The 142121-nt window shown below is 43.5% G+C and overlaps 3 protein-coding genes across 3 annotated transcripts; all 3 read left to right on the forward strand.

Annotated features, from left to right (window-relative positions):
* The first annotated feature begins 15779 nt into the window (after window positions 1-15779).
* On the forward strand, window positions 15780-82797 carry SMG1 (SMG1 nonsense mediated mRNA decay associated PI3K related kinase). Its single transcript, XM_054180424.1, has 63 exons — window positions 15780-16070; window positions 24897-25060; window positions 29239-29394; window positions 32631-32767; window positions 34714-34772; window positions 35422-35635; window positions 36463-36588; window positions 36685-36757; window positions 37418-37515; window positions 39041-39214; window positions 40319-40543; window positions 41231-41332; window positions 41789-42058; window positions 42582-42712; window positions 43407-43568; window positions 43995-44113; window positions 44825-44912; window positions 44993-45094; window positions 45538-45678; window positions 45991-46190; window positions 46469-46665; window positions 47356-47523; window positions 48271-48425; window positions 49492-49637; window positions 50987-51188; window positions 52655-52764; window positions 53130-53277; window positions 54074-54233; window positions 54907-55027; window positions 55683-55931; window positions 56217-56501; window positions 58027-58171; window positions 58464-58602; window positions 58878-59108; window positions 59201-59378; window positions 59914-60075; window positions 60414-60631; window positions 60827-60981; window positions 62261-62483; window positions 63748-63994; window positions 64595-64824; window positions 65371-65619; window positions 66104-66242; window positions 66330-66439; window positions 67062-67280; window positions 67690-67880; window positions 68499-68671; window positions 69056-69335; window positions 70291-70563; window positions 70645-70879; window positions 72387-72613; window positions 73674-73824; window positions 73917-74106; window positions 74304-74773; window positions 75729-75866; window positions 75973-76125; window positions 76824-77003; window positions 77202-77429; window positions 77845-78056; window positions 78250-78356; window positions 79054-79233; window positions 79419-79525; window positions 80222-82797. Exons 1-63 carry the CDS (start codon window positions 15982-15984, stop codon window positions 80297-80299), a joined length of 10989 nt encoding a protein of 3662 aa, XP_054036399.1. The 5' UTR covers window positions 15780-15981; the 3' UTR covers window positions 80300-82797.
* A 3011-nt stretch (window positions 82798-85808) lies between these two features.
* On the forward strand, window positions 85809-92093 carry ARL6IP1 (ADP ribosylation factor like GTPase 6 interacting protein 1). The gene is made up of 6 exons (XM_054180425.1): window positions 85809-85900; window positions 87935-88068; window positions 89002-89121; window positions 89939-90056; window positions 90689-90773; window positions 91010-92093. The coding sequence occupies exons 1-6, from the start codon at window positions 85865-85867 to the stop codon at window positions 91126-91128; spliced, it is 612 nt and encodes a 203-aa protein (XP_054036400.1). The 5' UTR covers window positions 85809-85864; the 3' UTR covers window positions 91129-92093.
* A 1126-nt stretch (window positions 92094-93219) lies between these two features.
* On the forward strand, window positions 93220-97683 carry RPS15A (ribosomal protein S15a). The gene is made up of 5 exons (XM_009899112.2): window positions 93220-93319; window positions 94453-94590; window positions 94777-94856; window positions 96284-96369; window positions 97546-97683. Exons 2-5 carry the CDS (start codon window positions 94458-94460, stop codon window positions 97637-97639), a joined length of 393 nt encoding a protein of 130 aa, XP_009897414.1. The 5' UTR covers window positions 93220-93319; window positions 94453-94457; the 3' UTR covers window positions 97640-97683.
* Window positions 97684-142121: the final 44438 nt, after the last annotated feature.

Here is a 142121-nt window from a genome sequence, read left to right on the forward strand (position 1 = left end):
GGAGTTAAGCCCCTCTGCCCTTGCGAGAGGGTGTGAGAGCACATCTGCATGGTTTGCCTCAAAGCAGCTGCACCTATAACCTCGTGCCTTTGCAAAAACAACCCCTTGCTGGGCCCTTTTACATTTTTCATGGCACACTTTCTGCATGCAAATTCCAGTTGCCTCTCCCTTGGTGCAACAATGCCTTCGCTCTGCCACCTGCTGCCAGCTGCTGCCACAGCCAGGGCTAGGCTTTGGGGTGTTGTTCTTTGTTGTAAACCAAACTTGACATAAGAAATAATATCCAGGTGGTTTAGGGCAGAGTTTTATCCTACTACTTGTTTGTTGAATGCTCTTTGCTTTGGCAAGCGTGTCAGGAGCGGGCGAGGAAAGGTTAACGTTTGTCACACTCATCTGGAGAGGTAAAGGCCAACTGTGCATGTGCCATTCTAGAAACGCTTGGGGCAAGGAAAGGCGTTTTCTGCCCAATTATGAGGCCTTTTTGATGCAAATGCTATGAATGTGTGGTAATGTTTGGCCATCTGCTGCTGACAGTAAGAATTGCACGGGCATGGTGGAACCCAGCCCCTTGCGCTAGCTTCTGCAGGAGCCACAGCCGACTGCGCTGCGGGGCGAGCCGGCGGGGACGGGGGGGACTGACCCCTGCACCCCACAGAGGGACCGGCATCTGCCCCACGTGATGGATGGGGGTGACAATCTCATCGGCACTTCCTGACATCAAAAAGAAACCTAAATGCATGTTTGGGATCCCCACCTCGGACTGTAATATAATCTGTGGCTGGCAATTAGAAGATGACCCTGCTGGCCCTTGGCAAGCTTTCCCCAGATCGTTGAGTACTTGCTGCTTTCCGTGGCTGGAGGTGCATTTGGCAAGCGTCTGCAACCTATAGGGTGATGGACTGCACACAGGAACAAAACAAGGGCACGGTGTCTGGGTGGTCAAGGCTGTAAAAAGAAGATGGAAGTTGAGAGAGTAAGGAAAACCTGATGAGGGAAGACATGGAGACAAGGAGAAAGGTGAGGAGGGGTGGAAGTGAAGAGCCCTTCTTATTAGAGAGGTTAAGATCTGCTGTCCAGGACATGATACATAGAAACTCATCCCTTAAGTCCCTTGTGCTCCCCTCTCTCCACAGAGGCTGTGGGGCAGGGGTTGAGGGGAAAGTGGGGGACTTTTCTGCTCCTGTCCCAGCCCTGCCAGCATCGGTATTTGTCTGTCACACCCTGGCTTGATATGCCTGATGGGCAGTGGGCTGCACAGTCCCTGCATGGGCAAAGTGGGGTATTCTGGTGCCCTTCCAGACTGCTGCCTTTCCCCGTGGATTGGGGAAAATGGTGAGATCAGGTCTTACACTCACGGGCTGGAGTCAGTCTGAGTGGAGAACTGGGGCAAACATGCTGTGTGCTAGGGTGGCAGCAGGGACATGAGACCATGACAGCAGACGTGTGGTCTAACTTTGCTTCCACTGCTTTTCACAACTGAGAGAAATTGGTTAAAGGTCTCATTGACAGTTGTGTTTTCCATTTTCTTTCTGAAGCTGCCCACCCTGTTTCGTGTGCCAGTACCAACCAGTACTGCAGTGGCCCCTCCTAGAGTGGAAGCAGGGGTGTGGGTGCCCTGACTATGTCACATAGGAGACACCTAGTGCCAAAGTCCTCACAGTCCTGCTCTTCCCTCATCGCATGCAGGTACTGCAGGATGTTGGTATTGTGCTACAAAGAAAGGTTGTGTAAAGGGGAGGTGATTTTACAGCCTGCCCACCAGAAGGCAGTCAGGTGAGCCCCGATGATATTTCATTATCTTGTCCTCTTCCCATCAGAGGAAGCTATCAGGAATTCTCCTCTCTGCCACCCTACAAAAGGTATCGAGGAGGTGGTTTGAGAGATGAAAAAGGAGGACTTGGCTTTTAAATTCACAGAAACACAGTGAGTCAGGAAAGGTTTCTAGAAAAGATGGATACAATAATAGCACAGCTGGTTTATTTTGATCTTTCCTAAACATGTTCTTTACATCTTTCTGCTGATTTTTTTCTCAGCAGAGAATTTTGCCCTGTGAGCCCACCCCCAACACAGACAGGGCCAAGCAGCATCCACCAGTCCCACCTGTACCCACCAAACCCTGAGTCTCAGCTGTGGTCATGAACTGGGAGCAGAGGATCATGTCCTACAGTGAGAGCTAGAAGAGGGTAAGGGAAGACAACAAATACATGGCAGGGAAGATGAATCAGTGGAGTTCAGTCGGAAGGAATGCAGTCCCCAGGCCATCACTGAGAGCCTCCAGCATGAGGAGCAGTCCTCAGGGTGCATGTCACTGTTAGCCTGGCTGTCTTGGGGCAGAAGACAAAATTCTCATAATCTGTCAATAGGCATTACCTGAAAATCTCTAGTCCCTGGTTCTGCCCTGATTCACTGCTTCAATGAATTTGTGCCAGGTAGGGACTCTGCTGATTGCATCTAAAAAGAAACAAAATAAAAACCAAAACATCACTATCAGCAGTTTGACAAACCACTTCTATCTTTGACAGGCAGCATATTGACTCATTTCTGCTCATTTGCATTCCAATTCACTTTTCATTTCACATTTCTCAGCATCACATCGTAAAGTATTTGTCCTGGCTTCAGCTGAGATAGAGTTAATGTTCTTCCTAGTAGCTGGTACAGTGCTGTGTTTTGGACTTAGGATGAGAAAGGTGTTGATAACACACTGATGGTTCAGTGCTTGCACTATGTCAAGAACTTTTCAGCCTCTCATGCATCTGGACTCACAGTCCACACGTTGTCATGCTGCTCTGTGACTGTCTTGTTTCTGTGTTTTGGAAGCCTTATACCCACGTGTTCTCAGAGCAGACTAAGATTGGCTCCATGCTTCCTTCCAACAGGAATATACAGGTATAATCCTAATAAGTCTCTTTCTAAAGCTATCTATATACTTATCTATAGACTTTTATATATATATATAGACTTATATATATCTATAGACTTATATGTATCTATAGACTTTTTTATATATATATACTTATCTATAGACTTATCTATGAAGATGAAATTAATGTAGTAGAAACAATAAGGAGACCCAGAAAGTTTCCCCCCAAAAGACCACACAAAGCAGAAGAGCCAGCCAAGGCTTCATGCATCAGAAAATCTCATTTCAAGGTGGATTTCAAACATAGAGCACAGGTGACGATGAGTTTCCCCTAGTTCATGGCTGAGGGAGCCTCCAGCTGCTGGTGGGACCTTGGCATGGTGCAGACCAGGGTTTTATGTGCTTCCTTGTCCTTAGGCCAATGGCCTGAGCATCCCCCACAGCCTGGAATGGTAAAGGTGCCCTTTTGTATGTTTGCTGTGGGGAATCACTCAGCTGCACTTCAGTCCATTGCTCCCTGCTCCACAGGTGGCTCCATGGCAGCAACTGCAAAAGAAGCCCTGGGTCAGAGAGAGTCAAGGTTAAACTGAAGCAGACACAGAGTCCCTTCTTGCCACAAGACTAATGGTATTACTCACACAGGCTGAACAAGATCTATCCCAGGGCTTATGAAGACTGTCAGCTTTGCACCAGTGGATAAAAGGCATTAAGGAAACCTCCTTTTTTTCTCTCTCGATGTGTTGTCTTTTCTGGGCCGTGCCCATTTGCCAGGGCTGTGCTCTCATGCTGAATGCATTTTGAAGCTCTCCTCAAGTGCTGTGTATTTAATTGGCTTCCAGGCAGGCACCTCGTGTGACACAGCCTGTCTTGTTGGCGCTCTGTGAAATATTGGCTGTTGTTCTTTTTCATTTGGCACACAAGTGTTCGCACACAGTGTCCAAGTCACCGATGACATGATCCCTGGAAGAAAAACTTCCTTGGGGAGCAGGGCCAGTACATGCAGCTTTGGGCTAACTACAAAATAAGTCCCTGCACCCTTCCACCCCGCCCCCCCCCCCCCCCCCCCCCCCTTTTTTTTTTTTTTTGGTAGAAAATCAAAACTACACTCAGATAAAAATGACTATATAAGTTGATTACTACCTAAAGATGTGTTGAATGAGCCCCAAATCAGTACGATTGCACTTTTACCCTGTACCCGTGATTACAGCTGAAGGATGAACCCCAGCTCCCGTTGCATTCATCCTCGTCCCTTGGTAGCCTTTTGCCTCTTACAGGGGCAAGCTGTGGTCCAGAATGACTTGCCAGGATTCAGCAGCAGCTGACCTGAAAGGAGGTAGGGCTCCTCAGCAAGCCTCCTGTCTTGGAAACCCATCCTCTCCAGAGCAGACCCTGCTGGGTCTCAGGTCTTACCATGGTTTCCCTTTTTATTGCTCTATGTTTTTGTTTGTTTGTTTGTTTGATTGTTTTTTTTTAAGCTGACTGCTGGTAGCAAACAGTAAAACCCCAGTTTGCTGACACTGCTGCAAGGATGATCATAGATTCCTCCTAGTTTTCAGGAAATACTGAAAACTCCAAGGCAGAGAAGAGTCAGCTGTGAGGAAGGGAGGAGAAACACGGTAGGAGCTACTCAGCTGTCCTGGGAGACTTGCATCCTTCAGCTAATAACTGAAGTAGGGTCTAACAATGGAATTAATTTTAAATTGCTTAAACAATCAAGGAGCAATTACTTCCTTTAATTACAAGAAAGATGGAGGAAACAATAGGACTTAATTCCAATAAAACCTCAACCGCCTGGGCTATGATTTTTATGTAACACAAAAGTGACAGAACTTGCTGCTTTGTGCTCTGTGTGCCTGAAAATGCTGTGCTTTATCTGCACTGCTGACATGAGAAACCATGGTATGGACTTTGCTTAATACTCAGCACCTGACTGAAAAATAAACCCGAGCCCTACACTTTGTTTTTAAATTATAATCTGAAGTCTGTGCAGCAGTATCTGCTCTCAGTGCCAAAGGTCACTGGGAGAACCCTGCACTAAGCTGAAGGATGCCCTGTTTGCTTTGATATTGCTTATTAATTATAGGTTATTTTAGACTCTCCCCAAGTATGGTGATTCTTTCACAGGGCACACAGCTAACTAGGTCTCTCCATGGAGGGGCTGAAGGCTCAGTCAGGGGAATGTGAGTGGGACCTTTGGGTAGTCTCAGGCTGGAAGAACTTACTGAAATGTGGGTAAACAGGGAAATGAGAGCAAAAGTAACAGCTGGATCAGTTGGCTGCTGGAGCACTGCAGGCAAGCTGGTGAGTGGCACAGCTGCAGAGTAGTTTTAGCTTGCTTCTCCCTGCTTTTTTGCCTTTGTAATTGCAGTTTATTTTTTTTTTGCCACTATTTTTAGCATTATTCCAGTTTGCTAGCTTCTAACCTTCCTGCTGTAATGACTGCTGCAGAGATTGTTGTGAGGAAATTTCTTCTGACTTTGTGGATACATTTGTGCAGCATGGAATAAAGAAGGCCTGAGGCAAGCTATTGAACAACAAGGAAAAGACGAAGTATTGACTCACCAGTTCAGTAAGCATCAGCTGCTGGTGTGCAGAACAAGGCAGGGGTCCTATGAGGAAAAAAATCTCCCTTGATCATGTTATTAAGGAGTATCTCATAAGGCAGAGAAAGAGGAGGACTGGAAGCAGTTGCATGGTCTACAGTAGGCCTGGTAATTTTTGAGTACTTGACTTTGCAGCACATGACTCTGTAAGGCACACAAATCCCCACACATGTATTTCCAATTCATGTAGATCAGTGGCAGTTTTATTCCTGGCATTAGTGGTTCCATTTAGTCTCATCTTGGTGCTCGTTGCTTTTACTTAGTATAACCCTTTCTGACGTCCTGAGTCACTTCAGGAGAGGAGGACATGAGGATCCAGCTTTAGCTTCTCCAGGCAGCTCTCTCGGTCCCATGCCTCGGTTGTTGTCAAGGAGACGTGTCTCTGGCATATATCTTCTCTGTGGTTTCTCCTAGTATGCTTTTCCATTGCTATGGAGACTATCAGAAACTCATTTAGCAACTCCCAATGCCCCACAAGGAGTGGGTATTTCATAACTCACTGCTCAGAACATGGGATACTGTTTAATTTTTGGCCTTGCACCTGCACTGTCCAGCCTGGCTATGCCAGAAACTGTGCTGAGATGTTGCCACCATAAAAAATCATAGAATTGTTAGGGTTGGAAGGGACCTCTGACACAGCACAACTTTAAGAGCAAGGCTATAAAAAGGTGTCTTCAGTGGGGACAGTTTTGAACCTGAGGCAAGCCTTGCATGTGGGTGGCAGCTGAAGGCTTGCCTCGGCTACTTGGCATGGATCTTGAAGTCAAAAACTCACTTACCCTCCAGGTCTTCAGCTTGCATTCTGCTGAGTTCTCATGTCATTGTTTTTTCCTTTAAAGAGACCATTTCAGATCAAGAAGTATTTCCATGCTGCAGGTGAACTGTAGCTCTGGGGACCTTAGGGTTTCCTAATAATTTCTTTTGAGGAGACATAATTACAGGAAAAGCTACTAAGAAACAAGTCTCTGGATGGCAAGAGGGACTGAACTTGCTGTGATAAAGTCAGAAAAGCCCACAGGTTTGAGGACTGGGTCAGAAAACACAGGTATGGTGGTCTTTCATGGATACTACATAAAGCTAAATGGATGAAATTCAGGAAAATGCTTAACTACAATCATGCAAGAGAGAGGGAAACAGAACTAATCTGTTGGCTACCACTGCAGGGCAGAAGAGAGGGAACCATGCAGTGGAGCTGGTGGTGTGGAGGCATGCAGTGAGAGGGAAGATTGGTGACTTGCATTAGCCAACTGTCAGCATCCTGACACTGCAGATGAAGGCTATGTCACCCTCAGGGCAGTACCTGAGTTTGTGTCAGGAAAACGGTGGGACTTTGACTGCCAGGGAATGGTGAGTCAGTTGTGCTAGAAGCAGCAGCATCCCAGCAGTAGGAGGAGTACTAGCAGGCTGGAGGAATCTGAGCATGTGCTGGCACTGTGCACTCAAACCACTCTAGCCAGTACAGAAGTGTTGGCTTTACTAAGAAAACACAGACATAAGAGAAGTTATCATTTGGGGTTTGCAACAGCTGGTACATAGGCAAGTGGTCACTGCTGGGCTGAAGGGCCAGCAAGCAGTGGGTTTGAGCACACCCGAGTGTGCTTTCTTCTGAGACAGGAGGGAGAATAATCCTTGCAGCCCAGTCCAACAGAGCCTCAGTACCACAGGAAGACCCTTTCAAAGAGGATGCCAGTGAGCAGGCAAAAATTAGAAATAAATAGGAAAGCCTATCAAACAATAAAGTTACACATTTAAGGTGAGAACTATGGCCTCTCTCAAGAGCTCTGTGGCAGTTCCCAGCTCCCTGCCCTATTTGCCCACTCCAGAGCACAGTCTGCCATACTAGCATCATCCTCAACTCCAGTTTACATCAATACATGGGTCTGTGCCCTGCAGGAACTCAGAAACAGATATGCCATAGTTTAGGTGCTGGGCTAGAAGGCCATAGGAGGACTCTTGAGGTTGGGATAGTAACTCCATTACCCTCTTTGGGTAAATCAGAGCCCACCCATAACCTGAAATCTGTAATTAGCCAAATAATCTCCAAATCACCACCTTAGCACCAGACAGAGCCATAAACATTCAGCAGGTACTAGGAACTGAACTCAGCTGAAAAGACATATATATATAAATAAAATCAATCAATTCAGGCATTTGACAAAAATGTAGATCAAATTTCCATATTATACTAAGGCACATGGTCTGTAATGATGCAGGGTTTGGGAACCCAAAGGAATCACATATACCCTGTCATGATGCAAATCATTCCATTCACTGCTTTAAAAATCAGTTAGTTACATGTGCAGCTGCTTTAAGGTGCTGATGGGCACTGATCACCCTGATGCACACTGAGCTGGGTTTCCATATATTGGATATATTTCTTTCAAACTTAGATGTCCTTTTTCTCCCCTGTCTTGGATTCCAGATTTAAAGGATGTTGATCCAGCTAATGTCTGTGGAATCACAGAATCATTTCAGTTGGAAAAGACCTCTAAAATCATCAAGTCCAACTGCTGACCTAACACCACCATGCCCCACTAAACCATGTCCTGAAGTGCCATGTCTACATGGTTTTTGGACACCTCCAGGGATGGTGACTCCACCACCTCCCTGGGCAGCCTGTTCCAATGCCTGATCACCATTTCACTAAGGAAATGATTTCTAATACCCAGTCTAAACCTCTCCTGGTGTAACTTGAGACCATTTAATCTCGTTCTCTGTATATGTATGATTACACCATATATGCAAATGTATTTCAGAGGGGTACCTAGACCCAAAGAGCAGTTACCTGTGCAGCTCTGGTTCATACAGTTCCATTTCTCAGTATCACTTTTTTGTCTCATCATGGGTTTTCTCCTCAGCATTTAAGCATGCAGCTTGCTCTTTAGCTGTGTGTTTGTTGAAGTGTACAGGCAGGATTTATGGATTTGTGAATGTGTCATTATGGGGTTGGTGGGTCTGCATGCTTGGAGCTGAATTCCATTTATCTGGAGAGTAGGTGTTTAACTAATGGCCACATCAGGCAGGGAATAAATTCAGGGCAGCTTCCAGTGTCAGTGTGTTACAAAAACATCTGAATGGATGAGCTGAGAGAGCAAAACATTGACTGTTTTTATATTCAGTGAACAGAAATAACACGGAGAAGCTCTATCCCTGTGCATTACTGATTTTTTCAGGGTTAACTTTATTCATTCTGAATGATCACCATATCTGCAAGACTGAGAAACACAAGTCCAAGGAACTGAGAGAACTGAGTCATTACAAACCACAGGCTGAAGCCAATCTGACTAATATTTCAAATAGGAATTTAAAGGAACTTACATGAAAAACAACAATCAGTTTGTGTCACTTGGCAATTTCTTTCTAGCTGAATGAAAGGCTGATCTTGTTTGTTGAGAAGCCTTTGGGTTAAAGGGCTGTGCACATGAGCTGTGGTTCAAGGAGGACAGCAGTGTTGTGAGCTGGGCAGAAGTTTAGTGTGAACTGTGATCTAGAGAAACAGTCAATGAGAGAAAGGGAAGAGAGATGTGCTCACTCTGCTTCAAATGCTGAAAATCCCACTGACTTCAGGCTCTTGGACTCTTCTATAGCAGAATTATTAGCCTTCATCTTGTGTTGTGCTACATCAAGGTCTTTTCATGCTAAATATAAAGGAAGATGTAATTTATGCCTAGAAAGCTTTATACAGAGTTTTATAGAGCCACATCTCTTTTCTACAGGAGAAATCACAAGTATTGGGGACTAAAAAGTATCATTTATATGCAATTCACCAAAAACCCCTCAAAGAACATGTCATACTACCTGATGAGATCTGCTGTCTTTCTTCTGCTTGTTTCTTGTTAAAGCCTTGGAATTTTCTCTGTAAACATGCAAAAACTGTATTTTATGAAGGCTGCAAAAGAAAAGCTTGCAAATTGGGAAAAAGACAGTTTTCAGGTTGACTAGGGATAATGTATGCTTTTTAAGTACAAGAGCCCACAATCTTTTTTCATCCTGGCCTGGAGATGTGTCAAAGCTGAGTTATTGAAGGAAGCTGTGGTTTGTAAGGCTGTTGTTAGAGAAGCTGGAAATTGTAGTGATTTAGATAGGGCACTACAGGAAGATGATTTGGTGGTTACAGTGCATGTAAGTTATTTGGGAAGTCAGATTCTCTTTTACATAATGCCAGACAGCTCTCCCACACTGAGCTTTTCACAGGCTCAGATTAATATCAGGTCTTTGCACTGAATGTATCCTGGCAGTAGAAGGCAATTTATCCTTACCTGATTTGATTTGAATTGTGCCATCATTTAGAAATGGACAGAGCCTTTCTCACAAAAATAACATGCAGTAACAGGTGAGATTTCAACCAAGTAGCACTGGGGGCCTCAATTGCCCCTGTGGAGACTTTGAACCTTCCTGGGTTTGCTCTAGATAGTGCCAGCTGACTGTGGCCACAGGAATACCTGTCCCCTGCAGTGCCAGGTAGAAGGGCCACAGCTGAGCTGGAGCAGGGTGACTTCTACTGCTGACCCTGGGCTCACCCCAGCTTTATCCAGACCAACTCCCTTTCTTTTCTGCTGATGAGTGTTTTTCCACCCTGGTAGAGTGTTATCATTCAAACATCCTGAGGTGTGAAAGACTTTTTTTTGCTGGTTTCTTAAGGAAGTGGAGGCTATGTGGTCCCTCTAGTAATAACTTTTGGTCCCACTGCCAGCTCTGAGGTCAAGTACCTCAACATGTCAGTTTCCACAAAAACACCCTTTGGAAGTACTGTGAGAAAACTCAAGGGGAACTTGAGAAATGTGTGCAGAACTGACAATCTGTTTGTCTTCACATATAAAATCAGTCCCCTGGAAGATTGCCCAGGTCAGAGCAGTGAACTTCTGCTTAAATCTCTGAATCTGGCCCTGTGGCCCTCCCTGTTGTGCTCTGATCCTATGTTTTATCTCATAAAGATGAGTTATTGAGCTGTCACTCAATGTATGACCCAAGAGACTTCTCTAGTCATATTGAAGTCTATTCTATAGGCTTCAAGGAATGATGGAGAGAAGAATGTGGTAATGTTGCAACTCGGAACACATGAAAAAACAAGTGGGAAAATCAGCCGAGAAAAAGCAGATGAAGTTAGAAAAGATTAAAGGATAAATACCTCGGGGAAGTTTACTGTGTATTTCACTTCTCATTGTACTGCACCTCTTAGAACAATTTTTCTTTTAATGCTCATAGCACTCCACTATCAGCAATAGGCATCAAAGTGAGCTAAATTAACAAGCTGTATTCATTACATTATCCATACAAATTCCCTTGGACTTACACTTTTCTGTCTTTCTCTTTCAAACTACCCCTTCTACAAACATGACATAAACTTGGGTCTGTAGAGCATGAAAATATATGTGAGAGAACAGTTATAGTAACAGATGGAAATTCTCAGCTTCACCAGCAAGATGAAGCATCAAGTACACTCCTAATTTTTCAGAGGGCCTCACAGTGCAATCGCCTTTTGCTATTGGCACCCACAGTAAAAGAGAACTGCTTCCTGCTCCAACCTTGTCTTCTTTTCTGCAGTGCAGTACAGTGAATGCCAGCTCTGTTCCAGCACCGTGCAGCATTTCATAATAAGCAATTGCTCCTAGACCTGATTCAGCTCTTCACTCTTGCAGGATGCAGTGTTTCTCATTAAGCTTTTGCCCAGGCTCTCCAGAAATAATGCAAGCAGCACAGATCTCCCAACAGCTGCCAGTCAAAACAGCCAACTCTTAAACCAACATGAACTATTCTGCAGCCATGCTGTTTGGCATGCAGATAACAGGACAACTTGGGCAGGACTTTGGGTACAGCCCTGTCTCGTTGAGCAGAAGAGAGATGACTGCTGCTGGTGGCACACATTTTATTCACCATGAGTAAAAGCATATTTGATTCTCAGCCAGCACCATCTACCAATGAAATATGCAACTGTTCCACAAAGAGTTTGATTTTCAGAGATGTGAGACATCTCACCTGGATAAGTTCTTGTGTGACCTGGTATAGGTAACACAGCTTTGGTAGGGGAGCTGGACTAGTTGATCTCTCAAGGTCCCTTCCAGCCCCTGACATTCAGTGACTCTGTGATTCTTTTTAACTGAGTTGCTATGATGCTGTCAGTCCAAGTAGATAACACACTGCATGCAGTCTATGACTTCACTTGAAGGCACTCTGTGTGGCTTACAGAACTCACCCAAGCATTGCTGCAGTTTCTGCTTTTCTGAAGACCAGCATGCAAACTGCTGCTTTGGGCCAGCTCACCATTTTTACCCTGGCTGAAATGTAACAGATACAATATGGCTGATTGTATTAACAAAAAATACTGCCTTTCTACCATCTTCCCTTGGGTGTTTCAAGACTTAAATATTTAAAGACCTGCAACTGTTTTAGGTGGTGTGATTGTTAGGTCAAAGTAATTCCAATGATGACTTGTTTAGGGACCAGTCATGTAAATGGAAGTCTTCAGTTTATATATGATTGTTGCTGGTAATATGTAAATGATATCTATGACATTTAAGGAAACACATTTAATACAAAGCATACTGCTAAAAACAGAAAATGAAGAAACAGCTTGTACACACAAGCAAGGGCCTCTGCAGTTCATGAGGCAATCAATTTATAATGAATGTCTATGACAGGAACTCAGATATTTGTTCACATACTGTACATAAGGTTACGCTACCCAGGAGACAGAAAATACCTTAAAGATGTAAGCCCCTTCAAGAATGGGTTGTCCAGGGAGGTGGTTGAGGCCCTGTCCCTGGAGGTGTTTAAGACCAGGCTGGATGAGGCTCTGGTCAGCCTGATCTAGTGTGGGGTGTCCCTGCCCATGGAAGGGGGGTTGGACCTAGATGATCCTTGTGGTCCCTTCCAACCCTGACTGATACTATGATACTATGAAATTCAACAGTGCAAAATGAGAGTTCTGAGAAAGTGAATGTGTTGAATTTGTTGCACTGATGTAGAGGAATACTGTGGAGTAAAAGTTATCCTCTAAAAGACCTTGAGGAAATGGAACAGATGGTTCCATGTGCTATCCCACTTCAATTCAAAGTGGCTTTATAAATACTCAGAAAAAGTAAAAGAATATTTCCCTTAGTCTTTTATGCAAAAAGAAGATCAAAGGCTATTTTTGTTAATAGTATTCAAATCACAGTGCATTTATTATGGAATGTAAGATTGACTTATTTTGCATTGGTAAGATTTTTAACCCCAAACTCCAGGATGTTTGACGTGCCTTGCTGTTAGGACTATTTGTACATTGGATTTCTGTGTTAACACACAGACAGGATGAGGAAAAATTCCAGGCTGGGATGAAACAAGACAGGTCCCAGCACAGAGTACACCATTTGTCCATGATGGGCAGTATCTTTGCTCAGTAGCACAACCTCTGTACCTCACTATACTTGGCAATGGTGTTAATGAGGAAAACATCAGCAGTCCTGAGGGCCCTACACCCATGCGCCGACGGGCTGCGCCTGTGCCACCAGTACAGAGTGTTCTGGACACCCTGGGCAATCTGTGCCTGCACAGATTGGCCATACATCACATGTGCTTTGAGTCTGCTGCATCCAGAAAACAGTGCTTAGGGCCACTCAACTGAAAAATCTGGTAGGTGACTGATAAAACAGGATTCTGCCATTAAGCAATTGGCAAGTAGAGAAAATAACTGTTCTAGGAATCCTTTATACTTTTTAAGAGGCATCCATCTACAATATACAGGCTACAGGATCTTGGCATCTGGTACGTCCCTGGTCTAGTTAAATACTGTTTTGCTCTTGGCTTCTTTCCTGTTTCCAGAAGAGGAATAGCATCTCCTTTCCTCTCACGGTTGGTGATTATTTTTCTCTCAATCTGTAGCTTTGCTATGGATCAGAGAGAGCCAAGGGCCAATAGTGACTTGCAATCCTCAGCACATGCTGTTTTTTTCTAGACTTAATGCTTAGTAAGGAAATAAAGTAAGAGATGCAATATGGTGCTTACTGCCCTATTTCAGCACATTAAATACATACAACCTGCACTTTATTTCAACTAAAAATAACACTCAGATTAATACAGCTTTATTTTATGTATTAATCAGAGAAATCATTACCATGAATTACAAAAGCAGGAAAAGTGTGGTTCATAGTATCTGTCACTCCAGAGCCCTGCATTGGGATGCATGTGGACAGTTTGATGGAGTGAATTGAGCATATGCCCAGGAGTGAGACAGGAGATGTATCTCTTCAAGTGACATCAACTCATTTAAAACAGATCTTTTAAATCTCTATTTCCATTCAGAGAAGGTCCAGATTTAGACACCTCATTTATTTACTTTAACAAGACTCAAGAATCTACAGATACAACTGATATCAGTTCTGGCCACCAAGTATCCAAAACCAAAGTCCCAAACTTGAGGACAGAAAATTAGAAGGCAGTTTTGAAAACCCTGGCCTCACCTTCCTTGGGCTTTTTCATTCATGAAGTGGTATCTGAATGGCCTTATCCATCTTTGCAAAGTGGCTGACTGAAATCTGTAGCTAACCAAGTGCTCTACAAATAATCATTGCTCTATCTTACAAATTTTGATGAGCATTTTAACTACTACCCATAACATCATCCAAGTTTTACAGGAACATTATCCTTGTAGAAACAAATCAAGTATGTCTTTTCATTTGGAAACTATATAACATTTTACTGTTTAAAGGCTGTGCACAACAGCAGTTTAGAAAGCTAAACATCGCTGATCCATTTTACAAATGGAGACAGCTGCACTCAGAAGAAGGATCTGCATTAGACCTCTCAGACTGCAGCAGATACACCTCCAGAATACAGGATATCTGATACAAAACTTACCCTACCAAACACTAAGTCAGTGGTTCTTAAACTCTTGCTATACGTGGGCAGCTGTTGGTCGTAGTACGCCAGCTTTCTTTGTGCCTCCCCTTGCTAAATTAGTTTGAAAGGTAGTTAAAAATAAAATTCCTAGTATTACCTTATCCCTCAAGTGATTAATGTTGTTACCAGTGGGATACTACTCAGTTATTAAAGGAAAAGAAAAATCATCACCTGCTGCACTACTTGGGGCAGAGGATATCCGGCAGACTTTGCTGGAGAGTAAATTAGCATCAGACCTCTAATTTTGCCACATGTTGTGTGATACCGGATGTCCACATCAATTATAAAGAAGGGGAAAAAAAGATCTATCATAGCTCATGGAAGCAATTGTTTTTGCAAACCTGATGCCCTGAAGATGCCCAAGTGTATGCCAGTTGAAACGCAGCCTGATGGGCGCTGCATGGTCTTGCATCACAACGGCATTATGTGGCAATGAAGCCGTGTGATATTTTTTGTCTTGAAACTGACTTTGAAATCTGTACATGTTTTGTGTGCATTGCTTATGGACTGTAAGCCAGCAAGACCATACTGGCAGGATGATGGCTGCCCAGCAGAATCCAAGGGAGGCAGCAGCATGCCATCTGTCTCAGCTAAAGCACCAACAGAACCGTGGCCTATTAGGCACAGGGGAATTTTAAGTGTCTCCTCAGGGTTTTCAGTGATCTCAAATCTAGGATATTGCAATTAGAAAATGGCTTTGACCTATCCAGGTCTCTTTGCTGATTAAACTATTGCAATTTTTTCCGTAACTACGGAAATATTCTATAGCACAGGCCCCTGCACGCAGAGGGGAGCATGCCCGCAACTTCTTAACAAAGATTAGCAGCAGGGCACTCTAGCACTCTTCACAGCCTGGGGGTCCCGGCTCCTCTGGAGGCTCACGGGTCTCGGGCTTCCCTCATGCACTGGGAACCTCGTTTCCCTCAGGACCCAGCACCTGGGATCCCCCGAGTCCCTCACAGCTGGGGACTGGGAAGCTCCGCCTCCCCTCATGCTGCTGGGTCCGCGGTCCGCCGCGGTGCCAGGATCCCCCGCATCCGTTCACGCTGGCCACGCTGCCATCCCCTGCCTCCTCTCATACCCAGCGGCCCAAGGTTCCCCTCACAGCTCAGGGACGGAAGCCTATGAGATGTCACCGGCTCTAACAGTGCAGCAACCTCAGGCTCCTCTCCAGATCCAGGGGGCGAGGCTCCCCCGCGCCTCTCACGCCCCGGGGCGGCGACAATGGCCGCCCGCTCCCCCACGCCTACTGACAGCCCGCACCGACTCCCGAAGCCCCGCGGGGCGGGCAGCCGAGGGCACCCCTCGGCCGGCGGGGAACCCTCTCCCACGACTACCGGGGGCGGAGCGCCCCCGCCCCCGCGCCCCGGCCCCCGCCCTCCCAGCGTGCCCCGCGGAGGGGGCGGGCGGCCCATGTCCGCGATCCCGGCATGCCGTGCGGTCGGGCACTAGCCGGAGCAGCCGCCGCGGCCGTGTCCCCTCCCTCCGGTGTGAGACAGCAGCCGCCTGCGGAGCGCGAGTGAGGAGCCGCCGCCCGCGCCTCTACGCCCCGCTTCCTCCTTCTCATTCTCCTCTTCCTTCTCTGCCGCCGCTCCTGTTCCGCGCCGTCGCCCGGCCGGCCATGCCGTCTCGGGCAAGGTAATGAGCCGCAGAGCCCCGGGGTCTCGGCTGAGCGGCACCGGCAGCAGGCAGCACTACCACCCGCGGGGCTGGAATGACTGGCAACCCAGGTAGGCAGGGCTGGGGCAGGGGGCGCGGCCTGGCCGCCTGCGGTACGCGGGGGCCGGGGCAGCGGGACACCGCGGCTGGCCGTTCGGCCCGGCCCCGCCGCCGGGCCTGGGGCTGCGGGGCGGCGCGGGCCTCGGCGGCTCGGAGCGGCGGCAGAGCCACTTCCTGGCTGTCGGGCCTAGCGCGGGGCGGGTGGCGGCGGGCCGGCTCCGGGCCTAGGCGGCCGGGAAGGGGTTGGCTGTGGTCGTGCCCGAGCGGGAGCCGAGCCGGGGCGCGGGGGGGATTTCCGGATCCGTTTCTGCCGGCAGCTAGAGGCGGGACAGGTCTGTCACCGCGCGGGGCTCGGTGGCACCCCGGTCTGGGCTCTGAGCTGGCGGGTGGGAGCGCGCCTTCCTTTCCCCGCTTCTCCCGCTGTCCCTCCTCGCCGTGGCCTCTCGCGGCCCGGGGTGGCTGTAACGTGTCTGAGTGGTATCTGGTGTGTGACTGCTGGCAGCGGCTTCCCTCTCCCCGCGCATCGCGTTGGGAGACGCTTCACTGGGAAGCTGAAGCACTGGGGGCCTGCAGTGAGGTGGAAAGCTGGGGGTTGAGCTTGATACCTGCGTTTTTTTCCAGCCTATTTTTGTCCTGACAGTTAATGGGAGAAGATCAGAGGCTGCAGAAGTGCTCGTGGTCTTTCGAGGGCTAATAAAATAGTACAGGGTTATTATTTTTATTTTTGGTCTGGAGAAGGTAGTTGAGCTGTAAGTAGCTTGGGGTGAGAGCTTATCCAAGGTGTTCAGTTTTTATGGTGTATTTATGCTTGGTGCTTCACTCAGTGATTGATAGAATTCATAGAATCGTTTGGTTAGAAAAGACCTATGAGACCATCGAGTCCAACCATTGTCAGACTCTACCAAGGCTGGTGTTAAACCATGTCCCTCAGCACCACATCTCTGGGGCTTCTGAACACCTCCAGGGATGGGAATTCAACCACCTCCTTGGGGAGCCTGTTCCAGTCTTTGAGAACCCTTTCATAGAATTGTTTTGGTCTAGTACAGAGTGTATTTCAGGTCCTGATTATTTCTAATCTGTTTGCCATACTGCTCAGCATTGCTGTTTTGAGTAAAATTTGTGTGGAAATTGTAAATAAATCTGGTATTTCTTAAATTATCTTTTTAATGTGGAAGATTTGGAGGGGTTTTTTTAAGTGGTTTTGGAAGTTTAATGCATTGTGGGATTCTGCTCTTAAACTTCCTGGCAAAGAAGAGAGTGACATGTGCTGGGGGATGTGCTTACAGATGACAGTCCCAGTCGTGTGTAATTTGGACTGGGAAAACTGGGTGGATGTGAAGGTAGATCTTGTGCAACAGATGGAACTTCAGTATTTACTGTGAAGGAAACATTCCTTTTGCTTGAACAGCTAGCAGCCCAGCCTCTAGAGCTAATGCTAGAGGCCACTAAATTCTTAAATGGTGTGTTGGAGCGTGGTTACTTAAGTTCCAGTTTCTTCTGTTATTGAACTGCTTGGTCGAACAGTAGCTTTTCTTCACTTAAAAATTCACAAGCCTCCTTGTTTGCATCTTCTTACAGCATTTAGATTTTTAGGGGAGAATGATGAAGTCTGGTCTTACTCCTTTACTACTATCTAGCTTCAGATATCTGGGCTGCAGTCTGAACTTCAGTACTCTAAGCCTTGACCTTCCCACCTAGAAGAAAGCAGGTGCATCTTGTGTCTTTGCAGCAGATGGCTCCCATAAATGCTTTTTGGTTAGATATATTAATTTGTTACTAATTCTAAGCTTTAGCCTTAAAAAAATTGCACCTTACAGGGCATGGAAAGCCAATTTCTTCCAATATAACATTGTCTACAATAGATTCAGTTGTGTTTAGGGGTGGATGTGAGAGTGTAACTGCAGAAATGCTTTGCCTGGTGATAAGGCTGGTTTAAGAAGTTACACTGTTAGCTTAGTGTCTGGTGCTGGTCCATTCCCCATGCTACAGTTTGGTGCCTTCTTAGCTCTCAAGTACAGCTGCTGTAAGATGGGCTGTAAATATAACCATCCCAGAAGTCACAGCAGAAACACGAAGCTTGAAAGCACTAGGGAAAGTGTGGCAGACTAGAGGAGCTTCATAGCATGGATAGGGCCTAGTTCTGATTCCATCACACTGCTAAGATACACGTAATGTATCTTCACTGACCCTGTCACTTGTAAGAATTCAACTTTGTCTTTTCATTTATTTTTAACCTCATGAGAGAGCCAAAGAATCAGAAGTGTTCCCAAACAGAACACATTTTTGCCCTTGGACAAAACCACAACACCAATACACCCATGTATTCTTTCCCTCCCATTTCTTTTCTGTAACTTAGTTTCATTTAGCTTAGGTGACATTGCTGGTAAATGCTTTCTCATAAGGTGTGGAAGAGGGAATTCACATGGCTGAGGTATTGAAAACTGCAGCAATTGTGGTTTTTCTCAGGTCCCTAAAGGGCAAAAAAAGAACTGTAATGCATGGGTATATTGTCAGATGGGTTGGGTTTTCAAATTGACATTTTTGTGTGTGTAAAACCGACTAATTCTCTTTGTTAGGACCAAATGCCTCCCAATTTTTGGTAATGATAATCAGCTTTCAGACTTGGGTTGGAAACAGTGTGAAACTGGAAGTTGGAAGCCACATCTTTCAAGGGAGAATTGTTTTTAATTACTTTGATAATTTTTTTCTGTGGTGCCTCCATGAATGCAGTCATATCAGTCAGATGCATGTGGGCTGCTTTTCCTATAGGGTATTGATAGAGTTGTGCATTACAGAGAAAGAAACTGCATATCTACATACATAGAGGCATACTTGTTTGTGCATTGAGGTGTACCAGACTCCAGATTAACAGCAGCACAGAAACTTATAGGTAGATGTTGGATATGTGTGGCAGAGAACAGTGAAGTTTTGTTGAGGAGAAATGATAAGATCTTACTCTTTCTACTTCTTACCATTATTGTTTTCTAGACCTTTAACTTTTCCTATTGACTTTTTTCCTTTCCTTTTTGTTGGACAGATCTTACTGCATTTTCCCTAATACGACTTCTAGTGAAAAAATAAGTTGGTGTGCAGGTCTTGTGTGTAAGCAGAGTTAATTTGGCACAGGACTAAGGGTAATTATATACTGAAACAAGTAATACTTCCCATTGATAGGAGGTGCTCTGGGTGGCAATGCAAGTTTCATGTGGTACTAAGCAGGGATGAGAGTGCCATGTGCACGATGGCTTTCTTATTCCTAGGTGAAAGTAAGGCAAGAAAGATAAGGTTTTAGTGGACAGGACCTCTCTGTCTCTTCTATCATAAATGTAGGTCAGCTGTGGTGTGTATGGAAGGGTGAAAATCTTTCACCTCTGAAAATTTCCAGAAGTGTCTTGCTATTGAAAATGAAGTGTATCCTCATGTTGTGTCAGTTACCAAGTTTTATTAGCAGGGTGCCTGCCCAACCAAGCTACTGCTTAGGTCCCTGTGTGTCTAGACACCATAACACAAGACAGTAAACTGTCTCTCTCTCCTTTCAGGTAGTTTATAACCTAACCAGTACAGCAATATTGGCCAGCACTTTAACTGAAGTACCCTGTGTTTAATTAAAGACAGAATTGGAGGTATTGGCAGGGAATAAAGAAACTCATCAGAGCAAATGGGCTAAGAAAGTGGTGGTTAGAGCAGTGTGTTTTACATGGCTGTGAAGGGCAGGTGCATGTCTTCTACAAAAGGCATGAGTGGTTGTGGATATTGTCTGTTCACAGTGCTGGGCTAATGGGTGGAATGACAAGCAGAGTGTAAGGGAAGTTGAGACAGACTATTTCTTCTGTTTGCATGTACAAGGTACACCAAGTGTTTGATAGAAATAGGCTGAAACCTTAGATTTAACAGGCCTGTAACTGGGAGACCTGGAAGTTGACAACATGAAGGTTTTTGAGCATGTTGCTGAAATTTCCTGAGGATGGGTGCAGAGTCATGGTAGGGTGAAAGTTGGTAAGGCTTCTCTAGCTCTTCAGTGATAGTCAAGAGCATGAGTGAGAAAGATAGGTGTGTACATAGGGAGAGAGTGAGAAGAAAACAGTGCTATGCTGAAGGTGACTCAAGAGCAGTTGTGAGGTACTATTGTGAAGAGGTCAGTGGAAACCTAGGGAAGAGTTTCAGTGTATTATGTGTAGGAGATGCCTAACAGGAATGGGTTCAGTTCTGAACTGGCAACTGGTAATTGACTATGTTGATAAGTTTGGGGAAGGTATGAGATCAAAGAGCATCTCTGCTTTTTGGTAAAATGGGGATCCTAAGTCTGTAATGTGAAAGCCTTTGTTTTTAATGTGATGACAGAGGAGAATAAGATGTGAGAAAGATCAAAGAGGAGGAAAGTGTCAGTGGGAAGAAAAGGAGTTTGGAGAGCAGATAGTCTTCCATACAAGAATAGCTGTACTAGATCAGGCCAATGATTTAGTTAATATCTTATATAAAACAATATAGCTATTGGGAGATGCCTATGGAAAAATAAGAGCTGTGTGGATATATAAATTTCCCTGATGTTCCCTCCTAATGCCCTGATTCTCTCCTATGGATATTGGTGAGCTACTATGTAAGGAACAAATGATACAGCATCAAGAGGCGATTTGAAAAGCTGCTGTGGCTACAGGTAGTTGTCCAGCAGTGGAGATGGCAGAACTGCAGTAGGAGAATAGCTACTTATTTCACTAGTAGAAAACATGGCCACTTACACTCCTGTGCTCTCTTGGCACAAAAGCAGGCTTTGGGTTGGCTCATTCAGGCTTGGGCTTGGCAGGATGGTCCAAGAGCATGGCAAAAGGCGGCTGTCATCGCTCTGCATGCCAGAGGAAGAAAGGTTGGAAACTTGGTGGGAAACTGCTAGTTTGAGTGGATGCAGGGGCTAATTTTAAGTGTTTTAATGGGTAAGATTTTAAGTAATGCAGAATTTGTCTACATTGTAGCAAATAAGCTTGGCAAATAGATCAAGCAAATAAAACTGACTGACTTCAACAATAGTACAACTCATGTGGAAGAGTTGTCTCACAATAAATCCTTCATGTAGATCCTCTACTTAGAAATAAAATCAGACTGAGTGATTTTTGTCTCAAAATAATATCCATATGGCAGGGTCATTCTGAGAGAGCTGCAGATAATGACTAGAATACACCAGACTCTTTCTTGGACAAATATCCTTCAGGTTTCCATGTAACTCAAAACCCCATGATATATTTGATTGACCTATTTTTCTTTTTGAGATAAAAATATTTATTTTTTTTTTTTAAAGAAAGTCTGTCATTGTCAGCCATGCTTTCCACAGGCATGCAGGCTGGCTACTCGCATCATGCTGATACTTTTGATGGCATGAGATGCACACTTAGTTAATTTTCCTTTTTCTGTGTCCCTGGAGAACAAAATTGAGTAGATTATTCCCTCCCCCGCCCCCTTTTCCTTCCTTTTTTTTTTTATTAAAGGGAGGATTTGTGGCCATTTTTGCTTATTTAGTGTGGACTATTTTCTTCTGCTGGACTATTTAGTGTGAACTACTTTCTTTTTCTGGCTGATAAAGGCAGGTTGAAACTCACGCCGTAGAAAATAGAATGCATTCTTTTCCGTATAAAAGATACAGCTAAAATGGTGTATGCAGGAAATTGCTGCTGCTGGTGGTGATAATCAGGCAGTCTTCCACCCAGAACCAGGCACAGATGAAAACTGTCATGTGAGCCCTTGAAGTACTTTGCTTAGTCTCCATCAATAAGCTTTTCAGGTGGAAATGAAACAGTGTCTCATAAAGTGACAAAAAGGCTTTTGAAGCTGCAGTAGAAGGTGATCACAGTCATGCTGATCCTTGCAATTTTCCATTCCATCTTGGTCTAATATCACACGTGTTTCTACTTGTACTTTTGTTTGCCTGTTGCTAACGTTGTATGTTGTGATCAGTATTAGTGCTTGTTCACATCTGTGTTGGTGCCAGCCTATGTAGCTGATCAATTTGTTGTTACATTGCCTTCTTTTGAAAGGTGATGCTAAGCATTGCATCTGTCACATAACTTGCTATCTATTTGGTGCAATGTAATTGAAGTGGAAATACCAACATGTGAACAGGAAAAGTGCCCTCATGAAATATTGGAATGAGTTGAGGTAGCTAGGAGCACAGTTCTTCCCTGGTGGAATGGCTGCAGCATGCCTTAAAGGGCTGGAGGGAGGAGGAGAATAATAAATTCTATGACTTTGACAAGTGTCTGTCTGTAGAGTGGCTCTGTTTTGAGCCCTGAGTGGGTCTGTCAGAGTCATGAATATGTTATTGACAAAGAAAATGGTATGTTAGAGAGACATGTTTGAAGATTAAATGTCTCTTCCCTGTTCATGCAGACCATGCTTTCTTTCCCTGCGAGTTTGCAGAGCAGTGTCCTTTGTCACCAAGGTGTCTGGGTTCCTCAGTAAGGGAGTGCAGGTGACAGATACTGGGATCATGTCACCAGGTCTTGATAAGCCCACATCACAAACTCCCAGTGCTGATGCAGGACCCTACAGTACAATTTGTAAGTTTGCTTCCCACCTGAGAAATGGTGGAGTCCCTGGACAGCCTGAAATGCACCAGCCTCTGAGCTGGTGGGCTCTGCTGCTGGGCTGAATCTTACTATAAGTAGCCTTCAGTTCATCATCTTCCTTCAAAGCAATACGGTCTGTAGCAGCCAGTTCCAGAGAACTAGGTTCTCTGGAAACAGCATATTCCTCTGAAGCATTTTTTTCTCTGCCTCTTAAAGAAAAGGACAGAAACTACTGACTATCTAAGCTCTGCATGTATTGCAGTGTGAGCAATGTTTTCAGTGGAAACTGTTGTGGAGGTTAGCTTGCAGAGAGCTGTTCCCGAAGACAGAAGGAAGTGAGCGTGTGATTTTTTTTCCCAGGGAAACAACAGGTTTCTCTGTTTTACCACAATGGAAAATGTTACCAAAATGTTCAAAAGCTGTGCAGTGGGAAGTGAGGTTAGCTGGGAGCATGTATAGTCCCTCAGTTCATTTGGTACACAGAGCAGTCTTAAATTGTACATTCAATCAGCTTGCCTTCAGACTTAAGAATTTCAGACTTAATGCTTGATGGTTGGAGGTGATACAGCCTATATCACCTTAAAGACAATGCTTTTTGGGGAGGGGGAGGTACATTGGTAACAACCCTTCAATACTTAAATTTATCAATTGGAAATTTGTCATCATTTCACTGAAAGCCTCCATAGTGAACTTCGATGTTTCTCAAAGTGAGCTGGAAGGCTGAGTAAAGTTTTAGGGCAGGACAAAGTCAAGGGGTCCATAGCTGACTGAAGGGTTGACCCATTGTGTAGGCACATTTAATGTTAATAGTGTTTGAAGATACAGTTCAGAACGTTGTGGTTCAACATAACATAGGTAAATGATGAAGGGCCACCTGTATGTCTACAATGCCATTTGACTGTCAGGACAAAGACTTTTATAAGGCTTTGCCTCTTGGTAGCGTAACCTCTTCTAAAATAGTCAAAGCAAGTACTTGACAGAACAGATGGGATACCACAGTGAATGCTGAATGACAAAAATCTTAGTGTGTTTATCTAAAGGTGAATTTGCTTATAGAACATATAGGAATCATCCCTGCCAAGCAAACCTAGGCTCAACCTTTCACGGAGAGAACAAGGCAAAAGAAAAATCTTCTTTTGAACCCTGCTCTAAATTGTCTTTCAACATTCCCAAGAGAATAAGTATGTGTTCTTTAATTGCAGTTGTTTTGGCAGATATCCACCTGTTAGCAAGCTTTCAGGATAGCTTAACAACTGCTTTTCAAACATTTTAGCTGTGTTTTTCCCTGTTTTTCTTTGAGATGCATTTAACTCCTGTTCCCTGAATTTGTCTACCAGTTCTAATCACAGTGTTCTCCTGGAAAGTAAAAAGTACTTTTTCCCAAGAACGTGGTGTCTGTCCTTACTCAAATTGTAGTTAATTAGCAGGAAATGATGCTTTATTAAATAATCAAATGGGCTGTCCAAAACTCAAAATAAAAATAGATCTTTGGAGTTTTCTTAGGAAGAGACTTCTGTCAGTACTTTGAATAGTGTGACTCCAAATACGCTTGAGTTGAACAAACTTCTGTTGGGATGACCAGTGTGAAGACTTGGTTTAAAAAATGTCACCTTTTTCCTTAAAACTTTATTCTGCACATTAAATCAGTTTTCTGATATGAGAGTGGTTTAAACTTAATGCAGCTATCTCTTTTTTTTTACCCACTTTTTATCTGCAAACCTTTATGCTAAATGATAACAGCTCTTAACTTACATTCCAGGTTTTCCCACAGTAAAGCCTAGTCTCTTCTTTTGCAGTTTTTGGTTTGCCAAGTCTTAATGTGTGACTCCTACATTGATTATCAGCTATGTGCTAGTGACACCTCCATTTAAGAAGTGTGTTTACATTGCTCAATAAAGCCCTTACTTTAAATGTGGATGTGTGCATTAGTAGGTACTTTCACAAATGACAGGCACTGTATATACTTAAACCAAGTTGTATCTTTTTTCCACTTCTGGGAAATAATTTTTCCTTGTGTAGGCATCCAACTGAAGAGAGACTTGAGAATGTCTTGAGAAAAGGCCCTGCTGCACTAGAATGCATTTCCTTTGCATGTTGCTGTGTTAATTAGTCCATTCTAACCCCAGTGTGAACTTAAGGTCACCTTTTAAGAAGCATACAACCTTTTTGGCGCAGGAAAATACGTTTGGGATTGTCATTTAAATACGTTGCATTTATAAGTGAATGTGAATCCCACTCCTGTTCTACCCCTGCATAAAAACCCCACTATTTTTCTCTTTGTAGAACTGACAGTGCATCAGCTGACCAGGACAATTTAAAATACTCTTCATCCAGAGATCGGGGCAGTTCTGCCTCCTATGGATTACAACCCTCAAATTCAGCTGTGGTGTCTCGACAAAGACACGATGATATCAGAGTCCACACTGACATACAGAATGAAGAAAAAGGTATACAGATTGCTGTTTCATGTGTGAATTGTGAGGGGACATTGAGAGAGAGGCAGTGAACTGGAAATAGGGGAGAACTGTTCTTTTTTTTTTTTCATTTGTTCAGAAAAAGTGAACTGGTACAGCTCATTGCCACAGTATCACTATGGTGAGAGATTGATCAGGGATGAAAGAAATGCTGTGCTTGATATGAATAGAGACAAAAAGATGCAGCTGTATTGGGAGAAGAATGCAAGAAAGGAGTTACTGCATTAAGATGACCTGAGGTCTTTTCCAACCTTACTGAATCTATGATTCTAAGAGAATAAGCACTTTTTTCCTAGAGAATAGCACTCTGGACGTGTTTGGTCTGCAGGTTGCAATTTCTTCCTGAATATTATCAGGTGCTTCTGGTATGGAAAATGGACCACCTGATTAAATTGGATCCTGCTCAGAGATTGCCCATTGCAGCTTTACTGCAGCAAACTGGAATCATTGCTTGGGACTCAAATCTATGTTTTGTCATGATGGCAATTTTGACCTCATATGAACGTGCTGTATGGATCATACACTTTATTTTCCCTGTTTGTTGGGTTTTTTTGAGGCTGGAAGTACTTTACTTGGAATTTTTAGATACTTCCTAAAGAGTGTCCTTTTAATCTTTATGAAAAGTAAATGTATAGTCTGATTTTTGCAAGAAAATGCCAAATACAGATATTAGATGGGAGAGCATTTTTTTTAACTTGCAGAGTCACTTTTTAGACTATGTAAATCTTAGTCAGGCCAGACTCAGAAAATTCTCCCAGGAATATTGGTGTGGGAGGTTTTGTTCAAGAACCTGAAAAGCATTCACACTCCCCCTGCTTCTCTGCCCTGTAACTGTCTGCAAAGAACTGCTGCATCTTGGGGGAAGTTACAACTGGGTGCACTGATGCAAAGTGATTTTCCTGTACGTAGTAGGCACTGTTATTAGGAGGCAGGCACATGAAACAGGTATTTGTTTATCTGCATACCTTGAGAGCCTTCAGATCTGGTTAACTATAAGAGAGAAACTCGCTTGCAAGTGAGTGTATTTGATGATGTGTCTGCTAACATGGATGATTTTCCTGTGTTTCAGGCAGACTGACCTAGGTTATTCCTGTACTTTGAAGTGTGCTGGTATCTAAAGTGCTGGCAGTATAGTGAAGTATGAAGTTTTGGACAAAATCAGTAAAGCAGTTTGGAGATCCTGGGAAAGTGCTATTTGAAAAGAAAAATGCACCTCGCTCTCCTTCACATGCTGTATCTTTGAGGGCACTTCAGCTATGCTGTTTTGTTCAGGTGTGACTTGCAAAGAGATGATTAAGGTAGTTGGTTCTACAAAGCCCAATTCCAAGTATCTCTAGTTTGTTTTTTATTTTTGAAGGCATTTTTGTAACCTCACAGAGGCAGAATAGTTTCTTTGCTTAACAAGATTTCTCTTTATTTTCTTTTTAATTCAATGAATCTGGAGTCTGCCAGCATGGAGTTTTTGTTTCAAGAACTTCTAGCTTTGTTCTCCTGGATAAGTCCGTGTCATAAGGGCCTAGAATCTTTGAGGAGATATTCTGCCTCCCACCCCAAGTTTCTGATGTTGATAATAATGGCTTCCAACCTGATAATTTCTGGACATTGTTCAGCTCTGAAAACATGCATGAATGGGAGGTTCTGCCTCCCTTAGCAGCCTGTTTACTGCTTTACTATTCTCCTGGTAAATAATTTTCTCATACCCAGTTTGAGTTTCCCTTGATGACAGAGGAGTGGGAAGATTTAAGTTCTTTTAAACTAAATTGAAGGCTTCTGGGTTTTTAATTACAGATATTTTCCCTTCCTGTAACTTTCTTCCCTTTTGATTTGTAACTGATGTTTTGCAGTGTCCTCACTGCAAAAAAAGATACTGCAGTAGCATTCATATGTCATGATATCTACTAGTAACAGTGACATAGATGATCATATTCTTATTTGGTCTCAGATTGAACACTGAAATGAAAATAAATAACTAGAATTTGTATATATTGGGATTTTCATAAAGCTTTTCAGATTGGGAGGTAACTGAAGAGAGTTGCAATGTAGTATCTACAGCCTTATGGCCTCCAACCCTGATTGCCCTGCTACTTGTTAATGCCTCTAAATGACATCTTGTTTTGTATTGTTGGCTAAGATGTACCATTTATGTATCAAGTGGGAGAAAATAGATTTGTGTTGAATTCATTTAAGATCACATCAAATATGCTGTAGCAAATGCTTTCACTCCAGCACACACAATACTCAGCTTTTTAGGGGGTCTGCAAAGACATGTAGTAACTTTTCAGTTGATGTTTGTGGTCTGAACAGATGATTATCTGACACCTTCAGATAAACTGATGTCTTTGTTGCCTTGAATTTGAGTTACATGCTTCAGTTTAGTCATAATTATTGCTTTAAAAAGTAATTTCCTTCATAGGACATGGTTGGTTTGTTATGAGAAAATGGTATTAAGGTGGCATACATGGCAGTTCATGTTTAAAATGCTGTAAATCCAAATATACACAAATCACCTTTAATTGTAGTAGACTTCACAGGAAGTTCTGTAACGGTAGTTTAGCCCTGTGTGCATAGAAATAAACTTCCACTGGTAGCTCACAAGTTCTTTTTATCAAAAGCTTTGCCTTCAGGATGACCTTCTCTACACCTATTGAAGTCCAGATTCACCTTGATGTTTGAACTGATTTTTCTTGTCTGTCCTATAGCCCTGGTGGGCTGCCTTGTTTTACAGAGAGCCACATCTCGTTTTCCTTAGGCATCTTTTATACACTGATGCAAGTGGAATGGTGGAAATACCTTTTCTGAAAGAAGCCTTGCATTTGTTTTTGTTCTGGGTTTAATTTTATTAGTTGATTCTTCCCTGTTTCAGACAGGGAACGTGCTTTAGAAAGCTGCCTGCATGGCTGCCTCAAGCGAACTCCCATACATTGAGTGAAGTATTGGGCAGACTTGGGAAACACTTTCAGTCCTTCACAGCACTGCAGAGGAAGAATCACAGAATCACCAAGGTTGGAGGAGACCTCAAAGATCATCAAGTCCAACCTGTCACCACAGACCTCATGACTAAACCATGGCAGCAAGTGCCATGTCCAATCCCCTCTTGAACACCTCCAGGGACGGTGACTCCACCACCTCCCTGGGCAGCACATTCCAAAGGCTAACAACTCTCTCAGTGAAGAATTTTCTCCTCACCTCCAGCCTAAACTTCCCCTGGCACAGCTTTAGACTGTGTCCTCTTGTTCTGGTGCTGGTTGCTTGAGAGAAGAGACCAATTCCCTCCTGGCTACAACCTCCCTTCAGGTAGTTGTAGACAGCAATAAGGTCTCCCCTGAGCCTCCTCTTCTGCAGGCTAAACAATCCCAGCTCCTTCGGTCTCTCCTCATAGGGCTTGTGCTCAGGGCTTCTCCCCAGCCTTGTTGCCCTTCTCTGGACATGTTCAAGTACCTCCCCCTCAAAATGGTGTGGCAGACCAAAACAATCTTTGGTTTCAGCATTTGAATTTGTAAGTTCTTGTGGATCTAAGAGTAAAAATAATTGAATTACTCAAAAAGGATACTTTTGGTTCCATTTTTTTTGTTGTTGCTGTTACCAAAGATGTACCAATGTATATCTTTAGTGAGAGAATGTAGAATTGAGTTTAAGATGTCAGGGTTAGTGTGTGAAAATATTAACTGTTGTTTGTTTAGAGAGAACTGTTCATTCTGTACATATAAGTAAACTGTAGCTTTAAAAATGCATTCTAATACTTATTTTTTGGTGGTGGTTTAACTGAGCCTGTGTGGTGTATTTTTAACTGAAACAGTGGGAATGTGACATACATGAGCAAGTACATGAATGTTTCTAAACATGTGGACTAGCAATCTGACATGAAGGACCTTGAAAAATACATGGTCAAAACTTACAATAAACCCCCAAATGCAAGGATATCAATGTTAAACTCCTGTACTTCACAAAAAGACTGATTCCATCTGAGTATGTGACCTGGAACCCTGCAGGGCATAACAAAATGCCTTTGCATGTGAAAGTGAAAAAGGAAGGTAAAGAAGGTGGCAGAGGATAGGGCTGTTCGTTTTGCATATGAATTGATTATCTTACTAGAACCCTACTAAAGACATGGTCTGATAGCTTGTTTGAATCTCACATTGGTTTTTCCACAGGTGGCTACAGTGTCAATGGAGGATCTGGGGAAAATACTTATGGTCGGAAGTCGTTGGGGCAAGAGCTGAGAGTTAACAATGTGACCAATCCTGATTTTACCAGTGTTCCGCATGGGAATCGTGCTTTAGCCACAAAAGACATGAGGAAATCACAGGGTAAGGACCCCACAGACTTTCAGAAAAAGATCTCTTTTGGCAACCTCTCTTGTGTTCAGAATATGGAAGGAGTTCACTACGAGGAGACAGTCTACATGGGTGTGTTGGTTTTTTTTTATGGTACAGGATTAGATGATGTTGATGGAAGCTGTCATCTTGTATTTACTGTTCCCTGCATTGAGACTTCCTCCATATGTTAGGCATGTCTCAGCTGTGTGCCTTATGCTATCAATCTCTCAGTTTCCTTTAACTAGCTTTTCAAGTGGGTTAACCAGAGTTGTCAGAGATGAGGGGCTCCAAGAAGGAGAATTTACTTTTAGATCTGTTGAAAATGGGTGCCTGAGTTAAAAGGTGTTAATGAACAAATCCCTGCTGTGGGAAAACCTGCAAGGGTGAGCTCCACAGTTATCTGTTCTCACTGGCCTGCAGGTCAACTCGTCATCACACCAAACCAGCTGATTAGTCAGGAAATGTGTACTCCTGAATCGGCCACAATTCGTGCTCCCTCTTGCTTAGATGAGGGTTAGAGGCTTGGAAGGAACTGGAGGCATCATAGGAATGTGGGCAGGGTCTTTAAAGATGTAGCAAGGAAACTTGGAGTTGCCAGAGGATGCAGGAATGCAGGAGGAATGTTTTTGAGAAAGGAGGCTTCACTTTTCCCATGATTTGGTTTTAAGTAATAGTTGCCTGAAGAGAAAAGAAAGTTACTCCAAGGACTTCTGAGTGAAAATAGAAACTGTTATGACTAAGCACTGTCTTCTATTGCATCACTTAGTATAAGTGGTAGTTGAGCCACTGGCAAAAACTGTGACTGCTTTCTGCCAGGCACTCTCTAAGTGAGGAGGACACGGTGTTTCTCCTCAGGGATTCATGTTTCAGAGCAGGTAAAAGGTGAAGGAAGAGTGTTTGTTGTTCTTCTTTTCAGAGGAACTTGAAGTGCAGTTACTGTCATGACTGTTAGAAAGGACTGGTCTTTGGAATGGTTTAAACTCAGACTTTATAATCCCACTCTGATGTCTTGATTGATATAAAAGTTACTCCTTTTTGTGTCTAATGAGACCTGTCTAATGGAGAACTCTGTAAATAATACTTTTGGTAGCGGGCTTGTGCATGAATTTGCTATTGGTTCTGGCAGAAAATTCCAGCTGTCCTCTGTATGTATTTAGCACCCATGTATGTGAGCACCTCTTACACCTTAAAATGTTTGGTTGCCTAGAATTAATAGTTCCTAGGTAGCTGCCTGTGACTGGTATGTGTGCTGTCCCCTGGATGTCAGGACTCGAGCATTTCTCCTTTTAGACTGTGCTGTTTTGGTTGGTAAAGACCTCTAAAAGAGATCCATTGACCTACCACCACCATGGCCACTAAACCATATCCCTAAATGCCATGTCCACAAGTTTCTTTAACACCTCCAGGGACCATGACTCCACCTCCCTGGGCAGCCTGTTCCAATGCATGACCACTCATAAAGACATTTTTTTTCCTAATAACCACCCTAACCCTCCCCTGGCACAATTTCAGGCCATTTCCTCTTGCCCTATCAGCTGATACTAGGGAGAAGACACCAACCCCCAACTCATTGCAACCTCTTCTCAGGAAGCTGTGGAGAGCAATGAGGCCTCCTCTCAGCCTCCTGTTCTCCCGACTAGTTCTCTCAACCATTCCTCCTAAGACTTGTACTCCAGACCCTTCACCAGCCCTGTTGCCCTCCTCCGGTCATGCTCTAGCAGCTCAGTGTCCTCCTTGTAGTGAGGGGATTGGTGTAGGTTTCAGCAAGTGAGTTTGGTTTTTCTTATCTTCAAAAATCTAGTGGGATTATGGTGCAACAGAGTCTTATTTTTTACACCCTTCTATATTTTCATGTTTGATAGTGTGCACTAAGCAATGCTTAAAATAGCTGTCTTCTGTGGGTCAGCATGTGGCTGAGTGCTTGCTGGTTTTTCACAAGGGGGGAATCATACAGATGTTCATTAACTGGTGCTTTGATTAGTGTAGCTTCAGTTGTGCTCCTGGGTAGTTTTTTTCTTTTAAAAAAAAATGTATCTGTAGGTTAAGATTGGAGCTCAACAGCCAGCTAGCAGTAACTCTCTTAGGAAGTAGTGCCAGTGTTCATCAGATATTAGCTGATAATAAACAAAGCTGCTTTTAATAGAGAGATGTGAACAGCACGTCTTGTTCTAGCAGCAGTGAAATGTGTCTCATACCAGTAACCTTGGTGGTGGTAGTTTTGTGTATACAGTTCTGGGTTTAGGATTGCTTTGTATGTAGAACAGCACAACCACATCTCATAATAAACTGCAGGTTACCTTGAAGAGATTGCAAACAAAAAGATAAAAGCAGACAAGACAAAACTAAGAAAGTTGCACTCTGTAGATGTAATGGATTTGAGGCTTGTGTGTACTGTTGACTCTTCATCTTGTACTGAAATGTTCACCAGCCTTTTTAGGGACAGGGGAGGAAGATGTTTTAGGGACCTTGCAAAGATCTTAACAGCCACTGCATCGTTGCATGCTTTTGTTCCTCAAGAGAGGAATCACAGAATCACCAAGGTTGGAAGAGACCTCAAAGATTATCAAGTCCAACCTGTCACCACAGACTTCATGACTAAACCATGGCACCAAGTGCCATGTCCAGTCCCCTCTTGAACACCTCTAGGGATGGTGACTCTACCACTTCCCTGGGCAGCCCATTCCAGAGTAGATCTGCTTTTCTTTTCAAAGCAAAACCTTCCTATGTATCAGAGGACTACTAGTACATAGTCGTTATTCTTGTGCCAAGCTGATGGAGAAGGTTTCGTTTGTTGGTAGTGGCTTGATCTTAGATCAGGTTCTCTGCTTCAGGAAGCAGCTTGCTTTTCCACAAGGTTTTCTTTAGCTATTGTTTGTTGTGTTATCTTTATGTCTGATTTAACCTTACCATGCCACTTTTTTCTGTTCTTTTAATTCCATTTATGTGGAAGGGAATTAAACCCAGGGTTTTGTGTAGAAGTGAAACAGTTCTGCTTAGTTCCAAATGTGTCCTACCCAGGTGCTTGGCTGTCCACTAGGAAGAAATGAAATATTATGAAGCAGGTTTTCTATTTCATTTTCCCTATGTTAGCTTGGGGGGAAAAAAAAAAAACCAGAATGATTTGTTTTTTCTTTTTTTCTCAAACTGACTTGCTGAGCTAACAACTGCACACTTCAGACAGCAGAGATGTTACTGCTGAGGAGAAAAGCAGTAATGGTGTTTTTCAGAGCGATCGTTGTCTTATTCTGACGAGTCTCGACTGTCAAATCTTCTTCGGAGGATTACTCGGGAAGACGACAGAGACCGAAGACTGGCTACTGTAAAGCAACTGAAAGAATTCATTCAGCAACCAGAAAACAAACTGGTTAGTTGGTTTCCCTTTTTCCATAGCATTGGAGTCTTCCTCATTTTAATAGAACTGTCATTTAAAGAATCTGAGTGTTGGGATATGTCCGTGAGGAATCCTTTGTTTACCAGGAATTTCTTTCTGCAACAAAGGCAGGCAATCCTGGGTTGCATTTCTAGCATTCAGGACACTTTTTTTATTGCTTGATTACATATGATGTATTACCTTAAAGCAAACTGCTGAGTGTGTGAGCTGTAGGAATAAATAAGGCGTGCATGTGCATGTTTTGTTTTTTCTGACTGCTCTTAGCGCTGTCCCCTGGATCCTTCAGCGAGGAAACAGGGGAAAAAGGAAGCAAAACATGTTGTTGTCTTCTTCAAGAACTGTTCCTGTATGTTAAACATGCAGATATTTATACAGTCTTGGAAATGCCTTATCCTTCTAGCTAAACACCTTTGTATGCAGATTCCCATTCATTGAGAGGGGAAAAATTAGGTCTTTGTTTTCATGACTTTATTTTTTTAACGACTTGTTGAGCTCTCTTAATGCCCTCAAGTGTTTCTTAAGAATTTGGGAATGTGTGTGTGTGTGTGGGAAGTATCCCACTGTGGGTAGATGTTTTTAATATTGTTTATTTTGAAGTGAAGTATTAAGAGTATTTTTATCTGGCACATCTCCCCCACTGTTTTGGAGAGCTTAGGAGTTCTCCAGGTATTGGGAAAGCAGGAAGTGATGGTTTAATGCTCTGCCACTCATTTACAGACAGTGCTGTAGTATTTCAGTTGTGGGTTATGTGTCTATGTATGTTACCAAGAAGTTGGTTGTCTGGTATCTTAATTAACCAGTGGTAAATGTGCTCTCTTCCAAAAAACATTAAACTAAACTTTGAGACTTTTCTTTGTGTGCACTACGGTATAAGCAGACCATGTGCAAGCCTAGGTAATGCTTCAGCTTTCCTCTGAAACAAAACCTTTGTTTTAATAGAAGGGTGTGAGAACTAGATGCTTTCCACAGTAACTCCCTGGGTTTTTTTTGTATTGCTTCCTTTATTCTCAATTAATTTTTCCCACTTTTTTTCTTGTAGCTGCATTTCATTTAGGTTTATTGGTGCCTCAGAATATATTTCAATTGTCATTTAAATATCTAACTCAGTGGTGACAAATTTTGTACTTGATAGTGATCAGAATTTAAAAGATTTGTTACTGAGACTTTTCTTTCAACTTCTCCCAGCTCACTAATGAAAACAAGATCAGATGTCATGGGGTATCCATCATGGCAGGCTTTAAACTGTGTACTGGACAGTGTTTAATCTGGTAGCTCCTGCAGTTCTTGACCCTATTAAGTGCAGTTTAACAGAGTTCTTTTCATGATCAGGGTTGAACTGTGTGTGATCAGCAAAGTAAAGCAATAAAAGTCACTATGCAGTGATTAATACCTTGTTGAAGAAAAGAGAAAACCCCTTTTTTTCTTCTGGTTACCTTTACTGAGAAGCACTGCTTCATCAGTGTCTCATCCCTCAAGAGTACTCCATTTCTGTGAGAGCCAGGATTGTCTGAGGAGAAATGTTAATACTTCAGATTGTATTACATACTCTGATAAAATTGATGATTAATATAGGAGACTAGGTCTTCAGTAGACGCTACTGATGAGCTGTGTGGCAAGTCTTACATTTGTGATGTGATGTTATCAGCAAGAACTAAACTTAGAACAAACCTTGATAGCAGGCTGCCAGTGTATTTTTGTGGCTACTGTAAATAAATGTGAAATGCAACATGTAGTATAATATTGCAGTATTGCTTAATATAGTTCTTGCTAGTCTGCAGTGCTCATGGAGAGCATAATAGCATTCTGTTAGCCAACAGAATTGGCAGTGGTGTTCTCGGTGTGGGTGTAAGCAGGCCCTAGTTTGCAGAAGTTATCCTGCTGTTATTACACTTGTGCCTTTTATGGATCTTGTATTACAGGTACTAGTTAAACAACTGGATAATATCCTGACTGCCATTCATGATGTACTCAATGAAAGGTAAGCTGGAGAAACAAAGCAGCTTGAAGATTTTAGAGAGGAAAAATACTGACAGCATTAGGTTTGGGTTTCAGTGTGGAAGTGGATGTGAGGAAACAGAAAGAACTTAATTCACTAATTTTGCATGGGTGTAAGATTGCAGCAACAGCACAGAACTGGGGGAGATTCAGTATTCTCTTACTAACACATTGACACTGTTAGACTGTCTAGAGTGAATGCCCAAGTGTGACTTACAGTTACCAGGTAGTATGAAGTTTGTCTCAGCTATATTTTAATCATCTGGGTGAGTAGTGTACTGCTGTGGTTGTCTCACTTGCAGATTGAACTTAAGTTCTTTCACAACCTGATCTAACTAACTTGCAACTAAGAGCATAAGTGGAGGGAGCTCAGGTGTGTGGGGGCATTTTGGTGGTTAGTTCAGTCTAGTTACCTAGTCTAGTGGAGTGTTCAGGATTTTCTTCAAGTAGAACATCTTACTGCATTGTTTTATTCGAGTTGATGTATTCCATATAATATTTTTATGTAGTAGAAAAGCAGCTTCATTCAAGCATAGATTTTGCTGCTTTAGAAAATGTTTTGTTTTGTTCCTAGTTTCTTGTCTGGAGATTCCACTTTTTTTTTTTTTTTCCCCCCTCCCTAAAAAATACAGTAGCAAATTGCTTCAAGAACTGAGACAAGAAGGAGCATACTGTCTTGGCCTTCTTTGTGCTTCTCTGAGCTACGAGGCTGAGAAGATCTTTAAATGGATTTTTAGCAAATTCAGCTCATCCACAAAAGAAGAAGTTAAACTTCTCTACTTGTGTGCAACCTACAAAGCACTAGAGACAGTAGGAGAAAAGAAAGCCTTTTCATCTTTAATGCAGGTATGGTCTCACATTAAAAAAGGATTATTAATGCCTTTTTTTTCCAGCTCAATACTGGAATCAACTTTTTGAACTGGAATTTATAAGTCCTGCTATGTTGACATAAGGAAATATGGTTACAACTGGGGGGAATTCTCTGACTGAATGGGGTTCTTAGATTCAGATTAGATTAGAAAAGAATGCCAAGTCATTGCAGGATGATATATATTTTGATGCAACTATTTAGTATACATTGCTGATCCAAGAGGAAGAATCTTGTTGAAACTAAACAGAGGACTCAAGTGTTCTCGACTCAAGTGTTCTCAACTCAAGGTACACAAAACTCAACCTGTTGATTGCTTTGTGCCACCTCCTATTTACAATTTCTAACTTGAATTATAATTAGCTCTGAGAGGAATTAGGATTGAGTGCAGACAAGTCTGGTCCCCTGGCTCAAGTTCTAGGGTCTGTTAGTTTGGATGTAGAACAGCTATGTCCAGATCTGTGCTGCAATTTAATATTTACTTTGCAGAGCCAAAAAGCTTCAGCAGGAGAAACAAGAACTTAGAACAATTAGTTGTTCTGTGGCTAAAGAATTAAAGAAAACAGTATCCCCAGGCCTTGGGTCTGCTGTATTTCATGCAGATGCCTGCCTGAAATGATTATTTTCATGCAATATATGTGATGCTTTGTACATTTTCCCCTCTTGCACAGAGACTATGGAGATTTTGTTTGAAGAAGAGTAGTTTGCTGAAAAGTGTTCAACACTGAATAACTCTAATACCATAACTTTTTCAGATGCTGTTTTAATGAACTGAAACATAGAGTGACTTTGCTTTGCTTTCTAGCTTGTAATGACCAGCCTGCAGTCCATTCTGGAAAATCTGGATACACCAGAGTTACTCTGCAAATGTGTCAAGTGCATTCTTTTGGTGTCCCGATGCTACCCACACATTTTCAGCACCAATTTTAGGGTAAGATTGCTTTGTCCTCTGGATTCCCATTCTCACATAGAAATGTTGGTGCAGCCAATTGAGTAATTAGCCTTTGTTTTCAAAACTGCTTTCCAGGACACAGTGGACATACTGGTTGGGTGGCACATAGATCACACTCAGAAACCTTCGTTGACACAACAGGTGTCTGGTAAGTGTGGCCAAAGAGTCCCTGCTGTAGTCTGCTCTGGCTTGCAGATGAGGTGGGTTTGCTCCCAGGAGTGTGGTCCTGCTGACATGCAAGTTGATGTAAAACAAAAATGAGTTTCTGGCTAAGAGACTTTGTTGTTTAGTATGTTTGCATTTGCTGGTTTATGCTGTATCTGGAATAATGGATTGCTTTATTCGGGTTGCCTTTAAACATCAGTTATTCGTGTGACTTTTAAAAGGTTTCTAGTTTGATAGATGCATTACTTCCCAGAGTATATATTGGTATCAAAAGATACCAGTAAAAAAATCTATGTCCTAAAGATACTGTTCTGACATTTATGAAACTGGGGAACTCCTTCCTATAGCTATAGCTGTTGTCTGGGAGTTACTCACAGCAAGTCTCTTAGGTTTTCTGTGTTGTACTCCTAGATTCTGTCCTTAATGCTTAACAGCTATGGGGCAGGACTTAACCTTAAAGTTAGTTTCTCGAGGGGAAAGAAACAACACAATTTATTTGTTTTAGCAACAACTTGTGTTGAAATTTTTGTGCAGATGACTTTCTCTTACTGCAGCAACTTTAACCTCAAAAATATGCAACTAAATTTAATCTTCATATGTTACTTTATTCTTCTTTTTTAATTGCCCTGATGTTTTAATGCAGGATGGCTGCAGAGCTTGGAACCCTTTTGGGTGGCTGATCTTACTTTTTCTACCACGCTTTTGGGGCAGTTTTTAGAAGATATGGAAGCTTATGCTGAGGTAAGTAACATTCTGTGGTGTATACCAGAGTTAGCTGTGTGCATTTCTTCATAAATCCACTGCTGTGATTCTTATGGCTGTAGTAGATTTGTAGAAAATATAGTTGCTGTTTTCCTGGGGAAAAGAGGATGAAATTAGAGTGTCCTTAAGGTATGTACAATGACAATTCTCCAGGAATCCTCCTGAACTATTTGAATTGCATCATGGCCAGGCTCTCAGCCTTTGTTGCAGTAAGAATAAAAGCAATTAACCAACCAGGAACTAATGCCTTAGCTTTAAATAAGCTGTAGTGAATAACTTTCACTGTTGTCTATTTGTGCAGATTCAGAGGTTTTCAGAAGTAGTGATTGTTGAGGAGAGGGGGATCTGTAGTGCCTCTTTAAAAAAGAAGACAAGACAGATTTAGTGTTAATCTAGTAACAGATTATATCATGCAGGAAATAATGCAGCAGGAACTGGTAGAATACTGAGGTATATTCATGTGATGTATTTTGTTTTGCTTTGTGAACAGGGCAGAGAGTTTATCTGACACTCTTTAGAGGAAGAGCTTTGGGCTTGGGGAGGGTGCCTTGTCTTTTTCTTGCAGACTGTGCCCATATGTACTAAATTATATATATACACACTATATTACATACATTAACGTGCAGATCCTGTGGGCAAAATTGTGCCTCCAGTAGCATGATCTATTTCATGCAGAGCAGAATAATTAGATTTTCTTAGTGTACTTACATGTGCATCAGGACTTTTGATGGGCCAGCTTTATGAGTTAGGATTCCCAGAGCTCTTTGCAGCCTGTGCTGCTGTGACTTCAGGCACAGGGTGGTTTGTCGGTGCCGTAAGTTGCTGCTTATCAGCTTGCCGCTGAATTGGACAATGTGCACGTGCTCAGTCACGGAAGAGTCCAAAGATAACCTGTGTGAACTTCAATTGTGGAGGAGGTGGTTCCAGTGAGTATGGTCTTATCTTACAGTGGAGTAGACCAAGGCTCTATCTATACTCATGAGGTCAGCACTTCTGGGAATGTTCCCAGGCATTGATGCCAGCTGGCAGGAAGTAGCCTGCTAGTAAACTCATGGTCTCCAGGTCAACTTAGCTGCATGTAAACAGTGTGATGGAAATGGCCACTCGAACATCCTGACTCCAGTTTGTGGATGGCAATTGTTTGGGAGGGTGGTAAAGGTGTGCAGACAACTATTGTAACAGTGCAGCAGTATGGGCAATCACATTCCAGGGGCCAAGAACATCCTAAGCCTCTGTTTTCAATTACAAGATATAGTCAGAGTACTCTGTTTCAGTGACTGAACTGAGTGGCATCTCATTACTGCTGTGAGACTTGCTAGGCATTGTGTGCTTATATCCCATCTTCCTATGTATGTGCAGTTAGAGATACTACATAGATATAACTGGATGGTATCTAGATGTCTGGAAAATGGATCAAGCATTTTCAGTCTGATACTTTGATATTTTATGCATGTGTTATAACTGCTACTGATGTGTGCTGATGTATCACACCTCTGTGCCATAGGACCTCAGCCATGTGGCTTCTGGGGAATCTGTAGATGAAGATATTCCTCCTCCTTCAGTATCACTACCTAAACTGGCTGCACTTCTTCGGGTTTTCAGTACTGTGGTGAGAAGTATTGGGGAACGCTTCAGCCCAATTAGAGGACCACCAATTACAGAAGCATACGTAACTGATGTAAGAACTCAGGGGGTTCTTTTTGGTTTTCTTTCTTGCTGACATAATTTATTGCCATATAATAATGCTGGTCACTGCTGAGTTTGTTTAGGTTTTGTGAATTTGCTCCATTTTGGGCAAAAGTATTTCCTTGAGGAAATGCACTACAAGAATTGTATGAAATGCTGAGGTATGGATTGTGATAGTGGCACATGGGAATCACATGGAGCAGAAACTCTGGTTTGTGGCATTTCAGCTTCACTCAGCTAGATTTGATTGTGTTATCTTTGTAACAGGAGTGCTACCATTTATTCAGATTGCTGTGATGGTATAAAAACTGAATTCAGATTATCAATTCAGTGTTATAAAACGTAGGGTGTTTTATCCATGCTGAAATTGTGTCAACTAGATCTGATAGCCAAGCCCTCTTGTTCTAAAGCATAGTATAGGAAGGGGTAAACTCAGAATAAATACTATATAGTAGTATGTAGCAACTGTAGAGGATGTGAAAGATTTAAAAACAAACAAACAAAAAACCCCAACAACCCCCAAAAACCACTTTGCAGTCAGAATGTTGTTGTGCAAGCTGTGGAATTGATGCCCTCGTAGAGCTCTGTGAGGGACAGAACTCGGATAAGTGTATGGATTTCTCAATTAAAGCTAAGACAGTTATGTAACTTGTGTCTTAATCTGCTGAGGGTTCTTGTGACAAAAAAGCTCAAGGAAAGAAAACTAGACTTGTCTTTTACAGTAGGAGTTCTGTTGACATCAGTTGGAGCTGAACAGAATTCTGCATAATTGTGGTGGGTTGAGATTTCCCCCTCCCCCCCCCCCCAACATCAACTTTTCCAGACTAACTCAGCTGGAAGCAAATGGAATGTAAGTTTTCTAGGTCTTTGCAGGCCTTTAACTGAGAAGGAAATCAGGCAGTTGAATGTTTTTTCTTACACTTCTGAAGGGTAATGCCATGATGTGCATTATTCAGAATATTCTGTTGACAGAATTTACCGAGATGCAGAACAAGCAGTGAAACAGGCTATCAAACAGCTGTGAATGTAATAAAGTAATATGAAGTCCTCATCTCTCTTTCATGTAGTTTAATATAGATGTGATTTAATTTTGCAGGTTCTGTACAGAGTGATGAGATGTGTGACTGCAGCAAACCAAGTATTCTTTTCTGAAGCCGTGCTTACAGCTGCCAATGAGTGTGTTGGTGTTCTGCTTGGCAGCTTAGATCCCAGTATGACCATACACTGTGACATGGTCATCACCTATGGATTAGATCAAATGGAAAACTGTCAGACCTGTGGCACTGATTATATCATTTCAGTCCTGAATCTGTTGACCCTGGTTTGTACATACTTTTATTGTTGCTGGTTTTGCATTGGAAGATACTATTTTCTGAGCAGCCTTGCTTTGTGTGTGCATTAGATAAACATTTAAAACTCTTCTCTTCTGGATCACAAGCTAGAGATTCCTCTTCTGAATGCTTGTATTCCTTTCTGTAAAGCTCATAGTGCCTGCTTGTTTATGCAGTTGGCATGTTGATAAAGTGGCATTTAGTTTTAGCTTGAGTGTTCATGTTTTGGTTGATTGCTTTTGTGTGTGTGTCCTTTCTGACTTGACTGTTGGGTGGTGCTATTCTCTTGCCTCTGCAGGTGGTAACACCACCTGATGGATTTCAGAATCTTAGTGCTTCATGTATTCTTTTTATTTACTGTGCCATGATCTAGGAAATCAGACTTCTTCAGAAGACAGCTCTTAATGTACAGACCACAAACTGTTAAACCCACATCTGTCTAAATTAATCATGCAACGTTTTGTCTCAACTGTGGTGTTAAAGCCTTGGGACAAAAGCTAATTCTCTGTGACTTTGGGAAAGCAAGTACAAAATAATTGCATTACTCAGAAACTGGTCTTTTTTCCTAGATACAGTGTATGCCAGCTAGAAAAACAGTATTTTCATTTTTAATAATCTAATAGAAATTAATGCAAGGAGTTACAGATACTTACCATATTGGGTTTTTTTATCCCCAGATTGTTGAACAAATAAATACAAAACTACCATCTTCATTTGTAGAGAAACTGTTTATACCAGAGTCTAAACTACTTGTTCTTCGTTATCATAAGGAGAAGGAGGTAAGAGGGAGTGAGTTCTATGGGGGCATTACAACAGCCTTCATGTATTTCCTAGAGTATATTTATTAAGCTGTAAAACTTAATTCATCTTAAATGTATTTCTTTTTTAATCTGACTGTGTATGTGGGGAAACCTCTGAAAAGGTGGATGGGGCTGGTTCTTGGTTTGGCTGTTTAGATTTGGTAAAGACTTGGTAAGTTGTCCATCACGCCAGATAAAGAAGCCCTTAGCTGGTGTTGCTGTCGTACTTGTGGATGATCCAGAAAGTAATTGCTAGATTAAGTAAATAGTACTGAAGTACAGAAAAGTGAAGATGGGTATGTGTATCAGACTAGGTTATGCAGAGATAGAAGCGTGATTTTAATTCTTTGTTGGTGATTTAATGTATTTTATGATTTCATGTTATCACTATTTTATATATATTTTACTCATGTATCACTATTTTATATTCTCAAGGTTGTGGCAGCAGCTCAAGGTGTATACCAAGCTGTATTGAGCCTGAAGAACATTCCTGTTTTGGAGACTGCTTACAGGTTGATTCTAGGAGAAATGACCTGTGGTCTAAATAGTCTTCTCCACAGTTTACATCTTCCAGAAGCCTGTTCTGAAATCCAGCATGACTCCTTCAAGAAGCGCATATTCAATGTAGACAACGCAAAGTTTGTTGTTATATTTGACCTCAGTGCTCTAAGTACTATTGGAAATGCTAAGAACTCATTAATTGGGGTGAGTCAAAACTCTACAGATAAAGTTTGTGCAATAAGTGTGAAACTCCAGGGCATATGTTAAGTAGAAAAGTGCTATTTCACCAGTAGTGCACGCGTCTGTAATTAAGACAATCACATTTGTTGCCTAACTTCTGTTACAGAAAACCTTCCAGTTTTAAGACTTGGGAATCAGGATGAGTGGACTGCATCTCTCATTGGTGCATTATGAAAAACAATTTCTAGGGAAGAGCATCTTATCAGGGTTATTCATAGACTGATTCTCAGATTGCCACCGTAATTCTTTTTGAAAATCAAGAGAGATAAAAGCAACTTCAGTCTGTCCTCTGTCAGCATATCAGCCATGTGAAAACACTTGTTCCACATCTTTCAGTGGGCTGTTTAAGAAGAGGATAGAAAATAGTTACAATTGAGATCAGAAAAAGAAGAATTGAATTATTTCCCTTGGGAAGAAGGAAGCCACAGCAATAGTATGGAAATGCTTCTTACTCTGTTTCTTTGCTTATGTTGCAATTGTTTTACAGATGTGGGCCCTTTCACCAACTGTGTTTGCACTACTGAGTAAAAACCTGATGATTGTTCATGGTGACATAGCAATCCATTTCCCTGCTGTCCAGTATGCAGTACTCTATACCTTATATTCACACTGTTCCAGGTATGAAGACCAAGAATTTGTTAATATTTTAAGAGCACTAGGATGGACTGATCTGAGTAGAATAGATTTGTTGGAGGGATGAATTAAACAGGATGTTAGAATTAAACTTTTGTCCCAACTTCCTAATCAGTTTTTTAACTTTGAATTACAGAGAGCCTGTATTGCAGCCAAGAGAGCATATCCTAGTTTAAAATTTGGCATTTTATTTTGCTAGAAGTCTTGTGTTTCAATAGAGATAAGGGAGGGAGAGCTCTACTGAAAGTAAATGAGGAAAGACGATTTTCTGTTTTGCTCACTGAAGTCTAGGAGAGGTTATGAAATGTAAACGGATTTAAACATGTCTTGGACCTAGTTAGTACAAAACCTTGTCACAGGAAGGGGATAGCTACTTTTACTGTTGCTCTACATTTCTTGGATTTTGTGACTTTGCCACCAAGGATACCAGCCACAGCTGAAACCAGGTTACTGTGCTGCATGGAGTGATGTAAACTTCCGTCTTTGCTCTTTAAGGCTGAGGATCAAAACAGTTGGATGTGGTTACTTTGAGTGTATATTTCCTTTTGCTCCCGGGTTTTTGGGTTGATTCTTGTTTATTTGTTGCTGCTGTTATTTTATCCCTCTCCTGCATACTTTAAGGAAGTATCCCTAATCTGGGTGTGGTTTTATGTTTTCTGTTTTTTCTTTGCCTTTTCAGGCATGACCATTTCATATCCAGTAGCCTCAGTTCTTCCTCTCCCTCTTTGTTTGACGGAGCTGTTATAAGTACTGTAACCACAGCAACAAAAAAGCATTTTTCAATCATACTAAACCTTTTGGGGCTACTGCTTAAGAAGGATAACATTACTCAAGATACCAGGTAAGTAACATTTTCCTAGTAGTCTGGAGAGGTTTTTGTTTGTTGTGGAATGCCTTCATTCAGAAACAAAGCTAATTTTCATCTGTAAAACTCAGGGTAAATTTACCCAGTCAGGGTGTTTGGCTTTTTGAAATGTCAGTAATGAAATACTTGTGGAAAAAGTGGCTGCTCATTTTAGTTATGCATGAAAACTAGAAGAATTGAAACCATCATAAGACATAAAACTGGGAAAAAGAGTCTTGCATGCTGCAAAACTTTTCCATTATTTACTGTGTGAACTGAGTAAGCCTGGGGACAGCTTTCATGTTAATAAACCTGTTTAAAAAATAGCATTACAGAACAACATCTGCAACATAAAGTAGTTCTAGTGAAAGCTGTCTTTCTGTAGCTAGAAATAGTGACTAATACATCTGGGTTTTTTTGCAGGAAACTACTGATGACATGGGCTTTGGAAGTGGCTGTTCTGATGAAGAAGTCTGAAACATATGCACCGTTATTTTCTCTCCCATCTTTTCATAAGTTTTGTAAAGGACTTTTAGCAAACAGTAAGACCCAAGAGATTTTTACTTATTAACTGTCTTTTACATGGCATACTTGAGCACATAAGTGACCTTGTTCTATAGCACTGATAGCTGAAGCTGTACGTTGTTTTATTTACTCTTCAGGGGTGCTTTGGGATCGTATTGCTCAGTAACATGCACTCCTATAAATCCCTACCAATTACTTATGCAAACAGTTCATTTTCTTAAACAGTTGTGATTGTGCAAATCTACCAAAAATGTCAGTGATGTGCCAAATCTTGCAAGTAAGATAGGATTTTATCAAACCAAACCAGTCCATAATGCGATGTATTGTTTTGGATTGCGGAAGCTGGCAATAGCAATATGAGAATGAATGGTTTTAGTAGCATAGCATTGGCAAGAGCAGTGAATTCCCAAGGCCAGGAATTGCTAACTTTACTAAAGCTTTTTCTTACTGAAATATGTGGATTGTGTATAATGCCAATGCATGGAGGTCATAGAAGGATTCATTTGTCAGTTGTCAGAAAAGGCCCATAAGTAACATGTAGCACAGGTGACTTTTTGTCACTAAGCATTCATTTGCTGTAGTCAAACCAGTCAAAAAAGTATTGCTTAAAGCCTGTATCATCTCCTGCCACTTATGCTGTAAAAGTGTCTGTAGGTGCTCTTCCATAAGTACTCTCATTCTAGCAAGAATAGTGCTTTTTTTCCTTCCTTTTTGTCTTCTCTCTTCAGCCCTTCTGGAAGATGTGAACATTTGTCTTCAAGCATGTAGTAGCCTCCATGCCCTCTCCTCCTCCCTCCCAGATGACCTCTTACAAAGGTACCTGCACAGAATTCTGTCTGTTGTGGGCATCATGCTGTTAACAGAAAGGTTACCACTTGTTTTCCTTTGTGCTGCAGGTGTGTTGATGTGTGTCGTGTTCAGCTAGTACACAGTGGTGCTCGTGTCAGACAAACTTTTGGAAAGCTTCTGAAGTCAATTCCTTTAGATGTTGTGTTGAGGTAAGTTGTTCAGATTGCCTTCAATGCAGCAAAAGGTTTTGTTTTTCTTCAGTGATTCTTATCTGAAAAAATGATGCCAGTTGATGATCATTATACTGGCTTAATTTAGAATCAAAAAGCATCAAGTGTCTTGTTATCCAGTCTACTTTGTTACAGATTTAAGAACAGTAGGTAGTACGTAAAGTAATCATAATTGCTCTGCACTTCTTGAAACAAAGATAAATACTTAGGTCTGTGCTCCTCAGAGTGTCAGCATTACTGTGCCCTGCTAATTGTCTCCAAGACCTGAACTCTTTAAGCACTTTGTCTTGGTTCCAAGGAGTATGCTTATTTCCAGTTGTTGTACATATTAGATGTGTGTAACTCTCTTGCACATCTTTTTTTGATTGAGTGAAGTACATTATAGCATGGGTTGGGTTTTGTGTTTTTCCCTTTTCCTGCAGTAACCGTACCCACACAGAAATACAAGAGATTTCTTTGGCTATAAGAAGTCATATGAGCAAAGCTCCAAGTAACACATTCCACCCCCAGGATTTCTCTGATGTCATCAGTTTTATTTTGTATGGAAACTCGCACCGAACTGGGTAAGAGCTTCTTTGAAAACTGATAGCCATGGATGTTGAATTCATAGTAAACAATTGGAAGCTGTGGTTGGGTTAAAATTTGTAATTAGCTTCACAAATTGCATTGCTTTACTTTCAGTCTTTTCCTTTACACATGCCTTGAAGTATTCATAAAGATCTTCAAGTACACATCTTTTTGTGTGTTTGTCTGTGTACATTGCTGCTTGGATTTAATCCTGAGAGAGATGGGTCTGAGGGCAACATGGAAAGTGTGTGCAGTATGAACTTGTTACCATGTCAGCTTGTGTAAATGTAAGTGATGTTTTCTTTCAGGAAGGATAATTGGTTAGAAAGATTATTCTATAGCTGTCAAAGACTAGATAAGAGAGAGCAACCAACCATCCCTCGGAATCTGCTGAAGACTGATGCTGTGCTTTGGCAATGGGCTGTGTGGGAAGCAGCTCAGTTTACTGTTCTGTCGAAGCTACGAACTCCTCTGGGTAGAGCCCAAGACACATTTCAAACAATTGAAGGTAATGTGAAAAATAGAGTTTATTTTCAAGGGATTTTTTTGGTAAGCTTGTGTAGCTAAGAGCTTCATGTCAGGGTGAGAAGCACAATGGCTTTATTTTTCAGTGATTATAGATTTTAGCATGTTCTAGACGCATCAAGAGATGTAACAGCAGAAGAGCAGTTGCATGATTGTCATTAACTTTGGAGAGATGTTTGTACTTCAGGGTTGCTATACATTGGCATGTTTCAATAAAATACTGTCTGATAACTTTTTTCCTTGTTTTGCTAAAATGTGTAGGTATTATTAGGAGTCTTGCAGCCCATACATTAAACCCTGACCAAGACGTTAGTCAGTGGACTACTGCGGACAATGATGAAGGACACAGCAGCAACCAGCTTAGGCTTGTTCTTCTTCTACAGTATCTGGAGAACTTGGAAAAATTGATGTACAATGCCTATGAAGGATGTGCCAATGCCCTTACCTCTCCACCCAAGGTTTGTCTCTCTTAGGGTGATGACATTACCTGAAAGAGTCTACAGAATGAGCAGTGTTTTCAGTGTTGTTCAGGTCTTTACTGTGGAACTTCAGACGAATTTCTCAAAGTTTGAGACTCTTAGTTTGTCTGGCTTTGGCTTATTCTTTGAATGTGTGAAAGCAGGTTTTATTTCTGGACTGTCAGCTTGTAGAGTGGTACAAATCAGGCAAATCTGTTGCATCCCTGTTTTGTAGCACTCACTTATTTGTAGATTATCGGCCGTCCTGTTAGGAAGTCACAGAAATATCTGGGGCTTCAAATTACTTTTTTGAAGAATGTAATAATTATTTATAAACAACATAACCTTTGGTGTAGTTCCAAATGCAAAACATTCTTTACTGTCAAAACAAGCTGTTTAATTACCAGAGTTTGACATGTCAGCACTATGTAATTTCTAGTGAGTTTACTGCAAGATTTGTAGCTTGGCAGTGTGCCTGCCCAGTTGTGTGCTGTGCGTGGCTCCAGACCAGCTGCGTTGATGAAGTGAGAGATGCAGAAGATGGTTTCTTCATCTCTCAACTGAAAACCCAACTGGGGAAAAGAAAGAGTTCTTTACTTGGATTATTAGAAATTGTTAAATACTTTATGTAACTCTTTTGATTCATGCAGAGGATTGGTGTTGCAAAACTTCTCTTTTCTGCCTTTAAAGGTTATCAGGACGTTCTTCTACACTAATCGCCAGACATGCCAAGATTGGCTAACACGGATTAGACTTTCCATCATGAGAGTTGGATTGCTGGCTGGCCAGCCTGCTGTGACAGTCAGGCATGGTTTTGATTTACTCACAGAAATGAAAACTAATAATAGTATCTCTCAGGTACTCTCTTTTCAAGCTCTATGTATAGACTATTGCAAAAATCTTCCCACCTCATTCTAAAATAAAGCTAAGGCAATCAGTAACTATTAAACCAACAGGTCTGTGAAAGATTGTGTTATTTAAAGCCACATTATAAACTCTTACTTGTGTATTGTCAGACTTTCATGAAGTGATACTGTAGATTGGAGATAAGTGTGTGCTGTATACATAGCATCAAATACTGCAGATAAAATCTTACAGTTGGTGCACAGTGCTTTCTTTCCAAGTGGAATGATCTGGATAAACCTTATGAAACTTCTGTTGTGTGAGGCCTTCACAAGCTTGTGTAATGTATGAGTGGGAAGGGGATGTATTGTGAGGGTATCCTTCCTCTATAAGTAATTAGCAGCAAAGTGCAGAGGTGGGATGCGTGGATAAAGTGTCAAGCCTTCTTAAGAAACTAAACTCTGCATCCTTTTTCAGTGCATGACTTGATTTGGTTAAATATTTTAACAGAGGAGGTTGGGTAGATATTTATTGCTGCCTGTTTCTCTGTGAATTCTCATGTTTACATAGATCTAGACCATCTAGTGGTGGCTGACTACTGACCTTCAGGCTGTGGATTCACAGTGGGTGCATATGCAGAGCACTTCACTTGTAGATGCATATAATGAAATACTGCCTTAACCTTGTCCAAGTATTTAACCTTCTATGTGGTGTACCTCTTATTTTATATTATATTTGCTAAAGCTTTTGTTTTGATTTCAGGGAAATGAATTGGAAGTGACAATTATGATGCTGGTAGAGGCATTATGTGAGCTTCACTGTCCTGAAGCTATTCAGGGTATTGCTGTCTGGTCTTCTGCAGTGGTTGGGAAGAGTCTTGCCTGGATCAATTCCGTAGCTCAACAAGCAGAAGGCCGGTAAGTTTGCTCAGCTAACTGGGTGGTACAAGCTAGGACACTTCCTGCTTAGGCATAGCTCTGCCTTTTATAATTGTCAATCAAGGCCACTGATTTAAGTTCCATGCTAATTAAATTCCTTGTGTCTTTCAGAGATATCTAATGCATCCAGCAATTGTAGATATTACACCTTCTCCTTTCCGCTAAACATCCAAGATTTGAATAGAATGTAAAGAGTGTTCCTAAACTGGGGTTTTTCTTTATCTTTTTTTTAATACACAGCAGTATCATATTCATATTATATTGAATTGTCTATTAATTTAAATATTTTCCAATAAAGTTTCTGACCAGAGGCATGATCTGATTTACCTACCACAGTTAGCCAAGAGGAGGAGAGATGCTTTGCAGTTTAGTTCAGCTTTGGAGAAGTGGCTTCACATCTATTGAAGTGGAATCTTTGGCTGCAGATAGCAATAAGTGGGTCAATGTTCCAGACAGGATATGCCTTAATTTTAATGTTTTCATTTCCTTAAAGGAATGCACCTTTTCTGCTGTATGGAGTAAAAAAGAGGCACTTCTCATCATTGACCTGCCATGTAAAAAACTTTGAACCAACCAAAACCCTCATGCTTCGTATTTGTAATGATCTTTTTTTTCCCCACCCATTTATGAAAGTTTTCTTAAAATAACATGCAGCTTTGTAATCTGTGAGAAGTTTAAGATGTGGATTGTTGACCTAGACCCAGTTTTGCAATCCTCTGTTAAATGCTCTGTAGTTAATCAGGATTCAGCTTTACTCATTCAGGCAAAAAAGTGAGACAGTCAAAAGTGAAACTCATTTATCTCCTTCAGTCTGTACTTAGTTTGCAGTTGTCATTAAAACCTGAATGGAAAAGCTTTTATCCTATGCTATAGCCTGGAAATTCAGCTGCTGAACTTGTATTCTATGCTAATCCCTTTCTTTTGCTGAAGGTGACACGTGAGCTTTGAGTCTGATGGTCACAAAACATTTGAAATGCAATCTGCTTACCAAAACCCAGAAATGGTTGTGTAAAATACTGACTGAAATATTAAATCATCTTTTAAGGTTTGAAAAAGCAACTGTGGAATACCAGGAGCACCTGTGCTCCATGACAGGAGTGGATTGCTGCATAACAGGCTTTGACAAAAATGTTCTCAAGTTGGCCAATTCAAACAGTGTGAATAATGCCAGCCCAAAGCATTCCTTGAATGGTCAGTATTCATTATTTTCTTTTGAAGAGAAATACAATTTTTGTAACTGTATGAAGAGAAAATATTCCAATGATGTGCACTTAATTCTTAACCTTGAAAACCTGTTTCTGCCTGCAGTTATACCGAACCACTTAATGCCATCGAAACCAATGTTATGTGTAGGTAGGAGGCTTTGCAGTACTGAGGTCTAACTGAATGAAACTAAAAATAATAGGTGAAATATTTTGTAATTTAATATTCTGAATTATTTTTCCATCATAACTTGAGATTTAGCATTTATGACATGGTTGTATCATAAATGCACTAGTTGCTGAGAGTTTTTAACTACTGAGGCTTTGTTGCTGTATTCTGTTTCATCTTTGAAAAGAGACCTTCTTTGTTCCTAATTTAGTTCTCCTGTTTCCCTGCCTTGATGGTTGTTTACTGATGCAGGCTCAATTTTTTCAAAACTTCCTTTGAAAAGGTTCTGTTTGTTTGTTGTTGTTTGGGTCTTTTTAATAAGACCCTGAAAATGTAAGTGGAAGAAGACTGCTGTAAATATTGAAGTACTTGATTGTTTCTCCTCACAAAAGACAAAGGCAACAAAGTTGGTGAGGGGTTTGGAACACAAGCCCTATGAGGAGAGGCTGAGGGAGCTGGGGTTGCTTAGCCTGGAGAAGAGGAGGCTCAGGGGAGACCTTCTTGCTGCCTACAACTACCTGTGGGGAGGTTGTAGCCAGGTGGGGGTTGGTCTCTTCTCCTGGGTGGCCAGCACCAGAACAAGAGGACACAGTCTCAAGCTGCACCAGAGGAGGTTTAGGCTGAATGTTAGGAAGAAGTTCTTCACAGAAAGAGTGATTGGCCATTGGAATGTGCTGCCCAGGGAGGTGGAGTCATCATCACAGGAGGTGTTTAGGAAGAGACTGGATGGGGCTCTTGGAGCCATGGTTTAGTTGATGAGATGGTGTTGGATAATAAGTTGGACTCGATGATCTCAAAGGTCTTTTCCAGCCTGGTTTCCAACAAGAGGACACAGTCTCAAAGTGTGCCAGGGGAGGTTTAGACTGGATGTTAGGAAGAAGTTCTTCACAGAAAGAGGAGTTGCCCATTGGAATGGGCTGCCCGGGGAGGTGGTGGAGTTGCCATGATTGGAGGTGTTTAGGAGGAGACTTGATGGGGTCCTTGGTTGCATGGTTTAGTTGATGAGATGGTGTTGGATGATAGGTTGGACACGATGATCTTGAAGGTCTCTTCCAACCTGGTTTATTCTCTTCTATAGATTAGCAATTCTGTTACTGAAATATAGTTTCAACATATTTAATATTTATGAATATCTATTTAAACACATACACTCTTTTTTCATTTCACAGGGGAAACTAGAAAAACTGTTCTTACTAAGCCAAGTGACTCTTCACCTGAAGTGATAAACTACTTGGGTAACAAAGCATGTGAATGTTACATTTCCATTGCTGACTGGGCTGCTGTTCAGGAGTGGCAAAATATGGTCCATGACTTGAAGAAAAGCAATAGTAATACCTCAATCAATCTGAAAGCAGATTTTAACTACATAAAGTAAGGATATAATTAATTTATTCAACAGTACCTTAGAGGCCAATGTATTAGAAGTGAAATACTGAAGTTTTAGTGATTTTTTTTTTTTTAGAAAGTATCACTGAATTAGAGGCATAAATAGAAGAATATTGTATTCTTGGGAGGGGCAAAACTTGGCCATGATGTTTACTAGCCATATAGACAAGTAAAGAGGTTCCATCATTCCAAAGAGTTACTGTGGCTTTCTGACTGCTGAGGTTTCTTTAATATTCAAGTAAAATACCTAGTCACTGAAAGTAAAAGACACTGAGTTTATTCTGCTTTTACTGGCAGAAGGTGTATCCTTTCAGAAGCTTCATAGTAAAAAATAAAATGCCTGTCAGTGCTACAGGTCCTTAAAAAGATTGTAATTAATTTGTGAAGTAAAAATATATGAAGGACATGGTCTTGGCTGCTTAAACTATTGTTTTTTGTCAAATGGAATTTATAACTGCAGTTTGTGCATTTATTCCCTAACCCTTGATATTTGTCTGGTTCAGGAAAAACCATTGAATTAGTCCATCAAGTTTTAAAGGTCTTTTCTGTTTGATTAGACAACTTGATTGCTTTCCATTTCTCTACTGTTGTGGTGAACATGATAAAATCCTTTTGGCTGAAATTTCTTGACCTGAAAACAAAAGCGTAGAAGGAGGCTTTGAAATAAAATCTTGTAGGTCTGAAAAGGTGACTACTTCTGTCAGAGAAAGGGACAATCCTTTTTCTTGTTGTGGTAACTCAGTGTTGTGCATTCCATTAGGAGAGTAAGTCCTTGTTATGAAGGTGCTAGTGTGTCATTTCCAAGTGTTCATGCATTTGTACGCTAAACCCCACAGTGCTTCCGATAAACATCACCACTGCTTGCTGTACTCTTGCAGAGGTCTGATGGATTAAACTGGTTTTGAGTTAGTTTTCATCCACACAATTACTGGGAGTAAGACACTTTATCATCAGAAAATTCTTGCAAAGAGCTCCTGAGAATACATGGCACTTTAACTGTGCTGCTCATGAGCAGGCTGCAGTAATGAGGATCAAAATAATTCAGTAGAAATGGGAGCTTTCATATGCTGAATACTTTTCTAATGGAGATACTTAAGTAATTCCTTTTTGAAACATTTCCCTTTTGCCCATCAAGCCTCTTAACCTTTCAGTGCCTTTTTCTAGTGTAGCTGTGTAAAAGTCTAGAATGTCCAAAGTATTTCCTATGGAAAAAAGCCACCTTGGTAGCTGGAGAGTTTTGTTTTCCTTTGATACTGAGCTTATCCACTTCATGCAGTTCTATTGCCTTTTATTGAGCTATGTGAGAATGGGGGTTTTTGATTAGAATTTGTCATAAGAGCTCTGTAGGATTTTGAGTTAGGCTTGAGTCTTTCTCTTTGGCTGTGTAAGATATGAAGCAACTGGAATGAAGCAAGAAATGTGACTATAAAACTGTAAACATTGAATTGCAGATCTTTGAGCAGCTTTGAGTCTGGACAACTCACTGAATGCACTGAACAACTAGAATTATTACCAGGAGAAAATATCAACCTACTTGCAGGGGGATCCAAAGAAAAAATAGGTATAAATGCATAAGTTAACATTACTTCAAATACATGAGTAAATATTTCTCCATGTATCTGTCTCTGTCGTTTTCAGACTGAAACTTCTGAATGCAGTTTGCTGTGTTCAGTGGACAGGCCCTAACCTTTATGAACTGAGCTTCAAAATGATTTGGCAGTGGTCAGTCTAAATGTTGATACAAGTGTTGTTTTCTGAAGTTAATGTGTTTGTTTATAAGTAATCCATCATCAGTTTTTAATATGAATACCTACATATATTTTAAAGGGGTTTTTTTCAATCTTCCTTACCCTCAGAAATGCATTCTTAGACAGTTGATAACATTAGGCAGCTCTGGTTGGTTTCAATTGTTTAATCTCCATGTAGACATGAAGAAGCTCCTTCCTAATATGCTAAGTCCTGATCCAAGAGAACTTCAAAAAGCAGTGGAAGTGCAGCTTTTAAGAAGTTCAGTGTGTTTGGCAACAGCTGTAAACCACGCGGAACAGGAGCAAAAGTGGCAGTCGATCTCCGAGTAAGTTGGAATGTGCTGTGAGTTAAGGCACTACTCTGTGGAAAAAACTGTTCTGCTCTGTTAGAAATTCCTTGTTGAAAAGCATGCTCTGCTTCGTACTTCAGCAGCTGTGGAAGTTTGCTACCAGTTGTAGCCATTGTGAGTTAAGAGCTTACTGAGGAAAACTAAAGTGACATTTAAGTTGGAGCTGATGTAGTTCAGGTTTGGAGCACGAGCCCTATGAGGAGAGGCTGAGGTTGCTTAACCTGGTGAAGAAGGAAGGTCAGAGGAGACCTTATTGCTGTCTACAACTATCTTAAGGGAGGTTGTTGCCAGATGGGGGTTGGTCTCTTCTCCCAGGCAGCCAGCACCAGAACAAGAGGACAGAAGCTGTGCCAGGTGAAGTTTCGGCTGGATGTTAGGAAGAAGTTCTTCACAGAGAGAGTTGTTAGCCATTTGAATGGGCTGCCCAGGGAGGTGGTAGAGTCACCATCACTGGCAGTGTTTAGGAAGAGACTGGATGGGGTGCTTGGTGCCATGGTTTAGTTGATTAGATAGTGTTGGATGATAGGTTGGACTTGATCTCAAAGGTCTCTTCCAACCTGGTTAATTCTATTCTATTCTTTGAGTTGATGAAGTGCTGCTTCTTTCAATTTAATAATCAAGGGTGATACTGCAACTCGTGTGTAAGACTGCAGGATTTCCCCATTATCTCTTTGAAGATCTTGAATTTGTTTTGCCTTGGGTTATTATGATATCACTGTTCACTTTTAAAGCCAAGGTAACAAAATTCACTATCCCGATTCTTCTGTTTCAGAAATGTTATTAAGTACTTAAAGCAAACCTCACGAATTGCTATTGGACCTTTAAGACTTTCAACACTCACAGTGTCTCAGTCTTTACCAGTGTTGAGCACTCTTCAGTTGTATTGTTCTTCTGCTCTGGAAAACACTGTATCCAACAGGCTGACATCAGAGGTATGTGTGTGTTTAAACCCTAAATTGGAGTAATGTCTATCTCCATGTCATCAAGTATTGAATATAGAACATTTGCTAATTGGTTTGACCATAGTTAATCATGCTGTAAAAAGCCCTTTTTTTTTTAATCCCAGGATGCTTAGTTTTTCTTTTGTAAATTTATATCTGTGTTGGATTCTTTCTATGCCTTTAAATATGCCATCTCTATCAATTACACTTACAGTATTTGTAAAGCTTTATTTGTGGTTGCTGTTTAGAGAAGTGTCTATTTCTTCTTTGCATTGTGCCACTTCATTCCTGCAACAGACTTGTAATTTGCTTATAAAAGGGACTTTAAAATATTGATCAAACCCAAATGACTTCAGCTGTTAAAAACTCGATGCCAAACTTGAACCAACATGAATGAGCTAGTTCTGATTTCTAGTTAATGTTGTTCAGAAAACAATCCTGTTTGATTCTGAGCTGTTGTTACTCTTGTCCTCTCAAAGTGAACCACATTGTTCTGGCGTTGTGTAAAGCATATTTGTGTGTATTGGTTAACAACAGAGTGGCTATTAATGCAAAGAAGAGCTTTTGCTCTGCACTGAAATGGCCTTTGGTTTTAATACATAGAAATACCTTTTAGTGAAGGCTGTCTGTCCTTACAACTATGCAACTTCTATGCCTCTTTCAGGACTGTCTTATACCTCTCTTCAATGATGCTTTGAGGTCATGCAAACAGCATGATGTAAGGCCGTGGATGCATGCACTGAGGTACACAGTGTACCAGAATCAATTGATGGAAAAACTTAAAGGTATATAAGCTCTCATTTTAGTGTTATGAAAAATAAACTCAGAATTTGAACCAAGATCTTCTACTGAGGGCTCTATTTTTGTTACTTTGATTAATTGCTTTTAAAAGCCAAGTTTTAGTTATTTAGGTGTCTTGCTTTACAGTTAAAGCTCAGTGGTCTCAAGGCTGTAATGTAGACAGTTTTTAAAAGGAAGAAAATCTATCCTGAAGTACTTGGCTGCTCTGTATTCACTCTTTTAATCACACTTTACTTGCTCATCTCTTCATACTTTAGAGTACTTCAGCACTATTAATAATGGTTGTTTAAAAAACAGTCACAAAAGCCATTTAATTGTGGAGTATGATAAAAGGTACTGGGAGAAAAACCAGACAAGTAGATTTCTTAGTCAAGAAGAATGCTTATAGTGAAAAAATTACCCTTTTGCCTAGCAGATAATGTATGGATTGTTTGTTTTTTTGTTCAGATGGGGTATATAAATGTCCTAGGCAGAAATGAAGTCATGAAATTTCTGAAGGAGATGTTAGGAATTAAGAAAGAGCTGAGCAGTGTTTTCTTTCCTGAGGGCCACGTACAGAATGTGTCAGGCAGAAATAACTCAGGTGCAACACTGTTGATTCAGTGATTTTTGTTTACAATGCCTTGCTTTCTTCTTCAGAACCAACAGTCCCAATTAAAAGCCATCTAATGGAGCTGGGCTTAACAGCAGCGAAATTTGCACGGAAGCGAGGAAATATTGCCCTGGCTACACGGCTGCTCGCCCAGTGCAGCCAAGTTCAGCTGGGGAAAACCACCACTGCACAAGACTTAGTCCAGCACTTTAAAAAACTGTCTGCACCAGGTCAGACAGATGAAAAATGGGGTCCTGAACTTGATATTGAGAAAACAAAATTATTATACACAGCAGGTGAGTATTTGTTAATTATGGTGTAGATACTTGAGCTTCTTGCCCCAGACCTTGAAGAAATATAATGGAGCAGGATCATTGGGAACTGATTACATCCTGTTAGCTGTTGTCTCAGTCTGAAAGTGTTTTCACAAGTCTTTTCTTTTTGTAATTATTTTCCTTCAAAAGATAAACAGATTGTTGAATCAATATTTTACAAAGAGTATCTGAATATACTGATTCTCAGAGGAGGTATTTTGAATCAAGTTAACACTCTATTGAAGATGTGCTTTTCATGATATGCAGGTCAGTCAACACATGCCATGGAAATGCTGAGTTCTTGTGCCATATCCTTTTGCAAATCTGCCAAAGCTGAATATGCAGTTGCTAAATCAATTCTCACGCTGGCTAAGTGGATTCAAGCAGAATGGAAAGAGATTTCAGGACAGCTGAAACAAGTATATAGAGCTCGTCAGCAGCAAAATCATACTGGTCTGTCCACCTTGTCTAAGAACATATATAATTTGATTGATCTCCCAGCTGTTAATACACTAGAAGAAGAATATCCTAGGATTGAAAGTGAATCTACAGGTACATTTTTTCTTCTCACTATTTTTTTGTTAGTTACTGCTGATTGCACTGAGGGATATTGATAAAGAGTGGGTGCTCCATTGCTCATATATTTCTTTTCCTAATATATATCAAAGCAGTGTGTGATTTGTGCAATGGGTAGCTGTTAACAGTTAAAAAAAACCAAACACCCTAATATGGAAATTTTATATACCTTTCACAAGTGATGATGCCCTGAAGAAGCTGGAATGCATTTTAAATTTTGGGGGGGGGTGGGGTGGGTCATGCTTTGTATGCTTTCAGTCCCTGTATTTGCTAAAGCTGGAATCAGATCTTTCAGATTAAGCATTGACAGGGCTTATATTTTGAAGGCTCTGATAAGTGAAAAGCAGTTACCTTAGGTTTTCTCATGATCTTTCATCTATACTTAATTTGAACACTCTTGTTGTTGTCACAAAATGTACTCTAATTCCCAATTTTTGGCAGACTTAAAATGTCAAGATAAAGTTCTTTTATGAAATCCATGCTTAAGCAATGACTTAGTTCCTCTCTGGTGGAGTCAGAACTATTTCAGAGCTGTTAATGGATCATAAAATAGTTTAGTTCAGAGAAGATCTTTGACATCATAGAGTCAAACTGTTAACCCAGCACTGCCAAGTCTACCCCTAAACCATGTCACCCAGCACCTATATGTCTTAAATGCCTCCAGGGATGGTGACTCCCAGCATTGCCTTGGGCAGCTGTTCTGGAACTTGGCAACTGTTTTGGGGAAGAAATTTTTCCTCATGTCCAATATAATCCTCTCCTGGCACACTTTGAGGCTATTTCCTCTTGTCCTGTTATTTTTTACTTGGGAAAAGAGACCAATACCCACTTCACTACAACCTCCTTTAAGGGAGTTGTAGAGAGCAATGAGATCTCTCTACAGCTTCCTTTTTTTCCAGGCTAAACAATCCCAGTTCCCCCAGCTGCTCCTCACCAGCCTTGTTCTCCAGACCTTCCACCAGCACTTCTTGCCCTTCTCTGGACATGCTCCAGCACCTCAATGTCCTCCTTGTAGTGAGGGGCCCAAAACTGAACCCAAAATTAGAGGTGTGACCTCACTAGTACTGAGTACAGGGAGCTAATTACTGGCCTGGACCTGCTGGCTACACTTAAGTAGTAGGTGCTTTCTGACTTGGTGGTGAATAAAACCAGTACATACACAAATAAGCACAAACACACTGCCCTAGATGCTTCGTAAAAGTCTGCTTTCTGAGGCTCTTTTGGAGACCACGAGTTTCTTGTCTTAGTTTCATCTTTCTGTAAAAGAGAAGGCAATTGTAGAGTACAGGCAATGATTGTTAGCAGCTGAAAAACTGAGCTTTGTTTTGCAGCCAGTGTCAGGACTGAAAAGTAATTCTATTTCAGAAAGCTTTACACTCTTGGGTACTAACTTGACTGAAAAAAAAAAAAAAGGTATGTTCTAGTGTCACTTTCTATGTTGAATAAATTAGAGGTAAGTTTTGGATTATAACATACATTGCTTTTTTTTCTCCCATGACAGTAAACATTGGAGTTGGGGAGCCTGACTTCATCTTGGGACAGCTGTATCACTTGTCTTCAGTACAGGCACCTGAAGTGGCAAAGTCTTGGGCAGCCCTGGCTAGTTGGGCTTATAGATGGGGCCGGAAAGTAGTTGATAATGCCAGGTAAATTCTTCCTGCTGTTTACATTTATGTGGCATAATTAATTTCCTTAAGGTAAACCATAGCTTTGTATTTAATGGCTACTGATTTTTGTAGTCTGAAGTTGCCCATGAGCAGAAAGCTCAGTGTTCTCTTGTTTACTTGCCCTCTGTAAAAAAGAAAAGCAGTGAGTTTAACTCTGAGATAAGGATGAAAGTTTCTTCCTTCAAGAAGTTTTGTATATACAGTCTCAATGGGTTCAGTAGCTCTACAGATACTAAAATATTGAGGATGAATAATTCATTACATGTTGCAGTCAGGGAGAAGGTGTTCGTCTGCTGCCCCGGGAGAAATCCGAGGTTCAGAACTTGCTTCCAGACAACATTGCAGAGGAGGATAAAGAGAAGATCTATGGGATTCTGGGGCAGGCAGTGTGTCGTCCAGCTGGCATTCAGGTAAGTGTATGTTTGCTTGCTTAAAAAAATGTCCAACTTCAGTGTGAACTTTTTGTTCCCCTCTACTGTTGTTTTAAAGTTAAAATTCAGACAATGCAAGAGTTGTGTGAGAAACCACCTGTTAGCTAAGTGGCATCATAGCTGCTCTATGGAATAATGATAATATCATCAAGCAGTGCAGTTACCTAGACAAAAAGTGGATTAGGAGCTGATACTGCTTGTAGAAATGGTTAGAGGGCTTAAACAAATCCTGTTCTCCCTTTATTTACATTTAGGATGAAGATATGACTCTCCAAATCACAGAGAATGAAGACAATGAAGAAGATGATATGGTGGATGTTATATGGCGTCAGTTATTAACGAGCTGCCCCTGGCTTTCAGATCTTGATGAAAATGCAACAGAAGGGTTAATTAAAGTGTGGAGGAAAGTTGTAGACAGAATCTTCAGTCTCTATAAACTCTCCTGCAGTGCATACTTTACTTTCCTCAAACTCAATGCTGGCCAGGTTAGTGGTTGTGCTGATGAGAAAATCTAGTGACAGACTGATAAAGGATGATGTGAATTAGATGTTTACCTTAGAGGAGTATTTTCTTTCAGGTTCCACTTGATGAAGATGATCCTAGACTGCACTTAAGAAATACCTCTGAGCAAAGCACTGATGATGTTATTGTGATGGCAACACTAAGGCTGTTACGATTGCTTGTGAAACATGCCGGAGAACTTAGACAGTATTTAGAGCATGGGCTGGAAACGACACCTACCGCTCCTTGGAGAGGTAATTATGTGTTGGGGTTTTTTTCTTAAGCTGCAGTTCAAAATGCAGATCAGAGAAAGATGTGTGGCTCCAGCCAGATGTCTTAGGAGTAGTTGTTTGTCACTACACTACCGGTGCTGATTGCTCAGGCACTTTGCCACAGAAGGCTAATGAGTTGAAGTGTGGGAGACAGCAGAAAAGGAGGCCAGCTGTTGCAAAGTTGTATTTTCTTCTGAAACATCCAGTTTTGCTAACTTCAACTATTAATGTGACTCTCTTTAATGAATGACAGATAGGAGGTGCAAAACTCCATTCCTGGTACTTTACTGAAGGATTTTTGTATTGCATTTGATGTGACCTGCATTTGAATAGGAGAAGAAAAGAAGCTGTTGCCTGTACTATCAGTTAGTTAAAAGAAGTTTTTGTTGGGGAATTAGACATTTATGTTCTCTCAATGCAAAACCAGTATGCTTTTTAAAGTAAGATGAAATAAAGTTCTGCATCATTTGAAGTGAAATTAAGTGAGTCAGCACATTTTCTTCTTGTGTTTCTGCAGGGATTATACCTCAGCTTTTCTCTCGCCTGAACCACCCAGAAGTGTACGTTCGGCAGAGCATTTGCAACTTACTGTGCCGAGTGGCTCAAGATTCGCCTCATCTCATCCTATATCCTGCAATAGTGGGGACCATTTCACTTAGCAGTGAATCCCAGACCTCAGGTATGGAGGGGGAAAAAAACCCCATGTTCAGACACACTTTGGCTACAATCATTTTATATACTGAATACAATGATACTGAGAAGTTTGATTGAGTGATTTCCACCCCCCCAGTAACTCTGATGCTTTCTATTTTAAGAGTATTGCTCTTATGGGACCTCATTGATACCTTTCATTTGATTTCCCAATTTGGCCAATAAGTTTTTTCAGTTTTATCATTATATACTTTGCCAATGCTTAATGTAGTATGGGGACTTCATGCTAAATGAATTATTTAGACATGTACCTTTCAAGGCCAGAACAATGTAGCTGATACTTCAATATCTGGGGTTTTAATTTAGGAAACAAGCTTCCATCTGCTATCCCTACCTTGTTGGGTAACATTCAAGGAGAAGAACTGTTGGGTGGTGAATGTGATGGAGGGAGCCTCCCAGCTTCACAAGAAAGCAGTAAAGATGAAACGAAAGTTGGATTAAATGAGGATCAAGCAATGATGCAAGATTGTTACAGCAAAATTGTGGAGAAACTCTCTGCTGCGAATCCAACAATGGTATTGCAGGTAAATAACCCAAAGAGCTCTCTGTGCTCTGATTTGAACCACAAAATACATTATTTGTCTCTCTTGTGGGCAGACCTGCTGGAAGTTTGGTACATCTTCGCTGTAAGGCTGGCATATTTTTCTTTAGTTCATCTACAAAAAAGTCTTAATCCCAGTAGGCTTAAAAGGCAGCAAGTGTTGGTTTCTTTTATACAGGTTCAAATGCTTGTGGCTGAGCTGCGCAGAGTCACGGTTCTTTGGGACGAACTTTGGTTGGGAGTTTTACTGCAGCAGCATATGTATGTCCTCAGAAGGATTCAGCAGCTGGAAGACGAAGTCAAGAGGGTCCAAAACAACAACACTTTACGGAAGTATGTCCTTGTTGAGTATTATTCAAGTGAGAACGGTAACAAACATTTGTTCTTGGGGAAGCATATGGTCAAATCCATCAGCAGTGTTGCTGCTGCCAAGTTTGTGCTGTCCTCGCTGCTTAGAAGGGCAACAAAGCTTGTGAGGGGTTTGGAGCACAAGTCCTGTGAGGAGAGGCTGAGGGAGCTGGGGTTGCTTAGCCTGGAGAAGAGGAGGCTCAGGGGAGACCTTCTTGCTGTCTACAACTACCTGAAGGGAGGTTGTAGCCAGGTGGGGGTTGGTCTCTTCTCCTGGGTGGCCAGCACCAGAACAAGAGGACACAGTCTCAAGCTGCACCAGAGGAGGTTTAGGCTGGATGTTAGGAAGAAGTTCTTCATAGAAAGACAGACTGGCCATTGGAATGTGCTGCCCAGGGAGGTGGTGGAGTCACCATCACTGGAGGTGTTTAAGAAGAGACTGGATGGGGCTCTTGCAGCCATGGTTTAGTTGATGAGATGGTGTTGGATGATAGGTTGGACTTGATGATCTCAAAGGTCTTTTCCAACCTGGTTTATTCTATTCCTGTAAGCCAGTGGCCTTACTTCAAGAACATTTTGATGACACAGCTAGTACACTGAGCAAAGAGAAACTGCTGTCTGCCTGTGAATCCTCATTGAGATTTCCTTAGTAATAAAATGTTAGAACCCAATGCACATTAAGTTGCAGATTATGAAATCCTACAGTTCTTCATGCCCAAAGTTTTTCTCACAAGTCAGCTGAAATGAGGACAATCATTTAGAGATGGATGATTTATTTGGAGTAAACAAAATGCTTAAATCTATTTTGAAAGTTGAGCAAGTCTCATTCTTTCCTTTTCCTTCTTTCTCCCCACTTCCTCATCTGGGTTCTCTTCTGGATGGGTTTTTGGAAGAGGAAAGCCCTGTACTGGGCAGCTCCCTAGGCTTTTGAGAAGGCTTTTTGAATTCTATCCTTCAGGCTGATATGGGAAAACAGCAAGTTCCTTAGAGTGGTTTGAGCTCCGAGCTGCCCCTCAGGGTTTCCAGTGGTGAAGTTCAAATGGTTCAGCTAAAAAAAAAAGAAGAAAGTGTGGTTCAGCGGAACATATGTTTATGTGGATTGAAATCCTCTTTTTTTAGTACTGTCATCCTTGAGGACCTCATTGTAGAGATGTAACAGTTTTCATTAATTCTTAGATGTCTCATTTGCAGTCTTTTAATGCTGTGAACCAAGTGACTTGGTTTTATGGAGTTAAGAGGAAATGTTGCTGTTCTTTCTTCCTAGAGAGGAGAAGATAGCAATCATGCGTGAGAAGCACACAGCTCTCATGAAGCCCATCGTGTTTGCTTTGGAACACGTGCGGAGCATCACTGCAGCTCCTGCAGAAACCCCTCATGAGAAATGGTTTCAGGATAACTATGGAGATGCAATTGAAAATGCACTGGAGAAACTTAAGAATCCTCTGAATCCTGCTAAACCTGGAAGCAGCTGGCTCCCATTTAAAGAGGTACTATATGCACAGACTAAGTACTCCTGATGCTCTTGCTGCACCATGTATTTGATCCCCTCCTTAGAATTCTCCTGCTTTTCTCTTGCCATACCAAAATTGCAGCATGAAACATTGTCTTCTCTGCTATCACCACAGGTATGCTAGACATTGAAGCACAGTAATTTCTGCCTCTGTAACAGGTCGTACTGACTGTCTGGATTATTGTATTTCTATCCAAAGAAATAATTTGATTCATATCTTGCATCTTCCACTGCCTTGGGTGCTGTCAGTTTTGAGGACAGAGGGCTATTTTTTTCTAAACACTGTCGTTCTGAAACCTTTGTCATTTGAGTTTAGTGGATTTAAATGTTAGCAAGTTGGTAGTCTGCTTATCCTGGGCCCTGCAACAACACTTAAATAACCAACTCTTGCCAAAGATACTTTGTTTTTTTACTTAGGGATCTGAGGACAAACAAGGTTGTAGCCAGGTGGGGGTTGGTCTCTTCTCCTAGGCAACCAGCACCAGAAGAAGAGGACACAGTCTCAAACTGCACCAGGGGAGGTTTAGGCTGAATGTTAGGAAGAAGTTCTTCAGAGAGAGTGATTGGCCATTGGAATGGGCTGCCCAGGGAGGTGGTGGAGTCACCATCACTGGAGGTGTTTATGAAGAGACTGGATGGGGTGCTTGGTGCCATGGTTTACTTAATTAGTTGGTGTTGGATGATAGGTTGGACTCGAGGATCTCAAAGGTCTTTTCCAACCTGGTTAATTCTATTTCATTCTAAGACAAAACTACATTAAAAAAGAAGAAACATGTTCACTTGGAGATCCAGAGCAATCCTGGTGTTCATTTTAAAAGCCTTGATAGACAGAACCTGGCTGTTGCATGCAGATAGACTTTTATTTTTCTTTAATAGTTTCCCTTTTGCAGAACAAGCAAGCATGCAGATATGTAAACAGGAGGTTGCTGAACACTGCTGCCTTTGACCACAGTTCAGATATATAGAAATGCAAGAGCAGACTGCTTGAGGAGTTTAATTTGATGTGGCTTTGCTGCCTATCACCAGGCAAGGTGTGTTTGCTGCATAAAGGATGGGCTTTAGTTTTTGCTACCTTCATCCTAAGCTATAAATGGATTAGTAGGGTGCCAAGAATAGAAGGTAGTTCAAGAAGAATCTTCATACTTTCTGGGAGATAACCATTATTAAATCTGTTTGGAGGTAGCTTATTTTTAATGGTAACTTTTAAGTTGAACCTCAGCCTAAACATTTCTTTGGAATAGGTGATGCTAAGCTTGCAGCAGAGAGCACAGAAACGGGCCAGTTACCTTCTGCGGCTTGAGGAGATCAGTCCTTGGTTGGCTGCCATGATGAGCACTGAAATAGCGCTTCCTGGAGAAGTATCTACCAGAGACACAGTCACAATACATAGTGTGGGCAGCACCATCACAATCCTGCCTACCAAAACCAAACCTAAGAAGCTACTTTTTCTGGGTTCAGATGGGAAGAACTATCCCTACCTGTTCAAAGGTATGAAACCAAAGTTTTCTTACACAAGTTTCTGTCTCTTGTTACAAATTAGACTGTATTAAAGTTGGGAAGTTGCTTGGTTGCAACTTTTTGTCTCCATGCATGATATGGCCAAACAGTTGGGGCATGTGCTCCCTCTCTTCCCCACCTCTCACTTCATTACATGTTTGCAAGGAATTTTCCTTGTGAAGCTACAGATTCAAGGGTGTTTCAGATCCCTTATTTTACCAGGGTTGCATCAGAGACAGTGTTCTTCCTGCATACTGATTGGATTAGCAGGATGCACTTTCTAGAAAGTTTATGGTTGCACCCAGAAGAGAGCTTGGGAGACTTCATACCTCCTGAAAGGGAAAGAGGAGTTATGATACTAACTGTTGCATGTACTGTTCACAGAGAGTGAGCAGTCATGAAGTGGTGATTCTAGTAGGCAAATGCTCTGTAAACATTCAGGTTTGTGCTGAGCAACTCACCCTTTGTCTGCATAATTTCTAAAGCTATTTGTAGCCTGAGGTGAAATAGGATTTAAAAAAAAAAATGCTGAATTTTGGGTTTTCAGAGAAGACTATCTGGAAACTGAACTTTAAACAATATTTCTCACAGGTTTGGAAGACTTGCATCTGGATGAAAGGATCATGCAATTCTTATCAATTGTGAACACAATGTTTGCTACTATTAACCGTCAAGAGACACCAAGGTTCCACGCGAGGCACTACTCTGTGACGCCTCTGGGAACAAGGTCAGGCTTGATCCAGTGGGTGGATGGAGCTACACCTCTCTTCGGGCTTTACAAGCGGTGGCAACAGCGGGAAGCTGCTTTACAAGCACAAAAGGTAACAGCTGTTTCATGTCAACTGGAGAGCAGTTCAGAAGGGAAACATTCCGATTTGCCTGGCAGTTCTAAGTAATTTAGACCTTAAAATGATTGTTTTGTTCGTAATAACACAGAATAGTTCTCTGTATCATATCCTTTGGGATTGCAGCAGTTGTTAATGAAATTGTATGTATGTGTTGATGTGTATTGCAGTAGGTGACAAAGATGCTGTTCTGCTGTGATAAACTCAGGGGGGAGCTCATTTTTCAACAGAGTTAACCTTGGCTAAAATTGTGTTAGTCCCACCTCTTGTTCTCCCCCATTTAGTTTTAAGTACAGGTTTTACAGCTATGCATTTGAAATGTACCTTGATAAGAGTTAGACCAGATCAACAAGAAAGTTTATTTAGGCTTTTTTTTAACTATTGAATTTTGAAAGAATTCTGAGCTGTGAAAGTCATCCTCAGTAGAGGAGTTGCTATTTCATTCTCCCACAACCTGAGTTTGGGATACTTTTCTGTGGTAAAAAGTTGCAGTGCATAAACTACCATTTTTACCTCATCTAGGCTCAGGACTCTTACCAGACTCCTCAGAATCCTGGAATAGTGCCTAGGCCCAGTGAACTCTACTACAGTAAAATTGGACCCGCTTTAAAGGCGGTAGGGCTTAGTCTTGATGTGTCACGTCGTGACTGGCCCTTGAATGTCATGAGGGCTGTTCTAGAAGAGCTGATGGAAGCAACTCCTCCAAACCTCCTAGCTAAGGAGCTCTGGTCGTCATGTACGACACCCGATGAATGGTGGAGAGTTACACAGGTCAGTACAGCAAATACCCTCTGGCTCTGAAAGGTTGTGGTCTTAATGGGATGAGGGGCACCAAATGCCAGGGATGTGTTCAAGTGATGGTACTTGTCACTTAGATGAGCCAGCACTGTTCAAGTGCCCTGGGACAGGGAACATTGGCCATTGTACCATCTAGAATAAAAAATGGGTATACACCTGACGTGTTCCTGTGTGGCCTGCCCTAAGTGGCCCTGCTTTGCAGGGGGTTTGGATTCAATCTCTGGAGGTCTCTTCCAACTCCTAGCACTCTGATAGCTCTACATTTATGATACTAGAAGTGTCAGCCTGAGGCATGAAAGCTCTTGTAAACTATCATCAGACAACAAATAGAAAACAGCTTGAAATGAGTTGGTTTTGATTTGTCTTACATTTAAAATGATGTTTTAAGATGGTAGTCAGTCCAATGTGTTGGCAGAGGATTCCCACAAATAATTTTTTCCTGAAACTCTCTTTAAAGTCGTATGCAAGATCCACTGCAGTTATGTCCATGGTTGGCTACATCATTGGCCTTGGAGACAGACATCTGGATAATGTTCTTATAGATATGACTACAGGAGAAGTTGTCCACATAGATTATAATGTTTGCTTTGAAAAAGGTAATCTAACAAATGCTATATGTTATTCAAATACAAGGTTTCCCTTCTTGTTAATTAAAAGAAACAACTTAATATTTTATCTTGAAGGGAAAAGCCTTCGGGTGCCAGAGAAGGTTCCGTTCCGGATGACTCACAACATTGAAACAGCACTTGGAGTGACAGGAGTAGAAGGGGTTTTCAGGCTTTCTTGTGAACAGGTAAGTCAGGAGATCTGCAGAAAACCAAGGGCTGTCACTTGCCAAATGCTGTCTTAGAAGTCCATTAAACATTCTGGTGCTGATTTATAAAGCCCTCACCTTTCATGCTGTGATTTTAATTTGACTTATCAACTGCACACTGCAGTAGGTATATAAGAAGCGTGAGGACGCCAGATAAATACATCTGCAATTAGCAGCTGTACAACTGCACAACTGCAGTTCATTGGGAAAGGGGATTTGTAGCTTGAGATGTAAAATGTTATGTGTTTCCTGAAGCTTTTATTGTGAGGTTTTGCTTGCCCCCTTCCTTCATGACTAGTCTTTTATAACCATGACAGATAGGTTTTTAAAAAGAAAAATTCTATGAACAAAGAATTTTTTCCCTGAAGTGTCTGTTGCTGGAGTCTAGAGGTTGTGTGAAGGCTAGAGTGTAATCTTTAGTTCTAGTGTTGGTACTACTAGCTGCATGTGGGCATATGGTGGTGGTGTTCTTGTATTTGTAGCAGCCAGGGATAAATTAGGGATTTCTGTACCTACTCAGGTATGGTGTTAGCATTCAAAATTCCACTGTTCTACAAGGGTAACACAAGATCAGAATAAGTCTGTTTAAAACACAATGCAGGTCCTTCATATTATGCGGCGTGGGAGAGAGACTTTGCTCACCTTGCTTGAAGCTTTTGTTTACGACCCTCTGGTGGACTGGACAGCAGGAGGCGAAGCAGGATTTGCTGGAGCTGTCTATGGTGGTGGTGGCCAGCAGGCTGAAAACAAGCAAAGCAAAAGAGAAATGGAAAGAGATATTACACGGAGTCTCTTCTCTTCAAGAGTGGCTGAGATAAAAGTGAGTTTACTACAATAATTTTGTATTTTATAACCAAAGTAGTCGCTGAATTTTGGGAGTGATAGAGGAGGTGATTTAGGAGCAGTTCACAAATTTTATTGAGCCAAATGGAGTTTATATTGAGGGAAATGCTTATATGGAACTTACAAGTGTTTAGTTTTCATTTTCTGTGTGCTTAGTTAAAAAAACATTGTTTTAATCTTATGCTTGAATCTGTGAGCTAGAGGAATAAAAGTGGAGGTTTAGGGAGCAGTCTAAATTAAGGAGGACCGTTAAGCTTTAGCACTTGTAGCATTGGAGGTAGTCCTAGATGAACAGTGTCACTGAAGAGTTAAGTGCTGCCATATGTTACTTTCTCTTATCTGTTTGAGTTTAGTGCAGGTCTATGACATCTGTGTCTTGGTTGCAGGTTAACTGGTTTAAGAACAGGGATGAAATGCTTGCTGTGCTGCCAAAATTGGACAGCAGTTTAGAAGAGTATCTGAACCTGCAAGAGCAGTTGACAGATGTAGAAAAGTTACAAGGAAAACTACTGGAGGAGATAGAATTTCTGGAAGGTGCGGAAGGAGTGGATCATCCCTCCCACACGCTTCAGCACAGGTAAAGAGGTGCAAGGAATTCTGTCAAGAATCTCTCAATACAGATGGTGGTTTAATCATGTACTTAAGAATTAAATGTTAGAAATGTATATACAAGAAAAATTAATGGGTAGGCAAAAGCTATTTGTAAGGTAAACAAGTCACTGCTTGGACAGGAGAACTACTGAAACTATTTTCCTACTGAATAATCCGATTTATATCCTATGCTTCATACTCCACCAACATAACCCATGCTAGTCTGTGTTCCACACTTGACCTTCAAGGCAAGACATAGAACGTGCTGAATGTGATGTCCCATCAAATTAATCCATATAATACAGCTATTGATTAAATAGCACAAAACCCTTTTCATCTAGGTTTCTAGTTCTTTAACTGGTTCTTCATATTTATTTGGAATAGATCAAGTATTTCAGAAGTGCATGAATTTATACACATTCAGTATTTTGGAGGAAAACAGCATTATTTATTAATACTGTTAACACTTTGCTGTAACTGGTTAGAATGTGATCATTTTCTGATCAACAAGGAGGTTGTGGTGTTTCAATAGATTTTTTTTCCAATATAAGTTGGCTGCTTTTTCTTGTAGTACTTACTTGATTCTGTGGCTTTTATAATTCAGGTATTCTGAGCACACACAGTTGCAATCTCAACAAAGAGCTGTCCAGGAGGCAATCCAGGTGAAGCTGAATGAGTTTGAGCAGTGGATAACACACTACCAAACTGCTTTCAGTAACTTAGAGGCCACGCAACTTGCAAGTCTTCTTCAAGAGATTAGCACACAGATGGACCTAGGTATGAAACAGTGTTTGTTTGAGTCTTGTTAATGGCTTGAGATAGAGTTCAACATCAGGAGGCATTATGAATATCCTCTAACTGATAGACAAAGTCATCTATATAATAAATGAAAAGAAAATTAACTGCTTAGAGCATGCTTTAGAGCATTTCAAGGTTTCTGTGCTGAGCTGTCTGAAGGAACTTGTTTGTCTTTGTAGCAGCTGGGTTTAAGATTATTTTCTTACCTTGTGCTTGAAACTCTCAGTATGAATTCTCCATGCCTCCTTTACCATAGGTAAAAAAAGAGCATTTTTGAAAAGATGTTAATGCTTAGTGTTTGCATGCCATAAAATGTGTACTTCAGAGATGCACCTTAGTTTTTAACCATTTTCCCTAAAAAAGGTCCTCCAAGTTATGTACCAGCAACGGCATTTCTGCAGAATGCAGGCCAGGCACATCTCATCAGTCAGTGTGAGCAACTGGAAGGAGAAGTTGGTGCTCTTCTCCAGCAGAGAAGATCTGTCTTACGTGGTTGTCTTGAACAGCTGCACAACTATGCAACAGTAGCTCTTCAGTATCCAAAAGCTGTGTTTCAGAAGCACCGAATAGAGCAGTGGAAAACCTGGATGGAAGATCTCATCTGTAACATGACGATAGAGCGTTGTCAGGATATCTTTAGGAAGTAAGTTGACAGAATGTTGCATTGTTTGAAAAATTTAGTTCTCAAGGTACTTCAGCATTTTAATTTCCTAATTAGAATAATTACTTTTGCAAGGACTGATCTAATTATATAGGAAGACAAGTTGTAGTTACAAAAATTTGGAGGAAAAAAAGATGAACATCTGATACAGAAATACTGTTTCAGAGTTTAGTCTGTACCACAAAACTCAAGTAACACTGGCTTGCAATGAACAATTGAAGAACCAGGTCTGGAGTTCAGGGTAGTGATATTTAGGGTTTTTTAGAAACTTCTAGTATTTAAAAATAACTTAAGTCACTTAAGACTATTTCTTGAAATGAAAGCAGATTCTCAAGCAGTTCTGTTCTCATTTTCTCCTAAAGTCAGGCAATTTCAGCATTATTACTTGGTTGGCTTACAACATCTAGGTTATTTTCAAGCTGTGCCAGGGTAGGTTTGGGCTGGATGTGAGGAGAAAGTTCTTCCCAGAAAATGTAATTTGCCATTGGAATGTGCTGCCCAGGGAGGTGGTGGAGTCACCATCCCTGGAGGTGTTCAAAAAAGGATTGGTCGTGGCACTTGGAGCCACGGTTTAGTTGTCATGAGGTGTTAGGTATTAGGTAATAGTTTGGACTTGATGACCTCTGAGGTCTTTTCCAACCTGATTGATTGTGATTTGCATGAAAACCTTCGTATTTCTTATGTTCTACACATTCTTTGCCTCAAGGACTACTGATTGTCTTCTGTCCTTGCAAACAGGTGTGAAATATGGTGCATTCTAGGACTTTATGAAAGCATCTTTAGTTTAGCCATCAACTGCTGTGATACTCAGTTGATTCGGAGTAGGTGATGTAGGAACTCTTCAAAGGCAGAGCATTACTCTTACCCACAAAGCAGGATGCAATTTGCTAGTGCTAGAGAAGGGAGGTTTTTCTCATTGCCTACTTTTGCTTTACAGGTATGAAATGCAGTATGCTCCCCAGCCACCCCCAAGCGTGTGCCAGTTCATAACGGCTACAGAAATGACTCTGCAGCGCTATGCGGCAGATATAAACAGCAGGCTGATCAGGCAGGTGGAGCGCTTGAAGCAGGAGGCAGTTACTGTGCCTGTTTGTGAAGAGCAGCTGAAAGAAATCGAACGCTGCATAAAGGTTTTCCTTCACGAAAATGGAGAGGAGGGCTCCCTGAGCTTAGCCAGCGTGATCATCTCTGCGCTGTGCACGCTGACGAGGTGAGTTGCCGCTGTGACGCTTGGTGGTTGCGTGGAGCGTGCAGTAGCAGGCGGCTTGACTAAGTGTCCTAACTTACCTAGGCGAAATCTGATGATGGAAGGTGCAGCATCTAGTGCTGGAGAGCAGCTGGTTGATTTGACTTCAAGAGATGGAGCCTGGTTCTTGGAGGAGCTTTGCAGCATGAGTGGGAATGTTACGTGCCTTGTGCAGTTGCTGAAGCAGTGTCATCTTGTACCCCAGGACCTGGATATTCCTAACCCAATTGAAGCGTCGGAAGCTGTTCACTTAGCGAATGGAGTCTATATTTCCCTTCAGGTGATACTTCCTCTTACTTTCTCTTTACTCATCCTCAACCTTCTAAGGCTTCAGCTAAGCCATTCTTAATAGCTTCTTCCTTAAACATCTCTATGCTTGTTTGTCATGCTGTGAAGGTTATTTTTTTTATGGTTCTTAGTCTTGATTGTTGTATTTGGCTGAGCTGAGCACACATTGTTTTTATTTGTTGAAAAGAAACCATTTTGATCTGTACATCATAAATTGTAAAAACTGCTGTCAAGTAGGTAACCATGAGAAAAGTTAACACCATATTGATAGGCATACCAGCGTTCTGTCTTGCTTTCACTCATTTATTCTGTTGCTGACAATTCAGGACATTTTCCAAACTGTTCAGTCTGTGCTTTTTCTGGTCTTTGTTCCTGCTAAGCATGAATTTATTTTCACCTGAAACAAGTAGTTAGACACAAATTCTCTAAACTGATTTTACAGGCCCCAAGAAGGAGAAACAAGCAGTTATAATTTTGAGCTTTAGAAATGTTTCTCCTTTAATAAGCAAAGATAAAATGAACACGAGTGGCAGCTTGAGTAAAATACCTGCTGAAGTCTTAGGTGGTTTATAAACTGGCTTCTGTAAATTGTTTTTTTAAGGCATTCTATTAGAAAAGTGTTTTCCTGCCAATCTGTGTAAATGCATTGACATTTTCTTCACTGGTTTCTTCACTCTTCAAAGCATTACCATTTCAGAAGCTTTTCAGATCCATGCATGCAATTTCATTGCATTGCAGCTGCCATCTTTCACCCACACCCTTGTCCTGTGAGGTCTTAAATAAGATGCCTAACTCACTGGGAAGTCAAGATAGCAAAACTTTTTCATGTGTCCTGTCTCATTTGGGAGACAGAGCATGTTGGTTGGTTCTTGCTGTAGCTGCCTTTAGCCCTCTGATGTATTCTGCCTGAGGAAAATTGCTTTATGTCACCTAAGGGTCTGTTTTTTCTTACCTCTCTTGATTTCTGTGGCATGAGTAGGACTCAATTAAAATCCTGCCAGATAGTGACTGCTTTGCTTGTTTTCCCTTGTCTATTCAGTTTAGCAAATCATAAATTCAATAAATAAATTAACTCCCTCTTGTATAGCTGCATAATGGAAAAGAACAGCTACATAATTTGGCAAAATTGATTTGCAGAGTGTGATCTCTGCACCATGGGAGGATCACTGCAAGGTATTACTGCTGGAAGATGCTGTTGAGGTAGTTGTTGCTGTGCTGTGCAACTGGCAAACCTTTGGGTTTGTACAGGGGTTTATGCATTCTGGATTTATTTACATAAAAAGCCAACCAAAACCCAAACAAAAACCCCACCCAGAACCCACACCACCAAAAAAACCCAAACCACAAAACACAAGAGGAGATTTTGACCCTTGGCTGTCAATCATCATACAGTCCATCATGGGACAGGGTCATACTGAAATGAGAGAGATGATGATGTATTATATGATACTTTTTGAGAGGGGAAGATGTCTTAAGTGTTCCTACTTACTTCCCAACAGGAACTGAACTCAAACTTCCGACAGATCATTTTTCCTGAGGCACTTAGATGCTTAATGAAAGGAGAGTACACTTTAGAGAGCATGCTCCATGAACTAGATAATCTCATTGAGCAAACAACTGATGGGGTCCCTTTGCAAACTTTGGTTGAATCTCTTCAAGCCTACTTACGGAATGCTGCTATGGGACTAGAGGAAGAAACACATACTCATTACATTGATGTTGCAAGGTAAATAACTGTGTTTTTCAGTTTGAGAGGATGAAGGCTGCAGAAGATTATTTTATCTGAATTTTATTTTCTCTAAAATTTTGATGTCCAGGCTTTCCTTGTCCAAGGATACCTGTAGTACTTTAAAGTGTTCACATTTCCTCACTGCTTCTTTATCTGCAATTTACAGCTAGCCTGCTTAAAGCTGACTTCTGGTAGTCTGCTTTTTCCAAAAGATGTAATTGGAGTTAAGGGATGTTAAACATGGGAACTGATCCTTTAATTTGTGGGAGGAACTTGTGAAAGGGAGAGCTTGTAAACGTGGCACTCATCAGGAAGTTGGAGCAGCTTTTGCATAATGAATCGACGATGTGATTTTAAAAAAAAAAATATATTTTTTGTTATTTAAATAAAATTAAACTGCACACAAACCAAACCAACAAACCACAGACAAACCCCCAAGCAAGCCAAAAGGCTTGTGAATCTTGCAATGTGGGACAGTACCTTTCTGGGGCAGTGCTTGGTAGACAACTAAGCTAATTCTCAGAGCTTCCTGTTGAGTAGAAGTGATCTTGGTGCTTCCCTTGAGCCAATTAGGGTGGCTCTACTAGTGGTACAGCAGAGGCTGCAATACCACTTGAAAACATGTTTTTTTTCTCTCTTAGGTGAATTTTCTTCCTTGCTTACCTGTTGGCAAGCCTACTAAGCCTGTTAGTTGAGGGTCAAAAGTGATATAAGGGAGGGAGAGGATAAGGCCACCCTTTCAGGAGCAGCAAGCTGTTAAACCATCTCAGCCATAAGCTGAGCCCTCATCCGCCACTGGTTTACCCCATACTCCATTCAGTCAGTAGAATGTGTGCATGTTATCAAGCCAGTCCTTGGTTTTCAAGGAGGAAAAGGTGATATTTACATCATTACTGTTCATTCCTTTTTTCACCATGCTCATAGGAAGGATATGCTCTATCCTTGACCTGTATTTTAAGTTAGCTTTGTAGCTGGCTGTGGGATAAATCAGTTTTAAGAAAATCTTACTTATTTCATGTAGACTAAGCAAAAACATGCACTTTTATTTTTCTTTTAGAGTGCTTCATGCTCAGTATGGTGAACTGATTCAGCCAAGAAATGGATCAGTTGATGAAACTCCCAAAATGTCAGCTGGTCAGATGCTTTTGGTAGCCTTTGATGGGATGTTTGCTCAAGTGGAAACTGCATTCGGTTTATTGATTGAAAAGGTATGGATTTGTTCTTCTTGCATTACTCTTTGAGTCAGGAATATGAAAGCTTTATAAAAGCAAAGCTAATTTATGTCCTTTACGTTGCTCAGCTAAACAAGATGGAAATCCCTGTTGCGTGGCGCAAGATCGACATAATCAGGGAAGCCCGCAGCACTCAAGTGAACTTCTTTGACGATGACAACAATCGGCAAGTTCTAGAGGAAATCTTCTTTCTGAAGAGGCTGCAGACAATTAAAGAATTTTTCAGGCTCTGTGGTACCTTTTCTAAAACACTGTCAGGTATGTACATGTCCTCAGATATTCAGCATCGCTTTGCCCACTTCTCATCCCCTGTCCTTTTAAGAAGAATGTAAACCAGTCCTGGTTACTGTAACTCATGTTTCATAAATGTCAAGTGTGCAGAAAGGAATCTAGCTGTGTTTATAAGTCAGAGAATGTTTTGTTTATAACAAATACTATTTCTTTTCCTTTAAAAGGAATCAGCTCACTTGAAGACCAGAATGCAGTAAATGGACCTGTTCAAATTGTCAACGTGAAAGCCCTCTACAGAAACTCTTGTTTTAGTGAAGACCAAATGGCCAAACCAATCAAAGCTTTTACGGCTGATTTTGTGAGGCAGCTTTTAATTGGCCTTCCAAATCAAGCTTTGGGACTTACTTTGTGCAGTTTCATCAGTGCTTTGGGTGTCGATATCATTGCTCAGGTAGAGGCTAAAGACTTTGGAGCAGAAAGCAAAGTTTCTGTGGATGACCTGTGCAAGAAAGCTGTGGAGCACAACATCCAGATCGGCAAATTCTCGCAGCTGGTCATGAACAGGGCAACAGTGTTGGCTAGTTCATATGACACAGCATGGAAGAAGCATGATCTGGTGCGCAGGCTTGAAACCAGTATTTCATCTTGCAAGACCAGTCTTCAGAGAGTACAGCTGCACATTGCCATGTTTCAGGTGAGACCACAATACATCTCTAAACTCTGTCAGTGGAAAGTGAGCTTTAGTTTCTGTGTCTGAGCACAAAAAGGATTCTATGTTTTGTTGACTGAGCTTTACAGTGTTTTATGAACTTGATTTTGAGTTATTCTTTGTGTGTAAGGAAAAAGTTTTAGAGCTAGCTTATTTTGAGGACTAGCTGCTTTACAAGATGCAGATGTGGCAATGGCAATTCTTTTGAGTCATTACACGCTTTTTTTTCAATACTAAAGTCACTTATTAGAAAACCTAAGTCATTCACTGCCTTTCATACTAGCAAGCTTCTCCCCTTTTGTTTGTTTTCAATCAGCCTGACTTTAAGGGGGAAAGATTACTTAAAGCAGAGGGTAGGCATTGCTGAGTGTTGCTTTCTGCCTTTCCTTCATTCTAAAGCAGTAACTGTTTGTCCTTGCTCCACTGCTTCCCTCATGGAAAAATATAAATAGCAGCAGTATCAATCCTGAAAATATTCTGAGGGTTTAGATAAATGCCATTGGTCACCTTGAACTGTGTGCTGTGTTGCAGTGTCATTGATCTTAATTTTATAGTGATTTGTAGATTAAAGGTAGAGACTTTGTCAGTTAATAAACTATTTCCTCTTAGACTGGTAGGTAAAATCATCTTGGTTTTGTGAATTGTTTCTCAGTTTTGATGGATTTTCCTTTAAATCAAAGAAGTGCTTGTAAATCACTTTTAGTAATGGTATAAATAGCCAAGCCAGCAAAACATAGTTTACCACTACCTATAATTTAACCCTCTGTAATGATTTGGACCTTTTAAGCGTGTTGGTATTGCCTGACTTCTACCCCTTTTAAAATGCCCTTAAAGTGTGCTAGAGTACTAGAATTGCTGGTGATGCAGAGTATTTTCACTGTATCACAGTATTTTGTGCTGAGCAATATTGGTAATCATGTATTCCCGTTATTTTCTTCAGTGGCAGCATGAAGATCTCCTCATCAGTCGCCCACAGGCTATTTCAGTTACTCCTCCACCTCGTTCTGCAATTTTAGCCAACATGAAAAAGAAACTTCACACCCTCAGTCAGATTGAAGCTTCAATTGCAACAGTCCAGGTACTACTATTTTGGGGAGGGTTGTTCAGCAGCATATTGGAATGTGACACTAACACAAACTGCAAAATTGATCTGCCACCTGTTTTCTTTTTCTTCCCCCATGCAGGAGAAACTAGCAGCACTTGAAGCTAGTATTGAGCAGCGTTTAAAATGGGCAGGAGGTGCTAATCCTGCACTGGCACCAGTCTTGCAAGATTTTGATGCCACTATTGCCGAAAGAAGAAACCTTGTACTGAAAGAAAGTCAAAGAGCAAGTCAGGTACTATACATAAATATATTACTGTTGACTTGATAAGTGTGTTTGCCCTTTCCTGCTTGAGATTTATGTAGACAATACATTTCCTTATCAGCATCTAAAGAGCAAACACAGGTAACCAGATACTTCTGGGAATCTCACTTGAAAAGCAATACAAATAATCTCTGGGGTAGTTGTTGAAAGGTTGGATGGCTCTGAAATACTGCTGCTGGAATGGAGCAGAGGGTTTTTATTGCTGCATGAGGAGAGGCTGAGGGAGCTGGTATTGTTTAGCCTGGAGAAGAGGAGGCTCAGGGGTGACCTCATTGACCTCTACAACTACCTGAAAGCTGGTTGTAGCCAGGAAGGGGTTGGTCTCATCTCCCAGGCAACCAGCACCAGAACAAGGGGACATAGTCTCAAGCTGTGCCAGGGGAGGTTTAGACTCGAGGTGAGGAGAAAGTTCTTCACTGAGCAAGTCATTCATCATTGGAATGTGCTGCCCAGGGAGGTGGTGGAGTCACCATCCCTGGAGGTGTTCAAGGAGAGACTGGACATGGCACTTGCTGCCATGGTCTAGTCATGAGGTTTGTGGTGACAGGTTGGACTCGATGATCCTCGAGGTCTCTTCTAACCTTAGTGATACTGTGATATGCAACAAATGCAGTTTGTGTAGTAGTTGAATTGGAATGAATCGTCTCACTCTTGTTTTGGTTTTTCAGGTCACTTTCCTCTGCAGTAATATCATTCATTTTGAAAGTTTACGTACTAGAACAGCAGAAGCCTTAAACCTGGATGCTGCATTATTTGAACTCCTCAAACGCTGTCAACAAATGTGCTCGTTTGCCTCGCAGTTCAACAGCTCCGTCTCTGAGCTGGAGCTTCGCCTGCTTCAGAGAGTGGTAAGGAAAGGTCAAAGCAGAATCACGGCAATCATGAGTTCTCATTCTAAATTAATGCTGTGTAGACCTTCTAATGGGCTGTGGATTACAGAGATTATTCCATCAGCTGCTAAACACTTGGCAGTAGCATCTACACCATAATTGAATTTTATCTCTGGATATAGATTTAAAAAAAATAAATGTTTCTTTTATTTTTAGGGCACTGGTCTTGAACATCCTATTGGCAGCTCTGAATGGCTTCACTCAGCTCACAAGCAGCTGACCCAGGAAATATCTACACAGAGAACAGTACAAACAGAAAGAGAACAGCAAATAGAAACAGTGTGTGAAACAATCCAGAATCTGGTGGATAATATTAAAACTGTGCTCACAGGTCATAACAGACAACTTGGAGATGTCAAACATCTACTGAAAGCTATGGCAAAGGTATGCCTACAACCTCATGAAATGTGTTCCTCAAACCCATGTCCATATAGTTAAAAATAACACTTGTAGCTGTTTGCTCTTCAAGTATCTAGAAACAGTGAAATGTGTTCATGCATATGGATTTCAAAATGTTAGCTTTATTTCTGGAGTTAGGCTAATTGGGCTTTGGTTGAACAAAGTGTCTTCTGTCATGTAGCAGTTGAAACATTTTCTGTGTGTTTACAAACCCTCTACATTTGTAATCAGTAAAACGGATGCTTTTGAGATTTATTTCATGACATGTAACTACTGAAAATGGTGATTATTTGTTGTCAAATGACAAACTGAGGGGCTGAAAAGACTTAGAAATGCTTACCTTCATTCTCTTGGCCAAAGTACAGCAAATTGGTGACCTCCTTGCATGTCTTTGTTACAGGATGAAGAAGCGGCTTTGGCAGACGGCGAAGATGTTCCCTATGAGAACAGTGTTAGGCAGTTCTTGGGTGAATATAAATCATGGCAAGATAATATTCAGACAGTTTTGTTTACATTAGTTCAGGTTATGGGTCAAGTTCGCAGTCAGGAACACGCTGAAATGCTGCAGGAGATAACTCCCACTTTGAAAGAACTAAAAACACAGAGCCAAAGGTAAGAGAGTCGCCACCTCTCGGGAGAGAGCATTTTGTTACCTGGTTGTGTGTAGAAGCACAGCAAGGGGCACCTGCTTGGTGATTGTCTTAGCATGCAGAAAGCTTTTTGCAAAATGTGCCTTCATGTCTTTTGAGTTTTTAGGCAGTCAAGCAGTTGCCTGAGTGCTGATCAGCTCCTTTCTGTCTCCTAGTGTCTACAATAATCTAGTGGGGTTTGCATCACCCTTAGTCACTGATACATCAAACGAATGCTCCAGCCCAACGTCAGCTGCTACATATCAGCCAACCTTTGCTGCAGGTAATGCTTGAAAAAGTGCAGACATGAAAACATCAAGAATTTATATCAGAGAGGGAATCAACCCTTCTGCTGAGTTTTGAAATACAATCTCTATAAAAGCTTGTAAAATCCATGCCATGCAGTACTGAAATAATCTCTTGGTCATAGTCCTTTGACAAGAAAGAAGTCCATGCTCATGAGAGAGTTCATTCACATTTTTAACTGTAATGTAATGAAAATTGCACAAACATGAATGCCTGTGTAGGATTTCAGGACTCTTCCAAAGGTCACCATAAATGTTAATTTCAACAGCGATGACAGTGACAATGCCTTCCATGTATTCTGGGCTCTGTTGAATGTATCCAGATGTATGGATTTCTTTCTAGTCAAAGGATTATTTTGCTGTCAATATTTGACCCAAGTGCAGGTTCCTGATTTTGATCAAGAATAATTGCATTTTGTAACTGCCCTACAAAATGATAGAATTAGAGGTGAAGAGAGCCCCTAAAAATCTGCTTAGATACATGTATTTCAGTGAAACACAACTTCTTGCTTAGGAAGTGAAAGAAATCAGAAAACAGACTGAAGAGAGGAAAACTGCTGTGGAGTTTGAAATAGAAGTTTTATAAATGCATTTGTACTGCAGCACTGATAGCTGCATTGGATACACATTCAATTGTATTTGGTTTTGCATCTTTAATGTATTGTTTCTTTACAGCTGTACGGAGCAATACAGGGCAGAAAACTCAGCCAGAGGTGATGTCTCAGAATGCAAGAAAGCTAATTCAGAAAAATCTTGCTACATCAGCAGATACTCCTCCAAGCACACTCCCAGGAACTGGCAAAAGTGTTGCCTGTAGTCCCAAAAAGACAGCCAGGGACCCTAAAACAGGAAAAGGTAAATGCAGGTCTAAAACCCCACCCAACCAACCAAAAAACCCAAACCAAAAGAATTCCGAACAAACAAAAAAGCCCAAACCACAAACCCACCACTGACAACACAAAAAAAACCAAACCCAAACTACCTCAGTCTGCTTCTGTGCAGGAATGGAAAACTGAAATGATTGTACTTTGTACCTTTAGCTGTGCAGGAGAGGAATTCATATGCAGTTAGCGTGTGGAAGAGGGTCAAAGCCAAGTTAGAGGGCCGAGATGTGGATCCCAACAGGAGAATGTCTGTTGCTGAACAGGTGAGTTGAAAACGGTAAAGTTCCAGTCTGGGTCCTTGCTTTCAGTCTTTGGTAGTGAGCACATTGTGCAGGTATGCTGAATTATGCCTGAAAGCCTGATGCCTTACTGTGAATGGGGGGTCCCCTTTGACATGTGATTTCTATCTCAGTGCAGATCGAGGTGTGCTGCCGTCTTGCATTGCTGAGTTCATTGCTTTTATCACATGCTTTTGGTTTCTGTAGTGCAGATCATTATCAATTCAGGAACTGAATACAGCTCTCTGTTCTGTAGCAGTAAGCTAACATTTGTTACACAGCTGCTGCAAGCCAGGGAGAATGTGAGATTTGTACAGCTGTCTGAAGGGCAGAACATAGGTCTGTGTTTACTGGCATAACACAACCATGGTCCTGTCTCTGGGAAGCGGAGTGAGGGGACCCAGATGTCTCCATCAGTTTGAGAATGTCATGACTGTTTTCAAGTTGGGGGTAGAAATGAGCTGCTGCATGATCATCTTTGGCTCCTGCAGTGCACGTTCCCATCTCTTATGTGGACTGCACAAAGCTGTGTAAGATGAAGCTTGCAGCTGCTGTAGATGTATTTCTTTTGTCACTGGAATCCTGTGTATTCAGGTGACACTTCACAGTAAATCTTAAGATCACTTAAGCTGGATTTTGAAAAATGTTTATTTTTAATTACCTGTTTGACCTTTTTAATAGGTTGACTTTGTGATTAAGGAAGCAACTAATCTAGATAACTTGGCTCAGCTGTATGAAGGTTGGACTGCCTGGGTATGAGTAGGGAGAAAGCAGATCAGTCTGGTTCAGCGAGGTCAGACATCCACCAGAATCAACTCGGCCTCAGGCATCCGTAGCCGCACCACAGTCGGTGGTGATGCATACTGGGGCTTAATCTGAGGAAACCTAGGAAATCTCGGTGCACTGGGAAGTGAATCCTGCAGGATAGCTGCACTCAGGGATACGCTAAACACAATGGTCTGCAACCCCCACGGTCAAGGGTGAAAGCTCACCGCTTGAGCAACACGGTTTGTCTTTCTGCCGCGGAAGAACTGCAAACGTGTCTGGGGGTTAGCCGCAGAAAGAAATCGGGATGCTACAGACCGCAGAGTGATCTGGAACTCAATTCCACCTGACCCTGTGAACAATTCAGGAAACACCGAACCCTGTTCAAAGAAAAACAGCAAAAGTGGGGCCGTGAAGAAATCACAGCAAGGGAAGATTTGATGCATTCAGATTCTTGTTACTCTTGTTGCGTGGCAACAGCGCCGGTCGAGCTGACCGGTGAGTACGGAAAAAGGCTACAAAATGTAAACTTCAGAAATGGACTGAAAGCAAAGAGCTGTACAACAGATACACGCTGCATTGGAAGAACTTCTGAGATAGAAGAAAAAGCCTCTCTTCTCTTCTCCCTCTCCTCTTTCCTTTCACTCCTCCCTCCCAGCCGCTCCTTGCACACACCCCTCTTGGCTTATTCTTGTAGGCTAGGCGTACTTCCAATATCCTTTTGATTTCAATCCTTCTGCTTCACAGTTTAGTCAAATTTAACAAATTTTGTTTGGTCAAGCAATTTTCCAAAAGCACTGAAAACAGAGAACATCAACAATTCCTTCTGAGTTGGATGGTCAAATGCAAAAATGTGATTTTGGTTATTTTGAAAGTCATTTCTGTGACTCTATTATGTACAGTTTCTCAAAATTGTCACTGTGCATTTAAAAGTAATGAATCCTACAGGCATTTGATTTCATGTGCACTTCCCTCTGCTTGCAGTGTACACTTTTTCTGTAACTCAAACTGTCCCTCCAATCTCATCCTACTGTGATTGCTGTAGTTTCTTTCGTACGACGTAGCTAATCCAATGTAACCTTTACCTTTTTAAAAACCAGGATAGAGTATCTAGTAGAGTTTTACATTGTTGATGACAGATAAACAATAAAGTGATGTTCTGGTGGAGGTAGAGTGATATGCTTTTTACTTCACTTGCCTAATACTTTTAGTTTACACTTGTAACTTGTAGTGCTTCAGTTTCACAGGGGTATGCGTACGATCCAAGAAATGAAGGACTCTCCAGGTTTTGTTCACCTAGATCTGTAAAGATTTCTGCAAAGTACTTTTCCTTTGCCCCAACACTTCTCTAGAAGGTGGTTCAGTAGTGCATCCAGAGTCAACCTTCCACCAGGTTTGGTTTTTTTGTTTTAATTCAATTCTGCACTCAAAACGTGATTATTGATCAGAAAAGTCTCTCTAAAAAAGACATCAGCTTGCTTAGATCAATGTCCTGCTCATCTGCTGGTTGTCTTAAAGACTTCTTGCTTCCTTTTTGAAGTGGGACACCTTTAGGAGAAGGCAACTTCCTTTTATTAGAGCAAATAAACCGAACACAATTCAGTTACAACTACAGCATCTCGCTGATAGCTACAGCAGAAATGCACACTGGTGTTCCCAACCCAGATGAATTTGCGTAGCTGTGTATGAAAAGTTTCTCTTTTGTAAGCTTGGTGAACTCATTAGGCACAGTTGCTGAAAAATGACAGAAGTAGGAATCTCTTTTATGCCATTTTAGCTACTTCTCAGAGTAAAAACACACTTTAAATACAGCTTTTTTTTTTTCCAATCCAAATCTAAGTGTTGAAGGATTTGAGCCAAGCCCACTACTGGCATAAAATTCATTGACATGAGTGGATTTGCAGCAGCTCATCTGGGTTGAAGGCTTGGCTACCTGTCAGATAACTTAACACTGGGCATGAATAAAAGACAAACCTGCATCCTTTTCAGTATTTGCACTATGCTAACTGCTCTGCCTCCTCAGTAGGTCTTAGAATTCACTTTCTTCTCTGTTGCAAATTTTCCGTGGAAATGCACTTTGAAGTGTAAGAATTTTCAGCAGACACCACTGCCTTTTTGCATTCTGATTGCCTGATTAGCTCCGGGGAAGTCTAACAATAGCCATGCAAATGCATTCCACTGCCATTGCTTCCTGAACCCTCTGCCAGGCCGTGTGTTGCAAGGGAGAAGGTGTTTGAATGCTTCGGTGGAGAACATTCACATGCAGAACAAGACACTCGTTGGTCCTGTTTCTTTTTCTCCAGTTAAAAACAACCTTAAGAAGAATCTGTTTGGAGTACCACAGTAAGAGAGTGTATTATACATGCTGGTTTATTTGTTGGAAGCTGGGGGGAAGGGAGGGGGTAATGCACTCACCTGTGGATCATGTATTATACCTCTGCTATCCAGAAATGAAACACTTGTGTGGAGATGGGTTCTCACTGCATCATTTAATAAAGTGTTTTTTTTATTATTAAAAAAAAAAAAAGCAAGCTAAAATATGTATTCCTAATTTCCTTGTAAGCAAAAAATTGCTTGTGCCTGTGAAAATTGTAGGGAAGAATGAAGTGCCTAATACAGGCAAATACAAACCAAATCCCTGTTAGGAGCTTTGGACTGAGCGGGGCTCTCAGCTTTTGGGTGCTGCTGTATTTCTCAGGGTAAATGCTGACCTGGCAAATCAGTGTAGTCCCAGTGAAACCCAAAATGCAGCTGCTTTGTGTGCGATTCTCATACTGAAGGCTGCCTTAGTCTTACTCTCTTTGAAAAGATAATACTTCTTCATGGTCTGTTTTTCTTAGCAACAATTAATTTTGCCTTCAGTGACTAGTCTATTTAAACAGTAATACGTTCTGTGTAAAAGACTCAAGTCTCCCATACAAACTGGACATAAATCAGAGGGAAGGAGTGAGTTCTCCAAAGAAAAAGGAAGGAGACCTCCGTAAAAGCACTGCTGACAGTTAGTAGTAGTGTGAAGTTACCTGCCTGGGAAAGGACAGTGTTTCACTGCACAAAGTGCAGTGTGAGGCAAAAAGCAGCAGCCCCTGTGACACCACATAGCAGTGCCCACCCTCTGATAAACTGACTGGGTAATATTTATCCTGTTAAGTGCTTTGTGATACCTGAATGAAAAGCATCATACAAAGACGTTCCTTCAGAAATACTGGAGGAAACTGGGGAGGTGAAAGCTCTACAGTCCCTAATTTGCTTCAATTATTGATCGGTCTCTTTTGTGCCATGCTCTTTAGCACACTCAAATGCTTCAAAGGTTTCTTTGCCCTTTTTTTACTTCCTTCTCCCTCCCACCCCCCTCCCCTTCCTAAAATAAGCAGACACATCCCTTCATGCATTAAAGAATTGGTCTAGGAGAACAGTTTGAAATGGCACCTGCCATCCATCCATCTTTTGCTTCAACACAGCACCCAATTAATAGATGCTGGTTGCTCATGAGCATGCTGTTAATTTTTTAGCTAGAGAATTTCTTTCCAAACACAGATATTACAGAAAACTACTGTTGTAAGTACTTTAATGCATGGCTGATTAGAGCAATTTTGCCATCCATCAGACTCATTTTTAATTAATAAGGGAAAAGTTGGAGATGCATTTATGGCATTAGGAATTATGAATGGGTGGAGGCTTAGCATGTAAAATTTGTCTTAAGTGCACAGAGCAATTAAACTGCTCTTTTTAAGGCTGCTTTGAAGTGAGCTTGGGTGTTTAATTCTCTGTGCAGAGAATCTTGAGGGAATCTCAGCACAGGAAGAATGCATCATATGGCAGTGGGATCTGTGTCATACGGTGGAGAAAACAATGGCTTTCTGCAGCTCAAGGTAGCATATGGGAGGTGAAGAACAGGTTTTCCATGCTGAGCTGCTGTTTATTACCATTGTACATTAGGGCTCTGATTTTACCAACCAAACTGCTAAACATACCCATGCTCACACATCTTTTTGCTGGTTTATAGTGGGCTTCAAAAGGCCTGGCTGCTTTAGGGAGGAAGACCACAGAAAGAGTGGTCAGGCATTGGAATGGGCTGCCTAAGGAGGTGGTTGAGTCACCAACCCTGAGTGTGTTTGAAAGTCATTTAGATGCGGTGGTTGGGGATGTTTTTTTAGGGGTGAACTTTGCAGAGGAGGGTTACTGGTTGGACTTGATGCTCCTGAGGGTCTTCTCCAACCTGAATGTTTCTGTCTTTCTGTGAGGGTGTGGAGTAGCATGGTAGGGCCCCATGCTGTTCTCTGCATCGCAGTGGCCCATCTCTGGTGTTTCTGAGCAGTGAGGACATTCTGCAAGGCTTGAGTTTCCTTCTGCCCCTCTGAGCTGTGGAGAAACACTTCAGGGAACTGTCCCTCTGTGGCCTCTCTAGGGTGGGAAGAAAATCTGTAAGTGAACTAGTCTGTGAGCTGGCATTTAAGACTGGCTGGAAAGAAGTAAATGAGACCATTTGGAGCTGATGGCAACACCTGGTAAGTGCTTTTGGTTTTGTGGTGAGAATCATGCAAACCAAGGAAAGCAGGAGCTGGCTGATCCTATGTAATAGCCAAAGGAGTAGCTTCTGCCAGATGCTGCAAATACCGTGTCTCTTCCTGCTTCTTCAAAAGACTGATCCAAATTATTGCTGGCACCACTTCCTTACAAAACTAGGTTTTTATTGAGCTTTGCCATGCTGAAATTACGGATTTGGAGGGCGGACTCCTTTTTACCTATCGCTCCTGGCTTTTAGCAACATGTAAATGAAAGTTCCTTAAGTTTTCTGCTCTTTATCTACAACCTTAAAGGTGTGTGAAAAGCACCCTTTAGGAGAGTAAACACTTCAGTACAGCTCGGGTTTTGCTTTGCGGTGTCATCTTTCTCTTTTCCATCAAGCTGGGGAGCTGTTCTGGTGCCCAAAGTGACAAGATGTTTTCTTTGTCCTTATTTTGGGAGGGTTTTGCACCCCAGGGCCTAGGCTTAAGCTCATTAACACGTGTGACTGAAACATTTGTCAAGTTGAGTCAGAAAATATAAATACATCTTAGTGCCTTTTCCCTGTGTCAGTACCATGCTGCTACAGCCTCTGAAAAACACAAAGCGTGGTGGGGAGGTGCCGCTGTTATCTGCCTCTCTTATCACTCCGGCGAGGGCGGCGTTGCTAACTCGGCCTGGGCCGCAAGCGCGACGCCTCCTCGGCGATAGCCCGAAGCTGCCTGGGCCAGGCCTGTCACCCTCTTTCCCCGGGCAGGGTCACCCCAGCCCCCGCCCGCCTCAACCGCCGACCCGGAGGCAGCCACCCCCCAACGCCCGCTCCGGCCGCAGTCGCATTGCGACGGAGACGAGAAGGCGCGGCGGCTCCACGCCGATTGGGCGGCTGTTGCTATTCGAATCCCACCATCCAACCGGCTGCCGCTGTGCCGCGACAGGTGCTCTGGGATTGGCCCACCTGATTTCGAGAGGGCCAGTCAGAGTGCCGAGAGGAGCCGCGGAGGCTATAAAGGGCGGCGGCGCGGCGCGGGAGGGGGCGGTGGTGTGCGGCAGCGCAAGATGGCGGAGGGTGACAACAACAGCGTCTACCAGCTGGTGAGGGCGGCGGCGCTGGGCCGAGCAGCCCCTTTGGGGTTGGCGGCGGGTGTGTGTTTTGTTTCCCTGTGGCTGGGGAAAGCTGGAGGCCGCTCGGCCCTACCGGCGCTGCGGGAGGTGGAGGAGCCAGGCCTGGCAGCAGCTGGGGAAGGCCACTTCGGGCCCCGAGCTTGTGAGGCGCGGGCGCATTCCCGTCCTGCGCTCGCTTCTGCTTGTGAAGGGTTCCCGTGCAGGGCTCGGCTCATGCCTGAGGGCCTGTTGAGGCTGAGTTTGAGGAGGCTGCCCTGTGCCGTCCCTGGGGGCGGGCAGGGCTCTTGTGCTGCTCGCAGGAAGGAGCTAACAATAATGCTTGGCTTTACCTGGTGTGCAGGGCTTGCGCTTCGCCTTCAGCTCTTCGCGTTTCAACATCCTGTGGCTGTGCTGTGTCAGTGATGCAGGAGAGGGTCAGAAGCTAGATGATGAGCTTAGCTTAATTAAATATGTCAAGGGTGGGCTTGAATACTGAAAATCATTGAGTGCAAGGCTACGTCTGTTTGTCGCGAGTAGAAAACGTGTGCCGTGGGAAGCGGGGAAATCGCTGTGGCAGCGTGTGAGGGGGTGCGGAAGGGAAGCCAGCGCTGGTCGGTGCCGTCCCTCGCGCAGGGAGCTCAGCCTGGCAGGCACAGCCAGGCGCTGAGCAGCGCAGCGGTGGGAGGTTGGACGCTCTGCGCAGAGCGGCATTGCCGGAGAGGGGGAATACAGAAGTTGCTTTCTATGGAAACTCGATCAGTGAAAAACCAGTTTTGATGCTTGGGCTTTGGAATGAAGATAGTGTTGACTTCTTCCCTAATGGGAAAACAACTTACAGTGATTGTCTTCTAGGCTGATGAAGGCAGGCTGCTCTTAGTAACACTGCTTTATTCCACTCTGATTCCCATTGAGTTTTCTCTTGCTCGTGATGTTAAATGAAGTCAGGGTAATAGAGCAAAGCAGTTTGTCATAAAATACCTTCTGGAGAAAGGCAGCCCTTTTTTTCTCCTCCTGCATGTGACAGTTTGTTTCTAACATGAGCGAAACAGATAAAATAACTGGAAGGTCATCAGCAGCGTGTCACATAGTTTTCTACTTTTTTTGTTGTTGTTGTTCCATCCCTAGCTGTAGTTTTCACATAGTTTCCAGTGGTATCACACAAGAAAACTATTCTTTACTGTTATAGCCACACTCAGCTGTCTTTGTTCTTCTAGTGGTGTCAGGCGTCTCATTTAAATGTAGCAGACAGCTGAGAATGAAATTTGTTCCGCTGTCTCTGTCCAGCACGTGTTCAGGTCTTGCTGACTTTTCATCTCATAGTACTTGGGCAGTGAGTGGTACTGTTCATGGTTGCCTGGGTTTTGTAATCTCTGAGATACCTTAGCAAGCTAATGCTGTACTTGATAGGGCCTGCTTGCAGAAAATGTGTGGAGAGGCATGTAGGAATAATACAGGAAGAGGAATTTGAAGGCTACCTGTGGAAAAGCTTTGCAGTCCAAGTGCCATCATTGGGTAGCTTCCCTTTGCTGTGGATTCTTAGTTTTTATCTATTTTACAAATCATGATAAAAAAAAGAAGTTGCTAGGCAGCAACTAGAAAGCCTCAGTTTAGTGTAGTGGTCTTTGAAAACACATCTATTTTAAATAGCTCTCATCTTGCTATTTTGCAGGTGTTGACACTGAAAACTTGAGAGGTTTTAGCTAGAGTTCAAAACTTGACTTTCTACTAATCTGAGAGAAGGGAGTACCATAAATGGGAGACTGGGAGACAGCACCTTGGCAGAATCTGGTAGGAGGCACTACTGGGTTTAATAACATGCACTGCTACTTTGTTAGGATCTTAATTATGAAAGTATCATAGCTAAAATGTCAGAACTTAGTACAAAGCTTAGGGTGTTGTTGGTAATGTAATTTCTCAGGTGCTCAGTTGGGGACTTAATTACGATGCTTTTTGTAGCTACTCTGAATGTGAGAATTGATTTGGTACTCTGGGTAGTAATAAAAAGGTTTTCTTCTCTTTTTGTAGGCTTCAGAAACTGCAAGCTTGGAAGAGCAGTTGCAAGGATGGGGAGAAGTGATTCTGCTGACTGATAAAGTCCTTCGCTGGGAGAGAGCCTGGTTCCCCCTGGCACTCATGAGTGTGGTTTCTTTTTCCTTTCTGTAAGTAGCTTGTGGAGCGAGCCTTGAACAGCCATCTCATGGCTGGTAGCAAGCCTATTCAGTAAACTAGTAAGACATCTTAAAAAAAAAAAATCTAACAGGAAGGCTTTTAGTCCAGGTGTTGTTTCTGAATGCGTGAGAACTTTCCTGAAAAGAAAAACCTTGAGTACTGAGAACAGGAACTAACAGAAGACATCCTCCTCAGAGGGGAGGGCAGAGCTGTCTGTGCAAGCTGTTTGCCAGTAATGGTTGCTGTAGTTTTTTAACCCTCTTCAGCTGTATGTTCATTGTGGTGTGTTCATGTTCTGCCATCAGCCTTTGGATCCTGCTTCTTAGTCAAATCTGGATATCTCCTTTGGCTTTTTTTCCCCCGCAGCAACATCATTATGGAAATCTTGTTTTTGTAGGGCACACTTCCTTGTCCTGTATATTGTTCTGTTTAGGATGAGTTCAGTCGCTTCTGCACAGCTTGTTTTTTGACATTCTCTGCCCTGCCTTTTGAGAAAGGAGGGAAAGGATGCAGGTAACTTTCAGTCAGCAGGGAAGGGGCATGTTGCCAGCGGAACTGGCTGGCTGAAGGCGCTTGTACCTACTTTTAGGTAACATGGTAGCAGTCAGGGTGACCCCAGCCTGCCTTGTTACTGATAAGTGTCCATGCCAGCAGGTGATTTTGGAGTAAGAAGAGGGTAGTTACAAAAATAACTGTTTAAGCACATGAGGCAGGAATAATCACTCTTCTGGCTGGCAGGAGTTGTATGGGAGCTGGAGAATAATGGAATGAAAACTCAAAGTAACTTTTAGAAGAAGTAATTGCATGCAGTGCAGGGTATTCTATTACAAAAGCTGTGCTTACAGTAGGAAAGATCTTGTGTTGAATTATGTTCTGAGTTGGTACTTCATCCAGAAGTCACTTCTGTTATGTTCTTTCTGCAGGATGATTTACTACTTGGACCCAAGTGTTCTTTCAGGTGTCTCCTGTTTCGTTATGTTCCTCTGCTTGGCTGATTATCTTGTTCCTGCTCTTGCACCTAGAATCTTTGGCTCCAATAAATGGTGAGGAAAACTTGAATTTAAACAGTTTCCTGAGCGTATATGACTGAACTTTATCAGAATGGATATCTGACTTGCAAATATCAAACAGGAACTTTATAGAGTCATTGAAGTAAGAGATCAGCAATTTCTATAATACATGAAGCGAGGACACTAGTAAGATGTCCTTCATTCTTTTTATGAAAGATAGCTGCTGCAACCTACCTTTATGTTCCTTCTCTTCTAGAAAAATAAGATTTTTGAAGGCATGAGCATATTATTTGTCCTCCATTAAGGATTCTAGTTAGTTCTGCTATAAACTAGTTTTTAGTAACTAAAGGATAATAGATACTTAGAACTAAAATGGTGAAGAAGGGTATTAGATTGCATGCTTGGAAGGGAGCTGCATGGGTAAATAGGATGAAGGAAAAAGGTAATGCAGAGAGTGGTCATAAGTGATTTGAAACAGATTGGGGGAAGAGGCAAGGCTTGTCTAAGGAGAGAACCTTGTTTCAACTACATTTTAAGTTAAAAGTGAATTTTAGTGTATCTGCTTTGAGATGACCAGTGGATAAATGCCTGTGTCTAATAATGGACACTGGTATCATGTGAGTATCACACTTATCTGATAAAGTGAGCAGTTGGCCAGTGTGGATATGGTTCTCTTGGGGGTCAACTGGAGGAAGGTCAGCGTATGGAAAAATTACATGGGCAGCTGCAATGCTGAAGCAAATGCCAGGATAAGTACTAGATAAAAATTAACTGCTGGAAAAATGCTGTAGGAGATTTCTTCCATTTCAGGTGAAATCTTGAATTCTCACTCCTGGCTTCTTTCTTCTAGGACTACAGAACAGCAGCAAAGATTTCATGAGATCTGTGGCAATCTGGTGAAGTCTCGTCGCCGAATTGTGGGCTGGTGGAAACGTCTCTTCACACTGAAGGAAGAGAAGCCTAAAATGGTAGCAAGTTCTAGGAGTTCATCTCTGTTGTTGTAGAGATTTAATGTGTTTTGTTTGGTGTTGAGTACTTTATCAAGGAACGTGCCTGAATAAAGTGGTAATTCAAATCAGAACCAGCAGTTCTGCCTGTGACTCGGTGCCAGTCACATCTTATTCAGACCTGGAGTGGCAAGATACCTGACTTCAGACTTGTACTACTGTTCACTTAGGAGCATTTCCTTGATGTGAAGATAAAGCTAAACTGGGTTTCTTGGTATAGGTCAGGTTTTGGAAACAGCTTGTTTCCAGCAAACACAAACAGTCCAAGAAACTAAATCTTAGCTTAGGTATATCAGCTGCTAAGCTCACTGTGGTGAAAACAACTTCAGGTACTGTGTGAGGCTGAAATTGTATCAGTGGGGATGATGTAGTGTGACAGGAAAGGATATCTGGACAGAAAAGCATCCTGTGAAACTAATGGTCTGAAAATAAATGAGAACATACCAGTGTAGGCTGTCATCTCAAGCCTTTGACATGGGTTTGTTGTGGAAGAGCCAGCAAATTTCCATTTTTAAATGTTGGTGTGTTGCAGGCTATTGAAGGGAGAGATCTCCCAACAGGTCTGTGATAACTGTCCCCTTTTCATTTTTTAGTACTTCATGACCATGTTGTTTTCTCTTGCCGTGGTTGCCTGGATTGGACAGCAAGTTCACAATCTCTTTCTGACTTATCTTATTGGTAAGTGTGCAGCCCACAAAAGAAATAGCTTTTCTGTTAGCTGCTTGAAATGGTAGGGTGCTGGTAGAAGGAGTTATTGATTGCATGGGTGTGGTGATATATTTTTGTTGCAGGGTTATTTTGTAATGTTTTCAGTCACTTACTGGGATTTAAGAGCAATATGGAATTACAATGTGACAGAAGCTTGTTGAAGGAGTATTAATTTCTTCTGTTTACTTTTTTTTTTCCTTCTCTAGTAAGTTTCTTGTTGCTGTTTCCTGGACTAAATCAGCATGGGATCATTACAAAGTATGTTGGAATGGCCAAAAGGGAGATAAACAAACTACTTAAGCACAAGGAAAAGAAAAATGAATGAAGACTGAAGTGCTGTTCACTCTTGTAAAAGGTTTCTTTGGGATCAGTTTTAAGAATTAATGTATAATTAAGACAATAGAAGTTGTATTGCTCACTGGCTTTTTTTTTTTTCTCTTTTAATTGGCTCTCTGATGAAGTGAAAATGCCACTCTAGCAACTGCTGTGGGTTTGTGTCTCTCACTGTGCTCACTAGGGTTCTGCAGCCTGCAGCTGCTCTTACGTGGAAGATCCTGACCTTTGGTGTACAGAGCTTAACTAAGAGGCCCTGTAAATAAATACTCCCAACTCAAACCAAAACCATCAGCATGGTAATGGGTGATAACAGTACCTGAGATAGTTCCACTGATAATTAATTTGTGGGTACAGCAAGTACAAAAAGCAGTTCTGAAAGCTTACACTTCTTGGAGGTTTGTTACTACTGATCCTTGTGGAGGGAGGACAATTAGCTGAGTAGGAACGATCATAGCTGAGGATGCATACCTGTAAGCAGGGCAGTTGATGATCCCTTTGTCTCACTGATTCTGTTTGCTTTTTTTGGCTGCATATACCTGATTATCTGTGAATAGGGGTCTGGAATATATAAATCTGTAGTTCAGTTACTTAGCTGTAGTGTAAACTTCAACTCATTGCACTGAGACTGTAGAAAAAGAGTTAAGGTGTGTGTTACCTTAACAGCTGATTGTCCTGAAAACTGCTGTTGCCGTGGAGCCATGTAGCACCTTTGGTTTTATGAATGTTGTGTCTATACAGAATCACCTTGATGATGCTAGGTTTGTCTCTGTAAATAAGCCTGTCTGTATTGGTTGTGCTTTTTTTCTATGACCTCTCCTTCCTTTTTTTAAAACTGAACTTTTTTTTCTTTAAAAAGCTAAAACCTGTGTTAATGCGTTTTGAAAGTTTACTGTTTTAAAAATAAACTCTCTTCAGTGTCTGTTGTGACTGTTGAATAGGTAAATACACAGTAGAAAACCCTTCTCTAAGACTTGCTCTTTGTGGATATATAGAAAATGGTGTAAATGAGTCTCTCACTGAAGGCGAGATGCTGGGAACGGTGGTGTTACAGCTGTGTGTGGCGATCCAGGCACAGTGTCCTTGCAGAAAAACACCTCTGGTTTGAGGCAGTTCATTGTGAGCAGTAAACCTCCTCAACTGTGGCAGTACCCTGGCAGGTCCTGCTGCAGAGGGGTGAGGCAGCCATGTTACCTGCAGCTGATTAAAGTGATGTGTTGTGGGCAAATCAGATCCCAAGCTTGGCAGTAGATCTGAAGTGGTGGGAGGTACTATGGTGTGATCTTGAAGCTGTGATTTGGATGTGATCTGTACTGGCTGTCACTGGTAGAAGTGCTGGACATTGAAGGCCAGCAGTAACACTGTGCAAGGTCACAAAGATGTCTGGGGGAGAGCTGATGGCAGCCCTTCTACCACCATCTCAACACTGGGTTAGGGTGCTGTACATTTGCTGTTGGAGTTCTGAGAGATGTGTTTCTGGGTTAAGCTAAGCAGGAACACAACTCGTTGGTGCAGCTTTGATCACTCCAGGCCTTCAGCTTCCTCCAAGATAGGCCTGCTGTGGCTACACTCTTCTCAAGCATGCATATCCCCATTCAAACCTCAGGGGAAGTCAGATATTTGGGGAAATCCTCTGTTGTGTTCTGTCTGGTGGAAAACCACTTGAAAATATGAGAGGTGCTTCCCCCTGCCCCCCAAAATGCAGAACTACAGGAACGGTGCTATCGAGGTCCTTTTGTTCTCGGGGATGGGTTGGTTTTCTGGTTGTGGTTTTTCCTTGCCGGAGAACCTGCTTTCCGTGGTTAGCCGTGGGGGGGCGTAGGTCGGTGCGTGGCCTATAGTGGCCGCTGAAAGCCGGGCAGACGTCTACGCTGCACTACGGATCCCGCAGGTCTCGGGGAGCGCATACCGCCCGGCTACACGCTCTTCGTCCTTCCCGCCCTGCGGTGCTCTGGCTCGCTGCGAAGCGTGGTTGGTTGCCATAGGAACCCGGCTGCAGCGTCGCTCCGGAAGTGCGAAAGCGGCTCTCGACCAATGAGAGTGACCAGGCCTGGCCCGAGTCGCTTACTGTGGTGAAGTCTCGCGAGATCTAGCGGGTGACTCGCGGCACCTCGCGCTTATGGCCCTCCCATAATTCCGCGCGGGCGCCCGGCCTCTTCCTTTTCCGCCATCTTGCTGCACCGGTGAGTTGGGAGTGTTGCGGTGTCCCGGTTGCCATCCGCCGCTTCCTGGTGCCATCCGAGCCCTGTGGTCGTCTCTGTTAGCCTCGCCGGGGCTATGAGGGTGTGCCTGACCGGACCGGCCAATTTTGAGCTGCCAGCGTCTCTCCTAGCACTTTTTGGAGCCTCTGGAGTGGAGGGTGGGGGGAAACACTCCTGCCTGTGGCTCTGCTCTCTGCAAACATGCAGGGCGGGAGTCGAGGGCGGAGGCTAACGCGGCAGCCAGGCCCGGGCCAGTGCTTTAGGAAGCCGGGTGGGGCAGAACTTGGGGGACCTGGGCCGCGTAGTCTGCAGACTTAAGGGAGTGAGGGTCGTGCATCGAGGCCTGAGAGGAGGTAGCGGACGGCTTGGGGAGCGGGCGGTGGGCAGGGTTCTGGGAGAAGGGCGGCCTTCGGAACTAAGGGTCTGGCTGCAGTCACCCTGAGGATAGGAATTGGCCAGCCTGTTCGTCTGAGGGCCTTTGGCTGAGTGGCAAAAGCCCTCGTGTGCTACAAGACCTGACCATTTTGGGAATAACCCTGCGGCCCAGGACAGGAGCACCTTCCTGGCTGGTGCTGGCAATGCACGGGCTCTTAAGGGAGGTGACTACCATGTCATGTCTTGCGATAGTCCAGATACTCGTGTTTTTACTACGAGAAAGAAAAGGTAATGCTCAAGTTTCCAGAGTGCTGTGGTGTGCTTGTATCCTGCAGGCTTTTTGCGGATAAGCAAGTGTAGCTGCAGTCAGGCCATGCAATGCTTAGTTTTTGAACAGTGTTGGTATCGTAAGATTGGGTTTTAAAAGCCAAAGCAGTTCACCTGAGAAGGATGCCTTACTGATGAAATGTTGTCTAGATGGTGCTTTTTAAGTCTTCATGTGTGCGTGTTGATAAAGCCAAGTTTGATTAAGTGTGTCAGGTTTCCGAACCCGTCGGCCTAGTTGTCAGTCGTCTTGAGCACAGCCGAGTACGTGATTTGATCTCCTCATTAGCCTAAAGACAGTTTTTACTGTTTAGTGTAGATTTCTGTCAGTCTCAGATCTTTGAGATCTGAAATAAACCCTAAAAAAATGGTGCTGAAAGGTTGTTGTGCACAACTGCCTCTCTTCTTGCCCACAGGCACCATGGTGCGCATGAACGTTCTGGCCGATGCTCTCAAGAGCATCAACAATGCAGAGAAACGTGGGAAACGCCAGGTCCTCATCAGGCCCTGCTCCAAGGTCATAGTCCGCTTCCTAACCGTCATGATGAAGCACGGTGAGTCTCCAGTGTGCAGTGCTGACCTGTTCCTCCTTCCTGACTTCTGTGGATGCTCCTGTGTTCATGTGCTCTTTGACTGACCCAGGATGATTTGCCATTCTTTGTGCAACACAGTTTGCAGTTGTTGGGTTAACCTAGTGAAGTGCTGTGTATTTAATTCGTCTGTTTGCTCATCTTCTGTAGGTTACATTGGCGAATTTGAGATAATTGATGATCACAGAGCTGGGAAGATTGTTGTCAATCTCACAGGCAGACTGAACAAGGTAGGGTTTGTCTTCCTGAATTCACTTCTCTAGGGAGGTGTTTAAATGAGAGGTGTTTTTTTAATGTTTGTCTACTTCAGTTCTGAAAGAATGAGTTAAGAAGGTAGTATGTGTTGAATCCATGTAATATGGGTGGTACCAGTGCTTAGCAAATGCCTGTTGACTTCTCTAGTCATAATGGTATGGATGGCTAATTACATTTGTTTTAAACTCTTGACTATGGAAGATGTTTTCAGGGAGGCCTGCAAGTGCACTGTGCTTCTCTCTCTTTAAAGGCTTCCTGGCTATGCAGTGGTTTCTCAGGTCCTTTGGTGTTTAAGCTATCTAGAAGACTTGCTTTAAGAGACTGGAAGTGAGGTGAATCCCACTTGGTGTTTAATACAGGTGTACATGTTGAGAATACAAGCCTTTTTGCTGGCACTAGTTGGGCTTGGCTTGCAGCTGAAGGAGAGTTGAATGTTAGGTTAATTAGTGCTTTTAAGGTACCTGGGTTATTCAGAGTATTCATGGGTGTTTGGGAAATGTTTGAAATGCTTTTGTTACAGAATGGTCAGGTGTCTAGTTCTGTGATGAGTTATGTGCATAGTTGTTTCCAGTTAAGCTGCTTTGGTAAAGAAATTAAAAAGAGAAAGGAAAAAAGCCTTGGTTAAAATAAGTTAGGGGTTGTCTCCATAGTGAACAAATACTGCAGCTGAAAATGGCTTGGAGTACAGTAGGCAGAGAATTCTGACACTGCCCAAATAACTGGTGTGATATGTCTGATAAAAATCATTACACCAGGTCTGAGTAGAGTGTTCCTTGCACTCTTCTGGGATGCTCTGGTAACAGACCTGCCAGGTTGCAGCTGGATGTAATGTTTCTCTCAAGAGCTGCAATAAGGGAACAGTTATTTGGTTGAGAGAAATGGCCATCAGTGCAGGGTACTGTGCTTCTGTTTTGCTCTTGGATATTTATGAAGATTATTGGAACCAGTGAGGCAACTGGAGGTGGTTGGTAGTAGTCAGTAATAGGATTAACTTGAAAACTTCACTAATTTCTCCTTGTTTAAAATGTACAGGTACTTTTCTGCTGACTATATATGATGATGAGAAACAGAATGTCCCTCAGTAATTGGTGGATTTTTGATGTGGGATGCTTGATAGTTTTTAGTGGTTTGTAATATGCTGTTGTGCTCTCCCAGGTGTAGCCATTTGTTAGTTTATTTTAGGCAGCAGTGCAAGTCCCTCTGTTTAAGCAAGCAGGAATAGCTGTGTGAGGGTTTCAGCTGAGGGGAGGCACTTCTACATTGTGAGTAGCAGAGTGAGCTTCTTCACAATCCAGTCTTTTGCTGCCAAATATGTTTTAATTGCAGTTGTTAAGTTCTATCATCCAGTGAACTGGAATGGCAAATGTGCAAATCCAGTTTGTAATGGGATTCTGTTTTATAGTGTGGTGTGATCAGTCCCAGATTTGATGTTCAGCTGAAGGATTTGGAAAAGTGGCAGAACAACCTGCTGCCTTCACGTCAGTTTGGGTGAGTATGGAGCAGTGGTACATCTGTGTCAGACTGGGGGGTTGTGCTTTATGCTTTCCTGCTGCCTGAGTTAGATTGGCCTGACACATCCTTTCTGATCAGCACCAATCTGAAAAGTCCATCTTCAATGTGAAGTATTTTAAAGGGGCACTGCTAAGCAAGTACTATTTTTGCCTGGCTTTGGTAAACTTTTCATTTCCAGTATTTCTGCAGTTTACCAGGAAAACAGAACTTCTCTTACTGGTTTTAACTCTCTGTTAGTGGCCATTTATAGACAGGAGAACAGTCAGTCATGTAAATTTAAGCTTTGTGATGATGTGTAAATTGACCAGATACAGATAATAAGTGATGAGATGCTTGGAGCCTCTGTTAAACAGACCTCTGTAACACAGAAGTCTGGCCATTGTGCAGTGTATTATTCCTTCCCAAAATTCACTGACTGGAGTAATAGATCTCAGTGCACCAGGATGACAGAGCTGGAAGAGTCTTCAGGGGCTCAGCCAGCCTGTCCTGTCAAAGGCAGATTAACCATTCCGTGTCATTACTGTGGTAAAGCCTCAGTGATAAGCTGCTTGCTTTAGCTGAACCTCTACAGCTTACTAGTGTGTCTTGTCATACCTTTAAAAGTATTTAAAAAAGAGTGGTGGCACAGGAGGTGGAGCAGTGTGGATGGAGGTGCTGATAAACCAGATTTTGGCAGTAGCAATGACTGAGGCTGCTTCAGTTGTCAGCCCAGATCCAGATCCCCATCTCCATCAGTGCAGTGTTCAAAACACTGAGAGATAAAGCACTCGGAGCTGAGGAGCTGTCTGGCACCATGGCAACTCTACCTGCTCTGAAGAAAAATGTCTGCTTAAAATAGAAGCAGACTTTGTCTAGGAACTATAAAGCTGCTGTTGCCACAGCAGCTGAGCTGACTTTACACTGGGAACACACAAGAAAACTTCTTGCTGAGACTTAAATGTTTGGAGAACAGGCTGTGAACGTCCTTTGTGCGCCGCAGAGTTGTACTTGTGATAAGTTTCTTTTCATTGTATGGTAACCTGAGCTCAGGTTGCTAGGCCCATTCTTACTGAAAGAGATCTTGGTGTTGCAGTGCAGGAATGAAGTTAGTGCTGTCAGCTCTGCAGGAACCTGAAACAAACCAATAAACTGAAGATTTGTCTCTCTTAACAGGTACATTGTACTGACAACCTCAGCTGGCATCATGGACCACGAGGAGGCTAGGCGAAAACACACAGGAGGCAAAATCCTGGGATTCTTTTTCTAAACCTTGTAAAAAAAAAGAGGATACTAATAAATTGTTCAAATGGACTCTGGTGTTTCCAGTTGGTATTTCAGTGGCTTCCAGCACTACCTGTGACAGTGCTTGTTAACAGCTTAAGCTCCACCTTCAAGTGTTTGGGCTTCACGTTGTGCCTGATCACAACTCTTGCTGCTGTTAATTGTTAAGACATACTCAATATTTACCACTTTACTGCACAGAAGTCTCAGCAGGAGAGCTCCAATGTTAAACTGCATGCTTGGCTATGCTGCAGGGTGATCACCTCTTGGGTGTTAGATACCTGTGTCTCTCTAGTTCCATCTACGTGAATCTATAGTTGCACCTTTTGGTTAAATAATGGAAGATGCTTTGCTAGAAGGGATGTCATGGTGTAAAGTGTTAGGAGGTGTGGGACTGTGGAATAATTCAGATGATTGATGCTTGATTTGAGATCACAGATGTGCCACATCTTGCAGTGTAAGAAGCAGCTTGGGGAGGTGAATAATTTTTCTTGTAATTTCTACTTTGAAAGTCTTTTGAAAAGTCAGAATTTTGGGTAAGGTGGTTCCTGTGCAGCTGTTTGGCACATAGCCATGAAGACATAACTTGAGGGTTTCTTCAAGTCTTTTGGAATGAGGAAATCAGGATATCAGAACTTGCAGGTAGTAAATACTAAGTGTGTTGGTCTTTGTTTCAGGCACAACACCATCATGTACTTGATTAAAAAAAAGGCAGTACACAGAGGAGGTGAATTCTGAGCTGGAGAGCTACATGCAGATGGTAGAGAATGGGAAGCAAGCTTCTGGGCTCATGTACTTTGTCAGCAGCTGGAAATCCAGTGCCTTGTTTTCCTTTGGAGTCTCTTGGGAAGGAGCCTATTGAAAGGCAGCTGGCTTGATTCAGCATACTTTAAAGCAGCTCTTGAATTTGTGGTTCTGATACAAAGAGCTGGAGAAAATGATCCTTGGTGTACTGATGCTTAGTATGTAGTATGGTGTCTTGAAGGTGATAAAACTCTGGAAAGCTTCATAATGAGTTAACTCTTGCAGACAGGCAGCATGGTCTTGGCTACCATGGCTCTTTGAGGAGCAAGAAGACAGCTGTGGAAGTGTGCTTACAGTAAATGGTGGTGCTGTGCACTAACATCCAACAACAGACTGCCAGCTGACTGAGAAGAGTGGGGCAATAACACAGAAGGCTGGCTTGCCTGTTGTCTCAGGTCACAACCTGCGAGTTGTAGATGGCATCAAAATGTGATCAGTATGCTCAGTTAGAAACACATTTGTTCAGCTGAAGATGAAGATCTGGAAGCTGAATTACAAAGAGCAGTTATGAAGTCAAAAGAAGTCTGTATTGACCCCTCCTTGTCAAATCAAGCTAGTTTGGTACAGGGGCTTTTCTCTCTTTAATGGAGACAGTTCTGCAGTAATAAGCTCTGATACACACATGAGCTTTTGTTTCTTGGTGGGAGTAACCCTGAAGGTCATACCAAGGTGCTGCTCATGGCATAAAATCCTGATTTTTGTCAGACCAGAATGGAGCATGTGTTTCTGCTTCCTGGTGGGCAAAAGTCAGTGACACTCGAAGGCTTCCTTCAGTTTCACATTCATGCTATAAGCCAATTACAAAGGACATTACACACCAGCTTTCCTGACCCAGTTTATGGCTGTATGCCCTTCACTATCACAGAGGCTTCTGATGGAAGAGAATTGCTGATCTCTGGATGGAGCAGTTTGAAATACCCTGGCAGTTCATTTCCCAAGCCAGCCTGGTGCCTTTTGTAGATTTATGAAATAGAAGCTGGGGTTGCAATGTAGGAAGAATGACTCGGAGGGAGGCATGCAGCAGCAGCAGAGCCTCTTCCATGGTACAGCTAATGTGTAACCAACCCAGCTTACTACACGTGGAATCTGATGCAACTGGTCTGAGTTCCTAAGACCATCTTGGAACTCGCACCTTACTGATGAGAGCTTTGCTCCTGGGCAGTTGCTGCTGACTGAGATCCAGGGAACTTCTGAAGTGGGTCTTGCAAGCTGACATGCAGGGTTATGACATGGCCAGCAATGGGCCTGCTTTAAATGGACTTGCAGAAATTCTTTCAAGTCTGAAAGTGGTTGAGTCTTTTGTTGGAGCCATAGTGATGTTTTCTGAGCTGAGGGCTGGGAAAGCAGTTTGTAGGTAAATGTTAATGATTGCTTTGGGTAATAAAAAGATTAACAGGGAGAGGTGAGAGAAAAATAGCACCAAGCTGGAAGTGCGGTATGGATTGCAACTGACTATCAAGGCAGTGTCAGTTTAGAGAAGGTGTTTGGTACCTGTGGGGCAAAGGTGGCATTAATGATGGAGGAGTCCCCTGTGGGACAGAGGCAGATGACCTTCATGTGGAGAAAAGTGGGAGGGTGAGGATCTGTGATGCAAACCCCTGAATTACCAAGCTTTACCTCTGATGCTGTGTTGGATGCTCTGCAGTATAATGCTGACCAAGTGTGGAAGTGATTGTGTCACCTCCAGACCCTTCAAGGTGTAGATTCTTGAATTGTGACAATCACTAAATCAGAAGTAGTAGGGAGAGGGCTGGTGACCCATCCGTGGGGTCCAGCTTGGTGTCACTTCTGCAGTCAGAGATGGGTATTTCCAGGTGCTGACTGCCATGGCTCCTTATGCCGTTGTTGAAGAACAGGATGCAACCTGTTGAAAGCGTCGTGGTGCACGCAGTGGGAAGCTGTCAACAGATGGCAGCAGCCGACTGCTAATCGCTGGATTCTGAGGGCAATCTGTGTGAGAGACGCCCCAAGAGGGCTTTGGCATTGCTGCTGGCGTCCCTGCTGCTTCTGCAGAGCCAAATATCCTGATCTCTACTCTGCTCTGGTCTACAAAGACAGCTTTTTCTGTCTGATGCAGTAGAGGTGACTGAAGATCTGGGAGGTGAGAGTCTGTATGGATCTTCAAATATGCCAGTGGGCTAAAAAGCCAGGGGCATGTAAGTGGCTTTGAGAGAAATGCTCTTTCTGCTCCTTGTCTTGTTGTTTGTTTTCTGCTACAGGTAATTCAGTCAGCTCTGCCCCCTGAAAGGAGTCTGTGTTATATCTCTCAAACTTGTGCCAGTTACTTGCAACAGAAATTCAAACAGTAGTTAAAGCTTGGTCTCTGGGGTCTGACCAGCTCTTATCTTGGTGGTGCTTGCACCCCTGCTGCAGCCTAGGTGAAAGCCAGAAATGACAGACAAGGATGTGTGTGGTGGAGCCCCAGAAAACTGGGACAGAAGATGGGTTGAAGTGGTGATTGAGGTGTTAGGCCTTGCCCCAGCAGGTTTGGCACTGGGTAGTTACTTGACAGCAGTGAAAGAATGAGGAGTTGCTCGTGGCTGGGGTGGGGTCCCTGGCTGCAGGAACGGGGAGTGTGCTAAAGGACGTGTCAGGATGTGCAGATGGGGCTGATGGGAGAGGATAGGAGACATCATTTATTTTGAAAGCAGCTGGCACTGACAAAGGCATTATTTGAGAGTTTCTCATTGAAATTACATGCCCTCAAATGAGAAGCTTTTGGTGTGTTTCATCTAATGCTATTTAGCTAATTTGGATTTAAGATAAGACTGTCATTGAGGGTCTTGCTGCCAGCTAATGCAAATACCAGGCTCTCAGGAAATACCTGGATGGTTTTAACCACAGTTTGGTTCAGAGGTTTATTCTAGTAGAGCCATGGTGTTTCAGAAGCTGCTGGCCTCTGTTCTCACTCATGCCCAAGTACTGCCATTTTGCTCCTGTGGAGTAAGAAGGAATTAGCTATTTTTCTCTTAATTCTCCTCCTGTTCACCACATCCTTGCTTTGGTACACTGTATTTTGAAGTAGATTAGTTTGGGTTTGGTTCCAAATATTGTTACAGAGGGAGAAGTGCTGATGTGGCAAGTGACAAGCATAAACACAATTGCTTGACAAACAAAGGTGCACCTTTGGCTGGGGAACAAAGATACATTCCTTGACCTTCCTTTCTCAGGTGAAGCAAATGAGGATGCCTGAAAGCAGTTTTAAGTTGATCCTGTCTGGTTTGTTACAATGTGTTTAGCATTAAAACACTCACTTGTGACCTCTCTCCTTCATACACTGGTTGTGACAGTCAGCTGTTTAAGCAAAACCTCTGTGGACCTGTTTTTGGTTCATGGGTTGGCATCAGGGTAATAGTTGGTGGGGGGGTTGTAGCTGATTGAATTTTAGCAGCACACAAGAGCGTAATGCGGCAGGACGTTTGAGGTCATCCAGCTGGAAACACCCAACCACCACCATTTACACTTTTTATGGTGACATAAAACATTACTGAACTGGTTGCCAAATGGTCTGTAAAAGCAAGTGGGTCAGGTGCAAATTTTAATGACATGAGTAGCTTGTTCTCCTTGTTCTGGGCTGTAATTCTGATCCTCAGGACACCCCAGCTCATCAGTCCTGTGACTGTGATGCTGTCGGTGCCGTTGTGCTGGTGGGATGGATGTGGGCCTTTGGGATGAAAAGGGCAGGATGAAGTTCCAAGTCAAGTTTACTTAGGTTAATTGAGGGTTTTGCCTGCTAGTGCTGCACTTAGTCGTTGTGTATGCATCCCTGCAGTGTCCTTTGCTTTTGGATAGGCTGCCCTAGCAGGGTCTGTAACCCACCCTACTCTTCCTGCTGGCCAAGGAGTTGATTTTCTTCACAGTTTGGGAGTAGTGTTGTGTGAGGGTAGGCCATGGAAACAGAGCATTCCTGCTCCTCTATAATCCATTGCTATTCCCTCTTGGGGCTTTCATCCTTCATAACCAAGAGCTGATTTGTTTCATATTTCCTTCATTTTATCCATTGCTCCCACTCTGTAAACACATCATGCTACCCTCTCTACAGAAAGCTCTTTCCAGAAGCTTGCTGTCCCCTGCCTGTGATCTCTAGGTGTCTCTCTTGCCCTAACATAAGGAAATATGAAAAAAAGCCAGAAGCAGCAAAACATTTGGTGTGTCACCTTGGATAGAAAGTATATGTGCAACACCCCTCTATCTTCACCTCCCCACCTAGATTAGAGTGGGATTTGTCCCTTCTATTGTAGGGAGGCAATGTGGCATACCCATTCTTGTTGTCTTCCACCAATGCAAGTGAATTGTGCTCTCAGCTGGACCAGGCTGTGAGCAGGGAGAAGCAAGGATTTTGTCTGGGAGCAGGAGAAGAAAATCAGGTGATGAATTAGGTTAAAAGGAAAGCTACTGCTGAAATCTACCTCTGGGGTACTTTCCCAGTCTCATTAGCTCTACAGATGGAACCTAACTGGTGTTCCATCCATTGTTTTGTGCAGTGTGAGTTTGGTTTAGAAAGCAAAGCCCAGGAGCACCAATGAGAACTTCAGATTTTTACCATCTTTACAAATCAGGTCTTTAACAATAAGAATGAAAACAGTTGTGGGGAAAATGAAAGGATTTGTTTGCTTTTCTCCCCACACCTCTGCAGTTCACATGGGTGCTTGTCTCCTGGCTTGTGACTGCAGGCCCAGCTGTGTTCTTGCATAACAGGATCCTCGACATACAAGCCACAAGTCTGCGTGGGCTGGTAATTAGTGCTGGCCCTCATTCAGCCCTTGGGATTTGTTCCTTAGGGCAGCAGCAGCAGCCCCTCAGTTAAGCATCTGCGCTCCTCAGATTTGAAACCATTCCTGCCTCGCTTGTGCAGGCTGTGGGTCCCAGACTGCAGACATCCCTGGTGTTTGTGTGGAGCCTTGTGCTTGCTCTGCTGCGGATGGGCAGAAGTCAAAGCCTTGTTAGTTTTTCCCAACTGGTGGAGGGCTTCTGGCTCAGTTCTATTTTCAGTTTAATGTGAACAGTAATTACAGTTCACTCCTGGTAGCAGGAGTGTCTGAGTTTGGTGTGATGCCTCACTCACTGTTTCTGAAAGAGTCATCAGGCAAGAGATGTCTGTGGCAGGACCGCTCAATTTGTCTGCTACCTGCCAGGCAGACGTTACTCTGGGAGGGAAGCAAAAATCAGGAGACTGTTCTTAGCTCTGAAATACTTCTCTTGAGTGACATTCAGTCCTCCCAAGCCTTTGATGAGCACAGAAAGAATCTCTCAAGGGAACAGCTGAAGGTGCCTGGAGCCAGGCTTCCTGGCATGGCTGTGGAAGCTGTGGGGCAGCTCTGGGAGCAGCAGGCACCAGGTGAGAGCAAAGTGCATGTGGGGTGGCAGGGAGCTGGCCAGTCAGCCATATGGGAATGTATCAGAGCTTGAGTGAAAAGAATTCTGAGCCCATTTTCCTGATAGAGTCCCAGGGGAGGGCACAGTGCTGAGAACCACAAGCCCACAGCAGGTCAGCCCTGTTCCCATACCTAGCAGGGAGAACTCTTCTTGCAAATCATCAAAATACAGCCCCGTGCTGGTAGATGGCAGCTCCAGAAACAGACACAGTGAGAGCACAAAACACTCCCTGATAGCTGAAATAGAAAGAATTAAACTGCACAAAAGTGTGCTTTAATTGCTAACTCTCTCCTGTCTGCTGGAATCACTAGAAAGAAAGGTCTCCTCCTAAGTGATGAGCAGTTCCAGGCAGAGCAGACGTGATGGGGGAAACATGTTTGGAATAAACACTGATGTGAATGACACTTATTAGCTACAGTGTGGCGTGTTTATTTCTCTGTAGTTAGCATAACAGCACAGCTTGATACCAGAAGGGCTCTTTGCTCGTGCCTGTGTGTGCAGGTGTGAGAACAAGGAAGGGTTGTTCTGGGCAGAATGCAGCTGATTCTCCTGTCTCTGCAGCAAGCACCGACCTTTGGATGCCACCGTTTGTGGTGGAAGATGAGTGAGTGGCCTAAGCATGGCTGTGCTTTGAGAAAACCTTTCCTTGCCTGTGTCAAACAGGAGCTGAGTGAGAGGACAGCACCAGAGGCAAGTTCTTTTCTCACCCATCTCCATGCCCAGCAGTTGCCTGCCTGTGGCAGCTCTGTTTCTGGGTGCTGCCAAGCTCCTATGAGGGTGAGGCACCCCTTGCTAGCCTCCCCCCAGTACTCCTGACAGCCTGGCCACTGCCAACAGCCTTAACTTGAGCTGTGACTGGAGTGGGAGGGGAGTGGAATCATCTCAGTTATCTCACAGGAACTTAATCACAGCTGTGTGGGTGGCCAGGTGAAAGCTTTATTGTCTTTTGAGGAGCTGGGTGCTCCAAGAGCAGAGGGGTGATGTGCTTGAATGTGCAGGTTATCTGCTTTTCTGCTGATGGGAACCTGCTCATCTTATTCTTGTCTTGCAGTTCTGTGTTTGTGTGCTTGCAGTTGCCCCCATACCTGGTGCTCTTTGCTGGGAGTGGTGTTGAAGGCTCTCCAGGAAGATGCCTGTTGCTCGCTTGCCCAGAGCCTGCTCAGTCATGCAGACTGTGTCAGGGTTTAGCAGCCCCACTCCTGCTCTGCCCCTCCTCACTTCATGGAGTTTGGGGTTTGTCACCCTTAGAAAGCAAGACTCTGCATGAATTTTAAAAGCATTGACCAGTTCAATGGGGAATTCCCACTATGGTTTCCATTTCTTCCCCAAGGTCACGGAGTGAGGAAGGGAAATGTTTGCTGAGGGTCCATGTGTTGGGCAGGCTCTGGATGTCAGCCAGCGTGGGAAGGGTCCCCTTGTAACAGCCTCCCAACAAATTTGTAGCACTGGAGGGGTTCAGTGGGAGTCATCTTTGAGTTGTTGCTTTGCACCAGCAGTAAGGTTTCTCATCTCTTCTGCATATATTTTACTGTAAGAACTTGTAGAAATGGACAGTCTTGAACCTTTCCTGTCCCATTTAAACTGTGAGAGAAGGAGCTGATGGTTTGCAGAGCTGCTTGGGAAAGGAAAAGACAGCAGGGTGGATGGACAAAGGGACTGTCTGAGCTGTGCTTCCTTGAGGAAAATCATGAGGCGTCTCAAATGAGGAGCCAAGGGCTTCTCAGATCGGCTGTGAATGCTGAGTACTGTCTCGGGAGCTGTCTTGGAAGCCTTCTTGTTGAGGGGAATAGATATATTGTGGCAAAAGTATTTACTTGCCAGGTGTTTGCCTGCATAACTTGCTCTGTATTCTGCCATTGCTGAAATGGAAGATGAAAAAACCTTAAGACATATGCCTGGGAGTAACAAGCTTTCCATTCTTGCCAAGTTCATTTGATTCAGTGCTTGGTTTAGAAATACCATAAAAATGCCAGGCCATAGCTTGAAATATCTCATTACCAGGTGTCAGCCTGCTTATAACTTTCACTCAGGGATTGTTGAGGTCAGGGTGGCTTTTTTTTTCTCCTGTTGTTCTTCTGATGAAAATGCCAAAGGGGGGAAAAATCTACTGCAAAAAATAAAAACTGCTGCTTTGATTGAAAATAAAAATGCTGAGCCAGCAGTGGCTTTCAGTAGTGCTTGCTCTGACCATATATTATTTCACAAGCCTGTGTTGGGTGGTGTGAGGGTCTTGTACAGGCATGGACCTGCTGGTTTTCAGCATGCTGGGAGGTGTTGCAGAGCTGAGAGCTGAACGGGTAGCTTATGTCAGCAGAGGGGCCTGGCAAGTGGGCAGGGAGGGGGAAACTCAGGTGCTGAGATTAGAGCACAGACATCAGAGCATCCCTGCAGGGTATGGGCAGTATGGCCCAGCTGAGGGGACAAGCACCTTGTTGGACCTTTTGGGGCTGCTCGTGACCTGTGTCAGCGTGGGCTCACTCTTTTAATGCTGTTGCCATCTCTTACAGGGTTGTCTGCTCCTCTAGCTTTGGGTGTTAGTGCAATAAGCAATCTGAAAGAGCTTGAGACATTTCCAGGCCCTGTTTCATATGTGCAGAGGACCAGCAGGGCTGCTGTGGACACAGGTGAACTCATGGTCTGAAGTATGAGCAGGCAGTAGTGGTGCTGGGAAGGAAATGTGAGAAGGCTAATGCCGAGTGCTGCTGGGGAGAGCCTGTCTCCTCTGCCTGAAAGCTAGGAAGTGCTTCTCTGGAGACCTTGGTCTTGGTTAGAGGTTCATGTGGCATCTTTAGAAGTCTCCTATCACAGACAGAGTGATGCTCTAGAAGGACAGAACTGACTTTGACTGGCATTTGGCTGTCTTTATTCCTGGCCTTCAGCAGTGCTTCCCTGCTGCCCAGTGCTGGGAGCAGAAGCGATGGTTTCAGGATCTCAGTGCCATGCTGTCAAGGATGGAGGTGTATGTACCAGCACCCTGTCCCAGCTGTCTGCTGGAAAGCCTGTGCTCCCATTGCTGTCTTTTAGTGAGCTGTGCCCTGGCACAGGAAGGTCCCTGCCGTCTGGACCACACAGATAGAGATGCTCAAAGGCACTGCGGTACTGCCTGGGGAGGTCAGGGTGCCATGGAGAAGCCTGCATTTGTGGGAGGTTTCTGTGGTCCTCTTCAAGGTTCAACTGATAGGTTCTCTGGGCCTGTGAGAGGCTGCACTCCTCTCCTTAGAGCAATGTTGGCATTTTCCACAGCAGGGAAAGGGATACTTGGAGATGTGGCAACTGATTTGCAGGTAATAAACCACTTAAAGCTATATGAAAAGCATCTTGCATGGAAAAATCAGACAGGGCAGGCAAAACAGCGCTTGCCATCAACATAATGCAGCTGAAATCTCTTTCTTAGAGATAATAATCTGATTCTCAACAGCAAAACTAAAGGACAAAAGCTGGAAGAAGCCAGAAAGCACAGTCGTGGGAGTAAGCCTTGGTGAAATGAAAATTAAAAACACAATGGAAGGCATAGAATTGCCTTAAGTAAAACCAGAGCTGCCTGCCTAGAGCAACAACTGAGATTGTATGGGAAGCACATGGGGGATGTGGGGCACCAGGCTGAGTGTGGGGCTGCAGCAGGGCTGGTGCTGTGGCAGCACTCAGCCATGAAGGAAGGGGGCAAAGAGCCCCTGCTTAGCCTTGAGAAAGATCCAGACTTCAGGTGTCCCTTGCGGTCTATGAGTCATTCAGGTCCTTGCTTTTAGCACCCAGTCTGAAGGATAAAGTAATTTATAGTTTGTCTGAAGGATAATGTCTGATCCTGGCCAGTGATGCTCCTGCCTGGTGAAGCTCATCCCTGAACTGCTGACCTTTAATGGACACTGTGTGCTGCACCGGCCTGCCTCACTAAAGCTCACATTTAAAGGTCTGTTGGAGTCAGTCCTCATCCAAAGCTCAAACAATTGATGGGAAGATTTCCACTGGCACAGTTCCAAACCTCACCAGGCTGTGACAAGCTCTGAGAGGCAGCACTGCCAGCTGAAACGAGTTGGGAGCAGCCCATGGAGTTGGTGGCTGTCCCTTCTCTGTGGGAGTTTGGTCTCATGCAAATCAGAGCCACAAAACTGAGCCTGAAATGTTGTTTCCCTCCTCAGGTTCCAAACAGTCATTCGAGACCTTCATTTAGAAACAGGTATCACTGTTTAAGTGCTACAGGAGAGGCACAGCCCTTTGCCTGGTGGCTATTTCAGGCTGACCTTGATGGATTTGTTACACTAAGTGTCATAAAAATCAAACTGCTCCATAAGCTATCTTCTATCTCCCAAGAAGCACCTGGGGCCCTTTGGCTCCCCACAGACAATGGCACACAGAGGCTTATGCGATTCCCCAGCTCTGCTGGTGGCTGCTCTCTTCCAGAGCTGGCATGGTATTTTTAGATGCAAAGGAGAAGTGCCTCCTAACTATATGCTAATCACATTTCCAGAGCTTCAGCTGATATTAAAATGATTCAAGGGCTGCCTGAATTCACTCACTTTTGTTTGTTGCCTTTTGTATGCCGTGTGTAGCTTTTCATACGACTGTGCCTGCTTTCTCCCAAAATCATGGTTTGGGAGCTGTTGTACAACAAAGGATGTTTTTATCCTTTTTGAAGATCTTTTGAGTTATCCTTGGCCCCAGCTATCTGAAACACAGACTCATGCACGGATATTCTCTCAGCAGGCAAAGAACAGAGGCAGAAATAGACTTTACAGCTATGGTTCTCAAACGTTATTAGTCAAAGGGCTACCTGCCCTTCAGGCAAAAAAATAAAGCTCTCTGGGCACCATCATATCTGGTGCTGCCACCCTGGTGCTCATTTATGGCCAAATAACTTCTTTATAGGCTTTTTTATTGCTATTATTTTTATTAGTTTTGCTTGCCCTTTTGTTTACTTGCTTGCCTGGGTGGCAATAGGCTCAGTAAATGACTTTGTCTTGTCTTCATGGGTCACTGTCTGCTGCCCCACACGGCACTCTTGGGCCTGTGGTGAACGCAGGTCTGTAGACCTCGTGGCCTCTGTTCTGTTGATCTCACGTGGTGTCTCCCAGGATGAGGAAAGCAGCCACTCTTCCACAGACCCTGCAGTGAAATTAGTCCTTTGCTTAGCAGAAAGAGGCTGCAGGCTCAGCCCAGCCCATGGTCTGACACCAAGGGCACATTCTCAGATGCAATCCAGCACAGAATAAACTGTTTGTGCACCTGTATGGATGAGGAACATGAGGGATTGCTGTGGCTTGTCCTAGGTTACCAGGTGCTGGGCAGGGAATGGAGAGGAGGAGGTGGGGAGACCCTTCTCTGGTGTTTCTATATCTGGGGTGCTGCTTGTGCAGCTGATGAGGGCTGTCAGCTGGGGCAGGCTGGGGTCATCTCTCTGCAGAGCTAGGTGGGGCTTTGGGGATCCCCATGTATAAACTGGTGCTTCCAAAGCCAGGCCTTCTGCTGGCAAACCGGGGGCTGGTTTTGCTGTTCTCAAAGGCAAGGGCTGCTGCCCTCCCAGGCTATCTTTGCCTGGTGCAGAGGAACAAGGCTGGGGGGTGCTGGGCCACCCTCTCAGGCGTTTTGAGATCTCTCCCTCTGCCAGGAAGCTCTCCTGGTTCTCTGTCCTGGCCTGTGGTCTCAAAGATGGGCCAGTGTTCCTTGAGTGGCACTTGGACATGGGTAGAGGCTCTGCCTGTCCCTTGGTCACCTCTCAAAAGCAGTCACTGTGGTTTCCTGTGAGTGATTTGTGTGGGAAGAGAATGGCCTCCTGTGGTACACGTGGCACGAACACCAGCAAGTGTCATGTTGATTCCCTGTGCTCTTGTCACTCAGTTTCTGATACCATTCAGCTGTCCTATTTTCCCCTATTTCAGCTCAGCAATCACCATCAGACTCTGAGTTTCAGGATCTTGTGTGTCTTGGGAGAGGTTGGGCAGCTGCAGGGGGATGCTGCAGGGCATCCCTGCTTTGGCCAGAGCAGCTGCAGCCGTGGCCCTGCTGCCCCTGTGCTGGCCCTTCTCCTGCCAAGGGCTGGGCAAGGCTGGCATGGAGGGCAGCTGTGGGGTTTGCAGCTGTGCTGGGCTCCTGCTGCTTCGCAGGCACTGAGTCTCCTCTTGCTTTTGACACACCACCTCCAGACCAGTGGCCTCTTGGTCCATTGTGTCCCTTTGGCCTGGCCACGAGGGCTGGTCCAGCCTGAGACTGCTGGCCCAAGGGGGAGCAGCAGTGCCAGGGTCCCAGAAGGGCAGCAAATGGCTCTGGTGTGGTCTCTGACAAGGTCCCTGCATTGAGGTGATGCACAGGTGATGTTTTCAGAGAAGTTAATCTTGTGTAATTCAAGCCCCAGAGGAAGGGACTTGCGCTGGCAGAGGCTTTGCTCGGTGCCCCGTCTCCTCCCTGCGCCGCTTTTCTTCCCCTCCTCCCCTCCTTTCATCCTCATCTTTCTTGGATTCACCTTTTTTATCCTGATCTACAGGGACCAACACAAAATGCTTCCACTGCTCAGGAAGCTGCTGAGATTTGGATTTAGCATATTTAAATACTTAACATATTTGGGGCTGAATTAAAGCAAAGGGAGACAAAATTTGGAACAGATGGAAGAGTAAAGTGTGTGCACGCGTGTGTGAAGGGGTAAAGGCAGTGCTTCCAGATACACAGGGAAAAGAAAACATGGGAAAGAATACAGAGAGAGCCTGGTCCCTCTTTGTTGTCATATCAAGCACACTGTGACTAATGGCAATAATTTTGCTCCCCCCCACCCCCATCATTACTTCTAATAGAAGAATAAACCTAATTGTCATCTGCCACCCACTTTACTGTTTGTAAAGCAGCTTCTCTTAAATAGTTCTTATGTATTGAGTTCAGCTGTCAGAAGGAGACACTCTTTTCATGGGCTGCAAAATGCATTCTAGTCTGAAGGCAGCTCGATGCAAAGGTCACCCCATCACAAACGTTTTCCCTCAGCAGTGAGTATAATGGCCCCAAAAAAGAGAGGCATTTTGCAGTCTATTCTTCCCATTTTACTTGGTATTTTGTAAATGGTAGACAGCTGGAGATTAAATTCCCTTTGATGGGCAGAACTGAGGGAAAATGTTTTGTGGTGTGTTTTGGGTTTCCCCCTCCTCTCTTCCACGCTTTGGTATGGGCTCTGTAATAGGTCCTCGTGACAGGTAGTATGAGCCATAGAAATGGTGGGAGACAGAAGAAAATGATCCCTTGTTTTTCAGATAGGCTGTTGTTCCTTAAGATATTAGTGTGTGTTCCTGGGTGTGCTAGTGTTTTAGTGCTAGTTTTGTTCCTGGATGCTTAAATTACTCTCCCTGTCAGGGTTTCCCTTTTCTTGACACGTTCCAAATATGAAAAGGCTTCAGAAGCCAGCCTGCAGAGTGAGGGAGAGCACGCTGCCTGTAAATATCACTGCAGACAATAGGCAGAGGTCACAGAGCAGTGGGAGGGAGGGTCTGTGCTAACACTTCCACAGGAAAGTCCAGTTAAGGCAGTTTGAACTGTTAATTGCAGAGGTGCCTGCTCTCTGTGTGCTCCCAGACCCGCTTGTAACAAAAACTGATGGTGGGGAAAAGAGTCTGACTGTCTTCACTTAAGCATCTGAGGGCAAGTGTTCCGTGTTCAGAGATCTAACTTGCATGTTTCACCCACATTGTTATAACTCTGCTGTGATTTGGAATTGCAGAGGGAAGTTTGAAGGCTTTAGTCATCCAGGGAGGAAATGGTTTTGCCATTGTGCTGCCTGGATTTAACCTGTGGCCACCCTTGCCCAGAGGACTGTGTGCTGACAATGGCAACAGTGGTTCTGCATTGATGAAGCTCCACTCTGTTTATATGCACAGAGATCTTAAAGAAAAAGAAGAAATAAAAAGCAAGCCTAAATGGTGCTAAACCTTGAGATTTAGGACCTGCTGTTAATGGTGGTCCTCAGGAGAAGTCCATATTGTAACAGTGGTTGCTGATCACCATTCAGCAGTGGTGGTAGGTCACCCTCAACAGATGAGGTTGTGCTGCTTTGAGGAAGGATGAATGCTGTCAACCTGCTGGGAGAACCAGGGCTGGTCTCAGTTAAAGCAAAGTAGTGTCACAGTAGCGTCCTTGTATGGTGCCATAGGTAGACTCTAGCCTTTATTTGTGTGAAAACAGTCAGGGCATAGCAACAGCTTGGACATCTTAAACATCAGCCTTCAGCTGGGGGCTTGGATGCAGAATGCAGTGCCTGAATCACTAAGCCTGAGCTGTTATTGTTTGGTCTGTTTGTGAGGAGCAGTAATGGATGTAAATTTGTGTTGGACCAGCTTCTGAGACAGCACAGGGTGGCTGGGCTAGACCACACCTCACCTGCAGGGAGGTACTATCCAGAAAGCCCCAAACAACTTTTCTTGTGGTAGGAGTGTTGCTTTTTCTCAGCCACCTATCAGAACAGAAAACTTAGAAGTCTCTCCAGGCCTTATTCTATTCTTAAATGTTAGATTTCCCTTTCTTAAAGGGCAACATGTACCACATGTTAAAGATTTGAACAAGTGTGCTCTGAAAGCAGCAGAACCTGCTTTGTTCTCTTGTGCTAGCACAAACGTTTTGACAGGGTTGGACGTCGAAGCCCCGGGCTGAATTCGCTGGCCTGGAATTAGGCAGAGGATGTTTGGCAAGGGTGTTCCAGCTGGGGAAAACCACCCAGTCTGGTCTCTTCTGGCTTCCATGCTGCTGCTGTGCAGGCCAGAGAGCTCCTTTGCTTTAAGTTGTGTTGCTCATGGCTGAATAACTGGGATAAAGGAGTCCTTACCTTCCTTACCTTGTCTCTGGGCCCCTCAGTGGGTGACAGTGCCATGAGCTGACAGTGGCCACCAAATAATGTCTGGGTAGAAGTATGAAGTCCAGGCAGTGCATTTGTCCATCTCTCTGGTGTAAGGGTGGGAGTAAAATTCAGCCCCTAGATTTACACTAGTTTTACTCTGGTTTACTCAAGCTTTACTCTAGTTGCCATTTGACCTTCAAGGAGATGCAAAGCAGAGGCAGATAGACATCTCTCATCATCAGGCGGTGGCTTTTTGCTGTCTCTGGTGTATGTGCTGTGGCCATGTGAAACAGTTGGTAATTGGGAGCACATTTTCCTGGGTGGCTCCAAGGAAAATGACTGGGAAGGCCAGGATGGCTTTTGCATTCTGCACTCAAGTTATTGAATGATCTGAGGGCAGGCCAGGTGAAAGGAATGAAGGCAGCAGTCACCTCTGTTCTGGTTTTTTGCTGAAAAATCGAGCATGATGATCACAACACTTAATAAAGCACTGTGGCATTTGAGGTAAAATGTTGTCCATGGGAGAAATGTGCTGCCTGCTGAAGACTGAAAGCCTTGCTTTCCAATGTGGGATGCCATAGCTGTCATGCCACTGGGGCTGGCAGATACCCCGTGCCATAGATTTCTCTAGACAGAACGTCAACACCTTCCATTTCAGGTCCTTCTCCATAAACATGGGCTTTGTTTCAGCCAGCAGCAGTGATGTGAGGACATGTTTGTTGATATTCTTGGAGTCCTCATCTACTTTTGGGAGAGTGCTGTGACAGGCTTGAATGGGAAATTCCTTGTGTCAAAGCACCCCCATAACTAAAGCAGTCTGTTTATTCTTTACTTCAGGCAGGCTTATTATTGTTTTTTCCTAACCTTGATCTAACAAATTGTGCAATGTGGTCTGCCACACATCTGCTGCTCTGTGCGTGCTGGGGAGGGTGGACACCTGGGGTCAGTGGAGGGGGAGTAGTGGAGTGGAAACAGTGGCCTCACTGGGAATTTCCTCTGAAGATAAAAGACCTGCACAGCTATTTGTGAAACATTTCTTTTGAAGCAGCAGAGTGGGTAGGTTTGTTGTCAAGCAGGAGCCATTATAAAAGCAAATAATTGCAGGTTGGCCAAGTGCTTAATGAGGATCCATGAGCTGTGTCAGGTCAGCTCCTCTGGCAGCAGCAGCACAGACAGCGTTGCTGTGCCACGTGCTGGTGGTTGCTCTTGAGAGACACATTTGGTGCACATGTTGCTCCTCCTTGGAGCAAGCTGCAGGATGCTCCAAGGATGCAGGCTGTTGCCACCTCCTTCCTCTTGTGGGTCAGACAGGAAAAGATCACACGTGGCCAAGTGCAAGGGCCGTGACTGATGCTGGGAGGAGAAAAGGGGGTGTCTCTTTGTGGGCTGGGTTTGGTAGGAGGAGGAAGCAACCTGCTGGAGAGGAGTGGATGCCTGAGCACTTCATCTTCCAGTGCAGACACTTGAGTCTTTGCAACACATAAATAATGGAAAGCGTGTGTGTGATTTTCTCATTGGGTCAAAGCCAGCGAGCCCTGACCCAGCTGGAGGAAAATAACAATTTGAGCAGAGATCTCTTCAAGCAAGATGTTCCAGCTCATTAGGAAACAACTTACTGTATGCTTGAGCGGTGCCTGTAATGCATAAAAAGAAATGGCTCACTCTTGCACGGGAAAACCTACAGCAGGATGGTCAGACACGGCCTCATCTCCTCATGCTGGAAAATTACTGCCACTTAACTTGGTGGTTTTGCCATCTTAAAGTGATTACTGGAAATTCAGTGATTTGGGAGCAAGTATAAATGTGGCTCAGCTGATCATCAGTTTGGAGCAGTCTGTTGGTTGAAAGGGTGGATAATGACTGGAAGAGCAAATGATCAAGCCATATTGTCTGGCTTTTTCACTGGCCTCTTCCAGGTGTCTGGAAGGCTTGGGAGGAAAGAATTTCAAGTGAATTGTGTTGCCTGGACCTTGCATTGAAGGCAACTACACTCTTGTTATCCACAGTACAGACTTCTGGGCTGGTGCCCCACCATGTGGGAAGCCTGGTCCCAGTGACAGACACTGCCTTAAGTGTTTAGGGAATACTTCTCTGGGCTTTTTTTAAACAGAGCCCACATTTTTCTGTTTAAATGCAAATATTTCTTCTCGACACCCTGCCTGAGGACAAACAAGATGATTGCTCCTCGTGGCTATGCTGGTTTCCTCATTTGAATCCCCTGCTGTAATGGCAGTCAGACTAAAAACAAACAAACAAACAAACAGAAATAAACCCCAAAGGCAGATGGTTGGGCGGAGATGGGACGTTAAACATTGCAGAGAGCACGGAAACCCTGTGTCAGCCCAGAGCTTGTAAAGGGAAAACCATCACTTGGCAGAGACAGCTTAATAGGCTTGTAAAATCTGGCACCATCAAAACCATGATTTGGGTTTTATCAAAGCATGGCAGGGGAGCCTTGAGAAATGACAGCTGTGTTATCTGTCTTCAGATCATTCTGCGAGCGACATCAGGAGCAGGCTGGAAACAGCTCCGAAAATGATTTCATATCGAGGGTTTGCTGGGGGCAGAAATGTATAGGGGAAAACTGAAATGAAAGAATTAATAACAGTATCAATACCTTTCCTGCAGCAGCTATGAGGCGTGACATGAAAATGACTTGAAAGTTGTCATCTACCGTGTATTTGATTCCCATCAGGAAGGTTTGAGGGATGAGAGAGGAATTCAAACAAGGCAATTAGAAGACTGGCACGTGTAGGGGAAAGGAGGAATGGCTGGTGTGTAGAACCTTTCAGTGTAAAATTCCCCATCAGACACAGGGGCTAGGCCAAATTCTGACTCAGTGGAGCCAATACTTGAGCAAGCAGATTTCTGGAGTGACACTAGTGACTGGAGTGGCAGCCGGTGTGCACGGGGGTGGTCTGTGCAAGATGCTGATCACTGTGGCAAGAGACACAACACAGCTCTTCCTAAAAGTGTGTCCTAGAGGCAGAAGGCTCCAGCTAGGGCTTCTCACCAGCAAAACCTGTGAGTCTTTGAGTATGATTCAAAGTCACTGAAGTCATCACCGAGATTTCCAATGCCTTTTCTGGGCTGTGGACCAATCCTGCTTAGTCCACCCAGTGTGGGTGTAGGGAAGGGTGTAATGTCCTACTTTTTTGCTGTCAGTGTATGTTGACTTTTAGCCATTTGCACTCATTTCTTTTTCTCCAAGATGACTTGATTTGCAGCCAGGAGTTTCCTGTACTTGTCTCAGGTTTTGGGACTCTGAGCCCAAACTGGAACTCTCCATAGCTACTGGAAAAGGGAGCCCAGCACGTAGGTTAAACCATTAATAAATGATGGCATGGCTGAGGCATCCAAGCTCTATTTCTGCAAGTGACTTAGTCACTTAAGAAATGAAACCACACTGCAAATTTCCCCTTCCTGAGGTCCAAATGTTTTTCAGACATTACCTAAGCCATCAGGCTGTGATGGGACAGACTACTGTGATCCCATTTGCCAGTTGCAGGTCGTTAATGTGACTTTCCCAGAGCCAGTTTCTCTCAGAGCTGCTATTCCAACTCAGCCTGCGAATCACCCAGAATGACACTGGGTTTTAATTTGGCCACATAGCTGGCCAAAGTTGCAGTGCTTCCAAGGTAAAAGGGAAGAAGTGAAGCCTGCTGTCTCCATTTTCTGAGTTAGCAATGGTATGTCTGGGGGCTTCAGAAAGCTGATCAGGGACACCAGTGAAGAAGAGAGAGCGCTTGTGTGAATGCAGTGTGCCAACACAATGTATTGATACAGAGAGGAGAGAAATAGTATGAGATGAGCAAGTTAGGCCCTTGAGCAGTGTCTTCTCTCTTGCTCTCAGAGCAGTCTCTGAAATTAATTGGTGACTTCTATGTTATGGAGATAGATACAAATAAAGAGATGTGTACTTCGAGATGGAACACAAGCACTGAAACACAGCTCCTGTCTCTGCTGGAAGAGACAGACTGAGGTCTGCCAAGCAGATGGAAGTTTCTGGGGAAGCAGGGAAGCAGGTTGAGAGCTGGAGTGACGTTGGCAGCTCCCATGCTTCTTGGTCCACTGCTGCACTAGTGACAGGACTGTATGCTGTTCAATTCCAAGCCTTGGCCCACAGCAGGAAGGCTGTGATGCAGTAGTGCTCAGAGACCACAGTTCCTGAAACTTAAGGAAGTTTGTGCAGCTAGGGTTGCTTGTGGGGCGGGAATGTGCCAGTTCTGTAAGCTTGACACAGAAGGAGAAAATGCCTTTTCAAGGGGAACAAGTCAGTGTATTCACTGGTCACAGCACTTGGTGGCTCTACTTGTCAAAATAACCTATTGGGCACCCAAAGTAAGGGCAGACCTCCGTGGCATCAAGTCCATGAGTTTAGGTCCTTTCTCTCTTTGAACATTTCCTTTTCTTCTTCAATATGCAGTTGGCTGGGAGTTATTCAAAGGTAGCTTCAAAAGATCAAAGTCAGATCCAGTCTTTAGAGCATTCATGCCTCAGCCATTCAGTTTATGCTGATATTAATGAGGTGCATTTTATATGGCCTGACAGTCATGTCTTCTGTTTACTCTAACGAGACTGTTCTGCTGTCCCTCATGTTTTAATAAGCAGCAGAGTCTCCAAAGATCATGTTCTACAAAGATATTTTCCCACTTTAGGATTAGCAGGAGCAGAACTAGGAATGATAATTTTCACAGGCATAAAACATCAGGATCTTGCGTCTGATGCCTTCAAAGCAGTGCATTCTCCTCTGCTTCGCCTACTCTGCATTATCACAGGTCTCAGGCTAACACATTTCTTGGCCATTTATCTCTCTAATTGTTTTCACAAGTTCATTAATGATTTTGCAAAAGCTGTAGTGAAACTCAATGACATGCTCATAAACCTTTAAGGGAGAATACTCCAGGCTGGTGATGGGCAAAGTCTCATTAGTCTTTTCAAATCACTCCCAGCAGGTTTTTCTCCAGATCAAAACTTGTTAGGCACATAAATCTGCTTCTCCAATCAGCTGTGCTGATTGGGTGATAACTGAAGTTTGCTCTGCTTTCAAGTAGCCACTAAAATCACCTTCCTGAAGTGGATGTTGTGAGAGCCAGAAGAAGGCTAAATTCTGGGTTCTTTTTTGCAGTCTGTGGAATACCCTGGGCTCTTGATGTCATCTCTGCTTTGTTTCCTAGAAAACTTCCTTGGAAAGTAACAGTTTCTCTCTGAGATGGGACTATTGAGATGATAATGATGCAGCACCTGCAATACATGTTCAGGCCAAGGCTTATGATGGTGTGGGAGTTTTGCTGGAACAAGGACTACATTCTGCAAGATAAACACAAGGTGATAAGTGTGGTCCTTTATGGTCTCTATAGACAATGCGTTCTGACATGTGCACAGGTCAGGGAGAAGAGCTGGGTACAAATGAAAGCAGCTGCAGTGTCTGTATGAAACCATGCAGCACTCCCATGGGAGATGGTCCAAACCCTGATAAGTTGTGCCAGGGTCATGCTTGGCTCCAGCAAGGAGGTTAAAGACATTGGTGTTAGTGATATTCTTCAAGAGTGCTGTGGGCATGAAGCAGTGAAGAGAGGGAGAGCCTCCTACAACAGCTGCCTGATAGAGTGCAGCAGGATGCTGGGGCAAGTGCCAAAGTGTCCATGGCAGGAGGGGGGCTGGAGGCTGAGCAGGGTGGGCATGCAGGTGCAGAGGCTGAGGGGAACCGAGACCAGAAGGCTCACTGCTTCTGCAGAGCGCAGGAGACATCCTGAACTGCTAGAGCAGCCCATTTCCACCCTCTGTCATCTCAAAGCTGTTCTTTCTATGCTCAGATAGAGAATGGAAATGATTTCCCAAGTCTTGAGAGCATTTTCCTTTGAACTCCTCTAGATGAGGGTATTTCTTAATTGAAGTATTTGATTTCCCTTCTGTATGTGGAGTTGATGTGACACCATGAAAATACATTTTATTTATACAATGGGACTTTAGAACTGGAGTAGGTGATTAAAAGAACCAATTTTCACTTTGCTAGGAGCATAATGATTTGTCACCATGATACCCTAGCTGGATGGGTTTGAAAGTAAGCTAAATATAAGGATGCATTTTAAATAAATACTCCACTATTGCAGGCATTATTTGGCACCTGACACCAGAAATTTTGGAAGAGTTTCAGTTGAACTAGGCAGGGGATATTAATATCTATTTTGGGCCTCAGTGCTCAGAATTGCCTGAATGAAGCTGAAGTGTCTGGTAGGGTCACTTCAAAGGGGTGAAAAAAAGCCTTTGGGCTGTGCTTATTGTGTGTTGTGTTGTCACATCCCCACTTAAAGCTACTCAGCACTGAACTGGCACTCTCACATTAGAAAGTGAGTAGTTCTCGATGACACGTTGACAAACAAACCTCTTTCCCCTAGGAATCAAAATAAGCACAGCCAGACTCAAACCCAGGCTCAAGCTGCACTCGGTTGGGTTTGCATCACTACCAGCGAGACAACTCGCTCTGCAGTGTGCTTAGCACACGGCAGAGCTGTCCCTTTCTGCTGCAGCCTGCACAGCTGCTATGGACTGCTCTCTTGGAAAAGGGTTTCCTCTGTATCTCTGTTTTTAAGGCCTCACTTTGACCGAGACTGTGCTGAAGTTGTAAATGGCTATTTCTGGTTGCTATAACTGACAGCTGCCAAACCCTGCACTTCTGCACAGCGCTGCCTGGATCCCAGGAAAGTGCAGCCGTCAGCCCTGGCCAGCCCCGAAAACAAGACGCCCAGCTGCTGACGTTTAACCTCAGCCACTGAAAAGAGCAAAGCCTTTCCCAAGGTTAATTGCTCAGCTGAAATGTTTTAGGCTTGATGCTGCACGTGTAGGAGCCTCCTGACCTGCTGAGCACAGCTGGGGGTCGTTGATGGCCTTCACGTGTAACCACAGCCCCTGCCCCTTCAGCAGGCTGGCGGGAGTGGAAAATTGAACACACCTGGGGATCCTCCCGCTCCCAGGGCCCCCCTGTGCTGCTTTCCCCACCTGTGCTGTTCCCTGCTGCCGCCCTGAGAGGGGCAGATAGCTGTGGCTGCGCTCAGGCTTGCACACCGTCGCGTTAGTTTTGCTGGCTGCTCGGTCTCTGGCTGCTTCGCACTTCCTCTGGGATCAGAAATTGGGAGCTCAATGTCGTGCAGAAAGGTAGGTCCCAGGGAGGTGCTGGTTTCTGCAAGTCTCCCAAGCTGGGTTTTGCCGGGAGCTAACTGGAACTGCAGAAGCAGCATTTTAGGTTTCCCCTTGAAAATCTGTTTGGCAAATCTGCTTGATTCTGCAACAGATGAAACTCCTCAAGTTCGCTGTTGGTTTCTTTGTGAATATAGTGAAATCTTGACCTGCTGTCTTGGGGTGAAGTGGAGAAGGGCAAATCTCCCCCCCCCCCCCCCTTTTTTTTTTCTTCTTTGTTACTCTTGTTGGTTTTGGGTTTTAAGTTTTATTTCAGTTTTCCACACAAATCTTTTTTAAGCCTTCATTATCTGAGGGTCACAAGTGCCAGCCACTCATCCCTTTGGCTATTTTAGTCACTTTTTTTACTGCCTAGTTTTGGTTAGTTGTTCTCAGTTTGTGTAATAGAGCAAATGTTTCCTTTCTGACAGCACAGTTGTGCTGCTGCATTACTGTGTGCAAGTGTTCTGAGGCCTTTGCACGGGAGGTAACAGCTCAGTGGAAAATAATTTGCAGCTGATGAAGTTATTGGAGGAATTCCTCTTTTGTTCTCTCTGAAAATGGCCTGTGAGCAGATTGCTACGTTCTGAAGACGATTGATTGCAACAAATGGAGTTTCTTCCTTAAATAATTCCTGGTCTGACCAAAACAAACAGTTCACAATGTGCAAGTGAAATTCATCACTTCTTAGCTTCTTGAGAGAAGTCCCCTGTTCGGTGTGCATGCAGGTAGCACAAGACATGACCCAATACTTACCTTCATTCTGTGCTTAAATACTGAGAAGTTTGGTGGTGTACCTGGGTTTTCATTACCTTGAGGTACTGAGCCCAAAGAACAGGAAATGGGGCATGGGTTGAACTTTGCTTTCAGGTCGGTATTTGCAGAGGGGAGGTGGCTGGCTGTGCAGATGGGCCGTGCAGTGGGATTTTAGGAGGGTGGGACTGGGCCCTGCAAATAGGTAGTCTTAAAACTCCCAAGCATTGTAAGTGGGAGGGGGGAAAAAAAGGTTGAGGAGGGAGAGAAGAATAAATGAGAACTGCTGTGTGGCTGGATTCTGGGGAGTTAGGGAGCCCCAAGATGAAGGGCTGGACAGGTAGGACAGGCTGGCTGTGTAGCTTGTGTCTGGTAGTGCTGGTAGAGGTTGTGTGGCAGAGCACTTGACTGCCACCATCACCATCAGCCTGTCCAGCTAGTAAATATTACAGGAGCTGAAAAAATATGAATGAGAGCATAACAGAAAATGTCACCAACTGTGCCAGCAACTGAAAAGGGCTGGACTCAGCAATGTGCCAGTGGCAGCCCTTTCTGTCACTGCTGCAGCCATAGCTCCTCTGTGCTCCTTGCAGGCAGCTGTCAGATACTGTGATCTGCATTCCTCTGCTCTTGGTGTTTGGGAACCACAGAGGATGCAAAAACAGACACCAGTTTTTGCTTTATGGCATTGTGTCACACTCTCCCTGTGCCAGTTTTGTTGCCTGACTTGGTTGGAGCTTTTTCTCTGTTGTACTCCAAATCTCCTTTTTGCACTGTTCTTCCTCTCATTTCAAAGATTTGAATGTGGCCCCAGTAAAACCTGCCTGTGCTGGCTCACCATGGGCTGGTAACACTGAAGTGAGCACCAGCTAATGCAGGTGGAAGCCCTGGCATTCAGACTACTGCTGCTTTGCTGCTCTCTGCTCTCAATATCTTTGCCCCCTGTTAAAAGCAACTAGGCAGTGTATGCTGCTGCTGGGTAGAATTAGATTGGTTGTTAGGAGGAAATTCTTCCCCATGAGGGTAGTGAGATACTGGCACAGGTTGCCCAGGGAGGTGGTGGAAGCCTCATCCCTGGAGGTTTTTAGGGCCAGGCTGGATGTGGCTGTGAGCAACCTGCTCTAGTGTGAGGTGTCCCTGCCCATGGCAGGGGGGTTGGAATCAGAGGATCTTTGAGGCCCCTTCCAACCCTTACAGTATTCCCCTTGTCAAAATGCTGGCTGTCCTTCCAGATTAGTGCAGCTCCCAGACCAACCACACTGGCATCAACAATTAGTTCATTCTGCCTCTATGAATTGAAACAAACTAAAAGCATTGCATGTTATCGGGGGGGTTAAAAGCACATGAGCACACTGGTGTCTGCCAGCCTGTTCCCACAGCTGACCGTTGTTGACTGATTTGTGTTGTGCCTTTGTCAGGGTTGCTAAATTTGGAGTAAAACAGGAACAACAATTCGTGAAACCCTGAAGATTTCTTGCTTCTCAGCTGTCTTTGGCTCGGTGGTAGCTTATATCTCTACCATCTCTCTTGTGAAGCATTAAAATGTCCCTTGCTGCTTGGGTGGCGGAGTGAGACGTGGCGGAGCAAGAGTCAGTAGATGGCACTGTTAGACCCTGCTGGGGAGGTTACAGGGCAGGTGAACGGTGCAGGGACAGCTCTGAAAGATGCTTTGGTGTTTGGACCTGTCTTCCTTCCTGGGCAATGCGTTGAAAGTAGCAGGTGGACATTTTACCCCTTAGTCTCCCCGGCCACGGTGTAATGGTGAGGTTGAGAGAATGCATCAGTAGCGTTTTGGCAGAGGTTCCCACTGGAAGGGTCCAACCTCTGAATGTTTTGTCACCTCTGCTCAGGCACCGTGTCAGACAAAGCAGTTGGCATTAACTCCACAGATATCTTGCTACATGAAAGATAACTGATGAAAGTGCCCTGCTGGGTTTAGCAAGGATGGGGTATGACGTTTTCGTTTTGATCTGTGTGGAGGTCTCCAGGGCGTTTCTAAGGGGCAGGGAGAGTCGGGGCTGCTGGAGGAAGCAGCACAGAAGCAGCCTGCTGTGGAGATCAGCACTGTGCTCTCCTGCGTGAGCCTGGCTCGTTCTGTGTGGCAGCAGCTCTCTGATACTTCCAAACTGCAACACGGCTTTCCAAAGAACAGCCTGTCCTGTGCTGCTGTGAGAGAGCCTCCTTTCCTTAAGGCTCATTCCTAGAAAACTAACAAATACTGCTGTGAAACGAGGATTTGTGTTTTAATAGTTACCATGGGAGCAGCTCCAGGAGCCCCTCTGCTGCACAGTCACTATCCTGCACCAGGCTTCTCCATGCGATGCTTTTCTGCCAGCTTCTGGACACCGAGCCCGGCATCACCTTCCTCTGTGCACGGGAATATTGGCAGCAACATGCAGTACTTTGGGGATCTTTGACTGCTGACTTCCAGTGACATTTGGAGCGATCTCTGTGGCCAATGTGAGCTACTCCTCTGTGCTGAAGAATATAAAAGAGAGTACTGCATTTAATACATCAGAGCGCATGAGACAGGGCAGCAGTTTGTGTGATTTATTGGGGAGGCAACAATGTGCCATGGCATGTTCTGTATGCAGAGGCACAAGCAAATCTGCTACACCCTGCTGTAAATTTCCTTTACTGCTAAAGGGCCTAAATTAATAAATGCAGCAGTAATGGATTAATTCAAGCAATAGGTTCCACCCCAAGCTGCTTGGCCATTAAGTCTCCTTCTCTGCCTGGATGCATTCCTGTGTGGCCTGCCCTAGGTGATCCTGATTTGGCAGGGGCATAGGACTAGATGATCTCTACAGCTCCCTTCCAATCCCTGACGTTCTGTGATTGGGGCAACTTGGGTCCTGAAAAGGATATAGGATATATATCTTGGGTATAGATAATGGTGACATGGGACAAAATAACATGTCACTTAGGGTATGGCCTCATGCCTTTGAGTCTGCAGGAAGAGGTTAGTCCTGGGGAGACTGGAGAAAGAGGCTGCCTCAATCTCTGCTATAGCCCACCCTTTCTGAACCACTTCTGAATCCTCCAGAAAAGACTAACCTGCATCTGTTGCTGGCTACCACCCCTTTCCCTCACTTTAAATACATTTATCAGGCACAGACAGGTGATTCTTACATTGCAGTGCCTGAATTCCTCTTACATTGGATTCTTATTCTGCTCTCTTTCTATCTGGAGGGTAGGAACAGGGAGGATTGCTCTCACTTTCTTTGGACAGATTCCCAAAAAGGAAGGAACAAGTGAGTAAATTGATAGATTTATTTAAAACAATATCCACTTGTGCTTGCAGTGGGGCTGACAGAAGAGTGAAGCTGGCTGATGAGAGGCAGTGTGGTGTGTCTGTTATCACAGCTCATCCAAAGTTTGATGTAGCCAGCTGGCAAATACCAGCAATTCTCCTGAGTTCATAGCTCACCCTGTTTGTGTTGACATTTCTGGCAAGGAAAGGTAAAGAGTTATCCCAGCTGCAATAACCTGTGAGCTCTCGCTCTGCATTTCTCTTCATTTGCCTGCAATTAAAGTCTCCCTCAGCAGGAGCTGCTGTGTTTTCACACACCAGCCTTTCCCACCCTTACTGCTGCCTGGGGGACCCACAGCAGGAGGATGCTGTGGGAGATACCACCTGCAGTGATCCAATCCTAGCTCCATCAGTAACTTTAGAGCTCATACCTTCCTTTCTTCCCTCTTAAAACCTGACTTTGTTTTAACCTGGCTCCCTCCAAACACAGCACAGAGCTGGTGTGAGGTGCTGAGCCCTACCATGTTGCTGGTGAGGCAGCTGTGGGGATGCTCAAGGAGTTCCTGGAGAAAAGCCTTCAGATGAGTTTCTTGACTATGTCCTTGGATGGGGACTCAATGTTTTACTAGGGAGGGCTCTGAGCTCACCTTTGGAAGGGAGAAAAGCACAGTGCTGCTGCTGACTGGAGATGGTATTTTGTGTGCTCAGAAGAATCCTTTCTTTACTCCCAAGCCCACACTGTCTCAGTTGAGAAAGTATATTTATGTACACATATAAGTCTCATGTCAGCCTGAAGGAACAGTACAGTCAGGGACCAGAAGGGAAGCCAGAGAAAGGATATGACTGAGCACTGGCAATCACTTGCAGGCTCCAAGTTGTCCCTTGCTGTCACATGCTGCTTAGTTGAGGTCATCAGTCACTAGCTGGACTGGATTCTGTTTCCCACCAAGCTTTTAATGTAACTTAATCATTATCCTCCTTGTTACTCTACAGAGAATACTGAGAGCCCTACCAGGGCTGTCTGATGTCTTCAACATTCTTGTATCAAATACTTCTCAGTCTCTGCCCAGGTTCTGCTAAGACATAATCTCTTTTACTGAGAGGTGGCAGCAGTACATTTGGCTTCTAATTCTTCTCTTCCATTTCCCCCACCCCTAGAAAGAGAGGCTGAGGGATCTGAGATTGTTTAGCCTGGAGAAGAGGAGGCTCAGGGAAGACCTTATTGCTGTCTACAACTACCTGAAGGGAGGTTGTAGCCAGGAGGGGGTTGGTCTCTTCTCCCAGGGAACCACCAACAGAACAAGAGGACAGAGTCTCAAGCTGCACCGGGGGAAGTTTAGGCTCGAGGTGAAGAGAAAGTTCTTCACTGAGAGAGTTGTTAGCCATTGGAATGTGCTGCCCAGGGAGGTGGTGGAGTCACCATCCCTGGAGGTGTTCAAGAGGGGATTGGACGTGGCACTTGGTGCCATGGTTTAGTAGTCATGAGGTCTGTGGTGACAGGTTGGACTTGATGATCTTTGAGGTCTTTTCCAACCTTGGTGATTCTGTGATTCTTCCTACAATGCTGAACATGTTGTAGAGGTTGTTGGGCAGCAGACTTGCTCTCACAGGTGTGCTCTAGCAGGGCTGTGGTAGCACTACTGAAAAGGTCCACAATTAAAAGTCAGCCAGAAGAAAGTGCTTAAGAAGTGTTGATAAACTATGAGCTAGATAGGATTTTTGAGCCACTGCAGTGAAAGCACCTAGGTACTGAGGAGAGAAGAACCTTCTTAACTCTTTGGCATTCTTAGCCTGCTGTACAGCAAATGCTTAGGGATGGCAAGTCTTCCTGAAATCTTAGCAATGGGCCCAGCTAAATAGATGTGCATAGTGTAAAAGTCACTTTCTCTGTGCCTTTCTCCATCTCCAAATAGTTCTTGTTGATTTTCCCTCCTATTAGCCAGTTTTTTCAGGAGATTAGATTGAACAGAGCAGTTAATTGCTGAAGTTATTAAATGTGAAAGCACTCTTTATCTGAGAATGAAGTTCTGCAGACAACTATTAAGGTCTGGAGAGGGCCTTTTCTCATTGCATAGGAGGTAAACTTCAATCTGAATCAATATTTAGTGTTCAGTGTCAGAGTCCCAGGAGATCTGTGAGTTATTGATAAGTGGGTTCAGATGTCCTTGTTTAAAGTATTTTGTTATTTATATCTCTGTGTCCCCCCCAAAGAAAGGAATTGTCAGATTTGGTGTAGGTGTTAGTAGTTCTCCTGCCCAATCTAGTGAATGAGGTTGTATGGCTCCTGAAACGTACTTGAAAGCCCTCACACCTTCATGTGGTGCTGCCTGGAGACTTTGTCAAACCCAACATTTAGTGATTTGGTGCTGGCATTACAGTTGTAAAAGACAAGAAATGCTGGCTGCATGGGGAGCTGTGATGCTGAAGTGAGGGACTTGCAACCCAAATTCTCATTACAGGTCATAAGCAGGTTGGGAACATGGCAGAACATGATGGTGAGGACAACATGCCCAGCTCTCTTCAGGTGTCAGCTCCTATTCAGGACAAGCACTGACAGGGTATGATCCCAAGCCTGTTGAAGTGAGGGAGTATTTCTGATGAAGCCAGGTGGCTGTGGCCTGGGATTGTGATGAATAATGCAGAAGGTGGCAGAGTCAGTGTTTACCTAATGCTCTCTCGGGTGGTGGAGCTAAACTTGCAGGGAGTACGTTCTGAAGACTTCATCTGGGAGTAAATTTCCATTCTTGACTCCTGACCCAATCAGCCTGTGTCCAACTGGCTCTGATGACAAAGTCCAGAGTGGCCACCACAGTGATTAAACTCTCAAGCAACTCTTTCCTTCAAGTACTGCACATGGGAGACACCAGGGAGACTTCTGCTCTCCGTGAGTGGACCTGTGTGGTCCTACTTCCTTGGGCAAGGCTTTGTGTAAGTTATATTGCAGCTGATTCTCTGTGGAGTGGATCAGTTCTTGTCTCTGTCCTGGGTGTGATGATGTTTTGGATTGTGCTTTGGTCTAAATGTTCCTTGTCCCAACCTGGTCTCTTCAAAAATCATTTCTGTCAGTGCTGCACTCCCCTGTCCACAGACAAGTGGCTGTTATTAATTGCTGCTACCATACCGGTCGCTCTCCAGGGGAGTGACCATCACATCAAAGTTTCTGCTGAGTGCAGGATGTTTGCTGCTCCTGCTGCCTCAACTCCAAAATCTTACTTCTGAAGAAAGGGCAGATCTTTTCTTCTGTCATCACCCCAGCTGTGCTGTCAACTCCACTCATTGAGGCACTCTGAATAATTGATTTCTGCCTTGTGCAAAATCAAAGGCCAAGGAAAGTGTCATTGACACTGCGAGATAATTTGGCTGAAGAACCTTAGCGAAGCAATGACCTCGGATAACAGAAAGGCTCTAAGATAAGGGCCATCAATTCTGTAGTCCACATGATCTTGTCAGCACTTGCAGGCTACCTGGGGGCAGGTACTAAGTCTGTGCACACACACTTCTGTGCTGGACTACACCAGTGCAAGAGTTAATGAGGGACAGATCCACCTGTAAGCAAGTTATTGACGGACCATGCAGCGAGCTGAGCTTAACCACTGCTGGCAAATGCCTTGTGAAGCCTTCTTTCTCTCTGGCTTGATAAGCAAACACAAATGCTTTCTTATTCTTCAGAGCTGACAATTAGCCTTCACAGACAGGGGAGGAAACAACAAAAAATTACATGAAACCCAAACAAGTTGGTTCTCTTGCCAGCATCCTGTGTTTCCTTAGGCTTTGCTCCAGTGCTTGCAATGTCTGTGCTGTTCCTCACACTGTGCTCTCCCCTGGAAGTTAGCTCCTTTTGTATTCTTGCCTCTTGTTAAAAAAAAAAAAGTCACCTTTAGCTTTTGGACTTTCATAATTGCTCTTAATCTGTTCAATAAGGAAAAATAATAGAAAGGGCAAAAATTATCATCGGCTCTGTCTGACATCAATCTTTGACCCCACTACTTCCTCGTCTGGAAATGTGTCGTTTCCCTTGGGAATGCAAAGCCCTGCCTGGAGGACAGCTGCTGGGAGCACAGACTCCTCCTGTGTGCATCCACAGCAGCCCTGTGCAGAGACAAACAGGCTGCTTCTTGTTTCTAATTAGGCCTTCACGTCCTGCCCTTCCCACTGCCTTTTTGACCTGCTATTCGTATTCAGTAGCCACAGTCATCCTCCAGCTCAACCTTCTGTGCCCAAGAGGCCTCTCAGTGTCTTGTGTTCCCTGGAGCTGTGCCTGGGGTGTTGCTTTATTATTCAAAACCTCAGACTTGGTCATTGCAAGCTGATATTCCTGTGATCAAAGCTGGCTCTAAACTACCTTGTAGCATTGCAATTTCAGAGCAAACATACTTTAAACCCTAGCTGAGTGATGGGAAGTTGGCTTTTTCAGCCCTTCTCGAGGAGTTTCACTCTGTCACTGTACTACTTCTGTGTGGGATTCAGACCTGTCTCTGACCACTGAGTGTCCCACTTCAGAAAAACCTGATATGACAATATGGTACAAAGTGAACAAACATTGGAGAGAAAGCTGGAGGTCAGAAGCAAATTCCTTTCCTCTCCCCTTAGCCATGTATACCATGAAAACATCTTTCCATCACCCTAATGCTTGTATAATTCTTTTTAATGCCTGAAAGCTCTGCTCACCCCTGCCTCGCTGGCTGACTGAACTCCTCCTGCCTGCGTCTCCTTCCAGGATAACAGCCAGGAAATTATTACAATGCAATTTAAGGACCATAAAACTCAGGATGAGCAGATGGCAGGTCACGTCTCCTTGCCATGAATAACCTGTGTCACCGTGGCACTGCTTCAGCACACGCTGAGCTGTGCTCCTGGGGCCCCAAAAGGAAGCCTCACCAGCAGAGGAGGTGTCTGTCAGGGCACCATCCCAGCACTGCAGACCTTACGACTGTGACAAAGAATCTGGGCACTGGCGAGAGGCTGTGGTGACACTGAGCTTTAACTACCTGCTGCTAAGATAATCACAATAATCTGCCTGCCAGCTTTTTCCTAATGTGCATTTTCTAATTCATTGTGGGAGGCAGAATCCTTCGGCTGGTGGAACGCGGACGTGGCACTGTGACTATAATTTACGTAGTTAAACAATTGAAGGAGCAGCTCTCAGAGGCTGGAAATCCAACCCAAAGCACAACTGCTGCCTTCAGAGATTTTTTTTTTTGCTTTTCTATAGACAAGAAAGGAATGTTTTCTTAGAAAGGAATTCCTGATGCAAGGGATCCTCAGCTCTGTGAAAACCATCTGCAAAATGAAGGTGCCTGTTGCAGGATTTGTTGGGATTCTGCACCCATTCTAAGCTTTATGAGCCTGCCCTCGGAGCAGGGAAGATCCTTTCACCCCTTCTGCCTTTCACTTACTGTGCACTCAGTTTAAGAAAGATGTTGAGTTGCTGGAAGGTGTCCAGAGAAGGGCAACAAAGCTGGGGAGGGGTCTGGGGCACAGCCCTGTGAGGAGAGGCTGAGGGAGCTGGGGTTGCTTAGCCTGGAGAAGAGGAGGCTCAGGGGAGACCTTCTTGCTCTCTACAACTACCTGAAGGGAGGTCGTTGCCAGGTGGGGATTGGTCTCTTCTCCCAGACAACCAGCACCAGAACAAGAGGACACAGTCTCAAGCTGTGCCAGGGGAGGTTTAGGCTGGATGTTAGGAAGAAGTTCTTCACAGAAAGAGTGATTTGCCATTGGAATAGGCTGCCCAGGGAGGTGGTGGAGTCCCCATCACTAGAAGTGTTTAAAGGCACTCAGTTCCATGGTTTAGTTGATTAGATGGTGTTGGGTGGTAGGACAGACTTGATGATCTCCAAGGTCTTTTCCAACCTGGTTTGTTCTGTATTCTGGCTAGTGTGCTTTGTGGGGACACGGTACTGGAATAGCTGTCACAGCCATTCCTCTCATCCCAGAGAGGATGTTTTTGAGCAAATGGATTTCTGTCTAAGTGGGGATCTCAAACAAAGCTCTGTCATAGCAATGGCAATTAAGTTGATCACTCTTACCCTTTCAGCATTAGTTACAAAACACCTCTGCTCCCATGAGCAGCACTCTGTCAAGGAAGGCTCTTTGTCAATCAGCAACACAGTTGGGTCTATTTGATGCTTAGGGACATACCATGGTGTAAAGATAGTCATTGTTCCTTTCTAGGAGTGGTACTAGAACAAAAGAAGGATCTAGGATTCAGAAATTCCTTGGTAGGAAAAGTATCTTCTGAAAAAAAATGAGGGCAACCCTGAGCACTAACAGCAGGGCCAGCAGGTGAGTGATGTGTACAGAGAGGAGCACAGCTATCTGAAAAGCATTCTTTACATAGTTTGTTTTCTGTTGAAGAAGGTGATTATTTTTCTTCCTTTCACACTCAAAGCCTCTTTTTTTTCTTTCCCTGAGGTAAGAGAGGGTGGCAGGGAGCAAGGAGAAAGGAGCAACTTGTCAACCTGCTGACTAGGTGGCAGGTCAGGACCTTGGTCCAGCACCAGTGCCTGACTTGAATGAGATTTTCCTCATGCAGATTTGGATGTTGCAAGGAAAACACGTTTTCCTTGTTCCCCTTTAGGTGGAATCTGCTGTGATGTCCTCCCATGTGAGCAGCCTGTGCCCTGCTGTAGTTGGCACTCTTGTTGACAAAACCCTCTGAGGGGCAGACATTCATGGAGCTGAGGCTTACAACTCCCTGCTCACCTCTGGGAATGGCCTTTCAAGGACATTTTCAGGGCACGTTTGCAGAGGCTTGCATTGCTGCTTGCTGTTCCTGCTGAGGAATAAATTGGATTTGACTACCTGCAGCTGCTTTTGGCACCTTTCACTGGTGCAGAAATTCTCAGTGTGATCTGTGAAAAAAAAAAAAAAAAGGACCACCAAAAATCCTTCATTTCCTAAGAAATATTCCAAGGCAAAATATCACCAGGCTGGCCAAATATAGCCACTTTGTACCCTTTATCCACTTTGCAGTCTAAGAATCGACTTTGCTAAATGGAGCACTTCCCACTGACAGGGCCAGACTTGTGCTGTGCTTTTTGCTGGTTTTGGTTTTGTTTTTTTTGGGGGGATTGGGGTTTTTTTGAGGTTTTTTGGAGGTTTTTTTGCAGGTGGAAGCCTTTTTTACTCGTACCATAGAGCTTCTTAGCCCTGTTGAATCTGGCTTAGTGTTTCTCAGGGGATAGAGGAAGGATTGCTATTAGCTTTCCAACCCACTTTAGTCTCTCTCTTCATAATGCAAACTCTCAGCAAAAGAGACTCGGGCAAGGTCTTTGTCCTGGATGACTTTTTGCTAAATAAGTTAGCAATGCTCTAGTTAGCAAAAAAAAAAATCTCTTAACCCCTGTGGATGTGTTCAAACTTCCTGGCACACTACAGCAGGGCCCTGGCAAAGATAACCTGAGAAATGCTAAGAGGGGAGTTGTGCCACATTTAAACCTTAATGCAGCCAATAACCAAAATGCAGGCTCAGATCTGCTAGGGAGAGAGAAAAAACAGAATTAACCAGGCTGGAAAAGAGCTTTGAGATCATTGAGTCCAACCTATCACCCAACATCATCTAATCAACTAAACCATGGCACCAAGCACCCCATCCAGTCTCTTCCTAAACACCTCCAGTGATGGTGACTCCACCACCTCCCTGGGCAGCACATTCCAATGGCCAGTCTGTCTTTCTGTGAAGAGCTTCTTCCTAACCTCCAGCCTAAACCTCCCCTGGCACAGCTTGAGACTGTGTCCTCTTGTTCTGTTGGTGGTTGCTTGGGAGAAGAGAACAACCCCCACCTGGCTACAGCCTCCCTTCAGGTAGTTGTAGAGAGCAAGAAGGTCTCCCCTGAGCCTCCTCTTCTCCAGGCTAAGCAACCCCAGCTCCCTCAGCCTCTCCTCATAGGGCTTGTGCTCCAAACCCCTCCCCAGCTTTGTTGCCCTTCTCTGCACAAGTTCCAACAACTCAACAGAAAGAAACATTTTAGCCTGAACCAGAAACAAAAAAAAATCTGTCCTTTTCTCAGAGAGAATCTGAAACTGCTCCTTCTTTTTCACTCTGACAGCTGGACAGACCATAAGGTGTCCACCTTCAGAGGATGTGGAGACCTTGCCTTTAGAGAAGAACCTTTGGTTCTTCTGTGTGGATTTTATTAACGAGTGTGTTTCCCACAGCAGTCTTCCTTCCTAAAAGCAGCTATTTGTGGAAGCTGCATGCTGTAGGATCATGCAAATGGGAGGAGCAGGTACATGTTAAAACTGAGTGTAGATTCTCCCAGACTAGACATTTTAGAAGGGAAAAAAACCAAAACCAAAAACCTCCAAGCAAAACCCAACGAATCCCAACCCCTTCTTTCTGTCGTACAGTGTAATGAATCTTTAGATGATAGATACAGGCATCTTGCATTGAGGCTAGTGACAGTCTGAAAGAAATTGCCCATCTGAGTCAACAGCCAGCCTCTCCAATTGTGTTTGTCTCCAGTGCTAATTTCATTTCTTTGCTCAGTTTTCTTGGAATCTGGGCACACGCTGTCCTGATAAATAACTGAAACTGGCAATAAAGATAAAGGAAAGTTCTGTGCTTCAGAGGTCAAGCTAGCCTCCAAATCATATTTGCCCTAATGGAGAACAAATTCAACACTACCAAAAGTCAAATGAATGTTTAGTCACCTGAGAAAAGACCATTATAAGCTGAAATGAGCTCTCATTAGTTTTTCCATTTTATTTCTTTAATTTCTCCTTGGCTTCTGCTACAAACCTAAAAATAGGGGCATTAGTCACAGGGTACTTCAGAGGCACCCTCAAGGCAGAAGCAAGGTTCTAAGGTAAATCAGAGCTGGTGGCTCTTAAAATGGATGAAATCACTTGAATCAGGCCTTCAGGATGCATATTTTCATTTACTTGATTTATTCCTATTGTTTAAGCCCTGATGCGAAGAGGCACAGATGCAATGGAGCCAGGCTGATGAGGAGCTTTATAGTGAGCTGTCAGGGCAGAAAATCCCATTGCAAAGGGACCTTTTCCTCAGGGCTGTTTGTGAGGATGGTGCAGCAGAAAGCTGAGTGAATGATTTAAAATAGTGGTGTGGTGGTGGCGGGGGGGAGGTAAAAAGCCACATGGAAAAACAGGCTGGGAAATGATCTGACCTGCTGCTAGGCACCAAGGCGTTGGACCACCTCATGCAAACAGCTGCAGAACTGGGAGGAATCAGACCTCCTTCTGGAAGAGAGGTGTTGATGCATTTCTGGATGTGAGGAGGATATCTTGGCCCCTCATCCTGCTCTGCATAGTAGCTGATTTCTCTTCAGAGGCTTTCCCTTCCCACATGAGCTCATCCAATTCTCTGTCCTGCCTGGGGGATGCTTGCAACTTGTATCCTGATTATATCAAGCCTCCCTTATGCCTTCTTACATGCTTTGACTCTGTGAATGCAAAAGATAGCAGCTGGCTAATGCAGTATTTCTGACAGTATTTCTGTGTCTGTGATGGCAAAAGGCATTCTGAATGATTGGCTTCCATGTTAATGTAGTACCTGGAAAGGGATGGACGCAGCAGTAATGCCTTTGAGTTTCCTTGCTTACAGAAGCATTGTGCGTCGTAACAGAGCTGTCAGCAACTTGCAAGGAAGCTGAATTACCACTTAAACTGAATTGTTTCCACCTATGTGAGATAGTGTGGGGGATTTATAGCAAGTAAGCTTGGACCTGAAGAATGTCTTACTGCATTTATTTGCTTTGGAATATCCAAAGCTTCATCCTAATTTGTGAGCAGAGGTCAGCCAGAGATTTGGGGTTGGGGTTTTTTTTGCTGTTTCCCCTATCAAGGAGTCAAAACAACTTCCTTGGAAGCATGTAATTTTTCTGTTTTAATACAAAATATCCAGTTTGAATGACAAAAGAACAAATTCTTTCCTGGAGGAGGCAGGTTTGGTGGTTTGCAGTGGTAATGACAAGTTCATTCCGGGGCTAAACTTGGCCAACTTCTTGTACGTGTGCACAATCCAACAGATGTAAACGCAGCGTATATTGTTTGGCCGCTCGAGAAGGAGCGCTGCTCCTGCCACAAGAACAACAAAGCAGCTGAATCTGAGAGCTAATATGATATCCTAGGCACTCCTCTATATATCAATAGAAGGAATAGTAGTAAAAAGGCTGCTTCTCAGATTTTTTAATAAGGTGGTGTCTGTGAAGATTACATTTTGGCTCCCAGTAGGATATTTCATTTCCCTCAGTTTTTAGACTCCTTTCTAAGAATACATCTGTGTGTACATTTTGTGGTTGCAAACATATTTTAGGTCACTCAGTCAAGTGACATTAAAAAAAAAAAAAAGAAGAAGAAGAAGAAGAAGAAAAAGTGCTAACAACAGATTTGAAATGCTGCTGGTAGCTGGGTGCCATGGCTCATCTGGCAACCAAGCTGTTACTGAGGGAAAGTTACTGGTGCTGTGTATGACAATTATGACAACTGAAAACGTTAGTTCAGCTCCGTGTCACCGATGCCAGCAGCAGGCAGATGGCTTCGAGAGAACCTCGGTCAGGCTGGCCCTGACTGTTCCAACAGCACAAATAGAATTGTTTCTCCTGTCCCTGTGTTTAACATGGCCTGTACCAACCCACTGTCTTGTTGCACAACTGGATATGAATTTCTCAAAATCAACCATTCAGAGGAAATCCCTAGTTCCCCCTGGACACACACAGGATCACAGGATGTTGGGGGTTGGAAGGGAGCTCTGGAGGTCTTGGAGTCTAACTCCCCTGCCAGAGCAGGACCATAGAATCTAGAGCAGATTGCACAGGAATGCTTTCAGACAGGGCTTGAGAGTCTTCAGGGAGGGAGACTCCACAGCCTTCCTGGGGAACCTGCTCCAGTGCTCTGTGACCCTTACAGTCATAGAATCATAGAATCAATAAGGTTGGAAAAGACCTCAAAGATCATCAAGTCCAACCTGTCACCCAAGACCTCCTGACTACTAAACCATGGCACCAAGTGCCATGTCCCATCCCCTCTTGAATACCTCCAGGGATGGTGACTCCACCACTTCCCTGGGCAGCCCATTCCAATGGCTAACAACTCTCTCTATGAAGAACTTTCTCCTCACCTCAAGCCTAAACTTCCCCTGGTGCATTTTGGGACTGTGTCCTCTTGTTCTGGTGCTGGTTGCCTGGGAGAAGAGACAAACCACCACCTGGCTACAACCACCCTTCAGGTAGTCTTTCTTGAGCTTATGACTTGCTGTACCATTTGCAGGGCTGCTTGGCTCTTGATCCAGCCATGCCTTAGAACCAGATCTCCTGGAAGCTGGAGACAAGAGAAATTCTTCTATGTTGTTGCTTTAATTTTCTTGACAACGTTTAAAATCTGGCCGCTCGAGCAAGCGTGACACCAGCGTTGTGTTTACTGCAAAACAAACGGCAGTGGCAGTGGTGGGAAAAGTGTCTGTGTCTCATCTCAGATTTGATACCTCTGTCAACATTCCCACATGGATAAGAACAGTATATTCCTGTTAGTAGGCAGTGGCTCAGGCAACCCAGCCAAGTATAAACTGTGCCCCTGCAAATCCCTGTTGCTGTATCTGGGGTGGGAAAGAGCGACATTAGTCTTCTGAGCTGAAAGCTCAGAGCTGGCTGTTGCTGCTCTAGGTGAAAATGTGCAGAATGGAGTAGAAAATGCCATTACTTTTATGTGAAGTGAGCAAAAACATGCAAATCAGGGAGTATGCAGCAAGCTTTTAATGCTCTTGAGGACAAATTCATCTGTCTAAGTTTCACTGTAACTTATTTACTGGTGAGGCCAAATTTCATGAGGGGGAAGAAAAAAAACCAACAAAAGCTCACAGAAATGATTTGTTGATTTTTAAGCTCCTCTAAAGGATCTAACTGCCTGAGGTTCATGTGCTGCAATATTTGCAATAAACAGTTGAGGGTAAAGGTGGCTCAGAGTAAAACTTGTTGGTGGGTAGAATTATGGATTTAATGTGTTCAGCACCATTAATTGTACCTGCTATTTACTTTAGTGTTTTACAGGGTCAAATTGCCATCCTAACTGATGTATGCAACAGTCAATATCTTTTATGTATTCTAACCTTGAAGCTGGACAGTAAAATGACCTGCTTTGTATCACCCAGAAAGACAGTGGTACTGCTAAGGACGGTCCCATACTTGCCAGGAACACCCTGGGGGCTTCTTCCTCCTCCATTTTACTGGTCGTGGCTGAGGTTTAATTTAGGGAATTTTCCAAGGAAAGGCAAATCCTTTTTTGTGTGCAAGAATTCCAGAACTTGCAAAAGGAACAATGAAAAATTGTTTTAATAATCAGAAATGTTTGATTTGCCTGAGAGAATCCATACTCAGCAGCCACGGACACACAGGGTGCCAAATAGCCACCAATGGTTTAAGCTCTCCTTCTGGCCACCTGCTGAGTGGTGGTCTGCACTCTTGAATGCATTAAAGCAGCTGTGAGTAATGAAGAAACTTGTGAAAATTAATATGGCTTTTTTTGGAGGGGAAGTTAATGAGCTGAAGAAGGGCTAAATTTATTGAACAAGTAATTTAGTTTAATGAACAGTTTGACTCAATAGTATGGCATCTCTGCCTTGTAGCTGGACCTAAGTGGCCTCTACGTTTTACTCCGGTACAAACTGCCTCCTGTATGTTTTATTGCTGTGGCAGGTTTCTGGCCCTTCCAACGGGATGTGAGCAGTTAGATAATGACAGCAAGCAGAATGGAAACAGGGGAGTTAAGTCCTGGAGGAGCATCACTGTAGCCAAGATACAGCAAGATTAAAAAGGGGGTTGGAGTTGCAATTGAACTAGCAAAAACATCCTGAAGGCTGGTGTTACCAAATTTTGGAAGGGAGCTACTATGCCATCCTGCAGGTTGTAAATGAAACTTTATTAGTGACTTGGATTAAGCTTTTTTTGGAATGAGAAGATTATCTCCTATGTCCCTGCTGCAGCCTCTCTCTGATGGATCAGAAGTCGTCTGGTGTCCTGCAGCAGGAGCTATGCAAGCCAGAATCTTGATCCATTTTGGCAGTTCCCATGCATGTTTTAAGTCTCTGAGACACTTCCAGCACAGCCATGGTGTAGACATATATAACAGAGTATGATGGAGTGGCTGCTTGCCTATTCCCATGGCAAGTTGTTAGTAATTAGTTTTTCCTGAGGTGTCTGGGACTGCTCACTAGATGCTTGACTTAGCTGGCTGATCCCAAGCAGTAATTCCAACAGAGTTTTCAGCCTTACTGTGCTTAAAGCTAGATCAATCTGGGAGAAGAATTTTGTTTTCTGTAAACCTGCAGATGCCTGCACTGATGTTTGAAAGGAAATGGCTGACCATAACTTGTACATACAAGCCAGACAGAGCAACCCAACAAATAAGCTGTGTGAGATCATGCCTAGAAAGCCACTTCCCTGCACCTGCTGTATGTGAAAGGGGATGTAGCATGGCTGGTTTATAGCCAGGGAATACTTGGCTCCAAGTTAGTAAACAGGATTAATGGATAACTGTTTTGTTGTTGAAAAACACATAGCATTTGTGGACTGTTGAGGGAATCAGGTGCCATGAAGAAGATGTACTAAGGAGCTGCTTTTAGCCCTGAGTGGAGAGAGAGCCCTTGGAACTAGGAAAGGGTATGTTGAAGAGTGGAAAACAGAGCAGCAAGTGGTTCTCAGAGAGGAAGGTTTGATGCTGGCTAAATGGTCAACCTGCAGGGAGCTAGAGAAGGAAAAGCTCTATGAGGCAGGATGAGAGGATCTATTTTTGTTCCATTGCCCCTGGTCCTATCATTACCTGACACCCTAAAAAGCTGGGGGCGAGGGACTTTGTAAGGGTGTCAGGGAGTGATCGGACTAGGGGGAACGGAACAAAAATAGAAGTGGGTAGGTTCAGATTGGATGTTAGGAAGAAATTCTTCACCAGGAGTGTGGTGAGACACTGGAACAGGTTCTACCACCAGGGAGGTGGTAGAAGCCTCATCCCTGGAGGTTTTTAAGGCCAGGCTGGATGTGGCTCTGAGCAACCTGATCTAGTGTGAGGTGTCCCTGGCCATGGCAGGGGGGTTGGAACTGGGTGATCCTTGCGGTTCCTTCCAGCCCTAATGATTCTATGGTTCTATGATTCTATAAGAGGGATTTAGCTGTTAAAAGGAGGGCCATACTCCAATCAATATTTGTAATGTTTAACAAAAAAGGGGAAAAAAGCAAACCAAACCCTGAGTAAAGCATCAATTTTCCTACATTTTAAATGAGACTTAAAAAAGAACTCAGTAATGGCATTGGTTGCCATGGTTTTTAAAGGTGCAGCTCCACAGACACTTCAAATAACAGGAGATGCTTTTATCTGCCTCTGTAGCTGGGTTAATTTTCATCTGCTGGAATTATTCATTTAGTTTGCTTTAATTATTCTATACTGGCAGTCTCATTAAAAGGCCTGATCCTGCCACCTTAATAGAGACAGTCTTTTTGACTCCAGAGAAAGAAAGATTAGATGCAAGCTGAACTAGTCAGGAGATGCAGACAGGAATGCTGCAGCTCTGGGCTTACAGAGATGCACAGAGAAACTCTTTAAGTAGTGGTCAGGGCAGAACTGGACAGAGAAACAACAATCACCAGGCTCTGGGATGTGAAGGTGCATGGAAAGCCCACAGAAGAGGTGCTGTGTCCTCTTAATACAGACATTGATGTTCTCCCAGATCTATTTGGAGAATCTAGTTGGAAGATTTGCTCTTGTTTTGCCTGTCTTTGGCTACCAGTCATATCCCTAGCTGGGCTAGAGCACCATTAGTGAAGCAGACAAAGCCTGCCCTTTCACTTTACTCACCTCCAAGCTGCTTCTGTGTTGGACTGCCCTGCGCAAACAGGCTTTTGGTCTCACTCTTTTGTGTCTTTTATGGCTCTGGGACTTGTCAGTGACTGAATAAAAAGGCTGCTAAGAAGATGGGACCTGCAGTTAGGTTCCCAGGTCCCTACTCTGCACTTTGGTCTGACCTCCAAAGTGCTGAACACTTGGCTTTTTCCACAGCCTTCAGTGGTACTAGCAGGGCAGTTGCTCCCACCTAAAGCAGCACTGCTTGGGTGAATGCAAAAATCCCCACTCCTGGGGTCTTCTTGCAGCAGCATCCCCAGGCTCATGAGGAGCCTGGAACTCATTTTGGATCTTGGGTCATATGCACAGTTTATGGATCCTGTGCCTTGCTACCTTTGTATCTCACTGGCTTATCCCCCTCTGTGCCCTTGTATTTTGGCCAAGAACACAGCCATCAACACTGCCATTGCGTCTCTAAGCACAAACACCTCTTTCTTGTGTTTGGCTTTACTTAAAACACAGAAGTGACCTGAAAGAGTTAAAATTAGCAACCGATGATGTGAGATCATGCAGCCCTGTGTAACTATACCACAACTGTCAACTGAAACAGGTGATCAATAAACACAATTAAGACGTTTTCTCTCCAAATATTAGTTGTGTGACAATCTGCAATGGAATGGCATCCAGATTCTCAAGATGTTTTCCAGCACCTTCTCTATGCTTTCTTTTGTTGACTTCTAGCTTGCTCCCCTTAGAAGCATGAGCCAGGAACCCTCTGTTATTAAAAGCAGTCCCAATTGAACATACCTTTCATTTCCTTTGGATTACATTAATTGCCTGACAGCTAAAAGTGATCTTGGGTTTTCCAGCCTTCAGCGTTGGACCGCAAGAAATATTTACCAGCTCGAGCAGATTTATAAAGATGCCACTGAGATGCCTTGAGACTAACAATCAGAAAACACAGCAGCAAAACAACACAATTTTTCAAGGTTAAATGCTCAGAATGCTAAAAAGGAGTTGCACGTAATAAAGCCAAACAAAGGCTTGGATTCAGCCTGGGTTTTTTTCCCTCCACTTGTCTGGCATAAAGGGAAGATGCTGGTGGCTTAGAAATGATTGCACAGTGTCACACAACAATTAGAAATTTAATAAGGGAGCTTTAATTTTAATTTGGTTTTGGTTCTGCAGTTCAAATACCAGTCAGTGTCAACCCCCTACGTCTAGTGCACAGTCATTTTCTTTTCATGCATGCCTTGCTCTGTGTCTTTATAGGGCTCACCTAGCTGAGAATGATTGGAGGATGCTATATAAAGAGCATCTAACGTGAAGGAGGGAATGTCCAGGCTGATGTTAGCAATCTGGAACTCAAACATGTCCGGCATGACTTTGAAAAAGTCATTTAGCCTCCCCACACCCTGTTTCTGAGGTGTAAAGTGCAGGCAATTGCACTTCTTGCTTGAGGAAGGCCAGAAGGATAACTGCTTTCGGAGCTGCTCAGATGCTATGGCAACCAGACCAGTAAAGGAGCTTTGACAGAGGATAAACCCTGTAGATGTGTACTGGGAAGGCAACAGCACAAAATCTGAAGGCTTAAATATATCAACAGCTTTGCAGCTTTGTTTCAATGACAAATTTAATAGACCTGGTTCTCATTCAGTCATGACCACCATTTCTTGTGCATGAAGAGACCCATCTTAAGGTCCTGCATCACTGGCAGAGATGCTGCTATTAAGCCATAGACATAGTGGGATCTTTTTCACTGCCTTGAAGCAGTGGCTGAGGTCCCCACATATGATGTGAAGATATTCCCTGCCTTCAAGTGACTTCAAGTCTGCAAATGAAAAAATTAATCTTGAGCTTCAAGAAAGAGATCTTTCCTGCTCTTGGTGTAATTTATACTTCAAAATGCAGTGTTCTATGGAGAAAACCAATAGACCTGAGCCATTTATCACTGACCCACAAAGTAATTACTTAGTGAGAAAGGTGATGCAAAATATTACTAATTCTTGTCCAAGTGACCTTGTAGCAATTGTTTGTGCTGGTTTGATTTTCATTTGAAGGGAAAGGACTTGCTCATAGGGCATGCCACTTGCGGCAGCGTGCCTGATCTGCCCTATGGTTCTGAGAGCCAGGGAGACAAGGACCACCTCACAAGGTAGGTGAGGATTTTAAATAACAGAGGTGCCCAGCATGCTGGCTGTACTGGCCTCAGCCTGGAGGCCATCAGTAAGGATTTGCAGCAGCAAGGAAGCACCTGAATTGGTAGTCTTTTGCTTCCTGTCATTGCCTCAATATTAACCTGAGAGGTTGTTACGGACTACTGAGCTGGTCAAGTAAGCCATCTTCCTGGGAGCAGCCAAAACTCCCTCCAAAGGCAGCTTAAACGCCCTCAGTGGTGAGGAAGTTGTTGAACTCTTTTCTGTTTGCTGAACATCTTTCTAATACCACAAGTTTGTACCAGCAGCAGGTTTGATTTCCAGCTTAACAGGAGGAGGAAAAGGGAGAAGTTTTACAGTGGTACAGCCTTTCATTAATAACAACTGAGACATCACTGACAGACCCTGGTATCATTCCAAGCCTTCCTTGAGATTTTAATTTCCTTTAGGAGGTGGACCGAGCCGAGTCCATTTGTCTGTCGTGTTTCGGAGAGGTGCTGCTGCCACAGGAGCAGGGGGTGGAGGCGAGCAGCGGAGCTGCCGTTTGCGGGTGGCCTGGACAGCCCGGTTCGGATGGCCTCTTAGCGGCAGCTTCCTGAAATCGGTTTGCTGTTGCAAACAACATAGGTAGGTGATCCAGGCGCTTTCAGCAGACCAGAAAGCTGAGCTATCAGTGAGCGCTGCAGGTTGCCAGCAGTTTAGCACAGCCGGCGGCTGCTGCCGGCAGCGTCCGGAGCTGGGGCGGCCCTTGCCCTGCAGCATCTCTGTTACCCAGGACAGGGCAGCTGAAGGCAAGGAGTTTTACACTCGACCTACCTACTTGTGTGTGCGTATGTGAGGCTGTGCTAGGTATCTTGACTATTTTAGGCCAACGTATCATTGTTATGGATTAGAAACACCTCTTGGGGCTTGAAATTTTGGGTTAAACTCCCCTGTGGACTCTGCTGAGAAATGAATGACAGAATTTCAGAGGCTGGAAGGGACCTCGAAAGATCATCTAGTCCAACTTCCCTGCCCGAGCAGGATCACCTACACCAGATTGTACAGGAATGCATCCAGGCAAGTTTTGAACATCTCCGGAGAGGGAGACTCCACAACCTCCCTGGGCAGCCTGTTCCAGTGCTCTGTCACCCTCAGAGTGAAAAAATTTTCCCTCATATTTACATGAAACTTCCTATGTCTCAAGTGCCCTGATTTCAGCTTCTCAGTCTGTTTCCAAAGTGAGTGAAGAAAATTAATCAACACCATTTTTATTTAGATGAACTTCTCACCAATGTAATATGTTTTAAACTAAGCTGATCTAAATCAATGTATTTAATTTGCATTATTCTTTCTGAGGGCTCTTTGATAGATGAAGTCCAAA

Source organism: Dryobates pubescens, chromosome 4, assembly GCF_014839835.1.
Source record: "Dryobates pubescens isolate bDryPub1 chromosome 4, bDryPub1.pri, whole genome shotgun sequence".
Lineage (NCBI taxonomy): Eukaryota > Metazoa > Chordata > Aves > Piciformes > Picidae > Dryobates > Dryobates pubescens.

Coding starts and splice junctions, on each gene's coding strand:
- SMG1 (XM_054180424.1), top strand. CDS start 15,982: ATGAGCCGCAGAGCCCCGGGGTCTCGGCTGAGCGGCACCGGCAGCAGG. Junction 47,524..48,270: donor CTAATAATAGTATCTCTCAG/GTACTCTCTTTT, acceptor TTTTGATTTCAG/GGAAATGAATTGGAAGTGAC. Junction 74,107..74,303: donor CTTTTCTAAAACACTGTCAG/GTATGTACATGT, acceptor TTCCTTTAAAAG/GAATCAGCTCACTTGAAGAC.
- ARL6IP1 (XM_054180425.1), top strand. CDS start 85,865: ATGGCGGAGGGTGACAACAACAGCGTCTACCAGCTG. Junction 89,122..89,938: donor ATCTTTGGCTCCAATAAATG/GTGAGGAAAACT, acceptor TCTTTCTTCTAG/GACTACAGAACAGCAGCAAA. Junction 90,774..91,009: donor CTTTCTGACTTATCTTATTG/GTAAGTGTGCAG, acceptor TTCCTTCTCTAG/TAAGTTTCTTGTTGCTGTTT.
- RPS15A (XM_009899112.2), top strand. CDS start 94,458: ATGGTGCGCATGAACGTTCTGGCCGATGCTCTCAAGAGCATCAACAAT. Junction 94,591..94,776: donor AACCGTCATGATGAAGCACG/GTGAGTCTCCAG, acceptor CATCTTCTGTAG/GTTACATTGGCGAATTTGAG. Junction 94,857..96,283: donor TCACAGGCAGACTGAACAAG/GTAGGGTTTGTC, acceptor TCTGTTTTATAG/TGTGGTGTGATCAGTCCCAG.